This window comes from Cheilinus undulatus, linkage group 4 (assembly GCF_018320785.1).
Source record: "Cheilinus undulatus linkage group 4, ASM1832078v1, whole genome shotgun sequence".
In the NCBI taxonomy this organism is placed as follows: Eukaryota; Metazoa; Chordata; class Actinopteri; order Labriformes; family Labridae; genus Cheilinus; species Cheilinus undulatus.
Window position 1 is genome coordinate 2,240,291 of NC_054868.1, and position 119,270 is coordinate 2,359,560.

Consider the following 119,270-nt stretch of genomic DNA (forward strand, 5'->3'; position numbering starts at 1 on the left):
ATAATAATAGAATTGAAAACTGTCAAAAATATGTATAAATTAATTATAATAGATTGGATTAAAGATTTAAAAATTGGACAAAATAAAACAAAGAAATACACAAAGTGCAAATATTTTACATGAAAAGATGAAAAAAACCAACCAACAAAATAATCATAACTATTATAAATAATAACAATAATAGTGGTAATACTCACAATATCAGCTGCATTTATAATAGGAAGATGAGGAGAAGAGTTGACCGTCATGAAATAAACTGAGGAGGAGAGAGAAACAACAACAACAACAACAAACGAAATAAATTAAGAAAAAAAAATTTGTTGACTGCAATTTTGATGATTTATTTCTCTCTTTAGCACCCGTCTCATGAAGTGCATGTGGTTATTCAAAGCTACTAACATTGTCAATGCATCTTTCACTAAAAAGCAGAGGTGATTGGATTTTAAAAGATGATTGGATGAAAGTTCTGTCTGTCACATTCATTACAGCCAATCAGAGCTGCGTGTGCAGCTCTGGTAGTAACCTGAGCTCGACAGTAAGGAGCCTGTTGGTGGATCAAACTCATGCTGAGGCTGCTGTGCTCAAACGTCTCCATCATGAAAAGCTTTCACTGTGGCTCTTTGCTCTGCCCAGATGAAGAAATAAAGTCCAGTCACACACAGACTGCCTTTATGCTACAGCGACATCTGAGCTAAACGCTACACCAGCGGCAGCCACTGCTAACCTACCAGTACTCTAAACCCCTCCTGTAGCTGCAGCCTCGTTCTCCTCAAACGTTCTGATTGGTCAGGTCTGGATATCCTCTGCTCTGTACTGTTAATGGTATCATCATGGCTACCTAAATACGCAGGTATGACATATCAATGCTTCATTTAACATGAAGAAAACAACACCCTATTTATTCTGTTATATTTCAGATTCACAGTGCTCTGTTTGCTCCTTTAAGGCAGATTTAAAATGATGAGCAATATTTGGCAGCACAAAGAGGGAGGGAGCGCTAAGACCAGGATGGAGTCCCCTGTGGAGGATGTTTGAGTTTATTTATTTATGAGTGAATGTGAAAAGACGCTATCTGATCATGTTAACCGTTCTTTGACTTCTCTGTTTTTGTTATTCCATGTAATTTTTTCTTCTCTTCATCCCGTGGAAAACTGAGAGCTTTGACGTGATGTTTAGATGTTTTAGAGCAGCGGGACGTCTTCACTGATTCTCCAGGTCAGTCAGAATGAAAGCGACAGGGCGGCCATGTTTAAACTGATATTTCACCACCAAACAGGGAGAAATGAGCTGTAAATAAAAAGAGCAGCATGTGAGAAAAATGAGGTTTTTATAGAAATCACACTCCTGCAGGAATAAAGCAAACAACATGAGCTCTAACTGTGAATAACGGTGCATTTTCATTCTTAAGATAAGGCTAAATAAATTCATGCTGTTTACACAAAGCTAAACCCAAACGTCTGATCTTCAGCGATCTTTGCAGGAAGTCTGGAGGTTTGATGCTGTAGTTTAAACTGGACTTTCATGGGAAATGTATGATATTTGTAGGATTATCACGTTAAAAACTGCTGACTTGTATTATGTTTGTGGTTTATTAAGTTTGCAGGTGCAACAGAGTTCCCAAAAATCCCCTGAAATATTCCTGAAAACCTCCATGGAGAGACTTCTAAAGGTTCTGTGGAAAAATCCTAATAACTGTTCGAATTTTCAAAAAGTTCCTGGTTCAGGGCGCAGGTGGCCTCGTGGTTTAAGGCGCGCCCCATGTACGCGGACGGCCCTGGTTCAAGTCCGGCCTGAGGCCCTTTACCGCATGTCTCTCCCCCACTCTCGTCTGTTTCTGACTCTATCTACTGTCCTCCTCTATCAAATAAAACATCAAAATTAACAAAATTAAATCTTAAAAAATAAAAAATATAAAAAGGTCCTGGCTCCTCCCTAACTTTCTTTATATTTTCAGGAAAAGTCCCGGAGAATTTTATCAAAAGTTTCTGGAAAAATGTCCACAGAAAACTCCAGCAAATGAAGTAGAAATTAGTTTAAGTTCCCTTAAAAGTTTCCAAGAAAAAATCCTGAAAGATTTTCGGTAAATCCGTGATGAAAATTCCAGAATAATTCAATAAAAATTCTGTCTAGCACTTTCTGCTGCAAAAACGTAAAAAACGTTAAAAAAACAGAATTAAAAGTGCTCCATTGAATCTTTTACAACACTGTTTTTTCCTGGCATATATTTGTAACCGTCCCGCTCCCTGACCCACATGGGGCCCCGACCCACCTGTTAAGAACCGCTGGTCTACACCGCCAGTCCAGTCAGGATTAGGACCTCCTCTGTGTCGGTCTGAGCTCTCAGACAGGGCCGTAGCTCGGGTTTTGGGCCCCCAGAAAGAATATTACACAGGGCCCCTCTAGCCAAGCATCATTTTTACAAACACCCATGGTTTCTTTATTTAAGAGTAATATTTTTACCCTAACTTTTAACTGGGGTCATGGGCTGAAAAGGTTGAGCACCCCTGCTCTATCAGACTGGGAGAATGAGGGCATTCGTTTGGGCCTATTTTCAGCGGCGGATGGATACACACCTGCTGCTTTAGCGAGTATTTGGGTCAGCAGAGCGGCGTAACGAGCATTGAGGAAAGATGACGGCGTGTTTTCATGTTAGATTAGAAAAATAAAGGAAATCACTGCTCAAACATCTCTGCCCCTCTGCTGAGGAGAAAGACTTCCTCCGTCTCTGTTTGAGTTTTACTCCAGGATCAAAGTGTGTCATCTCTTTCTAGAACATTTGTGCTGCAGCTGCTCTCGCCGTTTCCTCCAGAGCTGCATGCTCAGTTCAGTCTTGCCAAATATCATCCGTTTGTCTGTTGAGATGTTTTAAAGCCTAAACCTTTGTTGTTTTGTTATTTATGGAATTAAAGGTGTGAAGTGTCTTTGTGAATAAAGGGTGTGCTGAAAACATCTTCACAGTCTAGTTCTGTTTTATGTTATTGGAGTTATCGCTGTGACAAACAAGCATTAATGAAATAATGAACAGTCAGACACATGCAGGATTTCCTTAAATGTGCAAAATGAATCAAATAATATAGATTATCACACACTTATGTACACATAAACAAAGACGTAAATATATTCACATATATGTCTATACATACATCTCCATAACATATAAAGGCATGTACAGTTGCTAGAAAAAGTATGTGAACCCTTTGAGATTTCTTGGATTTCTACATAAATTGGTCATCAAATGTGTTCCGATCTTCATCTAATTCACAACAATAGACAAACACAGTCTGCTTAAACTAATACTGCACAAAAAATATGTTTTCATGTTTTTATTGAACAAAACATTTAAACATTCACAGTGCAGGGTGGAAAAAGTATGTGAACCCCTAGGCTAATGACTTCTCCAAGAGCTAATTGGAGCCAGGAGTCAGCCAACCTGGAGTCCAATCAATGTGATGAGATTGGATGTGTTGGTTAAAGCTGCCCTGCCCTATAAAAAACACACACCAGTGTTGAATTTGCTGTTCTCAAGAAGCGTTGCCTGATGTGAACCATGCCTGGCACAAAAGAGCTCTCAGAAGACCTACGATCAAGAACTGTTGACTTGCATGAAGCTGGAAAGGGTTCCAAAAGTATCTCTAAAAGTCTTGATGTTATGAAACTTAAGACCATCTGTCCACCAACTGAAGCTCAACAGAGGATGGGTGATGCAACAGGACAACGACCCAAAGCATAGAAGTAAATCAACAACAGAATGGCTTCAACAGAAGAAAATACGCCTTCTGGAGTGGCCCAGTCAGAGTCCTGACCTCAACCCAGTTGAGATGCTGTGGCATGACCTCAAGAGAGCGATTCACACCAGACATCCGAATAATATTGCTGAACTGAAACAGTTTTGTAAAGAGGAATGGTCCAAAATTCCTCCTGACCGTTGTGCAGGTCTGATCTGAACTACAGGAAACGTTTGGTTGAGGTTATTGCTGCCAGCGGAGGGTCAACCAGTCATTAGCCTAGGGGTTCACATACTTTTTCCACCCTGCACTGTGAATGTTTACATGGTTTGTTCAATAAAAACATGAAAACATCTCATTTTTTGTGCAGTATTAGTTTCAGCAGACTGTGTTTGTCTATTGTTGTGAATTAGATGAAGATCAGGACACATTTGATGACCAATTTATGCAGAAATCCAAGAAATCTCAAAGGGTTCACATACTTTTTCTTGCAACTGTACATAAGTGTAGAAACAGACAAACATTCATTTTAATATCAGTTAGTTTCTCCATAGCAACAGTTGATGAGAGGTCCTTGATATATTGATCTATGCTTGGTTTCAGGGGTGTAGCTAAGGATTTAGGGCCCCCAGAAAGAATACTACACAGGCCCCCCTCAACTGGCTAGCCAAGCAGCAAGAGTTGCCTCATTTTTACAAATATATTTACTTGTATTATTCTGCAGCACTGAACAGGACTGATGGACATTTTTAAGGGAGGAGCAGGCCCCCCAGTATTTATTTTACTCGTTTTGATACTAGTTTCAGTCTGTTGACTGATTCATTGAGGCTCCGTCCACACAGAGATGAAAACGATATACTAGTATTTCCGTTTTGTTTTGAAAAAGTTTTCTGTAAAAACGGAATAGTTTCAGGAAATATCCGCGTGAGCATGGAACCGCTGAAAACGCTGTAGTGCATATGTCAAGCCTGTGCGTGGCGCTGTAACGCTGCCACGGACATTCGCCAAACGAGAGAAGATCACAGAAAACTGACACAAACTTTCTTCTAGTTGTCTTCTGGCTGTCCTCCATGTTGGATTTAAGAACGTCTGGTGTGCGTTTCCCGGTGGTGGTAAAGGAGCATCAGATTTGACTGTCAAAGCCATAACGAGCTCAGTAGCTTCTGCAGCACGAACACAACCCTGTAACCGCCGTTGTTGTTTTGACCCGACCTGTGCAGGCGTCGTAAGAGAGCTGCGCTGTGTGTGACGTAATCATTTCAAGAAAGATGCGGATAGTCGTCCACACAGAGACGAAACGCTAGTCGTTTACGGATTTATGCTCTCTGGGACCCGTTTTTAAAAGTATCGTTTACAGTCACCCGTGTGGATAAAATGCTGATTCGACATAAAACTTTTACGCATACTCCTGAATTCGTTTCCATGTGCACGGGGCCATAGTCACTTTGACTCAATAATGACGCTAAATGCAAAGTAAAAATAAATAGTGGCTTGTTTTTGCCACTTCTAAACCAAATCTTGCCACAGAAGCCAAATGTTGCCTTTATTGACCCATTTTTGCCACTTTTAACTCCTTTTTACCACTTCTCATGCCCAGTTTGTCCCATTTTAACCACATTTCACTATCTGATATGTCCATTTTAGCCAGTTTGACCAACTTCTGCCAATTTCTACCTATTATTTCTTTCTCAGTTAGCACTATTTTGCCAGTTTATATTGATTTTTCTTCCCATTTCACCAGATTTCCACCCATTTTTGCCAATTTAAAGCTTTTTCAGCCACTTTTTCATTTCTGTTTACAACTATTTGTGTCCATTTTTTGCCTTTTATGGTTACTTTCTGTGATTCTTGTATTATTTTTGCCACTTCTAACCCATTTCTGCTACTTTTAAGATCCAACTTCACCACCTTTCCAGCCATTTTTTGCCACTATTAACCCTTTTTGTTTCAATTGTTGACCCATTTTGATGTTTTGAACAAAAAAGATTTAGTTGAACCAATTTCTGCAAATATCTGTATATTTTCTCTATCTTAGTTGACACTTTTTTGCCAGTTTATGTCAATTTTTCATCCCATTTCCCCCACAATGTTCACACGTTTTTGCCAATTTAAAGCCATTTCAGCCTTTTTTAACCCCCTTTTACCTCTATTTATGCCCATTTTTCCACATCAACCCATTTTTGCCTTTTTTTTGTGTTTGTTTTGCCATTTTTATGTAATTTATTCTGCTTAATTCTTTTAACAGACCAGAGTGTTTTCTTTTTACCTGACAGTTTTGACTGCTCACTTGCAGTCTTCCTCAGAGTGGTCACAGCGACATCACGTGACTGCGAGTGAGCAGTCGAAACTGTCGGGTAAAAAGAAAACACTCTGGTCTGTTAAAAGAATTAAACAGAATAACTTACTAGTGGACCAAATGAACCTCATTGGACTATTTTTATGTAATTTTTACAACTTCCAACCCATTTCTGCTACTACTTTTATAATCCAGTCTCACCACTTTTTCCACTTTTTTGCCATTATTGACCCATTTTAGAAAATTTTAACCCATTTTAATTCTTCTTTTTCTTAAACAAAAAATGTTTACATTTTTAAGAAGGCTGTTTATTACACAAATGATTAAAAAAAGATGTTTGTTTCTTTGGTTAGAGTGGTTATTTGATCAGGTTTAATGTAAAATAAGGATATCACAGCTTAACTTTATAATGGACCATGGTTTTGCTGGCCCCCGGTTTGCCTGGGTCCCAGAAAGCTCTCCCCTTCATCCCCCCTCATGGACGGCCACCCTCAGGTCCAGTGGGGGTCCCCGGTCTCTGGCACCTTTATTTTGGGGTCACAGGCTGAAAAGGCTGAGAACCAGTGAATTATGGGAACAAAACTTACACCGTTATTAACACACTAAAAACTTTATTAAGCACATTTAACAGGATAAACAGCAGAAACAGTCGAATCATCAAACATTAATGAGTCTTAAAGCAGCTGGTTTATGCAGTTAATTTACAACCCCAGTTCCAAAAAAGTTGGGACGCAGTGTGACATGTAAATAAGAACATAAGTCAACCTCATAAACCCATGTTTGATTCACAACAGAGCATCACCAACATCTCAGATGTTAAACTGAGACATTCTTACATTTCATTAAATATTAGCTCATATTAAATTTGATGGCAGCAACACGTCTCAAAAAAGCATGGACAGGGCGATGTTTACCATAGCGTATCATCCTCTCGTCTTTTAACAACAGTCTGTAAATGTCTGACAGTGAGGAGACCAGCTGATGGGAGAGGAATGTTGTCCCACTCTTGTAGGATTTTTCATTTTATGATGCTCCAGTGACATATTTAAAATCTGCTGATCAATCAGGGCATCTCTCAAAAGAGCATTTTTTTTTATAATTATGAACTTATTTTTCTAAACAGCTAAAGCTTTCAAATAAAAATAAATGAGTAAAATGTGCTAAAGTTAATATATTCCTCCTTGAAACAGTTAAAGTTCAGTCTGGCATGAGACCAAAATGCACAGTTAAAAAAGAATGTCGGGCCTGCTGGAGTTTGGCACATATTTGGTTGCATCTCATCCTGGCAGCTATGGTACTGCATGGGTTTAGCAGACATAGTGGTTAGTTTTCATGTTTGTTTATCTATGATAGGATTAAACATGCATCAGACATGCATGTAAGCAAGATAACTGAGCTGGGTGCTGGGTACACGATTCTGTTTAAAACAGGATGTTTTTGCACGCATTAAAGGAGATTCTGCTGCACTGCTAACGTGGCGATGGAGGTTTGTTTTCATGGTGATCTTTGATGCTTCCCCTCAGCAGCCAGGAGCTTCAGAGATGGAGAGAAAACCTGTTTGTGCTGCACTATCCTTCAACAGAGATGGTCTTTGTTTGAGAAGAGGTGTCACTCTGATGTAAAAAAAAGATCTGAACATCTGCACTCTTGACCTGTTCTCAGGATTATGACTTCTGTTATGCCTTTCATCTTTTCTCTAAAGCACGTTTAATTATCTCACCAATCAAAGTATTTGACTGTGGTCATTCTACGGTGGCCCTGAGAGTCAAATGCATTAAAAAAATCTCTAGGTGGAAAAGTGTTTTGTGAAATGCAAAGAATTGAAAAAGATTGAATGAAACGCAACCATGTATGAAACAAAAACACATGCCAATGAGTGAAAAAACAAACAAACAAACAAACAAACAAAAAAAGAATAAAAAAAATGCAACATTTCAAATATTTTCTGAAATGTAAAAACATTTCTATTTATTGATTTTTTTGGGGCTTTTAAAGTCTTATTTTATAGCGGACAGTGGATAGAGTTGGAAACACGGACAAGAGGGTGGGGAATGATGTGGGAAAAAAACGCCAACATACATGTGTAACACAACTGTAAGGTATGGTGGCCCTAAAGGTCAACTACAAAAACATTTCTATGTGTATTAAAAACAATTCACTAGCCACAAAAATAGTGTAGGGATAAATTATTCATAAAACATTCAATCATTCAATGAAGTTATTTTTTTTTTCTAAAAATGAAGGGGGAAAATCACAGAAACACACAAAAAAATTGTTAAATGTTAAAACATATATTATTGTCTTTTATGTTTTCTTGAGTATTTTAAAGTGTTTGAAATTCACTACTTTTTTTTGCATTTTTCACAACAATGATTTCCCCTTCTTTTTATTGTTATTGCATTAAAAAAATATTTGGCATTTAAAGACACACATGGCCTTAATACAGGGGCCCTGAAAATAAACTGCCAAAAAACACAAAACAAAACAAAACAAAACAAAACAAAACAAAACAAAACCATAATGAACAAAAAATATCAAATTTGTTGCAAAATATTAATTGAAAAGTAAATACATTTCTTTTTTAAACTAGAGTGAATGAATATATATTCATATAAAATATAATATGTGTGTCTGTGTGTGTGTGTGTGTGTGGGTGTGTGTGTTTGTGTATATATATATATATACTGCATTTAAAAAAAAGTGTAGTACAAAAACAATTTATGAGATGCCATTTTTCTTACTTTTAAATAGAACATTTTTGTGATTTTAACTTTTGGTGGCCCTGAAAACAATATTATGAATACAAAAAAAAATTGTGAAATGAAAAAAGAGGAATATCATGAAAACTAATATATTTCATGAATGAAATATATTTCAAAGCACACACACACACGTGTGTTTTCAACACATTTCCATTCATGCAATTTGTGAAATGGAGAGATAAAAATTTTTACACCCAAAGAATTTTTTTGAATTGTTTTGCCATGTCATTTAATATTTGCCATTTCACAAATATATTTTATAAAATCAATTATTATATATTTCGCCAAATATTCTGAAATGTAGTGAAAGGATTTGTCTGTCCAGGGAAATGTTTTAGCAGTGGACCTTCAGGTCCTCCGTACACTGCATTGGGAACATTCTGTGACAATATAACATTTAGGAAAAATGAACCTATATTTACTGGTGTAATCTTCATATTCTCAGTTAATGGGGTTCTGAAAGAATATAATATATCTGACATCCGTGACAATAAATCAATAACTCCTTACGTGGAGCACCTTCATTAGAATCTCATGCTGAAGGCCCACACATGGCTGGGAGTGGGAGTGCTATCTCTGGTGAATAGACGAGCTTTGGTTTGCACCTTCCTCTCCTCCTCCTCCTCCTCCTCCTCTCTCTCCCTCTTCACTCTCCTCACCCTCTCTCTCTCCCCCCTCTGCGGCTCTATCTGCTGGCGCTGCAGTGAATCTCTCCCCCGCTGTCAGAAACCGTAAAGTCAGACAGCCGGTGGTCGCTATCTGACCGTTAAAAGTCAGAAACCCGTTAAGACATCGTCGTTATCTCACCGTGTCGGCCCGTTAGCGGACCTGGACGTTTCTCTCCCGGCAGCTGAAGACCCCACGGCGGCAAAATGGTAAGAAAATGTGTCTCCGATTTTTTTATTTATAATGTCAAACCTCATTTTGTAAAAACAGCTTCTCCTTCGACTGCACTGTTAGCTTCAGGCTAGCCTGCTCGCTGCTGCTAGCCGGTGTTACGGTAGAAAGAGTGACCGTGTTACCTGGCGACTTTCAGTCGAATGCGTCTGTGCTTGACGTACTTAAAGCGGATGTTAAAAATGACATTACGAATATGTTTTTTTACAGTCTGACATATCTGATAAAAAATTGTCGACATTATAATAAAAGACTTAACAAAGAGGCGTTGGTTCGTCTTCAACATCTGTTGTAACTACGACAACGACAGACGCATTCAGCTGAAAGTCTCCAGTTAACACGGCCACTCTTTAAACCGTAACACCTCCGTTAGCACAGCGTTGACACTAAGAAACGTAACGTTTGCAGCAGTGTATTTATGACGTTATTGCTTTACTACTGTGATATGACTGCCTGCACATTTTAACATCTCCACATTTGAAATAATTCGATTGTATGAATTTGTAAAATAACCTTAAGGACAATTTAACGAGGAAATACACTGTGAAGGTTTGCTAGCAGGCTAACTGAAGGTACATAAAGCGCGCAAAAGTGAACGACGGAAGCGACGTAAGAATTCTACAAAATAAAAGCATGTAATGTGTTGATCGTATACTACGACTAAACAACTCTTTTCACATTATTTCAAAATATACCATAGCAATAGTTAGTTACTACATTTGAAAGAGGTAAAATACGCGCTCATAGGTCTTGATTAACCATCTGTAATTAAAAATATTTGATCTTTGATCATATAGACATGGTCATAACATAGTAGATGTGTTAATGAGGGTCCGTAATTAGTGATTGACACAGTCAAATTTATGTTGGTTAACATTATGCTCAGAAGATGTAAGAAAAGAGGTGTAAATTGCAAAATCGTACCTCAAACGGCTCAAGTAATTTCTAAAAAAACATTGGCCTGTGAAAGAGCAGTTTTCGGTTTGGTATAGGGCTGAATGATTTTGAAAAAAAAAACTTTAATTGCAATTATTTTTGAATATTGCAAATTCAGTATGAATAGTTGTATTGAAAGGAATGATCATTTTTATATCATTCTCATTTTGATTTTGAAAAACTTAAAAAAATAAAGAAAATAGAATTTTTGCTAACTTTTCTAAAAAAAAAACACACACTTAGATGTTTGCATGATGGGTGGAACATATCTTTGCATGAAATTTTTATTAAACTGGTATTTAACACATTTTTCATTTTTCCTTTCAGTGCAAGGAAATATTGCACTTTTTGCAATTTTAAAAATTGCAGTAGGACATATTGCGTTTTAGTCTAAAATTTGGTTAATTTCCCAGCTATGTTTTTAAAATGATAAAAGTTAGAATTGAGAAAAGTCATAACAGTTGAATGACAAGGAAACTGAATTTTTTACAATTTTAATGGTGTCGATATGATAAAATATGAAGGAGGGGACAGCCGGCACAGAAGAATAATGATAAACTAGATCAAAATTACAATTTCAGCTTAAATTGCATGGGGGTACTTGGAGCTGAATTGTGGCAGAACTGCTGAAAATAGCTGAAAACACAAAAATAGCTGAAAATAGCATAAAAATAGCTGAAAAAGGATAAAAATAGCTTAAAGTAGCCTGAAAATAGCATAAAAATAGCTGAAAAAGGATAAAAATAGCTTAAAGTAGCCCGAAAATAGCATAAAAATAGCTGATTTTGGCCTAAAAGTAGCTGATAATTGCGTTCAGTGGTTGAAAAAGCACAGAAATTGCTGAAAATAGCATGAAAATAGCTACAATTAAAAAAAAATATTTAAGTTAGAAATGAGAAAAGTCACAGCAGTCGAATGACAAGGAAACTGAATCTTTTAAAGTTTAAACGGTGTGGATACGACAAAATATGAAGGAGATAGCCGGCACGGAAGAAGAAGAAGAAACAAAATGGCCGACACAAATATCAATAGTGTGGATGCTCAGCATCCCCATTGATTATTAATAATGTGCTATCAAAGAGCATCATTGTTTGGAAAATGTGTCAATCCTAGTTTAAAATTCAGTCATGTTATTATCATGAACAACGTAGTAAAGCAGCAACTGCTTGTGTTCATTAAGCTGAATTGAGCTCAATTTGCCGCCCAAATCCTTGTCAAAGTCGTCTTTGTTTCCTAGAACAAGTCTGTGAAGTTTTACTTTTGAAAATGAACGTAAACATGTCACTATTTTTGTCTCTGTCTACGTTTTAATCTGGGTCTTATCAGTGTAATGCTTTAATAGCATGAAGAGGAAATGTAGTCTGTACAGCCATAAAAAAGCAGAGTTGTTTCCTAAAATGTTGCTGTGTTTAAATTTAATCCTACATACAGGTGAGATCAGCTGTTTGTGTCCCTTTGAAAGTTTTATTTTGAAAATCTGTCAGGAAGTGCTGCGCCGTCTTACAGTGGAAATGTTGGGTGTCTGTCAGAGGAGCGTGTCGGCGTTTGAATCAAACTGTCACTTACTGCTGACAGGATCTTTAATAACGTACCTTTGAGGTTTTTATAGCCGTCCTACATTCAGACAGCCGCCTTTTAAATCACCTCCTTCACAGTAAAGTCGTGTTAGTGTGATGTCTGAGCTGAGAGGAGCTGAGAGGCTTCATAGGCCACACAACGACCTCATTACACCTAAACCTTTTAATTTAGACAGTGGACTTTAAACTCAGTCATTAGCCTACACAGTGAATATATGCAGGTCCCTCATGAGGGTTCTGTCAGCATTTTTCTGATTTAAATAAATATGAGTTCATTTATTCAGGATGGACTCACTAAGATGAGGCTCATGTCTTTATCTGGTCTGTTCATGAGCCTTACAGGCTCCTCTAATGTTTGTGTTCAGTGTGGTATCTGGGATATCATGGAATTTGAGATTGAAGTAAAAAGTACCCTGTAATAGTAATTTTACACATCATAACTTTAGCTGTCAATGACTGTGCTAACAGCTACTGTAAGTCTGCTAGCATGTTTCATGTGCTGGTTTCATCATTGGATTAATATTTGTTATTTATATAAGCCAAAATAGGCAATTCACAGCAAATTAGGTCTATATTTACAGCAAATATCGGTGATTATTACAGATGATATTTACACATATAAATATACAGCTGACATGGGCCAGTATTTAAAGCCAATTCAGGCAAATATTTGCAGCTCTAATATTTGATATAGCCAATATATGCCAACATTTCAAGTAGATCTAGGCGGTAGTTTACAGCCATTCTGGCATATGTTTACAGCAAATTTAAGCCGATATTTTTACAGCCAGTATTAGCTAATATTTACAGCTAATAAAGGCAGATATTTTAAAGCAATATAAGCGGGTATTGGAAGCAAATTAGATTGATATTTACAGCAAATATAGGCGATTGTTTACAACAGCCAATATTGGCCAATATTTAGCGTAGACAAAGGCCGATATTTACACCATTCTGGCCAACATCTCTAGCAAATTTAGGCAGATATTTTTACAGCCAATTATGACCAATATTTATAGCTGATTCAGGCGGATATTTACAACCAAGATAGGCCGGTTTTTACAGTAAATCAGGCTGATATTTACAGCAAATGTAGGCAGTTACTCACAGCTTATATATACTGATATTTACAGCTGATACAGGCTTTACAGATGTGATAGATCAATATTTAAAGCAAATACTGCAAAAACAGCTGATTGTGGCAGATATTTACTGCTGCTATAGGCCAGTATTTATATGGACAGAGCTGACTTTGGTTGGCGGTTTGGTTATGTTAAGAAACTTAAGCCTGTTCTGTTTGTGCACCAGAGGTTTGATTTAAAGATGTGCCCTTTAATGAAATGCTTTATGACCCACAACTCTTGATTGCAGCATTAAATCCCTCAGTGCTATTGATCGTCAAGTTTTGAAATTGTTGGACCTGGTCCTTATGGATCCAGTTTTGATGTTCCTCCTTGATAACCCTGACATTCAGCGCTACAAAACCAACCGTTATAAATGACAGTTCACTAATCAGTGGGAGAAATCACAGTGAGCACTAACATTTGTTTTTTATCTAAGAGTCTGGTTTTATCTTTTGTAACTTCAAATCCCTGTGCCGTCATGCACTCGTCCAAACCAAAGTCAGAGGACAACGGTTTTCTTCTAACCCTCATCAAATCATCCTCTTCTTCTGTTTTTAAATGGAAGCCTTGTTATCTTGTTTTTCCATCTATTTTCAGGACCAGGATCATAAGACTCATGCTGTAGTAGTCGGGGTACAGTAGCTGGGATGTGCTGAACCAGGAAGCTAACATGATGTAATTACTGCTATTTTTGGACAGGTTTCTGTGTATCAATGCCGGGAAATAGGACAGTAGCACGCTGAATTTGATGAGTTAGGATGCTGTACACTGTAGAGTTAAAATCTTAATGTGGGTTAAAACTGGACCGGTGGATCCAGGATTGTGTGGACATGAGCAAGAAGACGCCCACACTGAGGCAGCCGAATTTGGAAAACATCTTTTTCTCTCCTCTCAGGCCCTCCACACACCGAGGCTGAGCGGCTGTGTGAAACACTGAAAAGCTGCTTCCCAAAGATGGTGCACCCGTTTAAAAATGCTGATCTCATGTTTTAGTGAAGACGGGCGAGTGACAGACACTTTTTAGTTGAGATAGTAGAGCCCTGGGACAACTTCCTGTTTCTTACATTAGAATGAATACTCTTTAGAGCAGGGGTTCTCAACCTTTTCAGCCCAGGACCCCCAAAATAAAGGTGCCAGAGACCGGGGACCCCACTGTACCTGGAGGTGGTTGAACAGCCATGGACATGCTAGAATAGTCATGTGGAGATAAGGCCATCCATTAGGGGAGATAAATGGGAGAGCTTTCTGGAGCCCAGCCAAACTAGGGGACCATGGAGGTCAGCAAAATCACGGTCTATTGTAAAGTCAACCTGTGATATCCTTATTTTATATTAATCCTGAAAAAATAACCACTCTTATAAAAGAAACAAATCTCTTTTTTTAATCATTTGTGTTGTAAATAGCCCTGTTAAAAATATAAAAACCTTTTTGTTGAAAAAAGAAAGGCTTAAAATTGCTTAAGAATAGCTAAAATGGGTTACAATGGCAAATAATGGTGGAAAAGGTGGCAAAGTTGGATTTTAAAAATGGCAGAAATGGGTTAAAGTGGCAAAACTGGGCATAAATAGTTGTTAGAGGAGTTAAAGTGAAATGGCTTTAAATTGGCAAAAATGGGTGGAAATTTGGTGAAATGGGATTAAAAATGTGTTTAAACTGGCAAAAATGGTTGACTGGGAAAGAAAAAATTAGCAGATATTGGCAGAAATTGATTAAGCTAGCAAAACTGGGCATGTCAAATGGTGAAATGTGGTTAAAACGGAAATATGGGTGTAAAAAGTGGTTCAAAGGGGTTAATAGTAGCAATAATGGGTCAGCGGAGGCAAAATTAAACTTTAGTGGCAAAAACAGGCAGAAAAAAGTGGTGAAAAGAGTTTAAACTGACAAAAATAAGTTTTAAATGGCAAAGATGTGTTAAAATTGGAGGGAAAAAAATGATGGAAAGGGATAGAAAATTTGACAATTGTTGTTAAGTGGCAACAGTGTAATTTGAAAAAAATGTTCTTAGTTTTTTAGGGCATCTGGAGACCCTCTCAGTGTCTCTCATGACCCCCAAGATGAAGAACCACTGCTTTAAAGGACAGGGGGATTTTCCACCCATTTCTTTGATTTCACTAATTTACCATAAAGCATCAAAGAAAATGTCTTAGTTTATCGATGTGATATCTGATCAAATATCACAGCAACAACTGAAGATGAGTCTTTACACACTAACCAGAGTACATGCCATGGCCCCCTCTGCTCCTCACTTAAATTAAAGTGAGAGCTTTGTTTGGAGGGGCAGAGCACACGCTGTTCTGTAAAGTCAGGAAGAGTCCGCTCCATTTACCACGTTAAAAAAAACAGTGGATGAGGCACAGAGATGAATTAATCTGGATTATCATGATTAAGGAACGGTGCTGAAAGCTAAAGTAGTCACTGAAATTCAGGTCAGGTCAGGAATGGGGGCATGTCGACTCCTCAGCACCACTGACATGTCAGCCTACCTGATCTGTGTTTGCTGGGCAGGGGTTTCCTCCTGGTACGGCGATGAGGGTCCCGCTGCCTCCATATGATGCACAGCTGCTCTAACAACTGTATATAATGATAATTTTTTAACCAGTTATGAACCAGTACATCCAAGAAGTCTAGTAAGAGGTACGAAGGACAACTGGAGCAACGATGTGGCGTACAAATCGAGACAGACAGACACGCCACCAGTTACAGTAGTAAGATAGTATTAGTTGTAATGATAGTGATAATTACGACATAAGAGCTTTATTTGAATAGCACTTTAAAAAAACAGGGTGGATATTGATGGTCAGTGTTTCCCATATATTCATTTACTTGTGGCGGACCACCACAAATACATTAGGCCCACTACAAATAGATTTTGGCGCTACCTGTTCGCCCTCGCTCTGTGAATGTAGCGTGACGTTAAAATGACTATACCGTGAATATCTGAGTATAAATTATGTGGAAGTTTTGAGCCGCCAGCGTGTATTTCTCGCTGGAGTTTCGCTTCTCCCATTGTCCCTGAATGCATCTCTCACAGCAGAGAGCTGTCTTTTTCTCCTCCGCCCATCCAGAAGACTCTGCACATGCGCATTTTTGTATCAGCGGCGAGAGAAGCAAGCGACAGGAAGGTAAACAGAGCAGCGTGGCGAGTTAGCGGCTAGTTAGATGCCTTTTAAGACGGATAATGAGAAACAGCGCTGGATCTGCAGCGTTGAGCAGTCGTTCAACTTTGTAAAGGAGGAGGTCAAACTCACGCGGTAGCGTATTTGTTAAAATACGCAGCAGTAACACAACACGCTGCTAAAGAAATGAGCCCAGTGTTGTTGAAAAGCCAGGATTTGAAAAATCTCATGAAGATAATTAACCCAGAGATTTGCTGGGGTGCGAATGTTTTGCTGAAAACTCCCTGTCAGAGTCGTACACGTCAGAGAGAAGACGGCCCAGCAGCAGACTAATGTGATCCACTTCTCCACAACAACGGAGAATTATCTCAGCCGAACAGTTCAAAACACCAACAACAAGGAGTTAAAATATTCCCGCCTCCAGACGAGCTTTTACCCCCATGATCACACAGGAGAGTTTACTGAATAAGGCCTCAAGATGTTCTCATGTTATGATGTCAGTTAGACTTAGTTATAAATTTCTGCGCTCGCTGCCGATTAACCCCTTCTTACCCTAGATGTGCATAAAAACATTGAATAAACTTATTTTTTAAAACAACTATTGAAAAAAAACTATCTGTTCTTATTGGTTATTGGCCATCAGGAGTAAGAAATTTTTGGTTATAGGTATCGGTTCGAAAAATACTTATGGTGCATCACTAGTTAAAAGGTCTGTTAGGTGACTAAAATGTGACTTGGGGGCTTTCACACCTACGCCGTTTGATCCGGACTTTCGGACTTTTCCATTTGGTCCGAACCAAAATGATAGGTGTGAAACCTCCCCTGGACCGTGGTCTGGACCAAACAGCCAGACCTTGGTCCGACCAAAAGAGGTGTTCTCGGTCCAGACCAAACAGCTGGACCTTGGTCCGACCAAAAGAGGTGTTCTCGGTCCAGACCAAACAGCCGGACCTTGGTCCGACCAAAAAAGGTGGTCTTGGTCCGGACCAAATGGAACCACGGTCCGGTTCATGCCCAGTGTGAAAGCATTATATTGAAAGGTTCGGACCTTCGTATCAATGACAGGAAATTACGACATGACTACCGGCTAAGGAAATCCTTCACCATAACAAAATGAGCCGCGGAAGAGCCCACAACCATCTCACGGACTGAAATTATCCAGCAGCCTGGACAGGGTGGGCTAACGGCAGCTGCTTTACGTTACGCGAGGAGTTGAAGTGTCCGTTATTATGTCAAATGGAGATTGTCCAAGCACGGAAAAATTCATAGAATTGTAGCTAAAGTTATACCTCATCATTGACAGCTCATCTTTTTAAGAGTTTTACAACACATACCTTCTCTCCCGAGTCGGTGTTGCAGTGGCTCGCAGAATTGCATACTTTCTTCTCCTTTTCTGTCGACGACGATAAAGTTGTCATCTAATGATAAAACTCATATGATGAACTCGGACCAGCCTTATGTACAGCTCCTCAAGTTGTCGCTTTTGGTAGTAGAAAATCAACAATAATATGATGGTAGGAATGACGATTTCATTTGTTGTTTACAACATTCAAGACTCGCGTTATTGAACGTGTTGACGTCAGACGCCCGCCGGCCAAATGACCAATCAGAGTAAACTACAGAGACACGCAAACCACGTAGTTGATGACGATATCATGTAGGTTCGTCATGTAAAGTCTGTTAGTCCGGTTGCAATAATGACAGTGTGAAACCCAAACAGACCGAACCAAATGTAGACAATGTATCAAAAACACGGACTTCAAGTAAACAACATCTGAATCTAAAAACTAAGAATAGATGTCTGTCAGAATAAACTGAGCTCCTGACCGGTGTCAGCGTGAGTTTGTTTCTCTAACTGGCTCCACTGAGAGTGAGCAACAATAACGGCAGTTCACTCTGGAGCTGCACATGCCCACTGCATCACTCAGTCACCCTGATTGGCCCGTAGTGAATGAGACAGACGGAACATCTGTCCAATCAACATCCAAGATTTTTCCCTAAGGTTCTGTCCTTCTCAGACGCTGATGATGGCCCAGATGGATGTTAGTTTCATCATTTCATCTCACAGCATCGGCATCGTTACTCTTTCAGTTGACTGTTTGTTTTCATTTGTTATTTTGCTCTTTGCTCTCATTGGTCAACGTCACTGATGTGGTGGAACAAATCACAGAAGGTAGAAAGAAAAATCGAACATGCTGTCGTGGGGCGTCCCAGATGTGGCCTTGATTGTGGCTCACTTTGACACTCATAAACGGGATAAAACCACAGACTCCTCAGCGGGTCCTGAAACCCTGTGACTGCTAAAGCGGGCTGAAATCATGTTATAAGCGTGTAGTCTGACCCCAGCTTGAGTGTCAGATAGTTCACTGTGTTTAACAGGCTTCTGTCTGCATCCACACACTCTCTGAGTTGATAATGTCACAGTACAGCTTGTGCATGGTCAACAGGAACGAAGTTATCACAGAACAAACAACAGCTTTTCTTTTTTTGATGCTCAATCTCACATAATGACACCTCGCTTTGTTGTCTGGATGAAAACCGCCGGTCCATTCGACCTGTTTCACTTCCTCTAATAGAAAGCTGTAAATAGCTCTGGCTTTAATGCATTAGTGTAATTAAGGAAAGCACTCTGAATCATATTTATGTTGTTACTGCAGCATGAATTTTGTACTGGCTGCTGGTCGATGATGGATATCAGTATCAAACCATCCAGTGAACGCACAGACGGAGGCGGAGAGGGTGTAGAAGCTGCAGTACAAGTGAGGCAGAAATAAAACTGCTACAGACCCTGAACCAAAGCAGCACAGTGATATCTGTTTTATGTGGAAGTGGATGTATTGTTTATTTTCACCAACACAGGGCCAGGAAACTCAAAGGTGGAGACGCAGTGTGATGTTGGCGTGCACGTGTACATGAGACTAAGTCTTTCAGAGAACTGTTTTCATGGGGCAGCCTCAGTTTGGTTAGTTAGCTGTAGTTTTTTCCTCATTTTGACTCTAGTAAAGCTTAAACTGGATCACGACCTGTTTCAGTATCACAGCAACTAAACTAGAAGTCCTTGGGGGCCAGTTTTGCCAAATCTTAACCAGTTTTCATAGTTTTCCCCACAAATTTTAACACATTTTTGCCATTTTGAACTCTTTCCACCATTTTTTTCTGCCTGTTTTTGACACTCTAAACCAAATCTTACCACATAAGCCCAATGTCTCCTCTGTTGATCCCTTATTACCACTATCAACCCAATTTTACCACTTTTTTTGCCCAATTTTTCCCATTTTAACCACATTTCACTATCTGATATACCCATTGTTGCCAGTTTGACCAATTTCTGCTAATATCTGCCTTTTTTTTCCTTTTTCAGTTGGCACTATTTTGCCAGTTTATATCAATTTTTCTCCCCATTTCACCAGATTTCCACCCATTTTTGCCAATTTAAAGCCTCTTCAGCCACTATTAATTCCCTTTTACCACTATTTATGCACATTTTTGCCTTTTTTGGTTACTTTTTGCTATTCTTGTATTATTTTTGCGACTTGTAACCTATTTCTGCTACTTTTAAGATCTAATTTCACCACTTTTCCACCACTTTTTGCCATTATTAACCCATTTTTTTCAATTTTTAACCCATTTTAATTTTTTTTATTTACACAATAGATTTACATTTTTTTAAGAAGGCTATTTACTACACAAATGGTTTAAAAAAGAGATTTGTATCATTGATAAGAGCAGTTATTTTTTCAGGTTAAATATAAAATATGGATATTTCAGCTTAACTTTACAATACACCATGATTTTGCTGCTCCCTGTTTGTCTGGGCTCCAGAAAGTTCTCCCATTTATCCCCCCTAATGGATGACCTTGTCTCCACATGACTGTTCATGAATGTTCATGGCTGTTCAACCACCTCCAGGTCCAGTGGGGGTCCCCGGTCTCTGGCACCTTTATTCTGGGGTCATGGGTTGAAAAGGTTGAGAACCCCTGTATTAAGGGAAAAAAATCCATCCAAACCTTCCTGTCCCGATCTGGAAAAGTCATTCCCTCTAACCCTAGTAACTGGTTGAATCAAACGTTTGTGATAACTGTCAGTGAGTCTTTCTCATCACTGTGGAGGAATGTTGTCTCATTCTTCTCTACAGAAGTGTTTTAATTCAGCCTCATTGGAGGGTTTTCCAACATAAATGGCCTGTTTAAGGTCACGCCACAGCATCTCAGTCAGATCTAAGTCCAGACTTTGACTAGACCACCCCAGAACCTTCAGTTAGTCTTTAGTCCATTCAGAGGTGGACTTGCTGGTGTGTTTGGGATCATGGTCCTGCTCCATAACCCAAGAATTCATGGTTTTTTTGGTCCAGGTTCTGGTCCAGACCATCACACTATGACCACCATGTTTGACTGTTGGTCTGATGTTCTTCTGAATGAACAGGAAGTTCCTCTTCTGTCTGGTCAGTCCTCAGAATATTTCCCAGAAGTCTTTGGGATCATCAGGATGTTTTTAGTCAAATGTGAGACGAGTCTTTGTGTTCTTTTTGTCAGCAGTGGTTTTGGTCCTGGAACTCTCCCATGATGCCGTTGTTGCCCAGTCTCTTTCTGATTGTTGAGTCATGAACTCTGACCTTAACTGAGTCAGTGAGGCCTGCAGGTCTTTAGATGTGGTTCTGGGTTCTGCTGGGACAGTGTTAACTTTGGCAGCTATTTTCAATTTTAGTAGATGGTTAAGGATTTCCTTTGCTGGTAGATGAAATGTCTTTTAGTTTTAGTCGACAAAAACTCAAAAACATTTTAGTCTAGTTTTAGTCCATGAAAGTCCTCACATTTTAGTCTTTACTTTTAGTCCAGGCATTTATTCTCTTCCCTAAATCTGGTACCAAATCATGGTAGTGTGTTCTCTGCTAAACCTTGGGTCCCTGCTTTCTACAGCTGAGAGGCAGAATAGATACAGATGCTTTGTTTTTGACACATTTACCCACAGTGGAGAAATATCACAGATTTAGAATGTCTGACAAAAACTACATTACATTTTAGTCTAGTTTTAGTCATCTTGATGAAAACTAAACTTAGTTTTTGTCAATTTTAGTCATCACAGATCTATTTTTGTTAGTTTTAGTCTAGTTTTAGTCATGGAAAAAAGGCTGTCAACGAACATTTTTAGTCATAGTTTTAGTCGATGGAGTTAACACTGTTCTGGGACGTCCTGGATGAGTTGTCCATGTTCTCTTGGAGTCATGTTGGTAGGCTGGCCACTCCTGGGAAGGCTCACCACTGTTCCTAGTTTTCCCCTGTTGTAGATAATGGCTCTCAGCATGGTTGTCTGGAGTCCTAAAGCCTTAGAAATGTCTCTGTACCCCTTTCAGACTGATAGATGTTAGTGACTTTGTTCATTGAGTTTCTTTAGATGGTTCCATGATGATTCACTGTCGGACAGGTTCTAGTTAAGGGGTTTCTGGATCCAGCAGGTCTGGCATTAATCAGGTCTGGGTGTGGAGAGTCAAACTGAACTCAGCTTTATAAAAAACATGGTTTATCAGAGTTAATTCATGATTTAAACAGAGGGGGGTTGACTTTTTCACATAGGGGCAGGTAGGTTTGGATGGTTTTTTCCCCTTTAATAAATGAAATCATCGTTTAAAACTGACTTTTGTATTTACTCAGGTTATCTCTGTCTAACGTTAAGATTAGTTTTAATGATCTGAAACCTTAACATTAAAAAAGGGACCAGGAAACGCTGTATGATGTGATCCATGCTTTAAAAATGCCGTATTAATCTTTTATTCAGAAATAAAATAATCAATTTGACTTGTAGAGTTTAATGGATTACAGATGTTAAAGCTGTTATTCATCCTCTTCAGCCTCTTCTTCTTGAGAAAATGTTACTGTATTGATAACAGGAAGGGTTGGAGTGTGAACAACATCTTTAAGAGAGGAAATCGACTTTTTAAGCCCAGATTCTCACCGCCACTCTGAGGATTCATGAAGTCGGCGACGTTGAACAGAAACCTTGTTAAAGCACAGATTACATTATGTTTTTTCTCTCTCTATTGCAGTTTAAAGCTCTCGTATTATCCGTTTATGTGACTCTGAGTTAATGTGGTCTGAGGAGGGAAGCTGCAGCCTTGTTCCAGAAGCCCGGTTCAATTTCTGTAAGTCCTCGAGAGATGGGACGAGGCGAATCAAGGCGGCACGTTGACCTCGTTTCAGAGTCCAGATCATTCTGTTGCTCATGCATAATGAAGAAGACCAACGATTAGCCGAGAATACAACACGGCAAAGTTCCCTGCAGCTTTTGTTATCGCTCCTGCATGCAGACTTTTGATGGAGACAGGGTTTCAAAGAGTCCATGAAGAAGTGTTTTAGTTAGAGCAGGAGTTATTTTAATATCCTGACTGACATTTCTTTTCATCATGTAAGAAAAAACATCTTCTGGTATGAATGTGAGAGACGCAGGGGACCACAGCTCTGCTCTGTTCTCTTACATAAAGGCTCTTTGATTTCCTTTGTTGTTTCCATGAGATTTCTAAATCTGGAGTCTGTGTTTCATTTCACTTTTCTCTCTTTTTCAGGGAAATGAAGCCAGTTATGCCCTGGACATGTGCTCGCACTGTAAGTATCCATCAATTTCACGTTGAAAACAAAGACACAGTGTTAATGACTGAAGTTAGAAACAATCACTGCTTTCTAGGGCTGTAATCAACCAAAGAGAAACATGGCCGACTGAAATTACACCCACGCACCGACCAATTGATTGGTCCTTGGGGTAAAAACAAATTAAAGCCTTACATGTTATATATCAACTTTTCAGTGACGGTGTTTTTACTGCAGTCTGGACAATGTTGGACTTAGGAGGAGAGGCAGGGCTGAGCCCTGATATTTAAAAGAACACAGCTAAAGTGCCATCGTGGCTGCCTCTACAGTAGATACACGTGTTTAAGAGTTGGGTAAGGTGGCCTAATAGTGGGCAAAATTTCCCAAACTTTCCTCTAGAGCAGGGGTTCTCAACCTTTTCAGCCCATGACCCCCAAAATAAAGGTTCCAGTGACCAGGGACCCCCACTGTACCTGGAGGTGGTTAAACACAGTCCTGAACATTCAAGAATAGTCATGTGGAGACAAGGCCGTCCATGAGCAGGGAAAAATGGGAGAGCTTTTCAGGGCCCAGCCAAACTGGGGGCCAGCAAAATCATGGTCCACCGTGAAGTAAAGCTGTGGTATTTTATATTCAACCTGAAAAATAACCACTCTCATCAAAGAAACACATTTTAATTCATTTTTGTTGCAAGTAGCCCTCTTAAAATGTAAAACCTTTCTTAACAGAATTGAAATATGTTTAAAACAGCTAAAATGGGTTAATAATGGCAAAAAATGGTGGGAAAGATGGAGAAATCAGATTGGAAAAGTAGCAGAAATGGGTTAGAAATGCCAAAAATGACATAAAAGTGACAAAAAAAATAACCAAAAATGGGCAAAAATGGGCATACTAATGTTAAAGGGCACTCAAAAGTGGCTGAAATTGCATTAAAGAGGCAAAAATAGGTGGAAATTTGGTGAAATGGGATGAAAATTGATATTAACTGGCAAGAAAGGGTTAACGGAGGCAGAAATAGACAGAAACTGGCAAAAATGGGTGTATCAAATGAAGTGGTGAAAGGGGTTAGTAGTTGCACCAATATGTTAACAGAGCCAACGATAGGCAGAGAGTGGTGAGATTTGGTTTAGAAGTGGCAAAAACAGGCAGAAAAAGGTGGTGGAAAGGCTTTAAAATCGAAGAAAATAAAAATAAAAATGGGTTTAAGTTAGGTAATTTGGTGTAAAGTGGAAACACTGTAATTCAAAAGTGTTGGTAGCTTTTTTAAGGCATCTGGAGACCCCCTCTCAGTGGGGTCCCTACCCCAACGTTGAGAACCCCTGCTCTAGGGTACTCTTTAGGTGGGAATAATCTGAGAGAGTGCCTCTAAGCTGCCCTTTAGCCAACAAAATCTTCTGTTGTACTAGCATGGTGCCATAGGTATAATACATAAAAAAAGCATTTATTCTTAACCAGGATGTCCGACTATTTCTCTATAATTATATGACAGCTTTAACTCTGTGTGTGCTGGTGCCCCTCAGCATACAGCAGGTGCCCTTTAGCCTATTTTTGCCCCTAGCCCTCAAACATCCTGAGTCTACCTCTGTCCTGTGGTGGTTTTGTGTTTGAGCATTTTCAACTTCACTCAACTTCAGGAGAAAGTAAACATTGATGAGGATTCTCAGCTCAGTCCCTGAATTTATCCCTGGGTTTAAAACAAACGTTTTAAGAAAGACGCTGTTGAAGTTTATTTACATTTGATTCACATGTGTCCGTGCCCTTTCACTGAGTTTGAGTTTCTGATGAGTGTTTGTAACCGTTCCAATCAGGTAAAAGCTGATGGGGGAGGCGGAGGAAGTTCATGAGAAAATCTAGATTTTCATTTTTTAAAATCTAGATTTTCTTCAAATATGATTGATTAATAAATTCAGGCCAACAGACACGCTTTTATTCTTTCACAAACAAAAAGCTCCAAAACATCGAGTGGTAAATCTGTCAACAGCTGCACACTTGTTTTACAAATACAAAGCCAATATATTAAAGCTAGTTTTATACACAGAAACAAAACATTATAGATCCAACCACACATGATCTGTTCATAGTTTTTGGGTGCTTCACAGTTGTCGACAGTTGTTGTCATAGACACAGGAACCCTGACTCCGTGCTTGTTCGAGATCATCAGGGAAATATTGAGGCGCGTTCACGCTCTCTGAGGAGCGTGGTGGTTGGCCTGTGATGGCTGTGAACATCACCACATGCTGCACCTTGGCTCTGAGGGTCTCTGAGGCCGCTCTGACCCAGACTCCCCACACTAGGAGGCTAAAAATGCCTCATCGCTCTGCAAAGGTCAGCGTCAGGGCTGCTGGGAAAACCTCGTGTATTTTTAGTCAAAGCAATATCCCATTTTTAATTAGCTGGTCGCCTCGCTCTCACAGCCCCCTCCCCCACCTCTAGAGAGGAGAGCTCACTGCTTAATAAGAAAATAATGACAGTAAATTATAGACTTCATATCTTAGAAGCACTCCCTCAGGATGATGGAGGTGTGAGCTGAACCTGGGTGTCAGAGCTGTGTCAACTCTGCTGAGTGGGTGGGAGTCCTAACGAGCCGCTAATAAAAGGTTTAATTAGAGAGCAGAGCAGCGGTAGGGCCGGGCAGCACCGACCAAAAATCATGTTTGTATCTTTACATGAATGCCAACACAGCAATTCAATATTTCTTAATAACAGAAATATCAAATGGTTGTCCCAATTCAAGATTTATAAACTCTGATTTAATTTTAGTTAAAGCCAAGTTTGATAGCATGAAAACAAACGTCCTAGACACACAATGTCGACTTATTTCTCCTTTTAATCACCAAAAACTGCAGAAAAACTCCTTAACACTTTGTAAAATGTACAAAAAACACTTGACAGCATTTGTGTTTGTTGAGGTTGAAAGTTTTTTCTCTACTCTTAAATACTGTGTGCTTCAAAATGATCAAATCTTTATTATTTTTTTTAACAATCTTTGGGATCAAAAATTCTAGGGGTGTTAGAAAATACCAATACACTGATATATCACGATATTTCACGGTGCAATACTGTATCGATATTTTGAAATGTAGTATCGATATTTTTAAAGTAATAATTTACTTTGTTGGTGCGGTAGTTTACGGTGTAATTTCACCCCCTGACCACTAGTTGGCGGCAGGCACTTCTGCTTAGACAATGAGATCATGCAGGACTTCCAGTCTGAGCGAGCTGTTTGCTCACGTCTACACAGCAGTGCAGCTTCTGCTGCATTTATAGCGGATATGTGGACTTACTTTGGCTTAAATACAGTACGAACTTCTACAGGAGTCAAGTCATTTGTAAGATATGTCACACCAGAGTGAAATATTTAGATAAACAACGAACCTGAGCATTGTAGCGATAGCTTAGCGGCTAACAGCTAACATGAAAGAAGCCTGCTGCTGATGTTTACGCATGTCACCATAATTAACAAGTCAGTACTTTGTTTCTGTAAGGACCTGTGCCATTGTAGTGTCGTTAAGAATAACGACTTCTGTAATACGATAAAAAAACACTGTCCCGGGGTGCAGGTGGCCGAGTGGTTAAGGCGTGCGCCCCATGTACGCGGACGGCCCAGGTTCGAATCCGGCCTGAGGCCCTTTACCGCATGTCTCTCCCCCGCTCTCATCCCTGTTTCCGACTCTATCCACTATCACCCTCTATCAAATAAAGGCACAAAAATGCCCAAAATAAACCTTAAAAAAAAAAAAAAAGACACTGTCCCGTCACAGCATGCCCTCCTCACAACACAGTCCATCAGTCCTTAACCCTCTGGTACCCTCTGTGCCAAAAATGCACACTCAGTTGATATTTCTTTTAAAAACTTTGTCCTCTTTCACAGTTAATATAATCATGTATTGTATTTTTTGTTCATTTTTGCACAATTTTCAAAATTCTGTCCCAGCCACAACAATCAGCCCAACATAAATAAAGTAATTAAACCTTTTTTATAGCGTTAATATCCCTGGTGTGTAAAAGTCCCCATTGAAACCCATTCAGACCCCTTCTTTTGATCCATACGCCATTAAGGCATGAATCATGCATTTTCTGGTTTCAGGGCCTAATTTGAGAGTTGGGGCTTTACATTTGCACCTGGAGCATTTTTTTACCCTGTTACGTCACTTTTACCATATATGGACAAGGGCAGGAAATGCATGTTTTTCCACCAGATTTTGGTGTTATACTGCCCTCTGCTCCCCTTCTCACTAACTCTCTGAGGGTTTGTTGAAGTGCAGATCACTGTGTGAGTCTGTGAGTGTGTCTCTGCAATAATCAAAGAATTAGTTATCTAATTTTCATGTAGTAACCTGCAAAAAAATCATTTTTGGTGTATTTTGCATCTAAAAATGCAGTGACATCATCAATGAAACATGGCAATTAAAGGGTGGAAAAAATTAAAATGAATGAGTATTTGACATTTATGATTAAGGGTGACCTTAAATGAGAAAAATATAATTCAATAACAGTAAAACAATTTTGAAATGTATGATACTTATAACATGATGTAAAGGTGTGCATTTTTTGTGCAGAGGGGTGAAAAACATGAGTATTTTAGAATAACTGACCTCACAAAAAACTAATAATGCATTTTAACTGATGTTGCTACTAATCAATGACATATGTCAGGCTGCAGTCATCCATAAATAAGTTTTTCACTTTCAGTGTAGTATCTTCATAAAAATCAATTTGTGTTTGTTTTATCAAAGAATGTTGTTTGTTTACATTTCAAACATGGCAATTAAAGAGTTAAAAGATATGACAATTATTGAGTATTTGGTATTTTTGTAAATGGCACAAGTTCATGAAACAAGGAAAAAAAAACACTAATAAAACTTTTTTATTTACAGTGATAACCCCTGTGCATTTATGCACACTAGGAGGAAAATGAGGCAGTAATTTGTTGGGATACCAGAGGGTTATAGCTGACATGAGGATCAGTCTTCCTCCACAAGAACCTTGTCTTTAAGACATACAAGCTGATGTACCATGAAATATAAAAGATTTGAGGACATTTACTCTATATAGACGTAGAAGAAGACGAAACTGGAAATCCAGCTCCTTCCGCTGGTCTTTTCTTCCACATAATGAAAAAACACTGAATTCATGCTGTTTTGGAGTTCCTGCCCTCGCACTGGGGCGTTACGAGCAGCCAGTGAGGCGGTGAGCTGTCCAGCATGTCGTTCTTTACACGAGATGAATAAATCAGCACCGACTATGACGTGTTGCTATGGTTACACAGCTGAGCGAGGTAGCAACATGTTTTTGAGTGTATTAAATCACATATTCTTGTATCATTACGCTTTATGCCACTTCCTGCCTTTGGTTCATGAGTTGGTCCACTTTGCTTTCACCAGAGTGTGTTTGGAAGCGGACCAGAGTCCGCTTGTTTGGTCCGCAGCAGAGTTAGTGTGAGCTTTCACACCACTCCCAACGAACCGGACTATCCGGGAAAACGGACCAGAGTTCGATTAAAGGTGTTAATGCGCCACATTTCTGTGTCTTCCCTGTACTTTTCCCCCAGTATGACGTTCCCAAAAGACCTCCAAAGAGAGGCGACCAGGATTAAATGATTAAATGCCTGAACCACCTCAGCTGGATCCTTTGATGCAAAGGTTCCTGGTTCCCTACAGATGTCTGAACTCCTTACCCTATCTCCAAGGCTCAGCTGAAACACACTCCAGAGGAAATTCACTGTGGCTGCTTGTATTTGTGATCTCATTCTTTTGGTTATTACCCAGAATTCATGACCATTGGTGAGGTTGGGGTGTAGATTAACCTCTAAATTTAACATTTTGCCATCCAGGTAAGCTCCCTCTTCACTAACACAGCCTGGCATAACACCGTAATACTGACACTGCACCGATCTGCCTGTCTACCTTTTACCTTCACCTGTGAGACCCTGGGATACTTGGAGGGAACAATCCACACCATCAAAGTTATCCGTTTGGCCAGTCTAGTCTCTGTTTTTGACAGGAGAGATGATCAGAGGTGCAGAGTTTGTACTTTCGTCATTAACACAGGGACAGAAGTAAGGGAAGAGTTTCTCATTGAAGGAGCAGTCAATGAAGGAGTAGATCAGAGCTGGAGCATCTACATCATAAAAGGAGACCAGACCCTCCTCATAATCCACAAACACCCCCACCTTCTCAGGACGAGTCTTCAGAGGGAGGGTAACTCGGTCGCCATCAAGAGCTTCATACTCCTTTCCACTTCTCAGCCAGATGGTCCAGTAACCCTCCTCAGGACTGAGTGAGATCGGTCCTTTCCTGTTGATGGACTCTCTGGCTACTCCTAAATCCCATTCAGTCTTTCCTTCAACCTTAACCTCGTAGTAAAATCTGCCTGAAGAGAAACTCTGCTTTCCTAAAACACAAGTACAGTCAGAGAATCTCTCTGGGTTGTTTGGGAGATTCTCCCTCACATCACCGTGGTGGACCTGTTTCCCATCTTCAGACAGGATGAGTTGAGGATGTGCCGAATCAGGATCCAGAGTCACATTCACCTCATACTGCTGGACTCTCTCCAGCTCAGCTTGAACCAGCTCCTTTATCGTTTTACTGAGAGTCTTCTCCAGAGGAGCTAAAGCTCTCACAAGGCTCAGCTTGTATAAAGGTGGGAAGACTGTGATGTCCCTCTTTTTCTTTGTAAGTGCTGTATGTTGGATGTTAGATGAAGTGTTGTTGATGTTCAGGGAATGGACTCCCTGGATCAGATGGAGGTGGTCTTTGGAGCGTGAGAGCTGCTCCACCTCAGCACTTGTCTTCATCAGCTGACAGATTTCCTGCTCCAGCTCTTGGATGAAAGCCTGGGCCTGTTTCTCTGTAGTCTTGTGTTTGTTCTGGATGGTGTTGATGAGCTGGGCCTGGCCTCTCTCAGCAGACTCCTTGAGAGCGGTGAAGACTCGAACACCTTCTGTGATCTCCCTGTCTGCATCCTCCTTACTGAGGTGGACCGAGTCTTTGATCTCCTGAATCTTCAGGCGTCTTTTCTGGATCATCTGCTGGATTTCAGCCTCTTTCTCCTCCAGCTCTGCCTTCTTTCCTTCATATTCCTCCTTCAGGGGAACAAACTTGTGCGTCAGGTGGTCTAAAACGGAGCAGAGCACGCAGATGCAGGTCTGATCGGTCTGACAGAACAGCTCCAGAGGTTTATCGTGCTTTGAACACATCCTGTCCTCCAGGTTCTCCACGGGGTGGATCAGCTGGTGTCTTTTCAGCCGTGGAGCTGTCAGGTGAGGCTCCAGGTGAGTCTGACAGTAGGAGACCAGGCAGTCCAAGCAGGACTTGAGGGCTGTTAGTTTGGTTCCAGCGCAGGCGTCACAGAGGACTTCTCCTGGTTTGGACTCTGGTTGCTCTGAGCTGCTAGCCTCCAGTTGAGCTGACCGTCTGAGTTGTTCAACCATCCCAGAGAGCAACGTGTTGACGCACAGCTCTGATCTTGTGGTAAAAACCTCCTTACACAGTGGACACAGGTACTGGTCTTTGGTGTTCCAGTGTTGAGTGATGCAGTTTTTGCAGAAGTTGTGTCCACATGGTACGGTGACAGGATCAGTGAAGACATCCAGACAGATGGAGCACAGGAACTGATCCTCAGCTGGGAGATAGTATGCTGCAGCCATGCCTACACATCAGGGATGACAGAGGAAAAGTTAAGAAGTTCATTCATAATTAAACTATTGAGAACAAAAGCAGGCAAAGGCTTGTTGGTTGTTATTGATTTCTGATTTTTACATATAAAGCCAAGAGGTGATGTCCCCTTAGTCTGACCGTCTGCATCAACAATCAGTAACGTCCATGAGTACCCAAGTACCTGAGTACTTGTAGCCCTCCCTGGCTGAAATACTTTCAAACATCATTTTTTTCTAACCCAAAGAAACTCAACACCATTAGCAACTTCTTGCATTGGTTTTTTGCCATATTGAGCTCTGCAGGTTGAAATGGATTGAAGTTAAATTGAGGTTCCCTCCAGAAAATGAGAAATTTAAACACAGAGTAGATCCAGTGTATGTACCTTGGTAGATCTACCTTCGAATTTCAGAAAATGCCTTAAGAGAGTCATGAACAGGGCTGGAAACTACGCCATTTACTCCCTAACACTGTCACCATCAGCCATCATTCAGTCTCTGCTGCTTCTTTGATGTGACTATTAGCCATAATGCCAGAACCATCCAAGGTAGACTTTATAGTCTAAAAGATGGTTTATAATCCTGTAGATCACTGTTTCTGGGTTGTTGGGATGTTTGGTTTTGTTCGTGCACAACTGCTGTAAACAGCTCCTCTAGTGCTTTAAAATAAAAAGTTGAAGAAATTCATAGACTAATAAAACACATCAATGTAGCCCACCTTGAAAGCTGGAATAGTTTAAAAAACTGGAAAAGCACTTGGACAGCGCAGACCTCCGCCATTAGCCCTATCTCCCAATAATAAAGATTCCTTTAAAATAATTCCTGGATCCAGACGGTCGCTTTTACCTGCAAATGTCGGCTGGTACTGCTGATGTTAAAAAGGGCAAAAGCCTTCACCAAACACAAAACATAGAATTTACATAATTCATGCTCAGATGCTGAGATTTGGACCCAAACTGATCAACAATGCTACTAAATAGCCACAGTTTTACAGCTCAAAGAAAGAGGTCTGGAGGTTTTTACTCTTCACATGTACAATAGGATGACTGAGAAAATTCTGTCATCCAAAAACTGTTCAGTTCTCTGATAAAACAGCCTCTAATATGGACTGTTTTTATCTAAGAATAGCACAGATGGCTAACACGTTGCTATTCTTGTTGGTACTTCAGATTAAAAGCCTCAGGCTTTTTCTCTGTTGTTCAGCTTTTATTTTGAACCAACCAGAGGAAATAGAGCGCAGTGTTGCTGCAGCAGCTATCAGTTTACAGTAATAATAACAGGAACACAAGAGAGAAATCAGACTCCAGAGCACATAGGCCCAGTCATATGGGGCTAAAGTCCTGACACTGACATGCTGGGAGTGTTTAAAGCTGTTAAAGTCTGCTTTAGTTCTGTGGTCAAAAGGCTGTAAATCTATTTCAGCTCCACATGGAAGAGAATGTGACTCAAGTTTTAGTAAATCCTGCAGGTTAAAACTGAAAACCATCAGCTGTACTCACCAGTCTGATGTGTCTCTGCCGTGTTCAGAAACTTCTGACAAGCTCAGTGTGATTATATTTCATGGTGAACACAGACTTGTCTTGACTTCTGCAGGGTTGACTCCCAGGCAAACGTTCAGCCTCAGCTCTGAAGCTCTCTTCTCTCACGTGTTGTTCCGTCTTTAACTACAGCTCTGTTTTCAGCCCGTTTCCTCCCTCGGTTACTCAACGTTATTGTGAAATATCTGCTCTTGGACACTCATCTGGTCTGAGGAGAATCCCCTCCACAACAGGAGAGGCTTGAGCTTTCTTTGGCAGCAGTGCAGCAACTGCTTTGTTCCCTCTTCTTGTGCTCCATCTAGTGGTCATTATGCATCACAACAGCAGTAACTAGCCCACATGTTCCCTTGATATTGCTGCAGCAGTGTAGTAGGGAATCATGTGATAGCAGTCTTATAAAAGGAGGCCTCAGAAATGTTCAAATTTAGTGCTAAACAGTCCATTGAATCACAATTGTGATGTCAGGCTGTGCAATTATGTAACAACATACAAGGCTGTAAGTATTTTTTGTTAAGTAGAATTTGAATGGTCTACAAAAATGGCTGCAGAAAAGCTTTTAAATTTACAACAGTGCCACTTTCAAAAAAGAAACAAACTTTGATTTTTATCATTCTCTAAGGAGCCTCATAATAAAGTCCTTAGGTGCATCAAATATAAAGGAAATGACAAAAATTTGGCTGATATTTACAAAAGATATATTTGTTGTAAACAGTGTTGGGAAATGTTCATATATGCCAATACCAATAATGTACTGATAATATCGTAAATCCCTAATTTTAGTCAATATGATGTGTATTTCCAATGGAAATAAGGGGCTAAGAGTGAATAAAATGGCATACATTTATTTTGTTTATCCAAAAAAGTCTAAAGCAGTGTTACTCAACCCTGCTCAACTGAAGAGCCAAATTGTTGAAAAATATATTTGCAAGAGCCACAATCTAAGTGGTGAAAAGTGGCAATTAAAATAAGTTAAAGGTGGCAAAAATGGTCAAAAAACAGCAACACTGGGAGAAAAGTGGCAAAAATGGGTGGGAAGTGACCAAATAATGAGTTAAAAGTGGCAAAAATGTTTAAAAAAAAAAAAGAGGGAAAAGTGACTAAAATGGGTGAAAACCAAAAAAAAGGTGGGAAAAATGGGCAAAAAGTGGCATTTAATTGCAAAAGGCAGCTTAAATGGGCAAGAAGTGGCAAAAAGGGGCAAAAAAATTGCAAAAGTTTCAAAAAGGGGAGAAAAGTGACAAAAAGAAGTGGTCAAAATGGGCTTAAAGCAGCAAACATTGGGAGAAAAGGGCAGAAAGTGGCAGAAGTGGCAATTAAGTGGCAAAAATGTTGAAAAAAAATGAGTGAAAGGTGACTAAAATGGGCAAAAATCAGAAAAAGGTGGGGAAAAAATGGGCAAAAGCATGAAACAATGGCAAAATTGGGAAAATTGTGGCATTTAATTGCAAAAGGCAGCTTAAATGGGCGAAAAATGGCAAAAAAAAGTGAAGAAAGGGGGAAAAATTGCAAAAAGCAGGACAAAAGTGTCAAAAATGGGCTAAAAGCAGTAAAATGGAATTAAAGTAGCAAAAAATTGCAAAGAAGGGCAATGGAAATATGCAGACAAAAATAGAAGTTTACAATTAAAACCTACTGTGTAATTGTGGGAAACAACTGATTAATGTGACTTGCAATGGATAATTTCTGAGGTAAAATTTTCCTTTGAAGGTTTCCTGTGGGAATAATATTTCAAATGAAGACATAAAAGAGCCAAAAATCATCACAAATGAGCCACATGTGGCTCCAGAACCACAGGTTGAGGATCACTGGTTTAACGGGAGGACCCCAGGCCACAAAAACAAGGTCAGAGTGCCTCAAAAAGCCATAAAATGTCTTCATATCACTGTTAGGCAAGGCAGGTTTATTTGAGGGCACCATTCATACACAAAGAAATTCAGAGTGGTTTACATAGTTAAAAACAGAAAATGTACAACATGAAAAATATTGAAAGACTTGAGCACAGTTTAAAAATGCTGATTGGTACACCCCTATAAACGTTGAGACAATTGGCTGGAGGATAACTCTGTGATGTAGTGGCATCAATAATAATAGTAATAATATTTACACCAATTTTCTTTGCAAAGTCAGTAAATGCTTCACAGGTGGTCTCAAATAGTAAGGGGAAATGAACTTATACATTTAAAAGGGTTATCAAGTAAATTTACAAACATCAAAAAGCCTTTAAAAAGTAGTGACAGAGTTTGATTTCAGCAGGAAGGCCAGTCCAAAGTTCTAATGACTCCAAAAGTCCAACAACACTCAGTGTTCAATCTGGCTCTGGACACAACCAGCAGACCTGATCTGCTAATGTGAGGAGGCACCCAGGATTATGGGGGTTAAAAAGTCACAGGCTACACAGGCTGAGACCCAGAGTAGATGGCAGAGAAAGTTCTAAAAAGAACAAATTAAAAACACACAACCTTGACAATCAGTAAAATATAATAAGTCTGATTTTGGAGATTAACTTCTTATAAATTTGTTTAAGAAACTTTTTTAACCATATTATCAAGAAAAACTCAGGTTCAAATGTGTGCCTTACAGTTTGATCAGTTCTAAGGATAAAGGGACAGTGTTTTCAAATTATGCTGCCGAGGGAAAGTAAGCAAAATAATGGCCAAACTCTGCAAGATTATATTTATAAGTATACGTTTATTTTTATATATATATATATTAAGTTTAGCATTACGTAGTAGTGAAACGTCTTCCAAATAATATCAGAAGTTCAGTCAATCTAGATTGCTGTGATTGGTGGAATGCGATGGGAAACGTAGGCGGGTGTCGTCTGCATAAAAGTGCTATTATGCACAGCAGTTACTTGTGGGTTTACCCCAGAAGAGACATGTAATCAGAGAACAACAACAGACCCAAGATTGATCCTTGCGGAACACCGTAGCTAAATGAATTTCCGACTACTAAGAATGTGATTATATGCAACCTTTAACCCTTGGATAAAAATGAACAGTACATTAAATAGGTGACTATTCTACAATCACAGGAGAGATGATCAGAGGTGCAGAGTTTTTACCTCTATCATTATTACTGGGACTGAAGTAGGGGAAGAGTTTCTCAGTGAAGGAGCAGTCAGTAAAGGAGTAGATCAGAGCTGGAGCATCTACATCATAAAAGGAGACCAGACCCTCCTCATAATCCACAAACACCCCCACCTTCTCAGGACGAGTCTTCAGAGGGAGGGTAACTGGAGGGTCATCAAGAGCTTTATATTCATTTCCATTTCTCAGCCATATAGACCAGTAACCCTCATCAAGACACAGTGGGGTGTTCTCTTTCCTGTTGATGGACTCTCTGGCTACTCCTAAATCCCATTCAGTTTTTCCTTCAACCTGAACCTCGTAGTAAAATCTGCCTGAAGAGAAACTCTGCTTTCCTAAAACACAAGGATCTACAGAGAATCTCTCTGGGTTGACTGGGAGATTCTTTTGTACTTCACTGTAGTAGACTTGTTTCCCATCATCAGACAGGATGAGATAAGGATTTGCTGTATCAGGATCCAGAGTCACATCCACCTCATACTGCTGGACTCTCTTCAGCTCAGCTTGAACCATCTTCTTCATCGTTTCTCTGAGAGTCTCCTCCAGCTGAGCCACAGCTCTCAGCACCGTCCCCTCATAAAGAGGTTGGTGGACGTTCACCTCTGTCCAGTCTTTGGTTGGTGGAGCAGCACTGACAGACTGGACTCCCTGGATCAGATGGAGGTGGTCTTTGGAGCGTGAGAGCTGCTCCACCTCAGCACTTGTCTTCATCAGCTGACAGATTTCCTGCTCCAGCTCTTGGATGAAAGCCTGGGCCTGTTTCTCTGTAGTCTTGTGTTTGTCCTGGATGGTGTTGATGAGCTGGGCCTGGCCTCTCTCAGCAGACTCCTTGAGAGCGGTGAAGACTCGAACACCTTCTGTGATCTCCCTGTCTGCAGCCTCCTTACTGAGGTGGACCGAGTCTTTGATCTCCTGAATCTTCAGGCGTCTTTTCTGGATCATCTGCTGGATTTCAGCCTCTTTCTCCTCCAGCTCTGCCTTCTTTCCTTCATATTCCTCCTTCAGGGGAACAAACTTGTGCGTCAGGTGGTCTAAAACGGAGCAGAGCACGCAGACGCAGGTCTGATCGGTCTGACAGAACAGCTCCAGAGGTTTATCGTGCTTTGAACACATCCTGTCCTCCAGGTTCTCCACGGGGTGGATCAGCTGGTGTCTTTTCAGCCGTGGAGCTGTCAGGTGAGGCTCCAGGTGAGTCTGACAGTAGGAGACCAGGCAGTCCAAGCAGGACTTGAGGGCTGTTAGTTTGGTTCCAGTGCAGGCGTCACAGAGAACTCCTCCTGGTTTGGACTCTGGTTGCTTCGAGCTGCTGCTGGCTTCCTGCTGAGCTTTATCTCTGAACTGACCGACCATCTCTGAGAGCAACGTGTTGACATGCAGCTCTGGTTTGGTGTTAAAGGCCTTCTTACACATCGGACACAGGTACTGGTCTCCGGTGTTCCAGTGTTGAGTGATGCAGTTTTTGCAGAAGTTGTGTCCACATGGTACGGTGATGGGATCAGTGAAGACATCCAGACAGATGGAGCACAGGAACTGATCCTCAGACTGATGAGGGTTTGCAGCAGCCATGTCTACACAGAACAGACACAAAACTAAAACATTTATTTTAAAGACACGTTTTGGTTAAAATGGTGAAGTATGAGGGGTGAGATTGACAGAGTTTCATGTTAAAATGTTTAGCACTTTTTGTATTAGTAAAACAGAAACACAAAATGGAATATAAACATGCAATTTTTCTAATGGATAATTATAGTTGAGTGTGATGTGACCCTTATTTCAAAGTGTTTTTGATTTTCTCCAATTACAAAAATAAACACTGACTCATTTTTGACACCTGACACACCCCTATGGACAAAACAAGCCTGACAGGTTAGCAGCCCAGTAATAGTTTCATCTCTGTTATTACTGTTTTTATGACTGAAGCAAAAATTGTAAGTGAAATTAAGGATCTATAAATTTTCCAGCTCTATAATCCCCCTGTGATAGAAACACAACAGTGAGTTTGGTCTTTACCCTGGGAACATGTTTTTATTATAGAGTTTAGTTTTTTAACTAATCTTTGCTTTTACAAATTGAACCTTCTTCTTTTCTCTTCAAAGTAAAAGCCTCATTTTGTTTCTGTTTGAAAAGCTTTTAATGTGAAACAGAGAAAAAAGGAGACAGACCACAGGACATGATCGTTAAAACAGCAGGAAGTTATAAAGGAAGTGAACTTTGAGTCAGTCATTTATTAAAAGTCCTGATAGCAGACACAGAGGTGGTGTTAGTGGTTAAACTGGACTGGTTTAAAATGTGCAGGAGGACTGAGAGCTGTAGTTCGACTGTTTAACAAGCACACAGTTAAAAGATTTAAACATATGTGGAGTTTAGTGTAAATCCTGGTAGTTAGAGTCTGATCATGATCATCTGTACTCACCACTGTTTGACAGAGACTCTGCTGTGTGGTTGACAAAGATCTGATGGATTTAGTTTAGAGACAAACAGACTTGACTGAACGGCTGTGTGGCCAACACCCCGACAGACTTTTAGTTTCATTTCTTCTGAAGCTCTCCTCTCTCATGCTGCTCCGCCTCTAACTGACGCTCTGATGGTCTGGTCTGGTTTAAGATTACAGTAAAATGTCTGTTTTAGACGCTGATCTGGTGTGAGGAGAATCCAAAGTTCATGTTTTATCTTTGTGCGTGATAACATCAGTTATTGGTTGACAGGGAGGATTGTTGCTGCTGCAGTTTAGCAGGAAGTCCTGCTGGAGTGATCCACTAGAAATTAGAATTTTTAATTTAAAAACCAGGCAATTTTTTTGTTTAATGTCATGGCAGCAACAGCAGACGTCCTTCACACATTAATGTCTAATTTCTTATTCTTAAATACCAACAAATGCTCATAATGTCCTGAACTGTAGATTGCACATAAACGTTGGCACTGTTTAGGTTACAAATGCTTTTATGCAATTTAATCAACATGTCGTAGTTTCCCTGCATTTTTCCAGTAGATTTATTTTCCTTCACTACACAACTTTCTCATGAAATGTTTTGATTTTTATTAAGTTTTGATTCCACTATTTTTGGGTTAAAGAGTTTGCATAAATAATCTAATTGCGTTTATTTTCCCACAAATTGCAACTGCCATTTAATATGCAATTATTTTCCTCATTTTATGTGGCTTTTAATCTGAAGCATAAGCAAGAAATCATTCTTTATTATAACAAGCACAACATTTGATAAGCTAAACTAGGGAAAACCATGTAGAAAAAAGTCTTATTGCCATTTTGGCTCATGTAAAAATTTGATACCAATGGGATTAAAATTTTTCATGTTATTCTTGTTTAAATGAAGAAAATCATACACGAACCAGAAAAGTAGGATTTTTGTAAGAAATAAAAAAGACACTTGAATGAGAGCATAATGTGTAGAGCATAAAACAGATAAAAGATTGCATCAAACTGGTTTTAGGTTAAAGAAATTGTCTATTTGATAATCACAGCATGCCATATTACGATTTAATCTAATTTACAATTAATTGCCCAGCCCTACACTGTATCACAACATTTGACAAACTTAATCTAAAGAATCCCTGATTGATCAGCAACCAATCATAATCAGCTGATTATCATTAAAAGTATGTGATTGGTAGATCAGAATTTAAGGGGATATCATGAAAAAACTACTTTTAAGTGTTTGCACATATATTTGGGTATCTAGAGAATCAGACAGCCAGTAAAAATGTAAAACTGGCCAGCCAAGTCCTTTGTCATCTGAAAACCCAAAATCTGACAGTCTGTTCAGATTCTACAATCACTGTGACGTCAAAGTACTTATGGTAATACCTGACCCTTAACCTCACACTGTTCATGTATTCATTACAGTTCACATTCATCTACAGTAGCCTTCCCTACAAAGCTCTGATATCAGGCCAATAAGAGCAGAATTCCCTTTAAAAAACAGACTTGTCTAGTCTCAGGGATCACCGTCTGTGTTCATAGTATGTATTTAGAAAGGCTCACTGAACAACCAGCTAGTAAGAGCTAAGCACATCACTGTTAATTAAATTAAACTGCAGCACCTTTGACCGTCGGCTTAGAAAAGCTGTCATCTAGTCTGCTGCTGTTGTGGATCAGTCATCGTCCTCCACCCAAATCAGCTGTGGTAAATCTCCCCAAACCCCAAAAAGATGATAATCCCCTTCAAAGAAATCCAGTCTGCATGTATTATATGAAAACATTTCATTTTTGTGCTTTCTACATCATTAGCACCAGAGTTTTTGAACTTAAACTGGGATTTAAAGGGTTAAATTCTAGAACAATTAATGTGTATTTGACATGTATGATCTGTTTGATCTTGTTTGTTTTTATAATGCGTAGTATTTTTATTAATTTTTATGTATGACATGCATTCATGGATGAGCACCCTTAGGGTAACACTTTATTAAAATCGTAAAATAAAAAAAATTGTAAAAATCATGGTTTTAGGTCTTTATTAACATAATCAAGGCTATGATAAAACCCTTCAAGGAAGTTTAATTTGTATGTAGAATCTTAAAATATTTCATTTGTGTTTTTTACATCACAAACATCAGGGTTTGCAGGTAAACCGACATTTGAAGGGTTAAATTTCCCAAAATTAATACATATTTGATATTTATGATCAGATCAGACCTTTATTTAAAATGTGAATGCAAAAAACGTGAGAAAAATGATTATTATTTTTTGTTATTTATGTATGCTGCCATTTTTGTTCACAAACACCCTCAGAATTTAGAGGAATTTATTTCAGACCATCTGAGGGTTAGGGAGTGTTGATAACGTGTCAATAACATCCTTGTTCCGTTGTTCTTTGGAGGTTTTTGTTCTGCTCTGTCCATTAAAGGAAGTGAAATCATGTCGACTGAATAAGGATGGCTTTAGTGCTCCATTATCAGGTTACGCTGCCCCCTGTTGGAGGTATCATTACACTACAGAGCCAAGTAGACTGACAAACAGCTGATGTATCAAAAACACTAAACATGATTTATATCAGCATCAAACCCTCGATGGGGACACCCCTACCTAGGACTTGACCTCATTAGATTTTTGATTATTCTAAGAGGACGAGGGTCGATGGTCTCCATGAACAGCAGCACAAAAACAGCCCCCACCTGCCCCGCGCCTCGCTGATTCATGGTGATCAACAGAGTGATTAGTGTTGAAAGAGGTGTCACATGACCCGGCGGTAGGGCTTAGAGCGCGACACCAGGAGGTCCGCAAGGTTCAAGCCGGCCTTAGAGAGAGAGAACAGCAGCTCTGAAGGAACCATGGCCAGCACAGAGAAGAAGCCAGGTGAGTTTGGAGGTGTGGTGTGGGGAAATATTCTCCTCAGACAGTGAAGGACGGAGGCGCGCTACAGGTGGGCAGCTGGTGTTTAAACAAAACAGGTCTTAAAAAGGAGGAGTGTGGCCAACGTTCCCAATAATCCCCTCCTGTTCAGGATCTTTGTCACTTCATGTCTTTGGTCTGACAATAACAACGCCTCTTCCTCTCTCTGTTTCATTTCAGTTGATGCTGATGAGATTAAGAGGCTAGGAAAGAGATTTAAGAAACTCGACCTGGATAACTCCGGGTCTCTGAGCGTGGAGGAGTTTATGTCCTTACCGGAGCTCCAGCAGAATCCCCTCGTGCAGCGAGTCATCGACATATTTGACACCGATGGGAACGGAGAGGTGGACTTTAAAGGTAAATAAATCATGAAACAGACTGATCCCTCAACGTCTCATTCCTCCCAAAGTTTTAAACTACACCTGTTAGTATAACAGATGTCTGCAAAAGCATTCAGCCAGTTTAAAAACTGTATTTAGTAGTGCTGAAAAATACTGGAAAAATGGAAAAAACATGATATCCTTTTTTTCTGTCCATATTTAAGCCAACTGTCCACCATTTAAATCTTGCACCCTGCTTTTTATCTTTTTGGGCATCCAGATACTAAGTGGTGATCCTTAATGCTTAGTGTGGACACACCGCCATGTGAACTGAAACCAGTTTGATACCTGGTAGCTCAGACTGCATACAGAGGTGGTCTGGAACGTCTTCATCTGGACTGGATTGGTTGTGTAGATGAATGGCTTACTACTTCTAGTAGACAAAAAGCATAAAGATCTGTCTTATTTACCTCAGTTTAGTCATTAGAGCCACTCTTCAGGCTCCCAGACAGTACTGTATTAGGCACCATTTTTATGTCTTAAACCCTCACGGGTCCGTGATCACGCCCACGTGATCAGATCATGTGACATTTTCGAAGCCCCGTAACTAAAAAACTAAAGCACCTAGAGCGCTGCTGTCAACTTCATTTGGAATTGCAGATCTGAAACTTTCTCCCAGTTTTTGTTTGACGTTGATAGGCCATGTAGAACCGGAGATATCGCCGTTTTAATTTGATAGTACCAAGATATCTATCCGGAGGTAAAGGTGGAGAGGGGGGGGGGTACGCGCTGGACAGGCCTTGCTCTTCCTTCCATATCTTCGTCATTTTTTGTCCTTTTACAAAACGGAAAAAGGCTGTCGATATATATATAGTTTGAAATATTTATATATAGTTGGATCTCATCTAAATTTGACCTGTTATGTTACATTTGCACTATTTGGAACTCTGGGAATAGCTATTGGGGACTGTGGGAATACAAAACACTGGTGTGGTTCTTTGTGTAATTTTGCAAATATTTGTTTTGAAGGGTTACAGCTAAAAAAGATAAAAAAACGCCTGTAAATATACATGTTTTAATGGGAAATATTTGGATATAGGTTTACTGTATTTCAGTTTTACCTTTATATGTTCATATTTTCAACCTGTTTTTACTTTTTCAAGTTTCAAAACAGTTCATTGAGCATGTCTGTGTTTTTATTGTAATAAATAGTATATTTTTTAAATTCGGATTTGATGACTTTTGTGTATTTTTAGGCCCAAAATGGTAATTAAGTAGGTTAAAGTGAAAAAATAATTATCAAATCATATAGAGAAAGTTGTGCTGAAAAAAAAGATACCAAACATGGGTATGTTAAAACATTTTTTGTGGGGTATATTAAGGCAAAATCAAAAGTTCTCAAAAACGGCCAAAATAGGCTCCGACCCTTAAGGTTTAAAAAAAACAAAAAGGGAAAAAACAAAATGTCTCTTAAACTAGAGCCAGCTCCCATCATTCTCAACTAGAGCCAGCTCTTAGAAACCAGTGTTAATTTTGGCAGCAATTTTTAATTTTAGTCTTAGTTTTAGTCTTTAAATGAAATGCATTTTAGTTTAGTCACATTTTAGTCATTTCTACCCTTTTAAATTTTAGTCTAGTTTTAGTCGATGAAAACTCAAAACATTTTAGTCTTTACTTTTAGTCCAAGCATTTATTCTCTTCCCTAAATCTGGTACCAAATCATGGTAGTGAGTTCTCTGCCAAACCTGGGGTCCCTGCTTTCTACAGCTGAGAGGCAGAATAGCTACAGATGCATTGTTTTTGACACATTTTTTCCACAGTGGAGAAATATCACAGGTTTAAAAGTCCGACAAAAACTACATTACATTTCAGTGTAGTTTTAGTTATCTTTATGAAAACTGAACTTAGTTTTTGTCAGTTTTAGTCATCACAGATCTATTTTTGTTAGTCTCAGTCTAGTTTTAGTCATCACAGATCTATTTTTGTTGGTCTCAGTCTAGTTTCAGTCATCACAGATCTATTTTTGCTAGTCTCAGTCTAGTTTTAGTCATCACAGATCTATTTTTGTAAGTCTCAGTCTAGTTTTAGTCATCACAGATCTATTTTTGTTAGTCTCAGTCTAGTTTTAGTCATCACAGATCTATTTTTGTAAGTCTCAGTCTAGTTTTAGTCATCACAGATCTATTTTTGTTAGTCTCAGTCTAGTTTTAGTCATCACAGATCTATTTTTGTTAGTCTCAGTCTAGTTTTTGTCAAGGAAAAAAAGGCTGTCAACGAATAGTTTTAGTCATAGTTTTAGTTGACAAAATTAACACTGTTAGAATTGAATTATTTCATTCTACCCCACAAAAATTATGAGCTGAATAGAATTTGTGTGTCCTTAAGAAAATGGTTGACCAGTATCTTTTCTAAAGTTTGGAACTGATATGTATTTATTATGATTTAAAACTGTACTTAAAATTGCATGATCAAAAATATGAAAGAAAATAAACTAGGGTTGTTCTTATTCCTATACCAGTATTGGAAATATGTCAGATTCTGTTTAAAATGCAGGTACTGGTATCAGTGAGTACACGAGTTTATGCACCAATCCGATACAGTTTGGTTTAGCTTTATATTTTGCTTTGTTTAGCCATGCTAACTGTTAGCATGGCTAAACGACCCCCAAGGGGGTCCCGACCCCAACCTTGAGAACCACTGGTATGAAGCGCACACATCAAAAACAGTCTAATATAATATCATCCGGGCTATAACTGTTGTTTCCTTGCAGGTAATGAGTCACACTTGTTACTGTTTGAGCATGGTCGTCTGCAAACGCGCATGCTCAAACATATCTGGCATCTTAGAGGTGATTTCACTACTGTACATAGTTTATTTTTAAAAAGATGCTGTCTTTATACAAATTTAGGACAATTTTATTTTATTTTCATTTTTGCCACAGTTTATAAAGATGAGTGTATTTCATTGTTTTTTGCACTTTTGAGCAATTTAATTTGTTACTATGGACTTATGACATATCATTAAAATTTGGGTTCGAAGGATTGTATTGATGTATAGCCATTTAATATACTCCTAAAAATGTCACTACAGCAGGTAAAAATGTAAAGATGTGCTGGGTGACTTGTTCTATGGCAGGTCATAAAGGGTTAATGCCATCATTTAGTCCAGTGGTACTCAACCTTATTCTACCAAAGAGCCACATTGTCTAGAAATACTTCAGCGAGAGACACAATCCAAACTGAATGTAAGGTAGATAATAGATCAGTTAATCTGTAGTTGAAATGAAACAAAACAGTGGATTGGTGGATAATTATGAGGTTAAATGGGATACAAATATCTGTTTTGTGTCAGAAGAACCAACCTGTCACTGATAATGAGCATATATTTATTTTATTTATCACTAACATCAGGCTAAAACCTTGTATCTCGGTTTTTCATGATTTTAGTTTGTTTTTATAGATCGGTGCTGTTGGTCACCCTTTACATCTGTCAGTGAGGTTTAATCAATTTTAAATCAGTAAAACATGTCAAAAGATATTTTTTTTATTCCCTGAAAAGTGGTGATCTTGAAGATACCAGTCTTTGGCCCAACACCAGCATTATGAAAGTTCCACCTCGCCTAAAGATTTCTAAGGTATTAGAATGAGCTGAGTTTGAGCTCTGAAATGCTTTTCAGAAAAAAATGATGATTTATGGTTGGCTATTTGAGTTTTTATACCTCACACTGGGACATTTACTGTAGTTCTGTGGCTTTATTAACATAAAAAGAGATAATTTCTCATTTTTTTCCACTCATTATTAATTTTTTAGCTAAAGGGGGAGGGGCCTCATATTGATCTTTGCCCTGGGCCTCCAAATGACTAAAACCAGCCTTGCCTCACACCTGCAGCTCTCCAGACACATCGTTTCATCGTTTCGTTCCATAACTTCACTCCCAAAACTGACACACATCTGAACTTGAGACTGGTTCTCACTTTACGGGTTTCAAACATTAGCAACCCCCTTAAATTATGAATCCATTTTCTCAGTTTAAAGAATTTTTGACTAACTGGAAGGCTCTTATTCTCCACACTAAACATAATTTCTAATGTTTTTGAATCTCCAGAATTTTTATGTGGATGATCCTAAAATCTGATTGGTAGAATCACGGTATCATACTTTTTTTATTATCTTAATAGCTCTTTTCTGCAATTTAAATATCAGATCTTAGTTAATTTATATGTATTTCCCCAAATTTCAGCACAGTATGTCATATAAGGCAGAAAAGTGAGGGAGAGGGAGAAAAGCGGTTAAAGAGGCACCGCTAGCCAGTCATGCTGACTTTGAAGGCAACTTTTGGAAAAGAAGGTGGAACTGGCGAGGAGTGAGGGACAATTCGGCCTAAAAATGATATCACAGTGTTTTTCTCATCCGTGACTAACAGTTTTATATCAAAGTATTATGAAATTACAAGAGCTCATGCATATTCAGGTGTTACAGCCCTCCTTCTTCCCTAAAACAAACCTGTTCACGTCTCTGTAGCTGCTCCTGTAGTTTTGAGTTTCATTTCTCTCCTGCTGAGGTGTGTCATGCTGCTACTGGCAGCTCATTTCCTGACGTGGGCCTTCACAATAAAAGCACTTGGGAAATGGACTGGGCTCGAAGTATCCATTCCCTGATTCAGATTGTGATATTGATTCATATAATCCAGAGATAAATCCTCATATTTAGGTCTGCTGCTTTTCTCTGCAGCTCCTCAGGTGACCAGTCTCTGACTTAGATCGCTTATACAGCCTGGAACGTGGCTTATAATCTCCCCTGAAAGCCTTTGCACTCTAAATCCAACTATTTTAGTTTGAATATCTGGGTGCTGGGTATTTCTCCCTCACATGTAAACACAGGGGATCGTCTGGATAACTCTTAGTGGATTATTTTCATGTTAATAGCTGAAATCATGGTGGACTGCACAGAAGTATGGGATAAGTAATGCCATTTTTTATTATTTTAATAATGATATAAAGTTAAATAAACTGATCAAAAATCTTCCATAAGTTTAGCTGCAGGTTTCTGTCTAACATCTCACATGAATCCAAAATAACTTCAGCAGCTTCTCAAACACAAACATAACAATTAATCTGAGGTTAACTCGGGTTAAAACTGTTCTGCTACTTTTCCTTTTGTTTTAAGCCGCCTAAGAATTTCAGTGTTTTATGCAATTGACAGCTGCACGTGAACCCAGACTTCCTATAAGTGGATAAAACTAAATAACATATCCACAATGCTTCTCAGCCCTGATTTACAGACTTTAAATCATCTGCATGTGATTATTTACATGCTGCTTTATCCAGCAGCAACGTTTATCTTACCTGTGCCTGATGGTGTGGTTTTCCTTTTGCAGAGTTTATCGAAGGAGTGTCCCAGTTCAGCGTCAAAGGAGATAAGGAGCAGAAACTGCGCTGTAAGTTTCCTTCACATCCCCAGAGAGTAAGAACCTGTGCTAAAACCAGAGCAGAGGCCTCATAAGAAAGTTAAAAACAGACAGAGGTGATGGCATGGAATGTGTGTAGAGCCTTAAATAAACCTGTGATTGGCTGCACATCTACCATGAGCATGAACTCTCTCCTCCTCCTCATCATCAGCTTTGACCCAAACAAACCTGAGGCGTCAACGCTCTCCCTCCGTGTCCTCTCTCTCTCCCTCAGTTGCCTTCAGGATCTACGACATGGACAAAGACGGCTACATATCCAACGGGGAGCTCTTCCAGGTCCTGAAGATGATGGTGGGCAACAACCTGAAGGACACCCAGCTCCAGCAGATCGTCGACAAAACCATCATCAACGCAGACAAAGACGGAGACGGCAGGATATCCTTCGAGGAGTTCTGTGCGGTGAGTGTGGATGAAGATTTGTTTTTACATCTCAGGTTTTTAACCACAAAGATAAAGAGTGGAATCATTCATTCAGCTAGCTCCCCAGGGACATATGTGTCTCTTTACCTGCTAATGCTAATGCTAATGATAACGCTAACGCTCTCCTACTCTGAGCAGGAATGAGCAGGTTTATGTGAGACAGTCTGTAGCGCCACATTACGTAATAACGCCCCATTATGTAATAATGTAATAAATTTTCAATTCATTATGTAATAACGCCGCATTTTGTAAGCCACTAAAGCAGTTAGGGTTAGGGCAAGGTAGCAGGGTATACCCTGGGGGCCACCTTAAGTCCTAGGGTTAAGGTTAGGAGCCCAGAAGGGGGGTTAGGTTTAGGCATAAGTCACTAAGCGGTTAGAGGTAGGGCAAGGTAGTTGGGTAGGGCATACCTTGGAGCCCACACTAAGTCCTATGATTAGGGTTATTACATAATGGGGTGTTATTACATAATGTGGCGCTACACGGTCAAATCACAAGGGTGGATTGGGATTAGGAACTGGAGATAAAATGTATTTGATTGTCGGTCCTCCTGTAACTAAAACCCTAGAACGTGTGTAAATCACTTCTGGTATCTCTTTATTAAATGTCCAACATTTATGTAAAAGGATTGAATTTAACACCTTAAGTCTCAAAATTCTGGTTGTAATCTCAGACATCAGACTGTAATCTGGTAATTCTGACTATAATCTAAGAATTGAGATTAGGTCAGAACTTTGGTCTAGATCAGGGAAACTCATCCCGCGGCTCTCGAGCCCCATGTAGCTCTTTAGTGATCAGTTGCGGCTCTTTTAAAGTCTGTTTTATGCTTGACGCATCCGCGAGGTCGCGAGTGTCCGCGTGTCGAACGTGGCGTCAAATATTAAGTCCTTCATCGATTGATTAATTGACTGGCTGATTGACTGATTGATTGAGTGATGTCCTGAGACTGTATTTTGAAACATGGCCTGACGTATGATGTCACTTCCTGCAGGTGGTGGGTGGATTAGACATTCACAAAAAGATGGTGGTGGACGTCTGACGAGCTCGCGCTCTGGCTGCGTTTACTGAAGTTCTGCTTGAAGACGTCGTCCAGCTTCTCACTCTGTTTGTTTCAACAGAAGTATTTCTCTGTGAAAATCCCCCCTCACCCCCTCCCTCCCTCCCCCCCTCTGAGCCAAACCCCCACCAAGTATTACCCCCCTCCCCTCCTCCAGATCAGGAACTGTCAGTGACTCGACGTCGCACTTTAACAGCGGACGGACGGCTTTTTAACGCAGAGCGGCGGTCTCTCTCTCTCTCTCTCTTTCTCTCTCTCTCTCTCTCTCTCTGGTGGAGGAAAGCTGGAGCGTGTGCGTGTGCGTCTTTGAGCGTGCGTGTGTTCTGTATGTTTTACTGGTTTTTTCGAGGTATGTGGGTTTTTTATATTTATTTTGGTGTCATAGTTTTTGTTGGGAGAATCAGAGGAAGTGGATCTTAAACTTTAGTGGACGAGTGTGTTTCGCTGTGATGTTACTTGATTTCATGAACAGAGCATGAAGTGCCAACACAACATTTATTGACATGCAGTTGACTTACAGGTGAAATCTGTGTCTTTATTTTGGAGATGTAACCGTGTTATTGAATGCATTTATCTTAACTGGAGTGTTGCATTATTTACACTTAAGGATCAGCTTCATTTTTCAGTCATGTTGGCGAGTTTTAAGACGGAGTGTGCACTGCATGTTTCCTAAACGACGGGTTGTTGCAGACGCCGAATTATTCTGTTGGTTTCCAGCACTTTTGTCTCATTGAGCACCAAGTAAACATCGATGTGAACATTATTTAGAGATCAGAAGATGGAGATAACGCTCAGATTTGGTATGAAAAGCTGCTGAAATGCTGATGTGCTTCTTTGCACATCTCCACGATTGCTTAACAGCGTAAAAGAAATGTCAACAGTTGGTTCAGACCAAAAAGAAAGACGGTTTTTACACCCAAAGTTAAAGCAAAGCATGCATCACAGGCAGCTCTCTCTAACGTCTTTATCTCTGGTGTTGCTTTTATTTCATGCCTGATTAATTCTGTTTTAAGTTCATAAAACCTCAGACACAGGCTAAAAGTTTACCATAACTTCTGAGAATAATAGAGTGTGGCTTCAACAAAATAAACTTTATTTAGAGTAAAAAATGACAAAGAAAAACAGCAAATCCTCACACATACGCCCCCTGCAGGACAAGTTTGAAAGATAGTGGATAGAAGGGTGGATTGTGTGGTTAACCGTGAGACCTCACAGCTATTTTTTTCACCATCATGTCTCGTCTGGACTTTTAGTGTTAAAAAGTTTTTAAAACATTAACCCTGTAGTGCACAGTCAAGCTCTAAACATCTTTTTTTTTCAGGATATCCTGGACTTTAAGAATATATCTACTACAGTAATGTCACTGGAATTTTTAAAACAGTTATAGGACTCTAAAGACAAAAGAAAACACGAATCAGAATTTGAAACTCAAAGATTTTTATTGATAACACAGTTAACAATAGTCACATAGCTTTTTCTTTGGGCAGACTAGTTCTCCGTCTCTTGGGGACAAAACAGTGAAAAAATAAACATTCTGTGACTAAAGGTTTTTAAAATATCTACATATATTAAAAAGAAAGTCCATTTGTGCCTTCCTTTAAGCAGTAGAGACGCAACGTCTTGCTATTGGGGGACAGCCCCTCCCACAATGCATTGCATGTAAACATTGCCCTCAACAAACATGGCACTACCCAGCGAAGAAAGCCAGAGTACATGATCGAAAATGGATAAAAATGGACAAAAAGACGCTTATTATCAGATCTAATGCCGTGTATTTAATCTTTAAAGAACCTGAAAAGTCACCGAAGTTCCAAGCCCGCTAGAACGGCGTCCTTAAGGGCTACAGAGACATCCAGGGTAGAAAGTGAATGGCAAAAAGGTCAGCTTTCAGAGGAAACAAAAAGTGTCTATGACTTATGGTTCAAAATTTTTGAAAGTTTTTCTAAACTGTGTCACTTCTTGTTATTTACAACACTGTCCTCAGAGACCCCGGGAAGCCAGCCAAGTTCTTGGCTCACCAGAAAATGTTCTGTAAGAGCTAGGAATGCATGAAGAACGTATTTAGAAAGGCACAACACTGAGCTTTCACAGGAAAAAACAAGTTAGTGTCTACTAGTGTCTAGTGTCGACTTGCGGTTCAATAGTTACAAAGCAATTTAGAAAGGGGTGTGCCTGAAGCACGGATCCATGCCGCCTGAGCTCTAAGGGTTAATCACTGCAGCTCTGGTTGACATTCAGCAGAAGAGCTTCTGTAAAACTTAAAGATCCTGATTTTGAATTAAAGAAAAAGTTAATCCAACATCAACAACAGTCATTTTATGAGGTTTTAGCCCCTTGAGTTGCGGACAGACTTGGTAAATCAGGATTTGAGGCATCTTATGAATAGATACCACCGTCTTTGCTGGTGATGAGAATCAGTCAGACGTTTCAAACCTCCCTGTAGCTGAAATGGACGCTCACGTGAGGCTCTTTACAACCAATCGTTGATTATTCAGCTGTTGCAGACTGGGTGCGTGGCTTCTGCGTGACAGCTGCGCTGGAATATTTGCGTCCGTGTTTTTAGACTGTGTGAACGCCATGTCTCTCATGTGCACCAAAATAGACAGAAAATGATCAGTAGAGAGTCGGTTTACCTCGTTTTAGCAGCATGATTGACGGGGTGGTGCACTTTGTGTCCATTCTTTTCAAAGTAAAAGCCCGATATGACTTTCCTGTGGAGGAAGTCATCTTGTTTGTGGAGAATGCAGTTATTCTGAAAGGTAAAACTCAGCAGAGCAGGGAGCCAGAGCCGCCACGCTGCAAACACACACCCACTCTGACCTAAAGAGGAAGTTCCAAACTTAAAAAAAAAATCGTCTTGACTTTTGGTCTGAATGCTCCTGAAAGCCCGCTGATGGTTGGTGAACATGCAGGACTCATTTCAGCTGCTGGACTCATTCACATGTTTAGTTGTAGAGCGGCTGCATGCATTTTTACTCCTAAGATACTGAAAATGTTTGAGACAGACGAGCTGAATAAGCAGGCGGCGCTGCAATGTCAGCTCAGTTTCGCGGTTCTCTTGTGTTCTCATCTTTAGATTTCTTTGCGAAGCCCAGGAGGAGATAAAGGAAACGGCCGTCTGAGCGGTTGAATTACCGCCGCGCTGCAAAAAGACTTTTCTACCTGACATGGACGACTCGTGATGTGTTTGCATGACGTGTGATCTGATCTTTCTTTCTTCTGCCTGTCGCTGTTTGCATGTAGATCAGCTTTTCTTCAAGCTCTTTTTTGGAAGCTCGAGTTTACCAGGCTGGTCTCAACATTTAATGAAATGAGCGAAATGTCTTGCAGATGCAAACAAATCGATCCTTGTGCATGCAAGAGTATGTGATAGTATTACTGGTGAGCACTTGCACTGACGAGATACTTTTCTGTGAGGTAGAATCTTTTTATACTCTCAAATATGCATGTTTAATAGTTAGAGATCATGGACTAGCTTCTTTGGATATCCCTTACTCAGAGTTGTTTCTTTAGCTGTACTAGTTTCATATTTGAACAGGTGAAATGGTGTCATGCTTGTGTTCTTATCAGATATTATAAGATGTGTTCATGGTGACGATAAGTACATATTTTCTCTTGTATTCTTTTACGTTTTTGCATTTCAAAAGTTTTGGCTCATTTCATGAAATCGGGGAGACCGTGTTGTTTACATGTTAATAATAATAATACTGATTATAAATAAAACATGAGCATTTCAAGCACGTGGATGTTGCCAATGAATATTTTCCCCACCGATCATTACTCCTCAGAATCTCTGTAATCTGCCACACGCTCTGTCTCTTGGTTTGGGCTAGTTGGAGGATTTTTCTGCTGGTTTAGTTTCAGGCGGTGCTGAAATGTCTTCTGTTGGGTTAAAGGGACGTTTTTGTTTGGGTTGGACTCAGTCTTAGATTTTTACTTCATCTCTGCTGCATCACTGAAACTTCATACATGGAAAATGAGAAATAAAAAGTTTGAAAGTTGTTAAAAATGCTCTCAGTCTCATTTTTTATGTTTCAGGTTTGTTTGTTTTTCAATGCAGGATCTCTCTTTTCTGTTTTTATGTAATCTGATTTTATTCTGCAGGGCAGTTTGCCTCCATCGAGGAGATTCTCCTCAGTGTAAAACACGTGAAAGCTGAGCAGGCTTTCATGTGTTTTGCCCTGAGGAGAGGCTTCGGTCAAGCCACATATTGCCATAAAAAATACACGTAAATGTGAAATGTTTTCACTGTTTAAAGTCAAACACATTAGCCCAAACCACAAGATTTCTTAGGAAAAGGTCTGAACCACTCATATGGGTTTTATCATGATTTTAGGTGGTTTGAGTGAACCTGATTTTAACATCAGAGCAGACAGGCTATCACACCCCCCTGAAATCCCTGGTGCCCCCCCAGAAGGTCCGGGACCCCAGGTTGGGAACTAAGGGTATAAACCAGGTGTTTTTCTTTGCCCAAGGCCACTTAAGGTCAAACCAGAATCTCACGGCGTTCCATGTCCAGGCAGAACAGACTCCTTCAAACATTTTACAGTATCTGAAGTTTGAGTACGCAGACTTCCTCACTGTTTGAGAACCACTGGTTTAAGCGCTGTAGATCCTGGATGGACTGATGGAGTCATGCTGTATCTATGACGGCTGCTGTTACAACATCAGTCCAGCAGAGGGAGACAAAGACTCTAACATGTAAAGAGAGTTTAGCTCAGTGATACTCATCGTGTGGCTCTTTTGTGATGATTTGTGGCTCTTTTATGTTCTAGTTTGAAATATTTTCCACCAGAAAACCTTGAAAAAGGTCAACTTTAACCTCAGAAATTATACATTACAAGTCACGTGAATCAGTTTGTTTCCTACTCTTGTACAGCTGGTTTTAATTGTCATCCTTCATTTTTTGGTTTATTTCCATTGCCCTTATTTGCAATTTTCCCCCATTTTTACAGCTTTTTAAGCCCAAGTTTGCCACTGCTTTTGCCCCTTTTCACCTGTTTTTTTCTTTTTTTGTTCCACTTTTTACTATTTGCATTTTTTCCCACTTTTTTGCGATGTTTTGCCCCTTCCCAGCAGTGTTCGTTTTGGCGGCTATTTTTAATTTTAGTCTTAGTTTTTAAATGAAATGTATTTAAGTTTTAGTCACATTTTAGTCAATTCTATCCTTTTTAGTTTAGTCTAGTTTTAGTCCATAAAAAGTCCTCACATTTTAGTCTTTACTTTTAGTCCAAGCATTTATTTTCTTGCCTAAATCTGGTACCAAATCATGATAGTGTGTTTCCTACACCCTGCTAAACCTGGGGTCCCTGCTTTCTACAGCTGAGAGGCAGAATAGCTATAACTACATTGTTTTTTGACAGATTTAACTACAGTGGAGAAAAAACATGGATTTTGAATGTCTGATGAAAACGACATTACAGTTTTGTCTAAATTTAGTCACTTTGAGGAAAACTGAACTAAGTTTTTGTCCGTTTTAGTCATCACAGATCTATTTTTGTTAGTCTCAGTCTAGTTTTAGTCATCACATGTCTATTTTTGTTAGTCTTAGTCTAGTTTTTGTCATCACAGATCTATTTTGTTAGTTTTAGTCTAGGTTTAGTCATCACAGATCTATTTTTGTTGGTCTCAGTCTAGTTTTAGTCATCACAGATCTATTTTGTTAGTTTTAGTCTAGGTTTAGTCATCACAGATCTATTTTTGTAAGTCTCATTCTAGGTTTAGTCATCACAGATCTATTTTTGTAAGTCTCATTCTAGGTTTAGTCATCACAGATCTATTTTTGTTAGTCTAGTTTTTTGTCATGGAAAAAAGCTAGTCAACGAACATTTTTAGTCATAGTTTTAGTCGACAAATTTAACACTGCTTCTCACTCATTCAAGCTGCCTTTAACATTGAATGCTACTTTTTGCTAATTTTTGCCACTTTTGTCTGTTGTCTGTGTCTTTTAACTTTTTTTTTTTTGCCACATTTTACAGTTTTTTTTGACCATTTTTTCAACTGTAACTCATTTTTAATCAATTTTGACACTTTTATCCACATTTTATGCCACTTCTGTCCATTTTAGTCTATTTTCACTCATTTTTGCCAATTTTGCCACCTGAAACTTTTTTTTTTTAATCAGTTTTTGCCATTTCTCACTAGTTTTTGCCTCGTTTAGCTTGCTTTTGTTATTTTCCATTTTTTCCCCTTCTTGCACATTTAAGCTGCCTTTTGCCATGGAATTCCACTTTTTCCCATTTTAGTTACTCATTGCCACATTTAACAGTTTTTCTGGACCTTTTTTGCCACATGTAACTTATTTTTTAATCGATTTTTGCCACTTTTTCTCCCCATTTTGCCAATTTTCACCCATTTTTTTTAAAGATTTATTTCAAACCTGGGCCACCCACATACTGCACATGGGTAGCACCTTAAACCACTTGACCATTTGTGCGCCCAACTTTCACCCATTTTTTGCCACTTCTTTGTCACTTTTTGACCATTTATCTTTTTTCTGTGTCCACTTGAACCCATTTTTGCCACTTTTCACCACTTAGATTGTGGCTCTTGGCTTGGTTGAGTAACACTGGTTTAGATTCGGGTGTTTGAGGCTATGATGGGTCAGTGTGGTCTTTACTCAGTTTAGCGGCTCTGATGAAAACCTCGCCATGTGGACTCAAGGATCCAGTTTTAATGTAATACCAAGAAAAAAGTGGCCCGGCTTTTAGATGGTTGTACATTTCTCTGTCTCAGTCTTGTTCTAGCTGTGGGACGGATTCACTTAAAGACACTTAATAGAATTCTATGGAGGGAAATGCGTCACCGTTCCAGCAGATCCTTGAAAAGACTTTTACTTGGTCTTTGAGATTTACGACCTTAAAAAGTGATTTTTACCAGTGAGGTCTTAAATGTTAGAGGGCACATAGATTAAGACGTGTCTTTAGTTTTCTAGTCAACTTTCATACAGTATTAACATTTCTATTTTGCACGTGCTCGTAATAAAGATTTCTGTCCTTGTGAGCTCCAAAAGAAGAAAGGACTGAGGGCTCGGGCGAGTACTTCTCCAAAAATCAAAGATTTCCCACCGCTGGAGAAAAATGAATCTGTTCTTACCAAAGCAAAGTAAAAGACACAGACACATCGTCTGTTTTTGTCCTTTTTATAGAATTTAAAGTCTCACATCATTGGCTGACAGAATAATTCATGTTCCAGGTCGTCTATTTGACTTTTAGAATCAACACAAACATTCATACAGAGAGAAGGCATGGCGGTGTGATCAGAGGTTTAAAAAGGCACAGGACCGTTTTTATATAAATGCTTATTAAAATTTCTCATTTTTAAAAAACATGCAAACAGTAAAAAAGTCTCTGAAAAGTTTGTTCTTTACAGTTCTCAGACATTCAGTAGAAAAAGAGACAGAACGTCACACTGGCCTGGTGAAGACGGAGCGTCTGCTCTCTGGACGCTCGCCATGCGGTCAGTGCGTTTACATGACAGCAGAAAAGGAGATTTATCTACGGGCATGTAAACCCTGGTCTGACTGAACACGCTAAGATACCGGACGAGGGGTCTGTGTGTTTGCTAACTGTTCCATTTCCTGTTTGAAACCGGCCTCAGAAATCAGGAGGAAATCGTTTTCTCGTTCTATTTCCACTTTGAACATTTTCTGTCAAAAACATTTTTTTTCTGAAAAAATTAATGAACAAACTGTTTCCTGTTTTTACATTTCATTCACAAAAAAATGTTTTTTTTGTTGTTTTTTTTCCCAATTATGTTTTTTTTTGTTTTCATGAAATACTTGAGGAAAAGGAAATCATGAAACCCAATGGGACAAGTGAACATTTCAAAATAAAAGCCCTCTGTCAGTGGAAAAAGCACAGGTGTTTTAATGGACAATGTTAATATTAGGAGGAAAATAAATTAATATAAATAAAGAAACCTGGACTGCTTCAGATATTATTATTGTGTGTAAAAAAAAAAAACCAAATAAATAAATTTAAAAATTGTTCTGTTTGTCTCTTTTTTTCTATTTTCTGTCAAAAACATGAAAACATGAGTTTCTGAATTCTGAGGCTGGTTTTGCCGGGAAATACTCGACCATAAGGGTCGAATTATTCTGATGTATAATCGCCAGTCAGCCCTGATCCAGTCAGGGTGTTCTGAGCATGCTCCACTGTTCATCGAGTGTCACTCATTAATCCAGCACCAAATCAACCATGACACTGAGTCCATGAAGAGAAGATGACTGTAAATAAAATCCTCTGGGATCCAGATCTTGGAATAGTTAACAAAAATCCACTTATATAAAGTGTTAAAGGATTTTTTAGGTTTTAATCTGTGCTGATGTTTTTGAAATTCTTGTAAACGGCGTCTTTGGGGCTTTTTCATTTCATGGAGCGGCTCGACCTGCAGCAGAAGATTTGGTTTTCCATCACAACCAAGCGACCTGTTTAAGAGAAGATGATGTTAAATAGCTGAGCTTCTGTTGAAAAGGTTTCTTCTTCTTCTAGTGGTCATCTGGCAGGGGTTTTAGATTCTCAGGTTTAGTTTTTGGGGCTTTATTAGAGGAGGACAGCGGGTAGAGTTGGAAACGGGGACGAGAGTGGAAAGGGCCACAGGCCGGATTCGAACCTGAGCCACCTGCTTACATGGAGCACGCCTTTAATCACTAACCCATCTGCACCCCTGGCAGGTATCTTAGACAGGGACGCACACATACCCATACAAGTATTGGGTAAACCAGGTCTAAGTACTCCTACAGGACTCATGAATCACAGCAGAAACTACTCAGCATGTAGTCAAAGTTGGATCCATGTGTGCAGTTTGAAGAATATTTTAACAGAAATGAGGACGACTAAAGCAGAGCAGAATATAAACCACGCACTGAAAAACTGTGGAGAGGAGGAATAAGGAACATCTCTGAAAAGAAAACTAACTGGAAAAATGCAGCATCGGTGCATCCCTAATTTCAATGTTTGGTGCCGCGGTTGTGCCGTAAACACGTCTGCTAGGCGTCCCAAAATGATGATAACCCCTTGTCTGTGTGCAAGCACAGCGCACCTCCAACGGGGTTTCACTAAATCCTGAACCAGAATGCTCCAGGTCTGACATTAAAGACATTTATACGTCAATGTTCACAGGAGCGCTGATGTGGTTTATGCTGAAGAACTGCTTTTAAACTTAATGAATAAACTGAACTATAGACGAAGAGCAAACAAGGTTAATCTTTTACCTCTTCGTCCTCTTTCCCTCTCTCTCCTCCCTCCTCTCTGATTTAATGAGAGAAATGATCATCAGCTATCATCAGACTGAAGTTCCCTGTGCCTTTAAACCGATGAAGACAGCTTTAGCTTCTGTTAACTTCTGCTGAAGGGGACAAATTCTCTCAAGATGTTATAAAAGTGTGTCATTATGCAGCAGCGTCTTCATGATGGTGATTACACCAATACTGTGGCTATTTTTAATACTCTGGGATAACGGTATTAACACCCGTCCCTAGTGGGCACGCTCAGCCCAGAGCACCAATCTTGGCTCAGCTCGGCCAAACTGGTGATGAAAAAGTAAATCAGTGCGACTTTGTTTGAATTGGCGCCTCCGCATCGGCCAGTGTGACGGACCTTGACATTTAAAAACCTAACAGAGAGAAAGACCAGGTCTTTCTCCTCTCAGCTGCCCACCAGGACCTCCATGATGTGGTCCAGTTCAGCCAGGTCCATTTTAAACGGCGTGCTCTGAGTCCCGCCCACTGCCATCATGACAGGGGCCATCTTAGTGGGTGGAGCTCCTGAAGGGGGCGGACAGGGTCCGAGGTCGTACATGGACGCGTCAATGTCTGTGAAGAGGACGTCGTCCAGAGCGAAGTCTGTGAGGAAGGAGGCAGAGGAGGGCGGAGCGGCAGGAAGAGGCTTCTCCACCCTGCTCTCCACCCCCTCTAAGCCCCGCCCCTCCTCCTCCGTCATGACCACATCTGTGGTGCTCTGAGGAGGAGGGGACGGTGGCCTGGAGGAGGACGAGGAGGGACAGAGCTCCTCGATCTCCTCCAGGGCGGAGGAGAAGCTGTCTCTGGGTGGCGGCAGTCTGGGGGAGTGGTGCAGGTGGAGCTGAGAGGAGGAGGAGGGGAGGGTGAAGAACATGGGTAGATCCTCCTCCAGTAGCGAGGCGGGCGTCAGGCAGGAGTCCAGCGCCGTCAGCCCCGACAGAGACGGCCGGTAGCTGTCCTGGTCTCGGCTTGTGGCGGCAATGGAGGGAGTGGCGGACAGGAAGAGAGTGCCCACGCCTCCTTCCTGTCTGAGGTCGTCATGGATACGGCGGATGATGTTGTTGATGAGGACCCGGCGACGTAGACGGAGGTCGGCGCCGAGCTGGGGGCCGTACAGCTTTACGAGCGACATGTTGAGGACGGTCTGACGCTGCAGAGAGGCGGACGCCTGAGACACGGTCCCCGCCACCGGAGGGCACGCCACCTCCTCCAAACTGTCCTCATGGTCACGGAGCTTCCTCTTCAGCCCGTTAGCCAACATAAATCTGAGGAGAGAAGAAGACACGACACTGATAGTACATAAATAAAGATTACTGATAAAGAAACAGAAGAGTGAACCAAGAGTTTCTGTCCCAGTCCATCCCCGGTAAAGGCTGGCAGAAGGACCGCAGTTTTTCAAAATAAAAAACCAAGTAATGACAAAAATGTCCTGAAGTTAAAATCAATAATAATTAATAATCATGATCTCCAGATTTAAAAGCAAAGATCTAAAAAAAGAGAAAGTCAGTTTGTTTTACTCGTGACATGTTGAGTTAATGAAGCTTCCCAACTTTTCTGGCAGCTGAGCGTCTTCCCCACCAGCTCTGATGAGAAGTGTGTGTGTGTTCACAGTCAGCTGATCTGCTCCCATGTGAGCTGCGGTCAGCTGATCGGTGGGCGTTTGACACCTTCTGACTCCCTGAGCCGCCAAACAGGAAACAGGCCACTTCCTCCTGGAGGAGCGCGGAGGAGGAAACTCCTCAGACCTCCTCTCTGGCTGTTCAGATCTGAGATCAGCCTTAGACTTTACCTCGGGACATTAAAGGGTCATTCTGGGGTTTTTATCCTGGGTCATATTTCAAAGAGCTGGCAACTGATTTGAACCAGAGACGGTGTTAAACACAGAAGAACACGGAGCTGCTGCTCTACCATGGGTTGTTCCAGAAACCGTTACTGTTAGATGACGGCAATTTCAGGCCCTAAAACCAAAACCAGACCAGATGTTGTAAGCATGATTAGAGCCTGATCCAGGGGGTCTGGGGACCCCTAAGAGGGGCGGCAAAAATGTGAGAGAAGGGGGGTGGGGGGTCAGGACCCTGTCTGCTCTGATGTTATCAGAATTTGATATATACAGTGCTTAACAAATGTATTAGACCACCCTAACCCTAACCAAAGTAAGGTTTATGCCACAGCTGCCCTAAATTAACAGCATTGGTAATAACCAAAATAATTTTTTATGTTTCTGCAATGGTTAATACACCAATATGTTGAAGCTCTTTAACCCAAATGATATTTTAATGCTAAAATATCATTATTATTGTTATCCATGAATTTTCAAATTTACTGATTTACAAAAAAAAACTGAAAAATAGTAAAGCACATTAATATTTCTTGATTAATATGTTAAATTATAGTCATTTACTGTCATTCCTGAACAGAAAAATGAGTTTTAGTGGTTGAATGTTATGCTTGATTCATTTCTGACTTCTCAGAGAAGCCCAGTGAGCCGGCTCAAATTTGGGTGAATTCAGTTTGAAATTCCTCATTCCTGTTCAAAATGGTAAAACGTGGAGAGCTGACTGAAAATGAAAGAGTCCGCATTAAAGCACTTCATGATGCTGGATGGTCTCTGAGACAAATATGACAGGTGGTCTAATACATTTGTTAAGCACTGTATATATATATGTGTGTGTGTGTGTGTGTGTAAAATTACAAAAATATCACAATATATCGATATCGGCACCCCTTTATCATGATATGTATTATATCACCAGATTCCTGCCAATACACACCCCTACTATATAAATTGTTTTAAAACCATAAATAGAAACACAAGGTGTTACTGCAAACCTAAAATTAAAAAAAAAAGAGAATCTGTTCATTTTCATATGGAAAAAGAATCACAATGTTTGCGATTATAAAGTTAAAATTTACAAGAAATCAAACTCAGATTAACAGAGTTTAAAAAGTAGCAAATTTACAAGCAAAAATTGGAAATGTGTGAGTTTAAGAGTCTCTGATATTGATACTAAAAAACTCAAATATGTCAAGTTTTTAAAATCATAAATTTACAACAGTGTGAAGTCAAAAAAGTACAAGAAACCAAATTTACAGGGCGGTTGGACCTTTGACTTTTGACTTTATGGTCCCAAAAATTCCAGGTTTAACTTTATGATTCACAACTTTGAAAGTGAAAAAATGTCACTTTTGTGTTGTAAATTAAACACTTTTTAAACTTTGAGTTTTTTCTAAAAAATGAACAGATCTTTATTGTTTTTCTTCCTGTAGTGGCCCTAACACACTGTAGTATTAATGGATCGTGTTTCCATGTTGGTCTAGGTTCTTACATTCATGGTACAAAAACAATCCTTGAAATGCAGGATAAGAGAATAATAATAATAATTAAGCATATGTGGGTCCATATGGGTGCAGGAGCAGCTGCTGGGCTGGAGATCTGGACCCGTGACCCCTGGATTGCCAGCAGGGTCAAAGTGCTGACCGGGCTGACTTTAAACAACACCAACACTCCCAGCCTCCTTAAATATGATAATTCCTTGGCTCTCCCTCCTCCTCAGGACTAAAATCATATGTGGGGCCCCTCAAGAGGACCTCAGAGGGTCCATCTGCTGCTGCATCACAACAGGACGGGGTGAAGAGGTGACGGGGAGAGGCAGACCCAGGAGGAGGATGCATGTTGAACTTTTATTTTAAAAAAAAGTCCTCATCAGCCCATGGTGCGACTCAGTGACCTTTAGCGTTAGAGAAAACCACCAAGAGAATCAGAGACCAGGCCCTGTGAAGACTGAGGCTATCACTTTAAAAATCTCTCTCTGGATTCAGGAACACCGAGGAAGCTCTGGGACAGATTTGTCTGCTAAAGAGGAAGTTTTTGATGTTTCAGGTTTCTCACAGCAGGTCAGAAAAAAAGAGTTTACACCACGTTTATCTCAGTTTATGTAAGAAAAACCAGAATGAGGGCTTCTGTCCTTTATCTGGATCTGATCTCCACATGTCAGAACACGTCCCAATTCACTCCATTAAAACCCGAAACACACACACACACACACACACACACACAGAATGAAAACAGAGACGCTGCAATCACTGCTCTGCAGAATCAGAGGAGGATAATGTCTGTGTGCACAGAGAAAAAGAGAAAAAAACAGGAATAAAACTGAGAAAAATTCAGAAAATCAAGATTAAAACTGAAAAAAAAGAAAATCTGGATTAAAACTGAGAAATAAAAAAAAAATCTGGATTAAAACTGAGAAATAAAAAAAAATCTGGATTAAAACTGAGAAATAAATAGAAAACCAAGATTAAAACTGAGAAAACGAGACAAAATCAGGATAAAAACTGAGAAAAATTCTGAAAACCAGGATTAAAGCAGAGAAAAATACAGAAATCATCGGTTAAAAACTCCCTAACTGTGTTTTGGTTTCGTTTCTGATCAATCAGCTGATTTCCAGGACGGCCGGGACTCTAAAGGTTGGGTGAGTCATGAGGTGAAGCCGTCGTCGGTTGCCTACCTGCTCTGCTGTCATTAACCTACATACCAGAGACTTTATTTATCTTTGTCACGCTGTGGGTCGGTCCTTTAAAAACTCACAGAGACTTTCACACATTTAAAACTAACATCTGCTGATTTTATTGCTCTCAGATTCAAAGATGAATGTTTTATCTTTGGGGCTTGTTTGTGTAAATGAGACACCTGTAGCAGACTCCGGACACATTCATGAGTTTTTATGTTTTTTTTTATTTCTTTATTTTCAGTCCAAGAGGAGAACCAAAGTCCTGCTGAAATCCTGAACCCTGTCTGCTGGTTTAAAGCTGTAAACATGGAGCCTTAGTTTTGGTGTCGCTGTCTCTAACAGGCACTGACGTCCACTAGATTACTGACTTTTATCTAGGGGTGTACAACAGTTCCAATTCTAATTATAGTTGGCCTGTGTGGATAATCACAGTCTACTGCATCCTCTTAATCTCATTTCAAAAGTCCACTATTCTGGATTCAAAACTGTTTCAGGGAGCAGCTGGTTTTTATTTTAGCATTAAACTCGGAACATGGCACAGAAAATACAGTTTGAATAGAAATATTTAGACCAAGTATTCCTGGCTACCATTACACCATGAAGACAAAAGAACACCCAAAGAGAGTGACAAAGAGAAAGACACTGTTAAGGAAAACTCAGATTCAATCTGGACTAGAGTTCACCAAAAGGCATGTGGGAGACTCCATGGTCAAGAGGAAGAAAGTTCTTTGGTCTGATGAGACCAGAATGGCCCCAAACACTGACATCACCACAAACACACCATCCCCACTGTGGAGCATGGTGGTGGCAGCATCATGCTGTGGGGATGCTTCTCAGCAGCATCATGCTACGGGGATGCTTTTCAGCAGCATCGTGCTGCGGGGATGCTTCTCAGCATCATCATGCGGTGGGGATGCTTCTCAGCATCATCATGCGGTGGGGATGCTTCTCAGCAGCATCGTGCTGTGGGGATGCTTCTCAGCAGCAACGTGCTGTGGGGATGCTTCTCAGCATCATCATGCGGTGGGGATGCTTCTAAGCAGCCAGTCTTGGAAAGCTTGAAAAGGTAGAGGGTAAAATGAATCCTGACAGAGCTTGAGCAGATATGCTTGAGCGCCCAGATATGTGAGCAACACTTTTACCCTCTGGTACAGATATTGGATTTAGAACTACAATAATTTAATTAGGGGTGGGTAAAAATATCGATTGATCGATGCATCGCAATATTTCCTCCCCCAGTTCAATATCGACTCAGCAAATCCTTTGAATCGATTTACCTCCTGGCCAGTGGGGGTCGCTGTGCGTGTGATTCGCGTTGTATGGACAGAGGCCACACTCGACCAAACAACAACTAACCATAACCATGTTATGTGAGGTTTATCACAATTTCCAAGAGGACAGAAATATTATTTAAGTTTACATGCACTTAACTTTTTCAGTGTTTATACAGAACTGTCATGCTTTTTACTTTTGTTCTCCATATGCACAAATAAGTTATTATTGTGCAAATTTTTAGATGTTTTTTTTGCTAAAAAATGTGAGGTGACTTACCAAATATGTTCACATGGGCATGAAAATAATTATTAAAAAACTGTCAACAGGTTATTTGTGTATTTCTACTTCTTACTGAATCGACACTGAAGCATTTAAATTAATATTGAATCGAATCGATATCAAATCAAATCGCAACCTAAAGAATCAAAATCCAATTGAATTGTGAAGTTCTTAACAATACCCAGCCCTAAATTTAATCTTGACCACAGTGTCTTTGTCCTGGGACTGAAGTCAGAGATACTTCCACAGTTTTTGGTGGATTTTCATCATTAAAAGTTTGTTTAAAGAATCCCTCACTTGTGTACTTCTGCTGTTTAAAGTGCAGTCACCAATCTCTTAAGGCCATCTGAATATAGAGAAAGCCTCCTGAAACATGAAGTAAGAACGTTCCTTGCTTTAAAGTCATTCCTGTGTATTTACGGCGAGTTAATCAGAGTACATGAATGTTTTGAAGGTTTATTAGTCTAACAGTTGTCTCAGTTCAGTGTCTGTCTTTGAGGACTCTACAGAGAAAGACTGGTGTAGCCTGCGGACAGAAATAAACTCTTTTCTCCTCTGACAGTCGGCGAGTGTCTGTGGGACGAGCAGGAACACGTCACTGCTGACTCTTTAATATCAAGCTTTTATTCACAGTCAGAGGAAGAGACGGTAACGGCTTCTTGTTTGAAGCTAATCAATGTTCGGCTAAAACTCTGGCTCTTCCTTCAACATCTCTTTTGATAGTTTCATACCAACATACTCTGAGTGAAGCTCCTGTTTGTGCAGAGCTGAAATGTGGGAGGAGTCAAGGAGTTAACGTTTTTTGAGAGACTTTTGAGAGCTGAGGCAGGCTCAGAAAGTGTACGACATTTTTCAAGTGCATCAGGTCTTCTAGTCTCAGACACGCCCACTTTGGACTGCCTCGGAGTTAAAGCCCTTTTCTTTCACTTCATCGTGGGAAATCTGCCATTTTGAATTAATTGCCCATAATCGTGGTGTTTTGATCTAGGGCTGGGCAATCAATCGCAAATTACATTAAATCATAATATGGTATGCTGCAAATGGAATATTTCTTTAACTTGAGATTTGTCCACCTCCTCCACCTCAGCCGCCTCCTTTATAGCATAAAGCTACACCGCCTCCACCCCAGCCTCCTCCTTTATAGACTAAAGCTTTACCTCCTCCACCCCAGCCGCCTCCTTTATAGACTAAAGCTTCACCTCCTCCACCCCAGCCGCCTCCTTTATAGAATAAAGCTACACCTCTCCACCCCAGCCGCCTCCTTTATAGCATAAAGCTACACCTCCTCCACCCCAGCCTCCTCCTAAAGCTTCAAAACGCCAATAGTTCAGCCCTATTTTGATCCCTTAACAGGGGTCATATTTGGACAAATTAGTCATGCAGCATTCATGTGATCCACTTCTACTGTGGTGTGCAGTTTGAAGATGCCTTGATGATGAAAAGTTTTGAAATCTGCACAGAACCTGAGGGGTGTGGCCCTGACATTTGCATATGAACTCATCGCTGAAAACACGAGCTGACATGAGCATTCCTCACTGCTGCCGGTAACTGAGACCTGAGAGTTCAGAGGGAAACTTTAGGTGAACTTCACACACAGAGGACGAAGCTCAGAGTGTTTCCTCCTCTGCAGGATATCCCCTCCGTGTGTGTGTGTGTGTGTGTGTGTGTGTGTGTGTGCTGAAGTGTCTGAGTCATATCACTGCGGTGACTTTAGCGTGAAAAAGAAACACAAACATGGATGCATGGTTTTACCCTGTCGTCTGCCCCGGTGTTTATCTGCAGGTTTCTCAGCAGACTGCTGCTTTAGTCCTGGATGAGTCAGACTGTTTTAGTTTGTTTTTGACAGTAAACTTTGAAAACACGTCCCAGAACTTACAGGGAAATTTCCTTTTCTGTCAGAAGCTTTCAAATGGCAACGAGGCAATAGTAACTTTGAAGAAAGTGAAACCAAGTTAGTTTCATCAGTGGTGCAGAAGCTACACTCTTAATTTATGCCCCACATATTTAGGATAAATAGAGCGATCCTGCAATCGTACATCTAAAGCAGGGGTGTCAAACTCAAGGCCCGGGGGCCAAATTCGTCCCGTGGTACAGTTATATCTGATCCCCAAGATCATATCATTATCTAAGTATAACTGGCCCTAAAATATGAGGTCTGCAGATTTCCTCTAGTATAAAATGATAAACTTACAAACATCCTTAAGTCATAAAAAGGTAAAAAAATATAAAGAATAAAAATATTTACATAAAAAGAAATGTGGGAAATGTACGGAAGAGTATTAGGGCCACTGAAAAAACAATTTTTGAGACAAATTTTTTTTTTCAATTGTTAGGAAAAAGTCAGACTTCTGAGTTTAAAGTCAGAATTCTGAGTTTAAAGTCAGAATTCTGAGTTTAAAGTCAGAATTTTGAGATTAAAGTCAGAATTCTGAGAAAAAAGTCAGAATTCTGAGATTAAAGTCAGAATTCTGAGTTTATTCTTCAAATGAAAAAAAAGTCTCAAATGTTTTTTTCTCAGAATTCTGAGATTAAAGTCAGAATTCTGACTTTTTTCTCAGAATTCTGACTTTAATCTCAGAATTCTGACTTTTTTCTCAGAATTCTGACTTTAATCTCAGAATTCTGACTTTTTTCTCACAATTGAAAAAAAAAAAAATTTGTCTCAAAAATTATTTTTTTTTCAGTGGCCCTAATACTCTTCCGTAGAAATGCATTTGTGTTTTCATTTCATATTTTCGATTTTGCATAGCAAAATTATGACTTCAAACTATTTTCTGGACTTCTATCTTATGTTTTGACCTTTTATATTTATTATTTGGACTATTTATCGCATTTTCTGACCTTTTACATTTATTATTTGGACTTTTAGCTTATATTTAGGGTTTTTGAATTTATTATTTTGATTTTTCTATCTCATATTTTGACTTTGTCAACTCATTGTCTTGACTTTTGTCTAATTTTTTGGCTTTTTATATTTATAATTGACTTTTTATCTCATATTTTGACCTTTTTAATTCATAGTTTTGACTTTTTATCTCATATTTTGACCTTTTGGGTTCACAGTTTCAAGTCATATTTTGGCCTTAAAAACATGATTGTGACTTTCTGATTTATATATTTGCCCTTTAAAAGCATTAACTTAACATCTAATTTTGTTTTTGGACCTTTTGCACGAACAAATTTGTCTTTTTATCTCAGATTTTGAGCCTTTTCACTAATCATTTTGAATTTTTAAATCTCAAAATCATTTATCATCCATGCTTATTTTTACCTATAATGTATTACTGGTGAAAATGAGGACAGTTTGGTTAAATGTGGACCCTGGTAGGCCCTCAGGTCAGACCTTAATTCAGAATCCAGCCCCTTCTGTGATTGAGTTTGACACCCCTGACCTAAGCATAGGCCTTCTGGATCTGCACACTGACACCAAACTTCTCCTCCCTGACTCCAGGATTATTATGAAATTATGACTGACAACAAACAATGACAGAAACTACGACAGGTTCCTTCTCCATCTTTGGAGTAAAAAAGCTGCAGAAAGCTGATGACGTGTATCAGAGGGGATGTAGAGGAAGTTATTCTGTATGGAGACTGAAGAATAAGTGGGGATGCTCTGTTCACCTCTGCTCACCGGTTGTCGTAAATTCCTCCTGAATTGTGGTCATTGTTAGCAACACTGCAAAGCCGATGGATTGTCCAGATTCCACGTCTGTCATCTCTCAAAGCTTCAAGCTGATTCACTGGCTTCCAGTCAGAGAATGTCCTGACCAATCAGGATTAGGGCTGGGCAATTAATCGCAAATTAGATTAAATCGCAATATGGCATTATGCAATTTTCAAATCGCAGACAGTGCAATATTTCTTTAACCAGAAAAGTGTCAAAATATCAGTTTGATCTTTTTTCTCTTTTTTTTAAGGCTTTATACCAGTGTTACTCAACCCTGCTCAACCAAAGAGCCAAAATGTTGAAAAATACCTTTGCAAGAGCCACAATCTAAGTGGTGAAAAGTGGCAAAAACAGCTTGAAGTAGCAATAACAATAAGTTTAACGTGGCAAAATGCTCAAAAAGCAACAAAAATGGGTGAAAATGGGCAAAAATGGAGAGGAAAAGGGTCAGAAAGTAGCAAAAAAAAAAGGGTGAGAAGTGACAAAAATGAGTTACAGTTGGAATAAAATGGTCCAAAACTGTGGCAAAAAATGAGTGAAAAGTGACTAAAATGGGCAAAATAATGGAAAGAAGTGGTATTTAATGACATAAGGTAGATGAAATGGGTGAAAATTGGGGAAAGAATGGTGAAAATGGACAAAAATGGGATAAGAGTGGCAAAAAGGAGTGGCTAAAATGGTCAAAAACTAGGAAAAAAGCGGTGCTTAATGACAAAAGGAAGCTTTAATGGGTGAAGATGGGGAGAAAAAGGGCAAAAATGGGATAAAAGTGGCAAAAAAAGTCTTCAACCCTTCAAGTATCCTTAAATGTTTTTTTTTTTTTTTTTACAAAAATCTTACTTTGTGTACTCATGCATTTAATTTTCTTCATCAAAATGTGAATAATATGAGAAATGATCATCCCCTTCAATAAAGCAACTGATATCAAATTTGCTATATGAGCCAAAATCGCAGTAAGATATATATATTTTTTATCTAGCCCTAGTTTAACTTATCTAATGTTGTACTTGTTATAATATAGAGTGATTTCTTGCTGATGTTTGTTGAACAACAGAGAAAATGACGAACCTAAATGATCGCATTTTAAAATCGCAATACTGCAGGAAACAATTGCAATTAGATTATTGGGGATTGTTCAGCCCTAATCAGGATCATCTGCCAAGAAAGAGGCGGTAGCTAGGGGCGGGGTTTAGTTGAAGCGACTGCAAACCTGTAAACAAGGGTTGCTATAGTGACGAGATGAGCACGGATGCAGCTTTAGCAGCAGTTCGATCAGAAATGGACATTTTTTTTATCAAACGAAGAGTGAAGATCCACACTGAGACATTTCTTTTCTGTCTTTGAAAAGACGTTATTCGCTCCTCTCCGGACCATTCAGGGAGAGTTTAACTTTCCAACTGGCTCCACTGACAGTGAAGTATCCTGGATTGACTGGGTTATGTAGTTTAATACTCAGAGGCGGGGCATGCCGACTACGTCCTGTTTTGATTGGCCGATAATGAACGTGGCAGAGTTCATCCTAACACCTGAGTTTTATTTTGAAAGGCTCCGCCCTTTAATACTGTCTATGGGGTGTAAACCACTGTTGATGTTTCGTGGATGAATTTGAATTCCTGATTTGTTCTGGCTGCTTGCAAAGCATTCTGGGATTGCTGAAGGAAAAAACCAGAAAGGCCCCATTTAACAGCTTTTTCCCTCTATGTCAAATTCATCCATGAAACTCAAACAGCTCTTTATGTTTAGTGAAAATGGAGCAGCTTTAAAGGGGATAACTCCTCTCTGGGGGGGTGGTCGTTGATAAGGAGTTCATGTCTCTATGACAGAAAAGTGTGCCGTGTTTTTAAACGTCTCTGAGCTGAGCTGAATTGTGTTTTCTTTTGTGGGTTATCAGCTCCTGTTATCTTTGACCTCACAGAGAAGTAACCCAGCTCCTCCTCATCTGCAGCGTCTCCGTCTTTCCTCCTGGCCTCGGCCAGCTCTCGTATCAGCGCGTGGACTCTAACTGGCTTCATGCGGCGTGTGTGAGTCCAATGTCGAAGCCTTACATAATACACACAGAGTGCTGATTGTACTGAGGGCAGAGTGAACGCCTGTCAGTCTGCCGTAACCCTCCCTGACTCCGCCTGCTCCACTTTCTAAAGGGCTGCTGCCCCGCCACATTCTTCTTTTTCTTCCCTTTAAACTCTGAGTCAACACCAGGAAACGCGCGGCACGCCAGTATTTACGCCCCTCCCCCGCTCACAGCTGCTGCTCTGTCACCACAGAGCAACATGAGGATACTCCACTTTACATGCTTACACAGCTCAAACTCTCCGCCGTGTTCCTGCAGCTTTACAACTGTTAGCATCCAGGCTAACACGCCTTTAAGCTACACTGATAACGGGGTAACTGTTCAGATCATGGAGGGTGAATATTTAAGAAGTTTCTGTGGACTTTGACAGCTTTTCTCTCTCCTATCAGCCCTGATGAAGATTTAAAATCAATAAACTGGGTCAAATGGATTGATCAGTAATCAATCTTGGTTTATTGTGGTTCAAACCGGATTCATGCAGACCTGCCCACAGAGTCTGCTAGGCTCCTAAAACCCACAGACCGGGCCCTCATTAGTTCTGATTTATTGATGCTATCAGGTCATGTGTGTTGGATCAGAGCATTGGTGCTAGCATCCTGGCTAACAGTTAGCTCATGCTGGAGCTGAAGAGTGTGTCAGAATATTACTGGGTTCTGATGAGGGCTGAACGATTTGGGAAATAATCAAATTGTGATCATTTTCCTCAGTAATGCAATTTGATATGCGATTATTTCCTAAGTACGGAGCCCCAGACATGAAATGGTCAAAAAAATGTAATTGTGGCCACAATACAGCTATGACGTACACACAAAATACTAATTCATGACCACAAAATACTGATTCATGACTACGAAATACTAATTCATGATCACGAAATACTAATTCATGATCACGAAATACTGATTCATGACCACGAAATACTGATTCATGACCACGAAATACTAATTCATGATCACGAAATACTGATTCATGACCACGAAATACTAATTCATGATCACGAAATACTAATTCATGACCACAAAATACTAATTCATGACCACAAAATACCAATTCATGACCACAAAATACTAATTCATGACCACAAAATACTAATTCATGACCACAAAATACCAATTTATGGACACGAAATACTAATTCATGACCACAAAATACTAATTCATGACCACAAAATACCAATTTATGGACACGAAATACTAATTCATGACCACAAAATACTAATTCATGACCACAAAATACTAATTCATGACCACAAAATACTAATTCATGACCACAAAATACTAATTCATGACCACAAAATACTAATTCATGACCACGAAATACTAATTCATGATCACGAAAACTAATTCGTGATCACGAAAGACTGATTCATGACCACGAAATACTAATTCATGACCACAAAATACTAATTCATGACCACGAAATACTAATTCATGATCACGAAAACTAATTCGTGATCACGAAAGACTGATTCATGACCACGAAATACTAATTCATGACCACGAAATACTAATTCATGACCACGAAATACTAATTCATGATCACGAAATACTGATTCATGACCACGAAATACTAATTCATGACCACGAAATACTAATTCATGATCACGAAATACTGATTCATGACCACGAAATACTGATTCATGACCACGAAATACTGATTCATGATCACGAAATACTAATTCGTGGCCATGAAATAAGTATAATGTGTGCCCAAAATACGTATTTATAATATCAATATCATTCCTGGACAGCTGGGTAAGCAAATTGAGCGCTCCTTCTCTAAGGTATAAGGGTAGAGGCAGTAGAGGGGCCAAAGCTACATGATGGACAGGGATAGTGTGATTGAATTTTAATTTAGGCTGGGAATGAGCTACAAAGACATTCTGAAAAGCCTGGCATTGCGAGGAACCATTTAAACATTTAAACAGAGTATTGAGAGCCAGGTTGCTTTACAACTTGGACGCAGGGATAGGAAGATGCACTCGATTTGCTTACCCAGATGTCCAGGAATGATATTAATATGATTAATTAGCATTTCGTGTGCACGTTATACTTATTTTGTGGCCACAAATAAGTATTTCGCGGCCCACACATTAAGCCATGAATTACTTCGGTACTGAATCAAACCAGACCCCCTGATGGAATCACGATTTTTGATATTTCCTCCTCTTGGCCTGAAACTGCCACAGAAACAGTTCAACAACAGCGGAGGGCATCGAGGTGATAGCGTACCTGGTCCTCGGTCTACAGCTCTTTCTCAGAGTCAGGGACGGTTACAAGGAGCCTCGATAAGAGGGGTTTGATTCCTGTGTTGGACATCCCACTGGTGATGTGACTACACCCAAGGTACCAGGTTCAATCCTCAGTGGAAACTTTATTTAGAAAGACTGAAAAAAAGAGTTGAATGGAGACGAGATGAGCCAGCACAATGTGGAAAAGCTCCAAAAACGCCGTCTTTCACCATTTTAACAATTGTTTTACTGCTAAAGAGGAAACTACACATGAAAAGAAAGGACTCAGAACAACGACAGAAGTGTAGTTTCATGGGAGTATTCAGGATGAAGAGTAGCATTAGAGCTATTATTTTATTTTGATGAATTTATCAGTATTAAGTTCACGTCTGTCATAAACCCTGTCCTCATAGACGACACAGGTATTCAGCAGATAAAAATAAAGAATCATGTCAGAAAGAGACGACATCAGGAAATTTAAGAGGTAAGATTACAGATTCTATTTTTGGGGCTTTTCTCTAAAATTATTTCAGCAATTCTCCAAAAACATTTTCATCTGCTCAGCGAGCCGCCGTGTAAATAATCCAAATGTTTCTCTGAGGTGGCGTCTTGGACCGGTCCATCCATCAGGAAAAAACCTTAGAGAAAGAAATCAAGAGAAATCTATGTCTTCAAAAAAATCATTTATCAATAAAAATCAAATTATAACCCTGGTCGACAAACAGGTTAAAGAAAATAAAGTTCAGTTTAGTTTCTGATACTTCTGATGGTTTTAAATACGCTGTTAAGGCTTTAAATAGAAGATGACTTATTATAAAAATTCTACTTTAACAGAGTCCCTGGGACTCAAGTGATTGTTGTATAAAGACACCTGGACCTGGAAGATCCAGTCACTGGCTACCATTACACCATGAAAACAAAAGAACACTCCCCGACAAGTAGAAGTCAGGGGATGGATATAAAAACATTTTTAAGGCTCTGAAGAGGCAAAGAGAGAGAAGAAAACTCAGATTCAGTCTGGACTAGAGTTCACCAGAAGGACTGTGGGAGACTCCATGGTCAAGAGGAAGAAAGTTCTTTGGTCTGATGAGACCAGAATGGAGCTTTTAGACCACCAGACAAGACGCCAAACACTGACATCACCACAAACACACCATCCCCACCATGGGCGTAGCACGGGGGGGGGGTACTGATAACCCAGGCCCCCCAGAAGGGAGGGGCCCTTGAGAAACCTGTAATAAAAAGTGTGTTTTTATTTATTTTTTCTTAATAGTTAGTGTCATTGTTGAATTAAAAGCGACTAAATGAATCAGTCAACAGACTGAAACTTGTATCACATAGAATAAAATTAAATACTGAGGGGGCCCTGCTCCTCCCTTAAAAATGTCCAGATGGTTTAGTCTAGCACTGCAAACTAATGCAGGTAAATTTAATTTAACCATTGTATAAATAGTAACCATAAATGGAGAGATTATGGTTCAAAAATACATGAAAATGCATGAAATTTTGTAAAAATGACAACACATTTGTGGCTTGGCTAGCCAATTAAGGGGGGTCCCTGTTTTATGTTCTTTCAGGGGTCCCTAAATCCCTAGCTACGCCCCTGATCCCCACCTAGGAGCACGGTGGTGGCAGCATCATGCTGTGGGGATGCTTCACAGCAGCTGGCCTTTAAAAAAAAATCTTATTTATCAAAAAAAAAAAAAAAAAAAGCTAAATTATATTGACAATGATGTATTTATAAACTCAATAAAAATGTGAAACATCCAAAGGGGTGAATACTTAGCCACTGTAAATAATGATATTGCTGTTATTTTGGTTGTAAGTTTGTTTACCATTTACAGTGTTGTCTCAGTTAGTCACAAAAATGATTTTTCTCAAAAAGTTTGTTTACAAGAGCAGCATAGCAGACAATCTAATCAAACACAAGCTTCCCTAAGAGGTTAAAACAGTGTTAGGAAATGCTGCAAAAAGCCTCTGCTATCAGTTAAACCAGGGGTGTCAAACTCAATCACAGCAGGGGCCGGATTCTGGATTCAGGTCTGACCTGAGGGCCTAACAGGGTCAAGATTTAACCAGAACTGTCAACCTCATTTTCACCTGTAATACATATAAAAAACAGCACTGATGATACATCATTTAAAATTAAAAAAGTAAAAATGATAAGTTTAAAGGCTGCTCTGTTTTGGTTTCATTCAGTCTGATCCACGTTAAAAATAGAAAAATAATGTTTTTAAAGGGCAAATATACGAGGAGGAAGTTGAAATCATAAGTTTGAAAGGTGAAAATATGAGATCAAATTTGAAATCAAGAGTTTTAAAGTCATGTCTTAAAATTTTAAATTGTGAGTCTGATAGGTCAAAATTTGTGATTAAAAAGCCAAAAATTAGGATTTGAAAATGTCAAAATATGAGCTAATTCAAAATGATGACTTAAAACGGTTAAAAATATGATTTAAATTCAAAATTGGGAGTGTAAAAGGTTAAAATATGATATAAAAAGTAAAACTTATGAATTTAAAGTGTTAAAATTAGGAGGTGCCCAATAACTATCGGGCCAATAACAGGAAATTATTACGTCATTCTTATCTGTCCGACATCATTACAGACGAGCCCGATAACATATTTATATTATATATTTGTTTTCTTCACTTCTCTAATAACAAAATCAGTCTCAGTCTCCTGATCCTGCCTGCTCTGTTTGGTTTCATTCAGTCTGATCCCCGTTATGAACAGAAGTTAGCCACAGACCACGGTGGACTTTACATTCTTAACCTGTCTCTGATATGACTGATGGCAGTGCATATTATTAATCTTAAGTCAAACATCAGCTTGCTTTAATTCTGGCTTAAGCAAAAAAAACAAAACAAAAAAAAAACCCAGACCCCTAAATATGTCCATATGTTAATCATAACAGCCTGTTATCATTTGGTTTTATGGGGTAAACCGTCTGTCAGCTCTGTGTGTGTCTGCTGTACTTGGAAATCAAATGTTTAATAAAAGTGAACTATAATAACAGTTAGAAAGTCAGAATGGTTCTTTGTTTTTTGAAAAACATGAGTGATATTAGTAAACATTAGTTATTAATATCTTTGCTCACTACATATCAACCCCTTCTTACCCCCAGATGTGCATAAACATCAAATAAACTTCTTTTGTTAAATCAACAATTAAAAAAATATATCGGCTATTATTGGTTATCGGCCGTTAGGAGAAGGAATTATGGGTTATCAGTATCAGTTCAAAAAAATAGTTATCGTGCATCACTCATTAAAATATGAGAAAAAATTGAAATCATGAGTTTAAAAGTCAAAATATGGGATTAAAAAGCCAAAGTTAGGAGCTGAAAAGGTCAAAATTTGACTTAAAATTTTAAATTGGGAATCTAAAAGATAAAAATGTGACATATAAAGTTCAAATTAGGAGTTGAAAAGGTCAAAGAATGAAACGAAAAACTCAAAATTATAAGTCTGAGTCGTAATCTTCAGATGCAAAACTGAAAATATGAAAAACACAAATGAATTTTCCCCCACATTCTTGACTTTTTATCTAATCTTTCTTACTCTTTACTTTTTCAGATTTTTCTGGTTTAATAAGGATATTTTAAATAATTACAGTTAACATTTTTATACTGGAGGAAATCTGCAGACCTCATACTGGTGGGCCAGTCAGAATACTAATATGATATCTGGGCCGGATTTGGGCCCTGGGCCTTTAGTTTGTCACCTGTGCATTAAACATCCATACATCCATGTCTGACGGCTATGTTTCTGGTCACAAATGTGAACTAATGTGAACTAAAAGGGCATTTAAACTTCCAGCAGGGGCATTTAAAGGTGCAGAAATCCCTCCCTACCAAACAAAAACACACTAATGCATCATTATTCTTTATCTGACCCCCACCCTGCCTGCTGTTCTCTTATCTGGCGCTCAGTCTCACTCCACCGTGGATAAATCACCGCGGGTGACCCGGTGAGCTCGGTTTAAAGCTGTCACAGCAGCAGCTGGCTTCCAGATCCTCCGGGACCTCCAGGCCACCGGCTGCTGCCCGCCACCTGCCCCGGCCGCCAGGCCCCCACACCCGGCCACAGCCTCCACACACAACCGGGGATATAACCCGTTGGAAAACCCAAACCATGCAACTTTAACCCGTTAAAACGACCACAGGTACGCAGAGGAGGGTTTAACTGTCTCTGACAGTGTGGGAACAACAGCTGAGTTCTTCTTCTGCTGTTATGAAGTTATTCACAGACTGTCCGGGCTTAAAACGATTAACCGGTTAATCAGAGAGAGTCGATGATGAAGTTTAGGTGTAGTTTTCAAAGGTGTTGTGTTGTTCTGTCACTCACCACATGTAGACCCATCCAGGGTCTCCTCTGCTGCATGGGTGTCTTCGGTCTGTGAGGCCGGGAGTGGAGCTGCGGACGGTGAGGAGGAAACAGCCGAAGAAGACGAACATGGAGGAGAAACGCGCCGGTAATCCGTCTTGCTTGTTTGTTTATTTGTTGGTTTGTTTGTACTCCGCGGAAGCCTCGACCTCTGCACTCACCGAGCTTCGCTCTCACAATGGCGAGGCGGAGGACTGAAGCGGAGCGGCGGCGGAGGAGGAGATATGTCACCGAGGGACGCGAGTCAAGCTAGCCGCCACCGCCGCCAACACCACTTCCGCTGACCTACTTCAAAATAAGACCAGCTTCCGGTGCGTCAACTTACACCTTGAGCCTCATTAATCATTATTAAATTATCTTAGAGTAGAACGAGTTTAAGGTAAGATGTCAGAAATAACGTCAGTGATGAAGACCAACCTTTAGAGTTACTAACATTTTCTACAACATAAAATAAGGAATCTGAAGCTTTTTAACGTCTTTTTAATAGTTGTTGTTAATGGGTGGCTGTTCTTTAAGGCAGGGCTTTTCAAAGTGTGTGAGAGTGAGCCTCCCCTAAGAAGAACTTGTTCATTAGGTGGACCCCCACCCACAAGAAGGATTCAAATTGAAAAACAATTAAACAACATTTCAAACATTTCTGTCTAATCTCTAAACATTTTTAACATTAATATATTTTGGATATTTTGGTTTGCAAATGCCCTTAAACATCTGCTTTTCCCTCTTATTCAGTTAGAATGCCATTAAATACCCCCTTTTTTATACATATATATATACATTTTTGGGCCATTTTAAAAATTTTTTTTACCCCCCCCCCCCCCCCCCATTTTCTCCACTTTTATCCCATTTTTGCCCTTTTTCACCTTTTTCCCCATTTAAGCTACCTTTCATCATTAGATATCCCTTTTCCCCCATTTTTTTAAACCATTTTTTGACTTTTTGCCCATTTAAACTACCCTTTGCAATTACATACCACTTGTTTCCTCTTTTTTTGGACCATTTTTACCACACTTGACTGCTTTTTGCCCATTTAAGTCACTTTCCACCCGCTTTTTTTGTCACTTCTCACCCATTTCTGCTACTTTCTGACCATTTTTCCACTTTTTTCTCCCCATCTTCACCCACTTTTTGTTGCTTTTTGACTGTTTTTGCCACCTTTAACCTATTTTTATTGCTAATTCAAGCAGTTTTTGCCTCTTTTTACCTCTTAGATTGTGGCTCTTGTGAAGGTATTTTCAATCATTTGGCTCTTTGGTTGAGTAACACTGCTCTATAGCATAGTCCCTATAGTAACTATAGGTTTATCCATTTAGCTTCATGCACAGCAGAGGTTAGCAAGGAAAAATCACCTTTTTTCTGGTTTATGGTTCAGCGCCTCCCCTGAAGCTCTGTGGCGCCCCCTAGGGGAGGCCGCCTCACACTTTGAAAACCACTGCTTTAAGGGAAATAGCCCAATAACATATGGGGTCTATTAAGGTTCTCAAAAACGTGGGAACTGTGAAGTTGTGTAGATATTGGAGCTACATAGTTAACACAGCAACCTAGCTAATGGAGCTAAAGCTAAGCTAACGGAGCTAAAGCTAAGCCAACAAAGCAGCTATGTAAGAAATGTATCTATGTTATCTGCATAGATAAGTTAGCTTTAGCTACATTTAGCTATAGATTACAGAATTATTTAGCTGACATACCTATGTCGCCAAAATAGCTGACGTATGTTAGCTACATAGGCTATGTTAGCTACACTTGCTTTAGTTAAATTTGCTAAAGCTCACATTAAGAAAGCTAATTTAGCTATGCGTAGCCATGGGCAGGGCCACGTTTACTGTTGTGTAGCATGGGGGTCCTCTTTTGATGACAGTCTGTAACCATCCAGGAAGTGAAGCGACCAGATGATGGAGTTTTGGGAGAGGAATGTTGTCCCATTCTTGTCTGATGTAGGATTCTAGCTGTTCAACAGTCATGGATCTTTTTGCTGGATTTTTTCTTTTCTGATGCTCCAAATGTTTTCTGTTGGTAAAAGGTCTGGACTGCAGTCAGACCAGTTCAGGACCCGGACTCTTCTCCTGTGAAGCCATGCTGCTGTGATGGATGTGGTATGTGGTTTCTTGCTGAAATAGTGGCAGCCTTCCCTGACAGAGACGTTGTCTGGATGGGAGCAGATGTTGCTCTAAAAGCTCTCTCTACTTTCAGCATTGATAGTTCCTTTCCAGATGTTAGAGCTGCCCACGCCATAGGCTCTAATGCAACCCCATACCATCAGAGATGCAGGCTTTAGAGCTGAGCCAGGAGAACAAGCTGGATGCTCCCTCTCCTCTTTAGTCCACAGGACACGGCGTCTGTGGTTTCCTCTGACCGCAGAACAGTTTTCCATGTTTCCTCAGTCCAGAGGAGATGGCGGCGTTTCTAGATCCTGTTCACATATGGCTTCTTCTCTCCACGATCCAGCTTTAACTGTCATTTGTGGATGTGGATCCCTGAGCCCATGCAGTGATTTCACTACAGAATCATGCCTGTTTTTAATGCAGTGGCCCCTGAGGGCCCCTTCAGCCTTGTCCCACAGAGATTTCTCCCCATTCTCTGAATCTTTTGATGATATTATTGGGCTGTAGATGGTGGGAGATTCAAAGGTTTCACTTTTTTACCTTGAGGAACATTTTTCTGAAATGGTTCCACAATCTTTAGACTCAGATTTTCACAGATCGGTGAACCTCTGTCCATCTTAACTTCTGAGAGACTCTGCCTCTCCAAGATACTCCTTTCATACCCGGTCAAGCTGTTTTTAATTTGAACCACTTTCTTTTCCAGCATTTTGTTCCCCCATCCCTACTTTTTGGAGATGTGTCACATGGAATGGTGACAGTTTTTTCCCTGACATGCCAGACATTTTACACAGTGCCCCAACTTTTTTTGTACATTTACACTTCAAAAATGATAAAAATAGTGTTAGTTTGTGAAAATTGTGTTGAATAGAGCAGTGGTTCTCAACCTTTTCAGCCCAGGACCCCCAAAATAAAGGTGCCAGGGACCCGGGACCCCCACCGTACCTGAAGGTGGTTGAACAGCCATGCACAATTAAGAATAGTCATGTGCAGACAAGGCCGTCCATTAGGGGGGATAAAGGGGGAGGTTTCTGGGACCCAGCCAAACTAGGGGTCCATGGAGGTCCATTGTAAAGTTAAGCTGTGATATCCATATTTTATAACCTTGCAAAGCAGATGGATACGCCCATTTCCTTGTTTTTCACTGACCAATCCATCTTGTTAAGCTCCCATCTGAACCGTTTGGGCCCAGTTAGAGAGTGACAGGACCAATCAGCGACAAGGGGCAGTACTTTCAGGCACGGCAGAGTCGTGACTTAAACAAGCAGCAGCAAGAGCTGGTGCAGTTATGGAGGAAGAGATTAGCGTGGATGCTGCTAAAGCACCAGTTTTATCAGAACTTCACGAAATTTCTTCATTTAAAGAAGAACAAAGAACAGCAGTGAGTTGTTTTCTTTTCAAAATTGACAAAAGTCGAGTACTGACATGTCTGTAGTCACTATGTTTCGCGTTACTCCTCGGTAGCTGCGCATGCGCAGCTCAATAGCTGCTTCGTCACGTGTTTCGTTGCTCTGATTGGCCCATAGAGATGTGACAGACAGAGATGTGTCCGAGTTTTCTTCAAAGCCTCCGCCTTTTCTCAAACGTTTCCTATTGAAGCTGGTGTGTCAGGTTACATATTTTATATTTGACCTGAATAACAGCCTCTCTTATCAAAGAAAAAAATATCCTTATTTATTCATTTTGCCTTCTTTAAATGAAAATAACTTTTGTTAAAACAAAATTAAAATGGCTTAAAAATGACTAAAATTTGGTTGATAATGACAAAAAACGGTAGAAAAGGTGGTGAAATTGGATTTTTAAAGAACATAAATGGGTTAAAAGTGGCAAAAATGAAATAGAAGGGGCAAAAAAATAACCAAAAATAAGGTAAAGTGGCAAAAACAGGCACAGAAAGTGGTTAAAGAGGATTGAAAACTGGATGAAACGGCTTTAAAGGGCCAAAAATTGGTGGAAATTAGTTGGAATGGTATAATAAATTGGTATAAACTGGCAATCATGGGTTAACTGTGGTAAAGCAGGCAAAGGGGAGTGTAAAAAGTGGTTGATAGAGCCAATAATGGGTCAACAGAGGCAATGACAGGCAGATGGGCAAGAATTGTTTTAGAAGTGGCAAAAACAGGCAGAAAAACCATGGAAAAAGGGTTTAAAATGGACAAAAACGGGTTATTAGTGGCAAAAATGTGCTAAAATTGGTGTTGAAAAGTGATGAAAAAAGGATGACAATTTGGTATTATTGGTGTAAAGTGGAAACAGTGTCATTTAAAAAATATGTGTCTTGTAACCCCCAATGGGGTCCCGACCCCAAGGTTGAGAACCCCTGGAATAGAGTATGGGTCATTTTTTTCTCCTTGCAGAGCTTATTTTCAGCAGTAATCGTGGAAGAAACAACTCTGGTTTAGGAGGAAGGAGCTCAGCCTGTGCTCACTGCCAGGTTGTATAAGTTTGTGCCGGTTCATCACAGAGATGGATGGCTCGTGGTCTCATCATTTTCACTTTTAAATCCTCTAAATTTTCTGCCACTTGTTGTGAAACTTGTTTTACTCCAGATGAAGCAGAGGAAGGTCCTAAACCAGACCACAGAGATATTTTTAGTTCTTCAGACGGTTTGGAGAAAGAGGAGATAATGTTGTGTTTGTTACCAGGAGACGCTCGGCTCCAGGCGATTTTCTCTGCTTCACTCTGATTTCACACAAACGCTTAAAATGCTACATCAACAACATGCAAATCACTTTTTTTATTCCTACAGCTGAAGAAAACCTCAGAGATGAATGAAGCTGCTACAGTTCAGTAGTCCATCAGCGTCTCCAGCTCCGCCTCTCTCGCTGTAAATCTCTCTCAGATGTGTCTCCTGTCGGCCCGCTGCTCACCGGGGATAGAAAACAGAGTTTAGAAAAAGTTCACTTCATTTTAATGGAGACCTGCTGCCTGAACGTCAGTCTGTTTATTCATACCACTGTTTTCTTTCTTCCTCCTGCTGAGAGAAAAACCACAAATATGTGAAGCATCTCAGTTATTCATCAGAGCTCTCCAATCCAACAGAGAAACGCCTCGACTGTCAGCTGGATGCATTCAAACTCTGCAAACTACAAACCAACTAAACTACCCAGTTTCATCTGCTACCAAGTCCAGTTCTGGAGGCACACTTTAGTGACATATTTAGCTTTTTATTAGCTTTTTATTAGCATGGCTGTCGTCCTGCTGCTCTATTTGCATGCTGAACCCGTTATTTAGTAACACTGGAAAACAGTCACTTTTCTGATTTTGTCTGTTGAGTTTATGTTCGTATTGTGAGTTCATGAATGTCTCCTCTGTTGAGAGGGGTCTGGCTGCAGACCGCCTCTCTCGGACGCCTGCTCTGCAGACCACCACTGTTAGACACCACCTCACAGTGACATGATGTTGCTGTTACATGTTCCCAATTTTAGAGGTAGTTACATGAATGATAGCTCGCTTTAACTAAACTGCTTTAGTTCTGTTAGTGGGTTTCTGCATTTTCAGCATGAGTCTGGTTCTGTTCAGGGTATCTGCATTTTTCAGCTTGAGTCTGGTTCTGTTTGGGGTTTCTGCATTTTCAGCATGAGTCTGGTTCTGATCAGGATTTCTGCATTTTCAGCATGAGTCTGGTTCTGTTCAGGTTTTCTGCAGTTTCAGCTTGGGTCTGGTTCTGTTCAGGGTTTCTGCATTTTCAGCTTGGGTCTGGTTCTGTCCATGGTTTCTGCATTTTCAGCTTGGGTCTGGTTCTGTCCATGGTTTCTGCATTTTCAGCTTGGGTCTGGTTCTGTTCAGGGTTTCTGCATTTTCAGCTTGAGCCTGAGTCTGGTTCTGTTCAGGGTTTCTGCATTTTCAGCATGAGTCTGGTTCTGTTCAGGGTTTCTGCATTTTCAGCTTGAGCCTGAGTCTGGTTCTGTTCAGGGTTTCTGCATTTTCAGCTTGAGCCTGAGTCTGGTTCTGTTCAGGTTTTCTGCATTTTCAGCTTGGGTCTGGTTCTGTCCATGGTTTCTGCATGTTCTCCTGCACAGAGAGAGTCTTGAAGTTTTTCTTTTACCACAACGGAGAAAGTTGTCTTTTTCTGCCACTGTATCTTGACTTTGTTTTCTATCTTTGCTGATGAAAATCTCAAAGAAAACAGTCCAGACCTGCTGAAAGAGCCCTATAAATAAATGTTATTTCTGTACTGTCTCATTACTATCATTGTGTGACTTTAAATGGATCTCCATTTAAAGCAAAGCTCTGATGAGCTGTCTTCATGGTGTGTTTTTGTCGTCGGACTTTCACCTCCTAATCTGGGTTATGGATGTGAGCCAGCAGCTCGTCCTGATGTCACGCTGCCTCGCTGCACTTTGTGACCGAGAAACTGCTCAGATGAGTTCAACCAAACCTGCTGCTGTTTTTAATCCTGACAGTCATGGAGCTTCAGCTTCAGGAGAGAGTCAAATCATTAAAGTCTAACACTTCTTTAAGATGATGATGATGATGATGATGGTGATGAAGGTGGTGTGTTCAGGCAGCTGTTCAGTGATGAGCTGGTCATCCTGAGTGAAGCAGAGCGTGGCATAATTACAGCCAGATGGTCTGAATAAAAAGCAGCAGCTGATCCTCTCCAAATCAACATGAGAGGAAACTCCATCAAATAAACCAGATCTCTGGAGGTTTTCTTTACTTTTAACCAGAGAAGGTAGATTTTTTATTTTTCTGTCTCCATGCTGATGATGGCTTAGGCCAGAGACTGTTTCTACATCTGTGCAGTAAATATCTAAAGACACTCTGAGGTGTTTTCTTTAAACTTTGCACTTTGACTGAAGGATGAACTGGATGTATTTTGGATGCTTCTGTTCTTTCATCAGTGATGAGGGTATATGATAGTTCTACTTACTATTGAACCACTGGCTCTGAATGACTTACAGCCACACAAAGAAATAAATCAGGATGCAAAACAATCAAACTCTGTCCACTCTTAGCTGTTATTTTTGTCACTGATGGGCTCAGGTTGTTGTTGTAAGTGTCTGACAACATTACAGAGAGGATTCCCGCAGAGAGTCTTTTTTTTCAATCACCAGAGAGATGATTTTGAAAGCAGAAGTAGATATTACATCGCTCTCTACCATGCCAAGTGACTATATTAAACAAAACACAGATTTGACCTCTAAGAACTCCCCTGCGCATGGGACATATTTCTCATCCAACACCTCAGAAATGGTGTTTGGGAAGGGAGGAACCTTTCAAAATAAAACATGGGGAGGGACTGGACAAATATTCTCTCTGTTACATACATCATGGGCTAATCAGAACAAAAAACACGATCGTCTGGTTCTGTTCAGGGTTTCTGCATTTTCAACTTGGGCCTGGTTCTGTTCAGGGTTTCTGCATTTTCAGCATGAGTCTGGTTCTGTTCAGGGTTTCTGCATTTTCAGCATGAGTCTGGTTCTGTTTGGGTTTTCTGCATTTTCAGCATGAGTCTGGTTCTGATCAGGATTTCTGCATTTTCAGCATGAGTCTGGTTCTGTTCAGGGTTTCTGCATTTTCAACTTGGGTCTGGTTCTGATCAGGGTTTCTGCATTTTCAGCTTGAATCTGCTTCTGTTTGGGTTTCTGCATTTTCAGCATGAGTCTGGTTCTGTTTGCAATTTCTGCATTTTCAGCTTGAGCCTGGATCTGTTCAGGATTTCTGCATTTTCAGCTTGAGCCTGGTTTTGTTCAGGGTTTCTGCATTTTCAGCTTGAGCCTGGTTCTGTTCAGGGTATCTGCATTTTCAGCTCTTGTATGGTTCTGTTCGGAGTTTCTTCATTTTCAGCATGAGTCTGGTTCTATTCAGGTTTTCTGCATTTTCAGCATGAGTCTGGTTCTGTTCAGGGTTTCTGCATTTTCAGCATGAGTCTGGTTCTGTTCAGGGTTTCTGCATTTTCAGCATGAGTCTGGTTCTGTTCAGGTTTTCCGCATTTTCAGCATGAGTCTGGTTCTGTTCAGGGTTTCTGCATTTTCAGCATGAGTCTGGTTCTGTTCAGGGTTTCTGCATTTTCAGCTTGAGCCTGGTTTTGTTCAGGGTTTCTGCATTTTCAGCTCTTGTCTGGTTCTGTTTGGAGTTTCTGCATTTTCAGCATGAGTCTGGTTCTGTTCAGGGTTCCTGCATTTCAACTTGGGTGTGGTTCTGTTCAGGGTTTCTGCGTTTTCAGCATGAGTCTGGTTCTGATCAGGATTTCTCCATTTTCAGCATGAGTCTGGTTCTTTTCAGGGTTTTCTGCATTTTCAGCATGAGTCTGGTTCTGATCAGGATTTCTGCATTTTCAGCATGAGTCTGGTTATGATCAGGATTTCTGCATTTTCAGCATGAGTCTGGTTCTGATCAGGATTTCTGCATTTTCAGCATGAGTCTGGTTCTGTTCAGCCTTTCTACATTTTTAACTTGGGTCTGGTTCTGATCAGGGTTTCTGCATTTTCAGCTTGAATGTGCTTCTGTTTGGGTTTTCTGCATTTTCAGCATGAGTCTGTTATGATCAGGGTTTCTGCATTTTTAGCTTGAGTCTGGATTTGTTCAGGGTTTCTGCATTTTCAGCTTGAGCCTGGTTTCGTTCAGGGTTTCTGCATTTTCAGCATGAGTCTGGTTCTGTTCAGGGTTTCTGCATTTTCAGCATGAGTCTGGTTCTGTTCAGGGTTTCTGCATTTTTCAGCATGAGTCTGGTTCTGTTTGGGTTTTCTGCATTTTCAGCATGAGTCTGGTTCTGTTCAGGTTTTCTGCATTTTCAGCATGAGTCTGGTTCTGTTTGGGTTTTCTGCATTTTCAGCATGAGTCTGGTTCTGTTTGCAATTTCTGCATTTTCAGCTCTTGTCTGGTTCTGTTCAGGGTTTCTGCATGTTCAGCTCTTGTCTGGTTCTGTTCAGGTTTTCTGCATTTTCAGCATGAGTCTGGCCCTGTTCAGGGTTTCTGCATTTTCAGCATGAGTCTGGTTCTGATCAGGATTTCTGCATTTTCAACTTGGGTCTGGTTCTGATCAGGTTTTCTGCATTTACAGCTTTGGCCTGGATCTGATTAGGGGTTCTGCATTTTCAGCATGAGTCTGGTTCTGTTCACATTTCTGCATTTTCAGATGTAGTGCTCAGGTATGGGGCCCTTATAAGGCAGTTAGATTATAAGACACTTAAAGCATGAGATCGTTAAAGCAGAGGACCTTAAATTATAAGACACCTAAAGCATTAGATCCTTGAATTATAAGGCCCTTAAACTATAAGACACTTAAAGCATGAGATCCTTGAAGCATGGAGTCCTTATGACTCCTGGCCTTTTAATCATAAGGTCCCCTTAAAGTTCGAGGCCCTTAAAGTATAAGGTCCTAAAAGTATAAGGTCCCTAATGTATGAGGCCCTTAAAGAATGAGACCCTTAAAGTATAGGATCCTTAAAGCACAAGGCCTTTAAAGTATAAACTCCTTAAAGTAAAAGGTCCTTAAAGCACAAGGCCCTCAAAGTATAAGGTCCTTAAAGCACAAGGCCCTTTAAGTATAAGGTCCTTAAAGCACAAGGCCCTTAAAGTATAAGGTCCTTAAAGCACAAGGCCCTTAAAGTATAAGTTCCTTACAGTATAAGGTCCTTAAAGCACAAGGCCCTTGGAGTATGAGGTCCTTAAAGTATAAGGTCCTTGAATTATAAAGCCCTTAATGTATGAGGCCCTTGAAGTATAAGGTCCTTAAAGCATGAGGCCCTTGAAGTATAAGGTCCTTGAAGTAAGAGGCCCTTAAAGCATGAGGCACATAAAGTATAAGGTCCCTAAAGTATGAGGCTGTAAAAATATAAGGCCCTTAAAGTATAAGGTCCTTTAGTTATGAGGCCCCCAAAGTATGAGTATTAAAGAATGAGACCCTTAAAGTATAGGGTCCTTAAAACATAAGGCCCTTAAACATGATGTCCGTAAAACATGAGGCCCTTTTAGTAAAAGACGCTGTAAGCATGAGGCCCTTGAGATATGAGGCCCTTAAAGTATAAGGCCCTTTAAGTATCAGGCCCTTAATGTATGAGGACCTCAAAGCATAAGATCCTTAAAGTATTAGGTCCTTAAATCATGAGACCCTTAAAGTATAAGGTCCTTAAAGTATGAGGCCCTTAAAACATAAGGCTCTTTTAGTACAAGACACTGAAAGCATGAGGCCCTTAAGGTATAAGGCCTTTAAAGTATGAGGACCTGAAAAAGGCCTTTAAAGCATGAAGCCCTTAAGGTATGAGGCCCTTGAAGTATGAGTTCTTTAAAGCATGAGGCCCTTGAAGCACAAGGTCCTTAAATTATTAGGCCCTTAAAGTATAAGGTCCTTAAATTAAGAAGCCCTTAAAATATGAGGCCCTTAAAGTATGAGGCCCTTAGAGTATGATGCCCTTGAAGTATAATGTCCTTAAATTATTAGGTCCTTAATGTATGAGGACCTTAAAGTAAGAGCCCCTTAAAGTATAAGGTCCTTAAATTAGGAAGCCCTCAAAGTATATGGCCTTTAGAGTATGAGGCCCATAAAGCATGAGGCCCTTAAATTATAAGTTCCTTAAATTATGATTCCCTTAAAGTATAAGGCCCTTAGAGTATGAGGCCCTTAAAATGTAAGGTCCTTAAAGAATGAAGCCAGTAAAATACAAGGTCCTTTACGTATAAGGCCTTAAAGTATAAGGCCTTTAAAGTATGAGGACCTAATGGTATAAGGCCCTTAAAGTATGCCGTTCTTAAATTATAAAGCCCTTATAGTATACGGCCTTAAAGTATAAGGCCTTAAAAGTATCAGACTGTTTATATATAAGGCCTTTAAAGTATGATGCCCTTAAAGTAAAGCATGAGGCCCCAGGCTACTGCTGCCTTGTTGTAAAGCCATCGGTGTTTATTTCCACCAGGCTGGAGTTCTGGTGTCTAATTTCAAGTGAATAACCTTAAAAGTTTAACTTCTGTGGATGTTATCTTTCCAATGATGAGTGTGTAAACATTTGTGACTTTAATGGTATTTTAAATAAAGCTTTTTGAAACTATCCAGCAGATGATTATTTATTCATTAAACATTTAGTGTGTCTGACTCAGCCTCTCCACATCATCAACAATATAAAAACACTTCATGTTTACACCGTCGCCATGGAAACCTGAACCTCACCTCTCCAGGAACTAGACCGCCAAAATAAAGGTAATGAAGTGAGGGATAAACCCGGTCACCAACAGCTGTCTGATCCAAACAGGAAGTGGCAGGCTGTGGTCTGTAGAGAATAAGAGGGTCCATCACGGTACATGAGAGGAGGTCAGGGTGATGTTCATGATGGAGAGAAGAGGAGCCTAGTGGCGTTGTCCAGCTGCTGTCCTCTATCTGGACAGCCTGGAGAGGGTCATCTGAGACACCGTAGATCAACTTTTGGAGCACTGCTGCATTCATGAGCGTCGTCTTTCATTCATCAACAATCAGAATCAAGAAGGGATGGGATTTCTTCATCAACAACCATGCTGGAGGAGGAAGTGTTTCAGACCAGAGACGCTCTGATGGACCTCGTCTGCTGCTGCAGGTCAGTCCTCCTCCTCCAATCAAATCAGCCGTGGTAAAATCCCCCGAACTTTCTAGAAAGTTCTGTTAGTCAAAGCTGTTGACCGTCTTGCTGTGACTCTGCAGTCTGCTTCTTCACAGTGAGCCGTCACACAGATCAGCTGGTGGCTGTGAGACTGAACTTCACACATGGACTCAGAGTAACAACACCCCCCCCCCCCCATCCTGCTGCAGCAGTAGCAGCAGCAGCGGGGTGAAAGGCTGAGATCTGCAGCTGTCACGACAACCCCCACCTCCCACCGCCGTCACTGGGCAACCAACTACAAACGAAGCCGGCAAACAGACCGTCCACTCAGACACCCCGCCCCCCCCACCATTCCTTCAGAAGCAAAACATCTCTCTCTCTCTCTCCTGTCTGCTCATGGCTCGCTCGCTCTCTGTGTGTTTTTGTTTTGCAGCTCAAAGCAAATTGGGGGTTCAAGCCCAGACGGGGGACTGCTCCTTTTATATGTTTTACGATGCCCAACATAATCAGAGTGTGCTGCTAACTGAGGGAGGATGGGCTCGCCAACAAAAACCTTCTTTATGAACACACTGGAGCACTTTCAGACCAAACATCCAGACAGTTTAGACCAGTGATACTCAACCTGGGGCTCTTTTATGTCTTAATTTGAAATATTATACCCCAGGAAAACCTTAAAAATGGAAAACTTTTTTGCCCCTTTCAACATTTTTGCCACTTTTCATCCATTTAAGCTACCTTTTGCCATTAAATACCACTTTTCCCCATTTTTTTGCCACTTTGTTTTGCCACTTTTATCTCATTTTTGCCCCTTTCACAATTTTTTGCATCTTTTCGTGCAGTTTAGCTAACTTTTGCCACTAAACACCACTTGTTTACTTTTTTCCCATTTTGGCCTCTTCTTTTTGCCACATTTATCCCAATTTTTGCCTATTTCCACCATTTTCTTGCCCTTTTGAGCTACCTTTGCCATTAAATACCACTTGTTTCCTATTTTTAGACCAGTTTTTCCCACTCTTGATAGCTTTTTTCCCATTTTAGTCACTTTTTACTCATGTTCGTGCTTCTTTTTGCCACTTTGGACCATTTAAGCTACCTTGTGTCATTAAATACCAATTATTTCTATTTTTTCCCCATTTTTGCAACTTTGCCATCACAATTTTTTGCCTCCTTTTATGCAGTTAAGCTAACTTTTGTCATTACACACCACATGTTTACTTTCTCTTCCATTTCTACCTCATCTTTTTGCCACATTTATCCCAATTTTTGCCTTTTTTCACCATTTTTTGCCTATTTAAGCTACCTTTGCCATTAAAAACCACTTGTTTCCATTTTTTGCCCATTTTTGCCACTCTTGACTGCTTTTTGCCCATTTCACCCCCTTTCATTTTTTTTCCACATTTTGCCCTGTTTAGACCTTTTTGCCTCCTGTAACTAGTTTTTTGTCACTTCTCACACATTTTTGTTGCTTTCTGAACATTTCAACCACCTTTAACTCATTGTTATTGCTACTTTAAGCTGTTTTTGCCACTTAGATTGTGGCTCTTGCAAAGGTATTTTTCAACAGTTTGGCTCTTTGGTTGAGTAACACTGATTTAGACCTTAGACAAAACACTCTTGATGCTCCACTGCAGGCTAAAGCTCTGCATGCTAACATTTCTTTAAGACCCGGGATCTATCAAATACACTTCCAGGTCTAAACACCAAGAGGTGGTGAAGCTGCAGCTGCATTAGCTGATTACCTCGGCTGTGAAAAGGGCAGTCATGGCTGCCAAGGAGAGAACGCTAAATCAGAGTTTCTGTCTGTGACAGACTCAGATCGATTTTCTAAAGCTGCGTTTACATGAAGAAGTCCAGTCCGATCTGGTTCAGCTCAGCTGTCTAAAGTTGGGAGAGCTGTCGCTGCATTTAACCATGCAACAAGAAGAAGGAGGAAGACCAGGAGGAGAGGATGGAGGATGGAGGAGGCTCATGGAGGAGGAGAGGATGGAGGAGAGAGGAGGCTCATAGAGGAGGTGGGGATGGAGGATGGAGGAGGCTCATGGAGGAGGTGGGGATGGAGGAGAGAGAGGAGGCTCATAGAGGAGGTGAGGATGGAGGAGAGAGAGGAGGCTCATAGAGGAGGTGAGGATGGAGGAGAGAGAGGAGGCTCATAGAGGAGGTGAGGATGGAGGAGAGAGAGGAGGCTCATAGAGGAGGTGAGGATGGAGGAGAGAGGAGGCTCATAGAGTAGGTGAGGATGGAGGAGAGAGGAGGCTCAAAGAGTAGGTGAGGATGGAGGAGAGAGGAGGAGAGGATGGAGGAGAGAGGAGGCTCAGATTGAGGAGAGGAGGAGAGAGGATGATGGAGGAGAGAGGAGGCTCATAGAGGAGTCGAGGATGGAGGAGAGAGGAGGCTCATAGAGAGGATGGAGGAGAGAGGAGGAGGAGAGAGAGGAGGCTCATAGAGCTCGAGGAGGAGGAGAGAGAGGAGGCTCATAGAGGAGTCTCGAGGATGGAGGAGAGAGAGGAGGCTCATAGGAGGAGGAGAGGATGGAGGAGAGAGAGGAGGCTCATAGAGGAAGTGAGGATGGAGGATGTAGGAGGCTCATGGAGGAGGTGAGGATGTAGGAGGCTCATGGAGGAGGTGAGGATGTAGGAGAGAAGAGGCTCATGGAGGAGGTGAGGATGGAGGAGAGAGAGGAGGCTCATGGAGGAGGAGAGGATGGAGGAGAGAGAGGAGGCTCATAGAGGAGGTGAGGATGGAGGAGAGAGGAGGCTCATAGAGTAGGTGAGGATGGAGGAGAGAGGAGGCTCAAAGAGTAGGTGAGGATGGAGGAGAGAGGAGGCTCAAAGAGTAGGTGAGGATGGAGGAGAGAGAGGAGGCTCATAGAGGAGGAGAGGATGGAGGAGAGAGAGGAGGCTCATAGAGGAAGTGAGGATGGAGGATGTAGGAGGCTCATGGAGGAGGTGAGGATGTAGGAGGCTCATGGAGGAGGTGAGGATGTAGGAGAGAAGAGGCTCATGGAGGAGGTGAGGATGGAGGAGAGAGAGGAGGCTCATGGAGGAGGAGAGGATGGAGGAGAGAGAGGAGGCTCATAGAGGAGGTGAGGATGGAGGAGAGAGGAGGCTCATAGAGTAGGTGAGGATGGAGGAGAGAGGAGGCTCATAGAGGAGGAGAGGATTGAGGAGAGAGAGGAGGCTCATAGAGGAGGAGAGGATGTAGGATGGAGGAGGCTCATGGAGGAGGTGGGGATGGAGGAGAGAGGAGGCTCATAGAGGAAGTGAGGATGGAGGATGTAGGAGGCTCATGGAGGAGGTGAGGATGTAGGAGGCTCATGGAGGAGGTGAGGATGTAGGAGAGAAGAGGCTCATGGAGGAGGTGAGGATGGAGGAGAGAGAGGAGGCTCATGGAGGAGGAGAGGATGGAGGAGAGAGAGGAGGCTCATGGAGGCGGAGAGGATGTAGGAGGCTCATGGAGGAGGTGAGGATGTAGGAGAGAAGAGGCTCATGGAGGCGGAGAGGATGTAGGAGGCTCATGGAGGAGGTGAGGATGTAGGAGAGAAGAGGCTCATGGAGGAGGTGAGGATGGAAGAGAGAGAGGAGGCTCATGGAGGAGGAGAGGATGGAGGAGAGAGAGGAGGCTCATGGAGGCGGAGAGGATGGAGGAGAGAGAGGAGGCTCATAGAGGAGGTGGGGATGGAGGATGGAGGAGGCTCATGGAGGAGGAGAGGATGGAGGAGAGAGGAGGCTCATAGAGGAGGTGGGGATGGAGGATGGAGGAGGCTCATGGAGGAGGTGGGGATGGAGGAGAGAGAGGAGGCTCATAGAGGAGGTGAGGATGGAGGAGAGAGAGGAGGCTCATAGAGGAGGTGAGGATGGAGGAGAGAGAGGAGGCTCATAGAGGAGGTGAGGATGGAGGAGAGAGAGGAGGCTCATAGAGGAGGTGAGGATGGAGGAGAGAGGAGGCTCATAGAGGAGGTGAGGATGGAGGAGAGAGGAGGCTCATAGAGTAGGTGAGGATGGAGGAGAGAGGAGGCTCAAAGAGTAGGTGAGGATGGAGGAGAGAGGAGGCTCATAGAGGAGGAGAGGATGGAGGAGAGAGGAGGCTCATAGAGGAGTCGAGGATGGAGGAGAGAGAGGAGGCTCATAGAGGAGTCGAGGATGGAGGAGAGAGGAGGCTCATAGAGTAGGTGAGGATGGAGGAGAGAGGAGGCTCAAAGAGTAGGTGAGGATGGAGGAGAGAGGAGGCTCATAGAGGAGTCGAGGATGGAGGAGAGAGAGGAGGCTCATAGAGGAGTCGAGGATGGAGGAGAGAGAGGAGGCTCATAGAGGAGGAGAGGATGGAGGAGAGAGAGGAGGCTCATAGAGGAAGTGAGGATGGAGGATGTAGGAGGCTCATGGAGGAGGTGAGGATGTAGGAGGCTCATGGAGGAGGTGAGGATGTAGGAGAGAAGAGGCTCATGGAGGAGGTGAGGATGGAGGAGAGAGAGGAGGCTCATGGAGGAGGAGAGGATGGAGGAGAGAGAGGAGGCTCATAGAGGAGGTGAGGATGGAGGAGAGAGGAGGCTCATAGAGTAGGTGAGGATGGAGGAGAGAGGAGGCTCAAAGAGTAGGTGAGGATGGAGGAGAGAGGAGGCTCATAGAGGAGGAGAGGATTGAGGAGAGAGAGGAGGCTCATAGAGGAGGAGAGGATGTAGGATGGAGGAGGCTCATGGAGGAGGTGGGGATGGAGGAGAGAGGAGGCTCATAGAGGAAGTGAGGATGGAGGATGTAGGAGGCTCATGGAGGAGGTGAGGATGTAGGAGGCTCATGGAGGAGGTGAGGATGTAGGAGAGAAGAGGCTCATGGAGGAGGTGAGGATGGAGGAGAGAGAGGAGGCTCATGGAGGAGGAGAGGATGGAGGAGAGAGAGGAGGCTCATGGAGGCGGAGAGGATGTAGGAGGCTCATGGAGGCGGAGAGGATGGAGGAGAGAGAGGAGGCTCATGGAGGCGGAGAGGATGGAGGAGAGAGGAGGCTCATGGAGGAGGTAGGGATGGAGGAGAGAGGAGGCTCATAGAGGAAGTGAGGATGGAGGATGGAGGAGGCTCATGGAGGAGGTGGGGATGTAGGAGGCTCATAGAGGAAGTGAGGATGGAGGATGTAGGAGGCTCATGGAGGAGGTGAGGATGTAGGAGGCTCATGGAGGAGGTGAGGATGTAGGAGGCTCATGGAGGAGGTGAGGATGTAGGAGGCTCATGGAGGAGGTGGGGATGGAGGATGTAGGAGGCTCATGGAGGAGGTGAGGATGTAGGAGGCTCATGGAGGAGGTGAGGATGTAGGAGGCTCATGGAGGAGGTGAGGATGTAGGAGGCTCATGGAGGAGGTGAGTGAGGTTTAATCTAAAGTTGTTCTGTCACATTTAATGAAGGCCTCCATAACTTTTTTGTTGTTCTATCTTAATTTAAGTTTCAGGATGATTTCCTACATTTAGAAATCAAATTTAAGACTTTTTATAATCCAAACAAAGAAACTGAAAAACTGCTGAAAAACGTAGATTCCCATTATCTCACAGTTAAAGTCTTTCATGCACATCTTGTCTCATCATGCTTGCGTTCCCCTTTGTCTTCCTGATGCCACATCTCCTTGAACTCACATTTCCTCATCTTCCTCTCCTTCTCTCTCTCATTGCTGAATAAATGCTGCAGGAAATGCCTCAGAAATGATTAAAACAGCTGATAAAACCTCTATAGTCCTCACAGGGAAGTGTAGAGCTGTAGAGAGAGGAGTTGCCTTCATGCTGACAGGTAAAAACCTCCCTGTACAGGAGAAAAGCTCACCACTCACCTGGACTGATTGTCCTTTAGTTATTGAAAGAATTCACCTCTAAATATTTACTGTCACCATCAGCGTCATGTTTACAGTCTCCTTCTCCTGTTGTCACATGGACAGGTGTTTGGATTCCTCCTGATGGATCCTTTAGAGATTTTCTATCTTACAACGCTGCCCTCAGCTGGTGGGAGGCTGTAACTGCACGGCTACAGCACTGAGGCTTCTGTAGGTGAGAATCACAGCAGGAGAAGAACTGGAGGTTACATTTACAGCCCTAAAGATGAAGATTTTCATTTTTATCTCAGTCTACAAGAGTCAGAGGACATAATAAAGGGCCTTTTATAGAAATGCTCAGATATGGTACAGGTGCATAACAAGAATATCAAATAAAAGTTGATTTGTTTCCTGTCATTTACTTCAAAAAGTGAAACTCCCATATATTCTAGATTCATCTCACACAAAGTGAAATACTTCAAGACTTTTTTCCTGAGATCTTCATGCTGACGGCTTACAGCTCAGGAAAATCCACCATCTCTAAATTTAAAATATTGTGTAAGAGTCCAGTTTGCAGATGTTTCCAGAGCCTTTCTCTCTCAATAACTCACAACCACAGTCAGGGGGAAACCTGCTGACCTGACAAACGTCCAGAAGACGATCCCTGACACCCTCCATGAGGAGTGGAAGCAGGAGGTCCCTGCTAGGAGGTCAGGATGCTCTCAGAGGCCGGATCAGAGCAGATTCATGAAAGTTGACTGAAGGGAAAAGGAGCACAGGCAGCAGGGATGAGCTCAGCCTTCAGAGGATCGTCAACCTAAGCAGATTCAGGAACTCAGGGGAGCTTCACAAGGACTGGACTGAGACTGGAGTCAGTGGATCAGGAAGCACCACACAGACGGGTCCAGAAGATGGACCACAAGTGTGGTGTTCCTAATGTGGAGCCACTCCTGAACCACAGCTGTCATTGGAGAAAAAGAACTGTTCAGTGGACCAAAGTCCTGTTTTCAGATGAGAGTACATTTTGAATTTCATTTGTAAATCCAGGTCCCAGAGTTTGGAGGAAGATCAGAGAGGCCCAGAATCCTTCAGGTCTTGAAGTCCAGTGTTTCCAGTCTCTACAGTCCGTGATGGTTTGGGGTCCACGTCATGCTGCTGGTCCAGAGTCCAAGCTGTCAGCTGTCCACCAGAAGACCTTTGTGAAGCTTCATGGAGATCCTGATTTCCTTTCCACCGTCCCACAGTGAAACCAGAATGACCAGAATCTGGTTTACTGACCCTGGTATTACTGGGTTTGATTGGACAGCCAACTGGTCTGACCTGACCCCCACAGAGGATCCCTGGAAGATGAGAGACCCCAGACTCAGCAAACCAGCCCAGCTGAAGGCTGCTTTCAGAGAACCTGGACTTCATAACCCCCAGCAGATGCAGGAATTCATGAAAAAGGAGGTCAGACCAAGCACTGAGAGATAAATGAGGATTTAACAGAAAGTCCACGTTTCTGTTTGATAAATCCTTCATGGACTGATGATGGAAAGTTGATAGAGACATCCCTACTTTATAGTCGTACCCCCTCCAGATCCATGACCTCTACTATATCTGTTATAAACCTGTCTATAAGAAGAACACACGTATGTTCTCGTGATTTCTCCCTCCGTCTCTTCACTAACTTCAGATTTGTTCAGACCTGATCCTGCCGTGTTCCTGCAGGCCTGGTCTGTTTGTGCTGCGTCTATTTTTACTCTGTTTCTCTGAAGTTATTTCTGTCATTTTGCTGCTTTTACACCTGAACGTCTCCCTGGGAGTCATTAAAGGCTTCTCTCTTCTTCATTTGTTAGAGACGGACATAAAAGCGACCATCCTTTTATAGAAACAGGAAACAAGGAGCGAGCTAAATGAAGACGCTTGTTTGAGCTGCAGTGAGCCACAGATGAAGTAATGACTGGACAAGCATTGGAAGAGTATATAACACAGACAGAATCCAAGTATATCAGTAACTATGGAGTTTAACTTTGTGCCTAGCACTATTTCACCACCTCCTCCACACTTTACCTCAGAAAAGCAGGAAATGTACCGACTTTTACACTTCTGATCGAGGACAAAATCACATTTAAATCAATAAAACACACCAAAAGTAATCTCTTTAACTTTAACGCTATAGACCCCAGCGTTACGATTAGCGTATTCATTTTTGATTGGCGGTAGATTTAAAACCAGATAAGATAGAAGGATCATTCTTTTTGCATATAAAACCTGGGGAGTTACACTAACATTTCACACATTCTCCAAGTTTCAGAGCGTTTGTCGTTGCAGTGATGAGTTTGTAAAAATACACAATAAAGCACACAGAACAAAAATCTTCATAAAGGAGACCACGTGTTCCTCTATCCTGAAGATTCAACTCAGTAAAAACATTTTCTTTTATTTTCAAATGCAGTTTTTATGGATGACCATGGTTTTTACATTAAATCTGTGTGTTCATAAGCATCTGGCACACTTAGATATTTGATTGCACTGTTGTAAATGGTTTGTTTTTGCAAATTTGTCACCGTTATGTTTTTTTTTTTTTTTTACAGGTAACAAAATTGACTATATCTCCAAAAGCAAGTCATGTACGGACTCCAAATAAATTTCCTGTGGTTCCAAAGGATATTGTGCAACTTTTTTACATTTACAAGTTTGAGGGATACAGCTGTGCAATTTCTGTATTTTGAAATATATGTGAAAAAAACGAAAAAGATTTTCATTTTTTTAGGTTTACTGCACTTTTAAGCAATTTATTGTAGTAGTTCAGACATAAGTCAATACATATTATTAACACTTGGGATATAACGTTATATTGATGTAAAGCAAATAAACATACTCCCAAAAATGGCACCACAGTGTGTAAAAATGTAAGAATATGTAAAATGGCAGGTTTTAAAGGGTTAATTTAAACCACCAAAGTAAGGCTCGTACAAAAGAGACCAGCAACATAAAAGCACACAGACAATGGTTTGAGTTTCAAAATAATAACTCAAGCTTTATTTATTTAGCAATAGTTGATTAATCAATCAACAGTAAATAAATCAATGAAATAAAAAGGGCTGCAGCCGCCGGCCAAAAAGAACTAGAGAGGCCTGGTGGACCATTGGACCAGCTACCACCCGACTAAAACTACCAGAACAAAAGAACATAACTGTTTGATGAAGAAGAGAAAACAACGAGAAAATAGGACTACAGCTGACTACAGCCGAACTAAAACAACAAACCCAGCAATCTGGACACGCATGGGGGAAAGAAGGAACGGGAAAACAAAACGCTTGGAAAAAAACACAAATTAATGAATAATCAATGAAAAAGAGAAGGTGAATCAAACAAACAAACCTCCTCATGTGTGTCCAGAGTGTGTGTGTGTGTGGGGGTGTGCGTGTGTGTGTGTGTGTGTGTGTGTGTGGCTCTGTGTCTCCTCTCCTCCACTCTGAGTGCTAACGGCACTCAGGTGTGCCGCAGACACACAGGTAGAGGGAGGAGGGGGACCAGAGAGCATGCAGCACTCCAGGCCGAACGTAACACTCTTGACCATGGAGTCTCCCACAGTCCTTCTGGTGAACTCTAGTCCAGACTGAATCTGAGTTTTCTCTTCTCCACTCTCCCATAAAGCTCTGACTGGTGAAGAACCCGGCCATCAGTTGTTGTCTGCAGAGTCTCTCCATCTCAGCTGCTGAAGCTTGAACTCCTCCAGAGTAGTCATAGGTGTCTTGGTGGACTCTCTCACTAGTCTCCTTCTTGAGGACGGTCTGATCTAGGCAGATTTACACATGTGACATATTCTTTCATGTCTTCATGATGGATTTAACTGAACTCTGGGGGATGTTCAGAGACTTGGAGATGTTTCTGACTCAGACTTTTCAATAACCTTTTCTCTGAGTTGCTTGGAGTGTTCTTTTGTCTTCATGGTGCAATGGTAACCAGGGATACTGATGAACCAGTGACTGGACCTTCCAGATACAGGAGTCTTTCTACTACTTCACTAACTGTGAGACTACTAGCACCAGTTGTCTGCTGCCCTCTCTGTTGAATTAGGTCAGACACTTTAAAAAGGTGAATATTTGACATTAAAGACTATTATTTTTTTATTTTAAAGATTTATTTTTGGGTCTTTTCATGCCTGCATTGGATAGAGGAAGGACAGTGGATAGACTCGGAAACAGGGAAGAGAGCAGGGAGGGACATGCGGTAAAGGGCCACAGGCTGGATTCGAACCGGCATACATGGGTTGTGCCTTAAACCATTCGACCATCTGTGCACCCAGACACTACAGATCTTTATCTCAGTTAAATTACTTTGTAGAAATCCGTTTTCACTTTGACATTAAAGAGAGATTTTTTTGTTTGTGAAAAAGCTAAATTCTATTAACCATGGTTGATTTCTAACGTCAATAAAAGGTAAAACATCAGAGGTGGTGAATACACCGCTTTCCACATTATTAAGCAAATGACATTTTTCTCCTATTTTCCTAAATATTAATGCAAATGACAGTCAGAGTATTTTTCAAGTCATCAGCCGTTAGAGCATAATTCAAATGTTTTTGAACAAACTTCATAATGACAAAAAATATATATAAAAAAAAAAACCTCAAAATGCACTGTTCCACATTATTAAGCACAACAGAGTTTTAAAAGATTTTATAGGTTGTAAAGATCTGAAAATGGTCATGTGTTGAAGTTGCAGCATCAGGGGGTCATATTTACTGAAATCAAAACTATTTCAATCAAAAACATCTGAACAGGACAAGTTCCATGTTAACACAGGAGCCCTTCTCTGATATCACCTTCACTATTCTTGCATCCATTGAACTTGTGAGTTTTTGGAGAGTTTCTGCTTGAATTTCTTTGCAGGATGTCAGAATATCCTCCCAGAGCTGCTGTTCTGATGTGAACTGCCTCCCACCCTCATAGATCTTTAGCTTGAGGATGCTCCAAAGGTTCTCTAGGGTTAAAGGTCAGGGGAGGATGGGGGCCTCACCATGAGTTTCTCTCCTTTTATGCCCATAGCAGCCAATGACACAGAGGGATTCTTTGCAGCATGAGATGGAGCATTGTCACGCATGAAGAAAATTTTGCTACAGAAGGTACGGTTCTTCTTTTTGTACCGTGGAAGAAAGTGGTCAGTCAGAAACTCTAGATACTTTGCCGAGGTCATTTTCACACCTTCAGGGACCCTAAAGGGGCCTACCAGCTCTCCTCATGAATCCAGCCCAGAACGTGACTCCGCCCCCTCCTTGCTGACGTCACAACCTTGTTGGGACATGGTGGCCATCCACCAACCATCCACTACTCCTCCATCTGGACCATCCAGGGTTGCACGGCACTCATCAGTCAACAAGACTGTTTGAAAATGAGTCTTCATGTATTTCTGGGCCCACTGCAACCGTTTCTGCTAGTAAGCATTGGTTTAATCTTTCATGAAACATCTAATGTTTTCATTCCTTGTCCAAGGCATTACACTGTTTGATACTTTTCAGCAGCAGAGATCCTCTTTCTTTCCCATATTGCTGAAACCTGTGGCCTGCTTAATAATGTGGAACAGTGCATTTTGATGTTTTCATTTTTTTTAAAAATAACGGTTATCATCATGAAGTTTGTTCAAAAACATTTGAATTATGCTCTAACGGCTGATGACTGGAATAATATTCTGACTGTCATTTGCATGAATATTTAGGAAAATAAGAGAAAAATGTCATTTGCTTAATAATGTGGAAAGCGGTGTACTTTTTATAGACGCTGTATTTGGGATGTAGTGCAAAAATAAAACTGGCTTTCTATAAAGACCATGCAAAGAAATGAATTCTTTGTGTTTATTATTTTTCTGTTGTTTTTTTCATCCCTGTTGAACACTATGGAAATAAAAACACAAGCACTTGGCCCCAAATAGGAGGAACATTCACATTTTCACTGATCAAAAGTGGCTAGTAAAGGCCAGCACACTGCTTAGTGCTGATTTCACGTATGCACAGCTGAAATCCTCCTGAGTGGCTCATCACTGAAGTCAGACAGGAGAGGATGGATGAAGAAAGAGTCCTCAGCAGAAGGCTTGAAGGATGTTTGTGTTTCTATCAAGGCTGATTTTAATGGAGAACAAAGAGAAAATGATGAAAAAGTCAGAGAGATGGTCCTGGTTTAAAGCCTGCAATAAATGCCATCATCTCAGCCTGATCCAAACAGACAACAGAAGGACTGAAATACTTCTAATGTGTTCACACTTTCACAGTTGACCATGTTTGCTGCATCTTCATCATGGTGGTGCTGTCTAACATGATAGCGTGTGATTCCTTCATCACTGGCTTCTTTAATGAAGAGCTGCACGCGTTTCTCTCATCACCATCGCAGCGTGGGAATGCAGTTTTAACGGCCCGTATAAACACAGAGATGCTTCCCATCTCAGGATTCTTCTAACGAAGACATCTGCTGAAAACAATCAGTTTTCCACGGATAAATTTAGCTTCTGCAGCCTTGGATCTCTCGTGTTGGCTCCAAACATCCAGCTCAGGACGAGGGTTTAAAATCACACTGCTAATTATTTAGTGCTTACCAAGATTTAAAAACTTAGATTAGTTTATTTTTTTATCTAAATGTTTTTAGTGTGTAACTTTATAATCTAACATCAGACGTGTTCATATCTTTTTTTTGTCTTGATTGGTCAGGAAGTCCTTCAGTTAAATAAACAAACGTTAGAATAAGCTTCGTCAGTCTCATCAAAATAAATCCTGTTTCAAGATTCAGTAACAAACTCAAGTTTTTTTTTCATCAACAAGTTTGGATTCAAGAATCACACAAAAAGCATCAATAAAGAAGATTATTTAGCAGAATACCTCTAACTTCAGACATGTTAAAACACGGGTGTCAAACTCAAGGCCCGGGGGCCAAATCTGGCCTGCAGGCTCGTATATTTCTGTTCTAACTGGTCCATCAGTCTGCAGGATACTTGATTTTCTCAGGTATGAAAATGTGAACTTATCCTTGTTGGCTTAAGATATCCTTAAAATTCATCAAATCTGAAAAAGTAAGGAGTAGAAATATTTAGATAAAAAGTCAGGAATGTGGGAAAATTGATTTGTTTTAATTTCATATTTCCGATTTTGCATCTCACTATAAGGACTCAAACTTGGGATTTTGAATTTTTATTTCGTACTTTGAGCATTTCACCTCATAATTTGAATTGTTATATAATATTTTCAGATTTTAGATTCATAATTTAAAATTTTAAGTCATGTTTTGACCTCTTTAACCAGTTATTTTGCATTTTACCTCGTATTTTCAACGCCTTACTTTGACTTCATAATCTCATAGTTTGACCTCTAAGACTCACAATTTTAAATTTTGAATCATACTTCGACTTTTAATTTCATGATTACAAATTTGATTTAATATTTTGACAATTCAAGCTCATAATTTTGACTTTCTAACATATTTGCCTTTAAAAACATTATTTTTCAATTTCATATTTTGACCTTTTTGAACTAATACATTTACTTTTCTCAGATTATGAACCTTTAAACTAATCTTTTTTTACTTTTTTAACCTAAAAATCATTTATGAAAGTTCATTTAAGCAAAGGTTTTTAAAAATATTTTATTACTGGTGAAATGAGATTAACAGTTTATGGTTGAAAAGGTGACCCTGTTAGGTCCTCAGGTTAGACCTGAATCCCAAATTCAGCCCCTGCTCTGATTGAGTTTGACATCCCTGTGTTAAAACAAAGAATAAATAATAAATAATAAAAAATAAATGATACAGCCTGATTTCAGTTGAAACAGGATTTAGACTTATTTGTGCTTTAAGACCGCTTAGTCATACTTTACTAATATTAAGTATTATTTTACTAAATCTGATATTTTATTACATTATTATAACTTTCCAGCTTAATTTCCTAAAGAAAGGAAATTAAAGAAATTAATTTGCTTAGATTTCGTATAGTTCACTTATTTTTAGGCTGTAGGAGAGGGATGTCCAAACTATGGCCTGGGGGCCAAATGCGGCCCGCAGTCCAATTTTGATTGGCCCGCAGCAAATTCTAGAAATAAAACAATAAAGCAGCCCCAACATCCTTATATATTTCTGTATGTGGCCCTTGGTGGAAAAAGTTTGGACACCCCTGCTGTAGGAAGTTTAGATTTATGCAATCTCAGCTTAAAACCAGCATTTTCTGCTTATTTTAACCCTTTGAAGGGTTCTGCTGACTTATTTCTAGACTTAACAATCTTATTTCAAGACAAATGATCTTGCTGCATGGACAGATCATTCCACTAGTTTTAAGAACCGTTCTTCTCAGATTTAGTGTTTTTATCTTATGTTAAGCCCCACCCCCTTTCTTCGCAATGCAGGATTAACTCTACTACTACTACTCTACTTTGTTATGTTGCAGCCTGATGCTGCAGTCATTTAAATCCATTCTTATTCTCACTGATCTACATTCAGTGCCTCATTATGTCAAAGTGAAACCAAAATAAACTGAAATATCACACTAACTCTAGCACAGGTTCCTCCATGTCTCTGGTCTTTGCTGAGATGTTTCTACACCTTGACTGGAGTCCACCTGAGCTAAACTAACCTGTAGACATGATTCTAAAGGCTCACACCTCTCTATGGAAGGCCTCACAGCTGACAGTGATATCAGAGCAGAAACCAAGCCATGAGGCCAGAGGAGCCGCAGAGACAGGAGTGTAGACAGGTACAGATCTACTAAAACATTTCTGAAGGTTCCAGAGAGCACAGCGGCCTCCAAAATTCTCCAACAGAAGAAGTTTGGACCAATCAGGATTCTTCTAGAGCTGGTGGTCCATCCAAACTGAGCCATGGAGGGAGAGGGGCCTGAAATGAGACTTGACATCACTGTGGATGCAGGGAGACGCTGATGTGGATCAACCGGAGTGTGCTGAAAGGGACGTTGAACCGTGTGATTAATCACAGTTAAAAAAATATGAGTGCACTTGTTGAGGACCTTGATTTATTTGCGATGTCATTGTCTTCTTCAATGCAGGATGAAACGTTCATTAGCTGATTAGGGTGTGACACCATGACTTTACAATATTGAACCTGAGACACTGAATTTTCAGTTTTTATTTCTGTAAGCCATAATCATCAACATTTCATGAAAAAAGGCTTAAAATATCTCACTCTTTGTGTGATGAGTCTATATAAAATATGGGTTTCACTTTATGAAATATCAAACTTTTTCATGATATTCTAATTTTTGGAGATGTACCTGTTACCTTTAGTGTAACAGATTAGTCTTAAATATCCTCAAGGTGAGGAATATGAAAGTGGCCCTCAGTGGAAAAGCTTTGACACTACTGGCCTAGTGGTTTAAGGCACGCCCCGTGTACTTGGACGGCCTGGGTTCCAGTCCGGCCTGTGACATCACTTCTTGCTTGTCTCTCTCCCACTTTCTCATCCCTGTTTCCAATTCTATTCTCTGTCCTTCTCTACCAATAAAGGTGTAAAAAGCACTAAAATATATCTAGAGCAGTGTTACTCAACCAAAGCGCCAAATAGTTGAAGAAGACCTTTGCAGGAGCCACGATGTAAATGGTGAAAAGTGGCAAAAAAAAAGCTTGAAGTAGCAATAAAGATAATTTACAGGTTGCAAAAATGGTCAGAAAGCAGCAAAAATGGTTGAAAATGGGGAGAAAAAGTGAAAAAAGGGTCAGAAAGTAGCAAAAATGAGTGAGAGTTAACAAAAATGAGTTACAGGTGCCAAAAAATGGTCAAAAATTGGCAAAATCATAAAGCAGACGAGTGGCAAAAATGGGCAAAAAATAGGAAACAAGTGGTATTTAATGGCAAAAAGTACCTTAATGGGCAAAATAATAGGAAAAAGGGGGAAAAATGGGATAAAAGTGGCAAAAAGTATGAAAAAAGTGGTATTTGATTGCAAAGAGTAGCTTTAATGGGTGAAAAGTGTCTCTTTTTTAAGGTTTACTAGAGGAATAATATTTAAAATTAAGACATAAAAGAGCCACAGAAAATCACAAAAGAACAACGTGTGGCTCTGTTGAGTATCACTGGTCTAGAGATAGAATGGAGATTGTTTTAAGAAAGTTTTTCCATATTTCCCGCCCCTATCGTAAGCTGCTTCTTTCTCTCCACATGCCTAAAATAAAGGTGGTACGTCGGTGTTGGGGGTGAAAATCCAAGCCAGTGTGTCAAACTGCAGCCTGAGAAAAGTAGGCCAAAGATCACCATTCCTCTCAGCTTATGTTGCACCGAAGAAACGGCTCAAACAAAGGTTGCACTCAGAGCGGACAACAAGTGTGACAAAGTGTGCAGAGTGAGGAAAAAAACACACCATGAGGACGAGCAGTTATCAAAGATCTCCTTCATTGTTTTAATAGTAGACATTGTGCCACAAAAATGTCATGTCCGCAGCCACAAATCACGTGCCGAGATTACTAGTTCCAGCTATTTATCATGTCATTCGCTTCACTTGCTTCTTCTCTACACAAATCACTTCTTACATTTATGTATAAATATATACAGTTTATAGATTATTCTCGAGCTGGGATGGTGATTTTTTCTCCTGTTGTGGTTGTGCTGTTGAGAAACATTAGCAGAGAAAAGAACACACGGCTGACGTCACGTCTCCCAATGTAGCACATGCTTATTGAATCATGGACACCAGCAGAGCACACAGAGCCGAATGGAAGGAAAGGAAGGTTTATATACAGGAATGTTATCATACAATTCTTTAAGAAGTCACCATATGAGGGGAATATGCCGACAACACAAGAGCACCGAAGGCATAAATGTCGTAAATCTCCTGCCGCAAAGGCACTGGCACGTGGTTTTTTTAAGGGGCGACACTGTGAAGTCGGAGCGGGTGACGTTAGCGGAGGTGCAGTTTGAGCCGGTCGCTTCATGACTGCGGCCGATCACATGCAGCCGGAGGAGCATGTGATCAGCTCTAACTAACATGCATGGTGCTGGTCTAAGCATGTGCTTCATTTGAAGTGCTCACTAATTCATACACATGGAGGAGATTGGGGCCAAAGTGGTGCTGCGTCTCACAGCCAAATGAAGACAATGTTGTGTTTTCTTTTTCTTTTTTTTCAACAGTTTTAGAAAAGTGACTCGTCTAACAAACTCAAAAAAAGGAAGAGCAGGGCAAACAATAAGAAACACAACAGAAGAAGAGAAGCTGTAGAGCACGTGTTTTCTCTCATTGGTTAACTTCACACGCTGTTAAAAACTGTTTACATTTACTTTTTTCCAGTATGAGTGTATTTTGGTAAAGTAAGAAAAGAAAAACAACCGCCCAGTGTTTTCTGTGAGGGGGGGGCTTACCGTCCTATTGCTGACTTAAAAGGGGGTGATGGGGGGGTCTGGTGTTGTAGCTGCACACACAATTACAAACCGGTCCGCTCAAAGTCTTCCTCTCTCTCTCTCTCTCTCTGGTCTTCTTTCCCTGTGGAGCATGGTAACATTGAGACTGGTCGTGGGCTCGGGTGGGGAGGGGTGGATTCAGGTCGTGGCTGTTCTTTCAGGTCTCAGCAGCAGCCTCCGGACGAGGTGTTGACCGGCTTGCTCTGGATCTTGACGTTGGACTTCTCCGAGGCTCCGGCTGTGGCCCCGGGGCCCATCCTCTTCTTGATCTCGGCTGCCATGGTCATGAAGGCTTGCTCCACGTTGGTGGCGCTCTTGGCGCTGGTCTCCAGGAAGGGGATCCCCAAGTTGTCTGCAAATTCCTAGAGGGGCCAAGGGAGGAGAGGGAGGAGTTAAATAATTGGAATTCCTTGATAACCGGTCAAACCGTCCGCTGAGGACAACCAGAAAGCTCCAAAAAGGATTCTGAGGGTGACTCAAACTCAAGTCAAGTGTTTCATTATTATCATTTCAGCCCTGCAGACGTTTACAGAACATTAAAACTGTGACGCTATGCAACATTAGAGAATCAAGAAAGCCTCTGCTGCTGCTGTATGACCCATCTGGGCCACCGTAAGCATGCCTACTGATGCAGAAGTGTATTATTTTGACCAAGAAAACCTCTGATGCCCATAAAAGATGGGACAGTTAAGAGATTTTGTTTTTTATGTCAAACAATTTAACCTCACAGCTTTACTAATGCAAAAAAAAAACTTTTTTTACATTCCACTGTTGTCACTTTACACCAATTTTGCCAAATTTTAACCAGTTTTCATAATTTTTTCCCAAATATTAACACATTTTTGCCATTTGACACTTATTTTTGTCATTTTTAACCCTTTCCACCACTTTCTTCTGCCTGTTTTTGCCACTTCTAAACCAATTCTTACCACAAAAGCCTGCTGACCCATTATTGCCACTATTAAACCCATTTTACCACTATGCCCAATTTTTATCGTTTTAACCACATTTCACTATCTATGCCCATTTTTGCCAGTTTGACCAATTTCTACCAATATCTGCCTATTTTGTCTTTCTCAGTTAGCATGATTTCTGCCAGTTTATATTGATTTTCTTCCCATTTCACCCATTTCTTTTCAGCCACTTTTTAATTTCCTTTCACCACTATTCATGCCCATTTTTTTGCCACTTCAAACCCATTTCTGCTACTTTTAAGATCCAACTTCACCACGTTTTCCACCATTTTTTGGCATTATTAACCCATTTTTAATTCTTTTTTTTAAACATAATAGATTTACATTTTAAGAAGGCTTTATACTACACAAATAATTTAAAAAAGAGATTTGTTTCATTGATAAAACTGGTTATTTTTTCAGGTCAAATATAAAATAAGGGTATCACAGCTTAACTTTACAATAGACCATGGTTTTGCTGACCTCCATGGTCCCCCCAGTCTGGCTGGGTCCCAGAAACCTCCTCCTATATCCCCCCTAATTGACGGCCTTGTCTCCACATGACTATTCTTGATTGTTCATGGCTGTGTTCAACCACTTTCAGGTACAGTGGGGGTCCCCGGTCTCTGGCACCTTTATTTTGGGGGTTATGGGATGGAAAGGTTGAGAACCACTGCTCTAAAGCCAAACAGTTCCACATGAACCTCTGGTTAAATGTGATCCAGAACCATGTGAGTTTAAAAACACTCTAATTCTGCTATGTAGGAATGAACCAGTGGTGAGAAATGAGCTTAAGTTTATAGTAACAACCATACATGCTACACACTGCAGCAGCAATCAACCACAACTAAACTACGACCAGCTGTAGAAACATTCAAAACTTATTACAATCCCTCATCATGGGATATGTAGATGAAGTTTTCCATTAGTTGCTAAAGTAGTCTGGGCCTTCTTTATAAGCTTTCTGAAGAGTCACAGCTGGTCAGTGCTGTCTATTGTTGAACAATGTAAAAATAAATCTTTATCTTTTTAAAAGCACATAAACGTGACTTCACCTTCTGAGGACTACAGCCTCTGCATCTGGACGTCTGCTCTACAAACTGAGCTAAACCGATGCCCAGCCTCCCTATTGACAAGTTTGTTCACTACGTGTCATATGATCTCTGTTCCTGAAAATCAGTCCCATTGGTCACCTTTTAAGTTTGCTGAACATATGCTGCTATGGAGCCTGTACCATCACATAACCATAACAATTACATGATCTCTGAGTCTCACAGTCATATGTCAACATGCTGTGTCCTCACCTTAGCCGTGGTGTAGTCCACCACCTTCTTCGTTGTGAGGTCACACTTGTTGCCTACTAGCAGCTTGTTGACATTCTCGCTGGCGTAGCGGTCGATCTCCTGTAGCCACTGTTTGACATTGTTGAAGGACTCCTGAGGACAGGAAGCAGAAAGAGAACATTAGAATGAGAAGCAACAACGGCTGCTGAAAGACTCACAGCTTCAGTTTTAGGTTGCCAACATCATCCATTCACCATCACTCTAGAAAAACAGCAGCAGGGCAGCAAAACATTTAAGGACTTTGCTTTTTTAAAAATAAATGAGTTTTATATATATATATATATATATATAAATAAAAAATGTGCTGAAATGAACTTGTATGAATCTCACGGTATGCTTGGATTCCAGTTGGAAAAACGTAAACACATATTTCAATGTTACAAGAAGAAAAGCATTATTCAAAGTAGGAATGCATGACAGGGAACTTATCCTATATCTGATATGCCGATATTTACAAAAAACATTTTTAGCAAATATTTCTAAAGCCTCGCTCTTTCAAACACACCGGTAAAGTCTTCATCTTGCTCTCACAGTGCACAAGATCGATGCATTTAGCATCAAAATGTCTACACTTTTCTTCCACCCCCCCAAGACAGTTAAGGGTCACCCCCATAATATTGTATGTATTGTACTGTATTGTATTTATTGATGTAAACTGAGGATTCAGTTTTGGTCAAGGAGGAGAAAAGAAGCTCTTCAATGACAATAAAAAGCCTTTAATGGAACTTTGTTTCTATCTATGAGTGCTCAAGTTGTCAGAAAGTAGTGTGGCTGTAAAATAAGAGACTATTTGTATATTGGGGCAATAAAGAACCTTTCAGAAATCAATTCTTAGTGGCTGGTATCAGAAGCACATTCCACCTGCTGATAAACCAAATATAAAGGCCTGGGTGGGGCTAAAAGCAAACAGGATGGTGCTGTTTTGACAAAGCGCTCGATGCGTGGCGTCTTGGCAGTTGTTCTGCTGTGATAAGACTTTTCAAATTTGCAGAGCTCACAGAGCACCACATGTTGTCTCTGTCTGAAACACTCCCTCACTTTTACGTGGGTGAGCTTTTAGCAGCGTGGGGAATCCAGACTTCATCTGGAGCAGGCCTCTCTCATCTACTTTACGTCAGAAAGTAATATCTGACAAATGTGAAGTTACACATTTTGATTTAAAAATATTAGCCAGGGCATTCCTTCTGCACCCAAACTGTTATAGAAAGAAGAAAGGGCATAAATTTAAAAGCTAAATAAAGTAAATTAAATGGGTAATAAGAAGGGAACTTAGCATGTTTGCTGCAGAGAGTAAAAGAATTAAAATCCCGTGGTGTGTCATTATTTATATGATGTCTTCATAGATGGCATAAGACATCCATGTGATAGAAAACTGAGGTTATATCTGACCTTTTATTGACGTTAATAACATCAGGATGTAGAACAAGATTTCTGATGTCGACACTGCTTTTTTAACGGCTGTTCTTCCTCATGAGTCAACTCATCATGACAAATTACTGATGATTACTCTGATCTTATCTTATCATAACCATGGAAGATTGTACTTTCACTTTCACGACTAAGTGATTAAACACACATTTACACTACTGCTCATTATCTCTGCCAGTGCTACTGTCAGCCTGGTAGTCGGTGCTATTTGCTCTGCTTAGTTAACTTTAATTTGGACATAGGTGTGCTTTTGTTATGTTGTTGATCTGTTTCTTAGCATTTAACCCTTAAACACTTCATATTTTATGTTTCACATTTGTTTGATGCTCTCATGTATTACCCTTAAATGCTGTTCTGTGAGCAATTTGACACTTGTGTTGTTGTTTTAGAATAAAAAAACATTAAACCTTAGAGCACACCTCTTTGTAAATTGCTTGGTAACTGTTGAACACTAAGTTGTAGACACTTACTTGTTTTTTCCTGTGAAAGCTCGGTGTTGTGCCTTTCTAAATATGTTCTTCATGCGTTCGTAGCTCTTACAGAACATTTTCTAGTGAGTCTGGAATTTGGCTGACTTCCTGGAGTCTTTGAGGACGGCGTTGTCATACACAAGAAGTGGCACGGTTTAGAAAATGTTGCTAACTTTTGAACCATAAGTCACAGACACTCCTTTTTTCCTCTAAAAGCTGACCATTTCGCTGTTTGTTTGTTACCGTCATTGTCTCCATAGCCCTTAAGGAAGCTGTTCTAGTGAGCCCGGAACTTCGGTGACTTTTTGGGGTCTTTAAAGATTAAATCCATAGCATTAGATCCAATAATAAGCATCTTTTGGTCCATTTTTAATCCATTTTCGATCATGTACTTTGGCTTTCTTCGGTGGGTAGCGCCATGTTTGTTGAGGGCAATGTTTACATGCAATGCATTGTGGGTAGAGGTGTCCTCCAATAGCAAGATGTTCTGTGTCTACTGCTTAGAGGGATGGCACAAATGAATCTAACTGCAGAAAAGCACATGGACTTTTTTTTGTATATATGTAGATATTTTAAAAACTGTTAGTCACAGAATGTTGATTTTTTCACCGTTTTGTCCCCAAGAGACGGAGAACAAGTCTGTGCATAGAAAATGCTTAGTCACTTTTGTTAACTGTGTTATGAATAAAAATATTTGAGTTTCAAATTCTGATTTGTTTTTGTCTTTAGAGTCCTAGAACTATTTCAAAAACCATTTCAAAAATCAAGTGACATTATATTCTTAAAGCCCAGGTTGTCCTGAACACAAGGATGTATAGAGCACCACAGGGTTGATGTTTTAAAGCTTTTTAAGACAAAAAGTCCAGACGAGACATGATGGTGAAAAAAATAGCTGTGAGCTCTAAGGGTTAAAGCTTATTCCCCCAAGCCCTCTGAAGTCCTGTTTGTTTGAGCAGTGAGTGCCCACGCTGTGCTTTCTTAGCCCTGGCATGGTTCGAGGAGGTGAGCTTCAGCACTGTAAGAGTAAGAGTCTGTGTCCACCGCTGCCCGTGCCTATAACCTCATTTTCAGAGCCTTGTTCTTCCTTGTTGCTATTACAAAAAAAATTAATTTCGTTTCTTCATTTTTATGCTATTTTCAGCTATTTTAAGGCTACTTTCAGCTATTTTTTTATCCTTTTCTGAGCTACTGAATGCCATTTTCAGCTACTTTTATCCCATTATAGGCCATTTTTATGCTATTTTCAGCTGTTTTTATGCTTTTTGCTATTTTCAGCAGTTCTTCCACAATTCAGCTTTCAGCATCCCCTCGCAATTTAGTACAGTTTAGTAACAGGATATGATGTGAGGGAATCCAGTGCTCTTGTAGAATTAACTTTATCTCTGAGAAGCACCGACCTGATCTGTCACATCATAAACTACTATGATGCCGTGAGCTCCTCTGTAGTAACTGGACGTAATGGTGCGGAACCGTTCTTGACCAGCTGTGTCCCACTGAAAAAAAAAAAACACACAAAGAAGAGCTCGTCACTCCTCACTGACATAAACATAGTCTAAACTTCGCTTCTTATCTCTACACTGTCCTATTACATCACAGTCTGCTTACAATCTGCAGCTTTATGGTCTTCCCGTCCAGCTCGATGGTCCTGATCTTGAAGTCCACACCGATGGTACTGATGTAGCTCTCTGTGTACGTGTCATCCTGGAGAGAAACAACACACAAACACCGATACAGGTGAGTCTGAGCGGTAGATAGGACACCTGCAGGGTCATAAACCATCACAGCGCTGACGGGGGAAGAAGAAAACATAAGAAGGCTGTTATGTAAGAACGCTGAAAAACAGACACTTACTGCAAACCGGAGAAGGAGACAAGACTTTCCAACACCAGAGTCACCAATCAGGAGCAGTTTGAATAAATAGTCACTGCAACGACAAAGAATGTTAAAAATAATGCACTGGTTTTCTCACAACACCAGAAAAAGTCCTCTTATAGAAACATTACCATGTTTGTCGGACTCATGCTCTATTTACCTGAATAAATGTTGAAACATGCTGCTTATTCAGATTCTTCTATCAAATATCCTCTCATCCCCATGACTTATCTGTCATCAGCTCACATACTGTACAATATCTAATGCTGGGTTGATGGTTTTGAGGGGTGTGTTCTGTTTGATGTCAATAAAATAAATCCTACATGTGATAATGCTAAATAATGTCAATTATTTAGATAATACTGCTGGGATTTGGCTGTTAAATCATAATCAAAGTAGCAAAGACATAAAGATCATGTCAGTACCCAGTCGGAATAAATAAATGCAGTAATAAGTCTGTAAAGTTAATCATGTTGTTTTATCTTTAAATAAATCAAAGAGAAAAATGTCATGTTCTCCCCGAGCATAAAGGGAACCTAAAATGTTGTTTCCCATCGTGAAATGATGAGAAACCTTTGAAATGTTGAATTCACATAGTAGTGGGCGATTGGGGGGGGGGTCATATCAAGATATTTTTATGTCCAGATGATGATCTTGATTTTATCGCGATTTTTCATTAAATCTCTAAGACAAATTTGCAAGTTAGTGACCAGAAAAAACCACCTTTCTCTGATTTTTATCTATTTCTTCTGCACCATCCTGTTGGCCAATGCATTATATGTGTGTGTATGTATATATATGTATATATGCAGAAGTCTTATTCCACAACATATTTAAGTTCCAAACATTTATTTTCCTGCATTCTGATCTATTCTGTCTTCTGGAACCAATTTCTAAATTTTCTGCACCACTTTAGAATTATTATGTGTAGGGCTGAACAATTTGGGAAAATAATCTAATTGCATTTTTTTTCCCCAATATTGCGATTGTGATTTAATACATTATTTCTTATGTTCCTTATCTCATGTATTTTCCAACAAAAACATCCAATAATTCATTTTAAACTATAAGCAACCCAAAATTAGATTAAACGAGGGCTGAACAATTTTGAAAAATATCTAATTTTAATGATTTTGACTCATTTTGCAAATTGGATATGAATTGTTGTATTAAAGGGAATGATAAATTCATATAATTCTCATATTTAACAAGAAAAACATGCAAAAATGAAGCGAATAGAACTTTTTTGTACACTATTCTAAAAATATGCCACTAGAATGATTGCATGGTATCTAATGCCTAATGTCTCTGCTGCAAAAAACAATTTAAATTGGTATTTTGACACAAATTTCAGGTAAAACAAATATTGCACCCTCTGCGATTTGAAAATTGCAGCAGGCCATATTGCGATTTAATCTGATTTGCAATTAATTGCCCAGCCCTAATTATGTGTGTCTTCATCTGTGTTTTAAAGTCTACTTTACTGTTTATTAAGCACATTTGGACACTTTGATTTGCATTTTAAAGTATATGATCTTTAAAAAGAATTCCTGCAGCTGAAGCTTTAAACAAGTAGCCTGTTCATACAGTATGCAATTTAACATCACATTTACTTCAGCCTTGTTTACAGACTGCCAAATAAAGAAAATATAAATATGACACAAATTTGATGAATTTTTGAGACATGTGGTCATGCAGTTAAGTAGTGACTGTATGTTATTTTAACATAATTTTGATTTTTATTTAAAAAAAGGTTGTGTATACGTTGATTTACTGCTCTGAATGAGGCTGTGATGAGCAGTGATATAAAGGTGTCACACTGGCACCTGCCTGCTACTTGCAATGAAGGAGAGAATAGGAGGATAGGGAAAACTGGCCAAAGAAATGCATGTAAATCAACGATTTTACTGTTAAAAACATTTTCTAATAATGATCCATGTCTGCACCTCGCCAACATCACCGCCTCCCTCCGTAAAAGACGCTGATGTTATAACATTTCACCTGTGACTGTGTTATCCTGACGTTTACTTGCCAGGTGGAAAGGCTTGTAAATAACTAGGAAAATAATAATTGAAAGCAAAACAATGTCGACTGTAACTGTTATAACAGTAGGCTACCTGCCTCAGACACACTTTACTCCGCTGACCGCGGTATGCTTCATCTCTCTTCCCTGTTTGAACCTCTGCAGACCGGAGGACACTGTCTTTAAGGCTTATCAAAAAAAAACGCTTTACGCTTTGTGGAGATTGTGCAAATAAATATTTTTTTGCACACTAATGGTTCAGAAAACCAAGACAGAGCTTCATATAAGAGCCTAAATCTTAAGTTTCACTTTTAGCGTGAGTCTCTGCTGCATTGTGGACTGGGGGGGGGGGCAAAGAGCGAGAAGTCGTAGAGCCGATCCTACAAAACAGATTAAGCAGATCGCCAATACATTCTATTTCTTCACGATCTCAGATCGTCTTATCGTGCACCCCTAAGTTCACAGTTGCTGAAACTAAGTTAAAGGCAGCAAATGATGCACAGGCATGAAGTACCAGATGAATTCTTATTGACCCCACCCACCAGGCCACTGAAGCTGAGTTTTGAAGCCAATCTGCAGTGGTCTCCATATTGAAAACGTTTCTGAAACTAACCTTAGATCAACCTAGAAACAGGCAAAGAGGCAGAGCTGATGTGGGTCTTCAGTATGGCTGAACAATTAGAGAAAATAGTCTAATTGCGATTTTTATTTTTAGATTCCTCATCTTATTTATTATTGAACAAACATAAGTAACAAATCATTCAATATTATTGTTTATTGTTTATTAATTCGGATCCCCATTAGCTGTTCCCTGGAGCACAGCTAGTCTCCCTGGGTCCAGGCTAAAAACAAAAACATTTAAAGTCATATCAAATACACATTTAACAACACAAGAAAGCACCACAGTCTGTGCAGACCTAGTGTCCTACAAATATGATGTACTGAGGTGTTTTTAATTTGATTTTTAAAAAGACATTTTTGCGTTAGTTTAGTCAGTTGGACTGGTGAGAAATTCCTTCCTTCACTGCTCTGTACTCTACTGTACGTTTCAGGAAATGAATGTTTGTTTGTGAAAACTGTCCATTTGTTGCCTGTCTAGTGTTATATCTAAACCAGTGGTTCCCAACCTGGGGTATGGGGACTAATTTAACAAGATTAAATAAGCTTAAAGTGTTGTTTTTTTTTTTTTTTTTTTTTTTTTGGAAACCATCAGTTGTTGGTAAATAAAAGCTGATTAATGAACCATCAGCTTTTAAACTGATATTAATCACTTTGAAATCAAATGAATAATTGAACATTTCTGGACTGTTGACCGTAGGATGTAAAGAACCTCACAATGCTGTTAACAAAAAAAAAACATGGACAATTTAGTTGTAAAACAAAAACTAAATGGTCCTACTCCATGTAAATGTCAGAGACATGGGCTGAAACTCTATATCTGAGAGGATTTTTACTGTTTAGTGCTCTACATTTACTTTGCAGCTCTTTTAAATCATTAATAACTACAGTAAAACCTTGATGACAGGCCCTGGCCATGATCTACTTCAGTTGTAGTAAAGACCCTGCCTTTATTTGGGTCAGGTCTTCAACTGTTTTGAACAGAATGTGTCCACAGCAAAGACAGGAAACTAAACCATATAGAACATTTGACTGTTGGTGTCAAATACAAATCTCTATGTTGATCCTTTTTAGTGAGATAGTCTGTCAGTGGTAGAAAAACCTCAGCTAACATAATCACTAATGAGCATCGTAGGGCTCCAAGGAGCCGTAAACACATCAGGATGTCTTTGTAGTTTAAAGCGTGTGACATAAAGCTCACCAGTGTGCTCCCAAACCTAAAAATCCCTACTATTATTTCAATAATAGATTAGTAATATCAACCTTGGTCCATTCATGATGTCTTCAACTACACTACCCACAATCCTAGAGTCTCACAGAGATGTCACTGATTGATGGAGCCCACTGTTACTGTGGAAATGTCACCACACTCTCAAACTTTGCTGGCTGTTGATGAAAATACACACCACACTACACACCGTATGAAACAGTACAGATTTCTACACTATCATCAGCAAACAACACAATAAACAGACATTTAGAGAAGGTGCATGTACGTCAATAAAGCTTGGATTAAGAGAAACATGATGAATTCTGGGATTTGTAGTTCCTCTACTCATCCTTTGCCTAGGATTTAAGTTGGGACAGGCTTTATACGTAACCAATTTTTGGTACTTTTGCCCTTTGTTCCTCTTTTACCAATTGTTGCTACATTTTAACCTCTTTTCACAACTTTTCTGCCAATTTTTTGGGGGGCTTTTTTTTCTTCTTGCTGCTTCAGCCAGAATTAAAACAAGCTGATGTTTTACATAAAGATTAAAAATATGCACTGACATAAATCATATCAGAGATAGGTTAAGAATGTAAAGTCCACCGTGGTCTAACTGAATGAAACCACGTCAAACAGAGCAGGCAGGGATACGTCTGTGAAAGCAGCGATGGATCAGGAGACTGTCAGACTGATTTTGTTATTATAACGTTGCGCCTTTTGGCTCTGGCAAACTTTCAGCAGTTTTCAACGCCTGCTTACAATCAGTGCTCTGCCTGGTATTAGCCGTTGACTCGGTCCTGATGCCCGCAGCTGAGGCTAGTGGCTGTGGCCGCTTTGTTTTAACATCGTTAGCATGATGACTCTTAAGTGACTTATAAGATCCATCAAGATCTTCTTTCTACTCTTTGCGACCTTTGCAGGGCAAATTCTACACACACGGTCGTGTTATCCTCCCTGTAAATACTGAATAACGCCACCGTGTTGTTAGCATTTTAGCACAGGTGCTGCTGCTTCCTCTTCTTCTCTGGTGCTTAACAGCGGGTCGTGTACTGCGGCGCCACCTGCTGTTTTGGAATGTGTAGTCTCGTAAGAAAGACAACAAACGCCAGCTCTGCCGTGCTGACAAAAATATATAGCCTATGTTATCGGGACTAGTTGTCATGATATCGGACTTATCGGAACGACGTAATAATTTCCTGTTATCGGCCCGATAATCATTGGCCTGATAGTTATTGTGCACCCCTAGATTAATTGCTTTATTAGCTTCATATCAGTACAGAAAGAGACGATCATGTTTTGTTAAATAAGTCTGGACACCACCTTCAGATAATTTTCTAGTTTATGGGGTTGCTAATAACTAATACCTCTTAAAATGTGGGAATTATATTCATAAAACCAAACAATCCAAATATTTAACTTTGGCACAATTAGTACCACGAACGTAGCGACAGGCACTGAGCATTACAGAAAATATGATTTAAAACTTTCAGCTCATATTGATTTAACAAAAATGAAGCCGTATTTACTGCAGCAAATATTTATTTATTTCAGAACAACCCCTGTTGACGCTAAATCGCTTTGGTAATCCCTTGGAAGAATCTCGTTTTTGCTGTTGCTGTATGGGAAGTTCCACCCACATTCATAGCTACAGTAGACGCCCAGGAATAATGTTGTATCCACCTTATTTACTTACATCTTACAATACAAACGACGTGAAAATGTGATTACAAAAATATATCAATATTAACAAATTCAAGGTGAATTCATATCGAAACAACTGTCGTTGTTTGTTAGCATCTATCGTTAGCTGCTGTACTAAAATACATGTATTTAACGTACTTCCGCTTTAGCACCGGAAGTTTCGCCCATATTCAGATTTACAGTAGCGGCCCCAGGAATAAGGTGGACAGGAAAGGGCCAAGAGGAAATGCCTCTACACTTCCTTTTCCCTGTCTAATATAGAAACCAGGTTGTTGATTCTACACGTTTCTTTCATTTTCTTTTTGTACTTGTATTCTAATCTCTCTGCGGTTGTAAAATCATGGCCTGCTTTTCTTTTCCGGGTCAAACATTCCAGTTCAAACCAGTGAAATATCCGGGATAAATGTTATTGTGAGTTGAGTGTATCCTTACATCCCTATCTATCAGACACAGTGAGTTTAGATGGGTGTCACCTTGGGAACAGGGTGAGGGATTTTCTTGTTAACCCAGCATATCAAAGCTTAAACGACTAATCGATTAGACAAAACGATCCCTAGCGAAATAACTGAACAGTTGTATCTTTGTATTGTGTAACACATAGACGGACATTATTACCTAACTAACTCCACATCGGGAGAAAATTTACCAACTTCCTGTTTGCGGTCGAATAAAACACCCTTAATTTGTAGTTCAACCAAAAGGAATCATTTCAGACACCTTTATTTTGCTGTTGTTTACAGAAATGACGGTGACCCCAGCTGTCACTCCGTCTCTAATGAAGCAACTATCTCAATAACAAAATCCTCAACAGTGTCAGGTAACGCTACGTAGCTGATCGGTTAGCCTACTAGCCGTTAGCTTCTTCTGCTACTTCCATTTAACTTTCAATGCGCGAGCGAACAAACGTCGCAGGCGAAATACGAATAATTCGTCGATTTGATTGGTGTTTTACAGTCAATAAAATGCCGGAAAAGATGGGTATGGTGTTCAACATCAACGCTGTCACTTTATTATGCGTACACCCTGCCACAGCCATCAGCTAGCAGCGAAGACAAAGCAGCTGACGTTCATTTTGTACACAGTCTACCGGTCCGCCTGGCTAGCTAACGTTAGCTTAGCTTCCCCGGCTAAAGCTGACAGCTCACCAGGACCTGTCAAAAAAAGCGACGTGAAAATCCGCACTTACTATTCGGGATTCATCGTTGACTACAGGTGATGAACTGCTGTTACTGTGAATTCAGCTGGATTCCGTCGCAGTTTAACCTGAACGTTGGTCTCGTAGTGAAGAAAGACACCGTTTATTTGTCAAGAACTGGCTAAACTGGTTGTCGCAACCAGAACAGCATAATCGAATCAAATATGGCTGTCAGCAATACCTACCCGGAAATGCCAGGGCGCAGGAATCATGGGTACTGTAGTCTTTTGGCGATGGGCGTTTTCACAGCCCTTTCAAACCAAAACATCAAAGACAACATACGTTTTTTTCTTTAACTAATAAAATTAATTTAATTTCAAGTCAGTTCAGTTCGGTTGACTTTATTGACATGTAAAACATCTCTGCGAAATCAATGTACAAATTAATTCTGATTAAAATAGCACATATAAAACTTGGTTTTCTATGTGTTTATATATATATAAACTTAAAACAAAAAGTAAGGCAATTTGTTTTTGGTAGATCATTTCTTTGTTGTAACAATGCTTCTTGGTAATAAATCTTATACCGTTGGAAAGCCTGTTTATTTCCCTTTTAAATGATGCCACATTTGTAAGGATCATGCATTTGTGGGATGAGCAGCAGAGCTGAGTATGTGGGTTGCGCCCATGAAAAATGTGCCAAATTTTCTCTGCCAGTGCCAAACAGCTGATTTTGCTGTTGCTGTTGACTCTTGTTTTGAGCTTCTGGTACCCCCAGGTGCTGTGAGCGTGAGCCCTGCTACAGTGGTCAGTAGATGTCTGCTTCAAGAATCGGCATGCCACGTTTGACTGATCTGGATAGGGCCCGTCGGTTGGGAAACTTCAAGCTGGTGTTCTGTAAAACCAAGTTACGGCATTGTTTGGAGTGAACCCTAGTACCATCACCAAACTGAAGGCCAAGTTCCATATAACGGGGAATGTCAGAGACAGGCCGCGAAGTCGGCGTCCCAAGAAGACAACATCCCAAGAATACTGTTTTCTCACCCTGTCAGCAAGAACTCTATCCTCCAAGATGACAACACTCGCCCCCACAGAGCGGGGTTTATCAGAGACTACCTCCAGAATCTGGGAGTGGAGAGGATGGAATGACCTGTCAGCAGTCCTGACCTTTAACCCCACTGAACACTTGTGGGATCAGCTTGGGCGTGCTGTTGGTCCCAGAGTGACCAACACAACCACGTTGGCTGACTGGTGACAAATGCTGGTTGAAGAATGGGATGCCATCCCACAGCAGTGTGAGACCAGGCTGGTGACCAGCATGAGGAGGAGGAGCCAGGCTGTTGTGGCTGTGATTGGTTCTTCCACACGCTACTGAGGCTCCTGTTTGTTAAAAGAATAAATTGTTAAATTGTCAATATGTCTTGTTTCTTCAAACTTCAATCATCCAATCCACCAAACGGCAAACAAGAGTCAGTGGCATAGTCAGCTGTTTGGCATTAGCAGAGAAGATTTGGCACATTTTTCATGGGCACAACCCACATACTCAGCTCTGCTGCTCATCCCACAAATGCATGATCCTTACAAATGTGGCATCATTTAAAAGGAAATAAACAGGCTTTCCAACAGTATAAGATTTATTACCAAGGAGCATTGTTACAACACAGAAATAATCTACCAAACACAAATTAACTTACTTTTTGTTTTATGTAGAATGATCTTTCTGCCATTCGTCATGTTTGTTGCTATTAAAGCTTCACTTATTATTACTTTCATTACGATATTATAGTCATACCAGAGACAATAAGTTGAAGATGAATTTGTGGCCAGGACAGCCATGAATTTATCTAAATCATTGTTGTTTTGCTTGTTTCCTCTATTTTTGCCTCTGCCTTAATTCTTTTTCTACATATCATCTAACATTTTCCCACATCTCTCTTTTCTCTAATTCTGCATCATTTTCTATCCTGATTCTGAATCTCCCTCTTCAATTTTTTTGCAGCTTCCCTTTTTTTGTCTACATCATCTTTTCCTCTCTTTCTACCTCTGCTTCCTCTCTCTCTTTCTGTATTCCCCTCCTCTGCCTATCTGCACCTATCTTCTGTTTTTTCCTCTCCTTCCTCTTATTTCTCTGCATCTCCCTCTTCCTCGCTGCACCTCCCTCTACTCACTTTCTGCATCTGAAACTACAACTATTCCGCT

The 119,270-nt window shown here is 40.3% G+C and overlaps 5 protein-coding genes across 6 annotated transcripts; 1 reads left to right on the forward strand and 4 right to left on the reverse strand.

Annotated features, from left to right (window-relative positions):
- Positions 1 to 9,412: 9,412 nt before the first annotated feature.
- Positions 9,413 to 48,482, forward strand: ppp3r1b (protein phosphatase 3 (formerly 2B), regulatory s1ubunit B, alpha isoform, b). The gene is made up of 6 exons (XM_041784638.1): positions 9,413 to 9,658; positions 22,990 to 23,029; positions 40,820 to 40,996; positions 46,337 to 46,396; positions 46,641 to 46,825; positions 47,838 to 48,482. Exons 1-6 carry the CDS (start codon positions 9,656 to 9,658, stop codon positions 47,883 to 47,885), a joined length of 513 nt encoding a protein of 170 aa, XP_041640572.1. The 5' UTR covers positions 9,413 to 9,655; the 3' UTR covers positions 47,886 to 48,482.
- Positions 27,436 to 32,297, reverse strand: LOC121508104 (E3 ubiquitin-protein ligase TRIM21-like). Its single transcript, XM_041784635.1, has 2 exons — positions 32,165 to 32,297; positions 27,436 to 30,661 (listed from the first exon to the last, which is right to left on the reverse strand). Exon 2 carries the CDS (start codon positions 30,657 to 30,659, stop codon positions 28,995 to 28,997), a length of 1,665 nt encoding a protein of 554 aa, XP_041640569.1. The 5' UTR covers positions 30,660 to 30,661; positions 32,165 to 32,297; the 3' UTR covers positions 27,436 to 28,994.
- On the reverse strand, positions 34,098 to 37,835 carry LOC121508105 (E3 ubiquitin-protein ligase TRIM21-like). 2 transcript variants are annotated; one of them, XM_041784636.1, is made up of 2 exons: positions 37,706 to 37,835; positions 34,098 to 36,860 (listed from the first exon to the last, which is right to left on the reverse strand). In XM_041784636.1, exon 2 carries the CDS (start codon positions 36,856 to 36,858, stop codon positions 35,221 to 35,223), a length of 1,638 nt encoding a protein of 545 aa, XP_041640570.1. In that variant the 5' UTR covers positions 36,859 to 36,860; positions 37,706 to 37,835; the 3' UTR covers positions 34,098 to 35,220. The 2 variants fall into 2 exon arrangements, with proteins under 2 accessions (XP_041640570.1, XP_041640571.1); XM_041784637.1 differs by having other exon boundaries at positions 34,098 to 36,881; positions 37,706 to 37,720.
- A 6,561-nt stretch (positions 48,483 to 55,043) lies between the features above and the next one.
- Positions 55,044 to 75,748, reverse strand: LOC121507914 (SERTA domain-containing protein 2-like). The gene is made up of 2 exons (XM_041784306.1): positions 75,526 to 75,748; positions 55,044 to 58,409 (listed from the first exon to the last, which is right to left on the reverse strand). The coding sequence occupies exon 2, from the start codon at positions 58,403 to 58,405 to the stop codon at positions 57,551 to 57,553; it is 855 nt and encodes a 284-aa protein (XP_041640240.1). The 5' UTR covers positions 58,406 to 58,409; positions 75,526 to 75,748; the 3' UTR covers positions 55,044 to 57,550.
- Positions 75,749 to 103,300: 27,552 nt separating this feature from the next.
- Positions 103,301 to 117,305, reverse strand: rab1aa (RAB1A, member RAS oncogene family a). The gene is made up of 6 exons (XM_041785027.1): positions 117,124 to 117,305; positions 110,365 to 110,437; positions 110,119 to 110,214; positions 109,911 to 110,006; positions 106,577 to 106,708; positions 103,301 to 104,681 (listed from the first exon to the last, which is right to left on the reverse strand). Exons 1-6 carry the CDS (start codon positions 117,135 to 117,137, stop codon positions 104,484 to 104,486), a joined length of 609 nt encoding a protein of 202 aa, XP_041640961.1. The 5' UTR covers positions 117,138 to 117,305; the 3' UTR covers positions 103,301 to 104,483.
- Positions 117,306 to 119,270: the final 1,965 nt, after the last annotated feature.

Bases quoted from the DNA above. Each gene is read 5' to 3' on its own strand.
- ppp3r1b (XM_041784638.1), top strand. The intron at 23,030-40,819 runs GTAAGTATCCAT...GTTTCATTTCAG, and splicing joins CCTGGACATGTGCTCGCACT to TTGATGCTGATGAGATTAAG. The intron at 40,997-46,336 runs GTAAATAAATCA...TTCCTTTTGCAG, and splicing joins CGGAGAGGTGGACTTTAAAG to AGTTTATCGAAGGAGTGTCC.
- LOC121508104 (XM_041784635.1), bottom strand. From the start codon at position 30,659: ATGGCTGCAGCATACTATCTCCCAGCTGAGGATCAGTTCCTGTGCTCC.
- LOC121508105 (XM_041784636.1), bottom strand. From the start codon at position 36,858: ATGGCTGCTGCAAACCCTCATCAGTCTGAGGATCAGTTCCTGTGCTCC.
- LOC121507914 (XM_041784306.1), bottom strand. From the start codon at position 58,405: ATGTTGGCTAACGGGCTGAAGAGGAAGCTCCGTGACCATGAGGACAGT.
- rab1aa (XM_041785027.1), bottom strand. The intron at 106,709-109,910 runs GTCGGTGCTTCT...TCCTGTCCTCAG, and splicing joins TTTATGATGTGACAGATCAG to GAGTCCTTCAACAATGTCAA. The intron at 104,682-106,576 runs GTGAGGACACAG...TGGCCCCTCTAG, and splicing joins TGGACTACACCACGGCTAAG to GAATTTGCAGACAACTTGGG.